At 31.3% G+C, this 144,179-nt stretch overlaps 10 protein-coding genes across 10 annotated transcripts; 5 read left to right on the forward strand and 5 right to left on the reverse strand.

Annotated features, from left to right (window-relative positions):
* Positions 1–3,071: 3,071 nt before the first annotated feature.
* LOC134827705 (kinesin-like protein costa) lies at positions 3,072–7,191 on the reverse strand. Its single transcript, XM_063840470.1, has 2 exons — positions 5,376–7,191; positions 3,072–5,128 (listed from the first exon to the last, which is right to left on the reverse strand). Exons 1-2 carry the CDS (start codon positions 6,867–6,869, stop codon positions 3,431–3,433), a joined length of 3,192 nt encoding a protein of 1,063 aa, XP_063696540.1. The 5' UTR covers positions 6,870–7,191; the 3' UTR covers positions 3,072–3,430.
* A 216-nt stretch (positions 7,192–7,407) lies between these two features.
* Positions 7,408–59,799, forward strand: LOC134827704 (cell adhesion molecule Dscam1). Its single transcript, XM_063840469.1, has 25 exons — positions 7,408–7,542; positions 7,808–8,344; positions 11,359–11,694; positions 13,001–13,162; positions 19,416–19,565; positions 30,907–31,030; positions 32,466–33,159; positions 35,098–35,410; positions 42,453–42,737; positions 49,355–49,474; positions 49,537–50,775; positions 51,303–51,458; positions 51,520–52,486; positions 52,949–53,115; positions 54,812–54,979; positions 55,032–55,232; positions 55,335–55,508; positions 55,769–55,903; positions 56,699–56,886; positions 56,964–57,074; positions 57,231–57,399; positions 57,455–57,610; positions 58,422–58,491; positions 58,987–59,074; positions 59,788–59,799. Exons 2-24 carry the CDS (start codon positions 8,272–8,274, stop codon positions 59,069–59,071), a joined length of 6,243 nt encoding a protein of 2,080 aa, XP_063696539.1. The 5' UTR covers positions 7,408–7,542; positions 7,808–8,271; the 3' UTR covers positions 59,072–59,074; positions 59,788–59,799.
* Positions 59,800–66,009: 6,210 nt separating this feature from the next.
* On the reverse strand, positions 66,010–68,325 carry LOC134827876 (uncharacterized). The gene is made up of 3 exons (XM_063840739.1): positions 68,137–68,325; positions 67,045–68,073; positions 66,010–66,991 (listed from the first exon to the last, which is right to left on the reverse strand). Exons 1-3 carry the CDS (start codon positions 68,224–68,226, stop codon positions 66,185–66,187), a joined length of 1,926 nt encoding a protein of 641 aa, XP_063696809.1. The 5' UTR covers positions 68,227–68,325; the 3' UTR covers positions 66,010–66,184.
* Positions 68,326–69,087: 762 nt separating this feature from the next.
* Positions 69,088–72,445, reverse strand: LOC134837331 (protein Son). Its single transcript, XM_063852702.1, has 6 exons — positions 71,254–72,445; positions 70,584–71,188; positions 70,416–70,526; positions 70,237–70,353; positions 69,470–69,637; positions 69,088–69,408 (listed from the first exon to the last, which is right to left on the reverse strand). The coding sequence occupies exons 1-6, from the start codon at positions 72,443–72,445 to the stop codon at positions 69,127–69,129; spliced, it is 2,475 nt and encodes an 824-aa protein (XP_063708772.1). The 3' UTR covers positions 69,088–69,126.
* Positions 72,446–72,721: 276 nt separating this feature from the next.
* Positions 72,722–78,545, forward strand: LOC134827877 (probable histone-lysine N-methyltransferase CG1716). The gene is given in 6 exon segments (XM_063840740.1): positions 72,722–72,934; positions 72,995–73,403; positions 73,464–74,298; positions 74,301–77,010; positions 77,072–77,276; positions 77,331–78,545. Coding segments are annotated over 6 exon segments (5,283 nt in total). The 5' UTR covers positions 72,722–72,838; the 3' UTR covers positions 78,359–78,545.
* Positions 78,546–82,744: 4,199 nt separating this feature from the next.
* Positions 82,745–88,928, forward strand: LOC134837332 (chitin synthase chs-2-like). Its single transcript, XM_063852703.1, has 10 exons — positions 82,745–82,880; positions 82,939–83,183; positions 83,319–83,612; positions 83,672–84,931; positions 84,993–85,439; positions 85,501–85,575; positions 85,629–86,721; positions 86,776–87,025; positions 87,094–87,107; positions 88,129–88,928. The coding sequence occupies exons 1-10, from the start codon at positions 82,774–82,776 to the stop codon at positions 88,838–88,840; spliced, it is 4,497 nt and encodes a 1,498-aa protein (XP_063708773.1). The 5' UTR covers positions 82,745–82,773; the 3' UTR covers positions 88,841–88,928.
* A 3,282-nt stretch (positions 88,929–92,210) lies between these two features.
* LOC134831734 (polyribonucleotide nucleotidyltransferase 1, mitochondrial) lies at positions 92,211–94,947 on the reverse strand. Its single transcript, XM_063845544.1, has 5 exons — positions 94,797–94,947; positions 93,415–94,735; positions 93,228–93,353; positions 92,622–93,167; positions 92,211–92,539 (listed from the first exon to the last, which is right to left on the reverse strand). The coding sequence occupies exons 1-5, from the start codon at positions 94,928–94,930 to the stop codon at positions 92,357–92,359; spliced, it is 2,310 nt and encodes a 769-aa protein (XP_063701614.1). The 5' UTR covers positions 94,931–94,947; the 3' UTR covers positions 92,211–92,356.
* Positions 94,948–94,993: 46 nt separating this feature from the next.
* On the forward strand, positions 94,994–96,163 carry LOC134832731 (proteasome subunit alpha type-4). Its single transcript, XM_063846898.1, has 2 exons — positions 94,994–95,133; positions 95,294–96,163. Exons 1-2 carry the CDS (start codon positions 95,131–95,133, stop codon positions 96,071–96,073), a joined length of 783 nt encoding a protein of 260 aa, XP_063702968.1. The 5' UTR covers positions 94,994–95,130; the 3' UTR covers positions 96,074–96,163.
* A 153-nt stretch (positions 96,164–96,316) lies between these two features.
* Positions 96,317–97,605, forward strand: LOC134837032 (O-glucosyltransferase rumi homolog). Its single transcript, XM_063852344.1, is given in 3 exon segments — positions 96,317–96,461; positions 96,517–97,013; positions 97,016–97,605. Coding segments are annotated over 3 exon segments (1,191 nt in total). The 5' UTR covers positions 96,317–96,334; the 3' UTR covers positions 97,583–97,605.
* A 58-nt stretch (positions 97,606–97,663) lies between these two features.
* LOC134837333 (cytoplasmic dynein 2 heavy chain 1) lies at positions 97,664–141,209 on the reverse strand. Its single transcript, XM_063852704.1, is given in 40 exon segments — positions 97,664–97,927; positions 97,990–99,708; positions 103,787–103,894; positions 104,008–104,148; positions 105,520–105,741; positions 105,849–107,546; positions 108,145–108,944; positions 109,009–109,336; positions 112,390–112,522; positions 112,891–113,033; positions 114,418–114,555; positions 115,205–115,310; positions 115,676–115,953; positions 116,865–117,054; positions 118,290–118,421; positions 118,686–118,811; positions 119,066–119,147; positions 119,379–119,965; positions 121,286–121,509; positions 121,573–121,755; positions 121,869–121,988; positions 124,574–124,885; positions 125,540–125,632; positions 126,671–126,784; positions 126,978–127,066; positions 127,615–128,000; positions 130,463–130,602; positions 131,176–131,776; positions 133,315–133,397; positions 133,878–134,129; positions 134,186–134,432; positions 135,063–135,649; positions 135,809–136,229; positions 136,820–137,345; positions 138,541–138,667; positions 138,850–139,082; positions 139,148–139,278; positions 139,380–139,591; positions 140,785–141,110; positions 141,170–141,209. Coding segments are annotated over 40 exon segments (12,642 nt in total).
* Between the last annotated feature and the right edge of the window lie 2,970 nt (positions 141,210–144,179).

Consider the following 144,179-nt stretch of genomic DNA (forward strand, 5'->3'; position numbering starts at 1 on the left):
TTAATATTTTTTTTAAAGAAATATTGGTAATAATATTTATCTCAATATAAATAATTTAAAAATAAATTAAATTAATTTAAAAGAAATAAATTTAAAAAAAATCTTAAAATATTTCAGGCTTATTGGCAAAATGTCGAATTTTTAGGATTTACAATTAATTAATTAATTAAACAAACCATTAATTAATTTTTTAATTTTATTATTTAATTAATTGCTATTAATGTTTATTTATTTTTTTTATTTATTTAATTAATAATTAATTAATTATTAATTAATTATTAAATTTATTTGTTTTTAATTATTTAATTAGAAAAACTAAGAAATATGATGTTTTGTATTTTTGTAAATTTTTCGTAATAAATTGCACAATTTGCTGTTTGAATTGATAAACTTTCTGATTTTTCTAAATAATTATAAAAGAGAATGTCCCAAATATTACTGACATTTGTAAATATTATTCTGAAATCAATTGTTGTTGAATTTTCATAATTTAAATTCATTGATTTGTTGATCAAAATACTTTTTTTCTTACCTTTTTGTAATCTATCGCTCAAACTGATTTTATTTTATTTTTTATTTTGTTAAAAATAATTTTAAATTATTTAATTTTATTTTAAATAATGATAGTGAAAACGAGAAAAAAAATATAAAATTAAAAAAAAAACAATTAATATTTAAATAAAAATGATAAAAAATATTTCTTTCTTATAAAAATTAAATTAAATAAAATTATTATAACTAAATAATTAAATATAAATTATAAAAATATTAAATTTAAAAATAAAGTTAAGTTTATGATCACTTTTAGAATATCTGACCGATTTCACTTGATGGTAAAATGTATTTTTCTAAAAAAATTAAAATTATCTCATATCGAATATGTTATGGAAAGGTTTGAAAAATAAATAAAATGTTTTTTTTTTATTTTTTAGGAAAATTACAAAAATAGAGATTGACTAATCAAATATTTAGGTAATAAGTGTATTTAACATTAAAAAATCTCAAAATACTTTGTCAAAAGAAATTTAAATCTGAATAAAAATTTTATGAAAAAAAAAACTTCAAAGAAGTGCGTTGAATAATTCAAAGCGAAGCTGCATATTTAACTTGCAAATATAATGAAAATTCCACGAAAAACTTTGCATGTTACATGAAACACTTTATTTTTAATGTGATATCATTCAAGCAGCCCATAAATAACTCAAAAGTTGACTTTAATTTAATAAGAGAACGACGGAGGATTTCTTCCAAAGTGTTACAACCCCCTTAGCAGTAATGTCGTACACCTTGTAATTTTATCGTTTACCCACCTATTAGCGCATTATACGACATTAAAAATTATTATATGCACATTTTATTCAATATATTAAAATTATATTAATAATAAATAAAATCGAATGTGCGACGCATGTATTTTCCTTTCCGTTCGTCCGTTTGGCGTACTCTTTGGAATGATCAAACGAAATAACAACTTGCAAATTACACCCGCAATAAATAACGAAAAACGGTGCATAATTACAGCTTTAATGTTACACAGATAAAAACATGTGTTGTTGTTACTCTTTTGCCATGCCATGCCAGACAACTAGACGTGATACATTCCTTATGCGCGGTCGTTTTGCTCATTTTCGTGCCTGCAAAAAAAAAACTTCTTGTGAGAGCTCATGTAAAACACTGAATAATTTTCAATTAATAGTGTCAGATATAACACTATCGCTGCATTTCTGTAATATTATATGGGATATAAAAAATTTATAAAACCAATAAATCATTCAATTATCGTCTTACTTTTTCATCGTTTTGTTCTTCGTCGTCGTCTTCTCTTTGCACATTCGCCTCCATCGCATCGTGGATTTTTTGCTTTTTCGTATAAAATGAAGGAAAAACCTCACGCATTATTTTCATATTCATATATTTGAAATTTGTGTTGATTTATTGCGAGGCATAATTGATTGTTATCGCAGAAAATTACACCTTTTAACCATTATAAATCTAAATTTTATGGATATTGAATTGCATAAACTAATTATGTGTTATATTTCATTTGTGGCGTTCCTTTTTTCACGTCTTTTGTGAAATCGTTTCTTCATGGTGAGAATCTTACCTTTTTTTCATTGATACAAAAATTAATATGAGGCCAATACAAATTTATTTTGAACTTTTTATCCTTCTTCTTATTTGAGAAAAAATTAAAGAAATGCAAAAAAAGTTAAAATTTTTTGAAAAATTGCTTTTTAAAATTTTTTAAGAATATTTTGAAAAATTTTAAATTTCAAAATTTTTTAAATTTCTTAAAATTTTTTTAAATTTCAAAATGACAACGTTTTAACAATTTTTAACCGTTTTTCAAAATTTTTTATTGTTTTTAAATTATCTATTTTGAGATTTGCGAAATAAAAAGGGGTTACAAAATTTAAAAAATTTTAAAAATTTTTAAACAAAAAATTTTAACAAAATTTTGAAAATGTTCACAAATTTTTAAAAATTTTTTAGAAAAAAATTCATAAAAAAATTTAAATACAAAAAACTTAAATTTGAAATAAAAATAAATATTTTAAAATTCCAATTTTTTTTAAAAAAATTTGGCAAAATTTAAAAAAAAAAGTTTTGAAAATTTTTTAATTCAAAAATTTTTTTTTTGAAATTTTTTTTTTTTTGACCTCATTGGAAACAAATTTTTAAAAATAGTTTCGTTTGGATAACTGTCAAAAAATTTTTAAAAATAATTTTTTTGAAAAAAATTTTAAAGATTAAAAGTTATGTTAAAACTCATGTTAAATTTTTTTAAAGAATTTTGGGAAATTTCTTGAAAAAATATGAAAAAGACCAAAATCGATCAATTTTGATGAAATTTTTAACTTTTTTTTTTATTTTGCCCCATTGGATTTTCGACTTTTAAAATGGGGCATAAACAAAAAAAAAAAAAAAATTTTAATTTAATTTAAAAAATAAAAAAAAAAAAATAAGTCTGAAATCAAATTTGACGAAAAAAAAATTTTTTGGGACAAGAACTTCAACATAAATTTGTAGCGGCCTAAAATAAAAAAATATTTTTTTTAATACACTCGACATTCATCAGAATTTTATTTGTTTTAAAAACAGTCAGTTAGAAAAATGATAAAAGGGCGTCTCTTACATAGTAAGTAAATCCTAATTCAGTTAACATTTAAAAAAATTCAATAAAATTAATTTAAAGGGACAGACAAAGAATTTGGCACTAAAATGTGATTTCAACATTGTTGGAAGCATTTGACACTAAAATTACACATAATTAAGTCTCTTTAAATTGCGAGTATTTTTGTTTGAGATATTTGCCCTCGCACTACTCACTACTTACTGCACGAAATCTATCTTCTACTAAATGTCTAAAATAACGTGTGATTGTTCATTTAAATTGCTGCTCGGTAAATAATACTTAAGATTCTAGTCATTAAGAGTTGTCTTGTTGCTGGATAATGAGTTTGTTCTTTTGTCGCGTTACTTTTGTGGAATTTGGCAATGTGTTGCATGTGTTGTTTAGCTGCTTGAGATTCTGCTGCGGTATGACGGAGGATATCATGCCTTGTTGCGATGCCAACTTTTTCTTTTCGCTGCTGCTTTGGTAACGCGTAAGAACTTGGAATTTGGCCAGAAATTTGTTCTTGCTTTCTCGTTCCTTTTCCTTCATCTTTTCCAGCGGCTTGTATTTGGAGGACGAGAAATGCGCAATTGCCTCGGGTTTGTGATGCTTGATGGCGGGATGTTTGAACATTTCCATGGAATCATCGACATATTGTCGACGCGGATCGTATAAATCGAGTTCACCGTGTTGCGGCATCGGGACGACGTCGTTGTTGATGGTGCTGTAACTGGAACTGGCACACGATTCGTTCGCGAAATGTTTCAGCATGAGATTTAACTTTGTTTCGTGCTGTCTTTGGAGTAAAATTATGTTCTTTTCGCCTTCGAAGCGTGCTTGACGGATTGTGTGTTTGAGTTGTTTCTCTTGCCAAATCCATTGTTCGCGTTGTCTTTCGAGCTCGATCAATTGTATTTCCAAATTTCGACTGGATTCCTTCAAATCGATCACTTTTTGGAAATATTTGTAGAGCAAAGTCCGCATTTCGTCGTTTGACAAGCGATTTAAACGTGAAATCAACAATTGTTCACCTTTTTCACGTTGAATGCTCTCGTCAATGTCGACACTTTTCCTGCCACAAATCGATTCATTTTTAAGTTCAATTGCTACATCGATGGCTTCAATTGCTTCACCGCATTCCAATCTCTTGCGTTCCTCATCATACGAAAGAGACTTTTGTCTTTTCAATTTTTCATCCAAAAGACATCTTTGCTTCATCAAATGCTCTTTTGTCTTTCGTAAATTTCCTATTTCATGACGTAATGAATCAGCTTGGTCCGAATCGACTTGTTTTAAGTTTTCGTTCTTTGCTTTTAGGATGAGATCCAAATTTTGTATGCGATCGTTGATGTTTCGGATTTTATTTTTGCCATCAGAAACTGTCATATATCCCGATTTTGTGTCTTTTCCATGTTTATTTTCTAATTCCTTCTCCAACGTGTCATGCATTTTCTTTTCAGCCTTCAAATTTTTCTGCAATCTTTCATAATCGACTTTTGATTCGTGCAACGATTGTTTTACTTTTTTGATTTTTTGAGTCGACTCGCTGGCAATCGATTGCATTGAAGTCATGTCACGCAGTTTAATCTCTAATTGGGTCGTTTCGAGTTTCAATCTGTCGATTTCCGATTTGTGCTTTGAACTTGTAACGGCACGAGCGAGTTGTTTCTTTGCTTTTTCGTATTCTGCCTCGAGTTTTGCTTTTTTCTTGTTGAAACGATTTTTGGCGGTTGTTCGGGTGTCTTTGTTCTTTGTAAGTTCAGAAATTAATTTTTCTTTGAGCTTGATTGTTTGTTCGACTTCGGATATTTGGTTTTTGAGCGCTTCAATGTTCGTTTGGCAATTTTTTAAATTGTTCTCGACAGAGGCATGCGATTTTGATTTGTGTTTGGGACGTTCGTCGCTGGAGGATTTAGTTAAGGAATTCAACATGGCAAGATGACTGTTGCTGATTTCAGATCCTGGTTGCAAACTGCGACGTCGTTGTCGACTGTAATTAGGCTCGACGATCTAAAAAAAAAGGAGAGACATTTTTAATTTAAATATTTAATAAAAAATAAATCAAAAAATTCAAAAAATCAAAAAAAAAATTTACTTTATTTTTTTTAGAAAATTTGGATTTTTTTTTAAAAATTATATTTTATGTTTTTTTAACTTAAATTTCTGCTAAAAAAATAATTTTTTATGTTTTCAAAAAAAAAATTAAACCTAATTTTTTGAGTTTCATTTAAAGCAATTTCACTTAAAAAATACTTACAATTTGTTTATCGGCTTTAAAACTATCACAACTATCCAACGTTGACTGCGGATGTGATTTTAAATAGTCACGATAGCCTTCTTCGACCAAATTATCTGTCTCACTTTGGAACTTGACAATCAATTTTTCAATCACATCGTCAATATCTCCCATTTTTTGACACACCTCACTATCGCTGTCGATTTCACTTGTATTTCCGCCGACATTTTCTTCCTCACATTCGTCAATTTCCTCAATGGGACCCAAACTTCGCGTTTCTTGCGGTACATCTTCCATTTCGTTCACATTAATGCACTCATCACATTCCGCTTTCAAATACAACCACTCTTCAATTTGCTGCATTTCTTCAGGTTTCAGGCCTTCAACGTTGCTCGTGTGAATAATTCGATTAAAAAGTCCCTCGGCATTTTGCAGCAACTTCATCCACTGATTCATGGCAAATTGTTGACTTTCGGTGACATTTTCATTGTTATTCCGGAAATCATTTTCACTCAAACTCGGCTGGTACAAATTATCAATTGGCACATTGTTGTCCGTATACGCGTTCATGTACACAAAATTCAGAACCATCTGGACTTTTGTCATAAATTCGAGATTGAACGTCGTTTCGACGATATCTTCTTCGGTGGGCGACACACAAAGGAGGAAAACGGTTTGAGCACGTCCTCCAAAGGAGTCTTTCAGCAATGCCGGCAACGCGGATTGATTGTAAATGTTATCCGTAACGAATGTGGGATCCGTTAACGATAAAATGAACTGTTCCAATGCTTGTAGACTAAAATTCCGAGGTACACTAATGTTTTGATTCAGCTCGTTTGGCACAAATCTCCGATCTGACGCAGATAAATCACAAAAACTCAAAGTTGATAATTTATGTTGGTTCACTCCGTCGGCTGTGATCCATTGTTGTTCCAGAATCAACGTAAAAATATTGTGATTGTCTCCGTTTCGCGTCGCCATCCCCAATTGGATCCAATCGAAGCATTCTTTAACGGATTTACATTGAACGAGACCCAAATTATTGAGCAAATCTATTACTTGTTCGTCTTCTTCCGTAATTTCGGTCCAACTGATACTAATTTGGTACGTCCTTTCGCTCCTTTTCATCAAATGATGAAATAATTCTCGGATAAATCGTTGACATAACCCATAATCGGCTTCGTTATACAAACAATCCAGCCCAGGACCGTAAATAGTATAAGATTTTCCGGTGTTTTTCTGTCCGTAACTCACAATCGAGACATCGAACCCTTCCAGAAAGGACGGCATGTAAGCAGCCAGCATCCGACAATAGACATCTTCCTGGTCAGACTCCTCGGGGAAGGCAAAACTGCAGGGAAAAGTCTTTCCCGCAACTTGCACACCGGCTAAAATCATGTTGTTTGTCTCGGCATAGTTATCAGTTGTGGGATATTGTACCGTATGCACAGCTGATACCTCGTTATTGTTGTCGTTTCTCTGTACGCGTACAGCTGCGACGACACTTGTTTCCATTTTCTCCTCTTTATTCGCGGTTTTCAGTCTTAAATTCCTTCATAAGTTGGTTAATTGTGTTCTTGAGTATTGTGGCGTGCGTTGCAAAATGTCTTTGCTCACAGTTTTCTTCGGTAAAATTGATTTTTATTGCGTTTGCGTCTCCATATTTGATTTTGTGCTACGTACAAATGTGGTGCGAATTTTTATTTTGCTCTCATGTCCCAACTAATGCATTCCCGTGACAAATTTCACTTTCCTCGCATGCATTAAATGTTCAATTTTATTTTTAACACATTTTTGAGCAATTTTTGTGCATTTTTCCCGGAGTAATTTGCAATTTTCTTCACTGTTTTTCTCAACTTGTTGAATTTCTGATAATTTTTTGTGAGGAGTAGGCAATTGTGAATCAGCTGATGTCTGAGACCCAATGTGAAACTCAAAAAACCTCGATTCCCAGAGCGTTTTGTCATTTTTCTGTCAAAAGTGGAAAATGAAAAAAGTTCACTTTTTAGATTTTCGCTCGTGTCAAAATTGTGAGTTGCAAATGGATTTGTTTTTAAATGCGATCCTGTTTATCGTCGGTCGTGCGTATTTTAATTAAATTCTGTGGAAATTCGGGCGATTTTTCCCTCAAATTCGGGTAAAACGTGTGTCTAACGGTCGTATGTGTCGTTTTCCGTGAGAATTTCACGTAAGTTGTGCCATTTTAGTCATAAAAATGCAAATATTTTGATGACTCAAGTTGGTCCCACATTAAAATCAATAAAATTTGTTTTCGGGAAATTCATAAAGAAAATGTGACAAAAATCCCCCAAAACAATTCCGAAAATACAAATAAACTCCTTTTACGTTCCGTAAAATACGAAAAACGGGACTCTTGGGGGTTTAAGTGCTGAAAAATGTTTTTTGAAAATTTTCCTTTGTACTTATCCTGTTTTATCCTTTTTCACTTGCAGTTTTCCACAGGATCCGATTTGCATCACAGAAAGCCCCCTTCGGAAAGGGCGGCCTCGCGTTCCCTCGTCACCGAATCTAGCAGAAAATCATCACTTCGTCGCATCCAGCTTGGATTTAATTCACCAAAATAATATCTCAACGAGTGCATAAGAGAGTATTAGAAGAAAAATAAATATTTTAATCAAAGCATACACACGGAGCAGCGACAAAAATCATAAAATTACGTGTGTTGGTGTAGTAAATAAATTTATTATATGTGTGTAAAGTGTTTGTAATCTCACATAGAATTTGAGAAATATCATATTCAAAGTGTTCGTGTATTAAAAAAAATTAAAATATTAAAATTAAGGCGACTAAGATCTTCAGTGATAACGAAAATCTAGATAAAAGATAAAAAGAAATTAAGAAGAAGAGAGAAAAAAAAATAAAAATTAAGAAAGCAGAGCAAAACAAAGTCGCCAAAATGAAGTGTTTTATAATATATTGGATGTGGACGGTAATTTTTATATTACCGGGCCTCATTGATAATTCAATTGGTAAGTGTCGTGTTATTTATTTTATTCCATCTCGACGACAACAACACAAGTGATTACTCTATTATTAGTATAATGGTCGTGTACGCTACTAGATTAGAATTTAAAATTATGTAAAATGTCAAGTGCGTTATGCATACTAACGACACAGGCCTCCCACCTATGGCTTGAATATAATCTGTAACAAGATACTGCTTCGAGCGAGACTTGAACAAAAAAAATTGTTGTGCAAAAGAAACAAAACAAATATGGTCCTATTAGACAAAGGAAATTCAAAAAGTGCAAAAAGGAAATGAAGAACTTGTTAAAGATTCATAAATTCACGTCTGCAGTTATGATGTACAAGGCAAGATTGCAGGTACCGAAAGTATTGTGGACAGAAGAAAAATACAATCCAGAAACAGCTGCACGGCAGCTGCATTTTGTACAATCAAATAAAGATCTTTTTTTTATGTATTAACTGGGCATTAACCGTGTGTGTCTATGGAGTCTAATACATGTACTTGCCATATGTTGAAAAGTTTTGGATGTACAGAGAGGTTTGGTTTAATGACACCTGTCCATGAAAATTTGAAGAAGGAGTTTTTGGCAATGTTTTTGGTGATTATGGTTAATTAGGACCTATTCAAAAGTGATTTATTACTTTTTTAAAGAGAGTTTTGAAGAGAATTTTTAGATTTTCGGAAATAAATTAATTTTTGAGTGAAAATTTATGTGTTTGAGAAGTTCTAAAAATTAAAATTTATCGAAAACATGATAAATTTATTTTTACTTTAAATTTTTTAAGAAATTTTCAGTAGATTTATCTAATATCGAGTACCTAAAATGTTCAAAACTTCAAATTTTAGTGCTTTTTGACCTAATTTTTTTCTGAAAAAATTCAAAATTTCTTTTAAAATCAGTTCAATGTACATACAATATTTTCATACATTTTACAAAATTTTAGCAAAAAATTATCGATTTCGTAAAGAAAAATATTTATCCGTTATAATTTATTTAATTGATGTGTAAAACTTTTAATAAAAATATTCAAAATCTTAAGAAATTTTATAGAAAATTTTACAAAATGATCAAAAGGTCTATAAAATCGAAAATATTTTTGATTTCTGTATCGACTTCATATAAAATAATTTAAAAAACTCTCAATTTTTTTTATTTTATCTCTAAGAATTCACAATAAAAAGTAAATTCTAAGACCATCTTAAGGCTTTTTCAATCATTTTTAGAGATGAATTTAACCTTTGATTCAAAAAAATCTTTTTTGAAAAATTTTCAAAAAGACAAAAATCCATTTTTTAAAAATAATTTTCACAAAAATTTAAAAAAAAATTTCAAATCACTCTAAAAATTTAATTTTTTCAATTTTTACGTTCATCATAAACTTAATAAATTATCTTTAAGCCTGTTCAAAATATTCGTATAATTTAAAATTTGATTTTCTAACTTTTTAGTATGAATAAACCAATTTAATTTAAAATCTTGAATTATATTTCAATTTAAAGCTTAAAAAGCATAAAAATTCAATTAAAAAAAAATAAAAATTCATGATCGAAAATATGTATCACTTTTCATTGAACTCACCTGTACTTACCACTTACCACAACTTTGTACATATGAATATAAATATTTTTGCGCCACACAGTTTACATTTTGCATTTCTACTTCAAAAAAAAAATTATATATATATTCATAATATACAGATCAAACTTGTTGATTGAACTACTTTACGAAAAAACGGAATCCAGACCGTAAACATCTTACTTCTGCTTCGTTCTTTTTTTTCATATTAATAATTTTTCGTAAGCACGTAAAATGCTAATAACTTGCATCTTCTATAAAAATGACATCATTTTCACGGAATATCTTCATAGTAAATTCATCACTTGACACACACCTCTCATAAATTTATTGCTATTCCACTGGAGATTCCTACCTAATATTTAATTTCGACGAATCCATCACTGCAAAAAAAAACATGACGTTTCGTAACTCACGCCATTCATTCATTCACGAAAAATAAAAATACGAACCGCGTATCGTTTCGTATCATAGTATTATCGAAATATTATACCCATTATTAATTAATTTGTTTCTCCACGCAAATTGTCGTGAACATGTGTGTGTGTGGGTCATTAATATGCAATAATAATCTCGCTTTATACGGGTTCAACACTTCCATTCGTATTTTTAATCAATTGCGTAGGCCACGTTTTTTTTTAGTGGAGAAGAAGATTTTCGATGATAAGAAGGAATGTTAATCGTGAGAATTTCGAGTTCAACAAATTTTAAGTGAATATTTGAAATAATTTTTCAAGTTCACATGGAAGCACATAATTACAATCATTGTCTAGGCTAGGAAGTAATTAATGTTTAAAATAGAAGCAGAGCATAAAAATAGAAATGTCTCGGTTTTTTTCGAAGTGAATGTGATAAGACAATTAGCGTTGTATATAATTACAATCACGCAAGAATGTTGTCGGATGTCTCTGAAAAAAACGCACTTTAGTTGAGTTCATGTGTGAAGTTGAATGAAATTTCGCTCTACGGACGAAAAACGGGTGAAATTGATACCATAAGGAGTCAAATTGAGCCCTTAAGTGAACTTTTTGATACCTTAATGGATTAATTTTACTCATAAAGGAATCAATTTGACCCCTTAAGAGGCTAATTTGACAGTTTAAGAGGTTAAATTGAGGTCTTAAGTCTACTAGTTAAGCTTTAATCGCTCAATTTAACCTCTTAATTGATCAAATTAGCCTCTAAAGGGGTCAGATTGATTCTTTAATGAGTTAAATTAATTCCTCAAAAGTTCATTATTCACTGTAAGGGTCAATTTTGACTCCAAAAGTGTCAATTTCACCCGTTTTTCATCCATAGGGCATTAAACGATAAGCGTTTCTTTTGATTAAAACCGATCTTCTCACGTTATGTGATTATGATTTTTATTTCGGAATGCGGAATAACCCTCTGTTATCGCTATAAACGTTATTAAAATATCATTTTCTTTTCCGTTTTAGGTGTAGTTGCCGTCAACAGCAACGAAGCTGACTTAAAAGGACCCGTTTTTACCAAAGAACCACTCAACCGTATTGACTTTTCGAACTCTACTGGCGCCGTCGTCGAATGTCGTGCAAGCGGAAATCCCCCGCCGGAGATCATTTGGATACGTTCGGATAGCGGCACCGCCGTCGGAGACGTACCCGGATTACGTCAAGTACTCTCCAATGGCAATTTGGTGTTCCCACCGTTCCGCGCCGAGGATTATCGTCAGGAAGTTCACGCTCAAGTTTACGCATGCATGGCAAAGAATAGCATTGGTTCCATCATTTCGCGCGACGTTCATGTCAGAGCTGGTAAGGCAAAGTGTTTCGAAAAAATTTTTTTGATACCCCCTTTTGAAGTGTAAAAAATAGACAATGTTCTCTTTGAATTTAATTAGGTCGACGACGATGAGTCATGCAAAAAGAATATTAAGCTGTTTCGAATTTATTTTTTAACTTTTTGTATATTGCCGGCTTGAAAATTTAAAAAAAAAATAAAAATTTCATGAAAAATTATCGTCTTTTTGAAATTTTTCTTAAAATTATTAAATAAATAATTGTATAAAATTAAAAATTAAATTTATTAAAATTAATTAGATTTTTTTGTACCAAAAAAAGTATTTTTCGACCATTGATGTTCTTCTCTAAAAAATATTTTTCTTAAAATTATTTTTCAAAATTTTTTAAAAACTATTTTCCATGAAATTTCTTTTTGAATATTTAAATTAAAAATTTCTAAAATTAATTTCGGAAATATTAATGAATTTCAAAAATATTAATACACAAAAAAATTTGTTTGCTTCCTCATTCAAAAAAGAAAAATAAATAATTAAAAATAAAATAAATAAAATAAAATAAATAAAATTGAAAAAAATTAAAAAAAGTTAAATAAAAAAGTTTAATAAAAGTTTAAAAATAAATTTGCAACAGCCTCATTCAAAAAACTGTAACACTTTCATCAGAATCGGGCCAACGTATGGCTGCACCTTGTTCAATATTATGAAAGAAAAGAAAATTTTTACGCATCTTTCTAAAAATATCGAACACAGCAAAACAATAGAACGCGATATTTGCCCTATTTGCCGCTAATTTTATGAATAGCGAGACCTATTATTACTGCCATTATACTAATCTCTTATGCATAATCGATTTCCTGGTATTCGAAATGAGATGTAGATCAATAACAATAATACTAATGAATGAAAAGAACCGTATGTCGAGTATTTATTGAAGAAATATTAAACGAGGGAATATTTAGGTCACATCTTTTCAACTAAAATTTGATAAAAAAAATCCATTTTCATATCAAACTGGATACAAATTTGACAGTTGAAGGACAACATACGCGATGTATTAAATGAATCTTTTATAAAATCGCGAAATTACGTAATGTGAACAATTTTTTGTTTGTTTCATAAAATGACTGCAAGTGTGACAAACAATAATTTATTCATCATAAAAAGTAGTTTTTTGTTCTATAGATTGTTCACGATTGCGTTTTTTTACGTTGTAACGTAATAAATTCTACTCGCGCCCTTCTATAAAAACACAAATCGGACTCGGCTTACCCTACATTTGTCTATTTTTTACATTTAATAATATTCAATTTACTTTACAGCGATCATTCAGTACTACGATACCGATGTAATTAAAGAGTTTGCCATTCGTGGCAATTCGGTTGTCATGAAGTGTCAGATCCCCTCGTTCGTTCAAGATTTTGTCACTGTTGTCTCGTGGCACACCGACCAGAATGAAACTTTCTATCCTGGCCGTGAAATTGGTGTGAACTTGGTTTCTTGTCTTTCTCTTTAACTTTCCCTCTTCCTCACATTGAACTTCCTCCATCGTCTCCTCGTCGCGTTTCAATGACTCACAAAAAAAAAAAAGTTCGTGTACCCCTTCTTAATATCTCCGTTATTTAACCGAGTGCTACTGTGTACTACGAAAATTTCATTGTCACACATTTCATGCATGGGAAGAAAAATAAACACATTAGTAGTACGGTTCATTCTGAAAAATTTTTCACGATGCACAGTGGCAGTAGTAGTACTACGATCCTCAATGAAAACTCCCTCGTAATACACGACATATGCCATATTTTGTTCCATTTTTCCCTCCGATTCACGTTGTTTCAATGTGCGAGACAAGAGATAACGGTCAGTTTTGTGCGCCGACTCACATCCATTTCACTTTCATTCGTCTTCTTGAAACGTAAACCTCCACTCGATTTCACCCCACCCGCTAAATATACACAAATGCTCTTTGCGAACCGGCAAAAATAACAAAACAAAACAATTTTTTTTATTTCTGCAACAGTTGTAACGCAATACTACGAAGCAGACGTAAACAAAGAGCACGTTATTCGCGGCAATTCGGCGATACTAAAATGTCTAATTCCGTCTTTCGTTGCCGACTTTGTCGAAGTTGTCTCTTGGCATACCGATCAAGATGAGACATTTACTCCCAAAACGAACTATGGTTTGTCCCTTATGCAAAAATTATTAATTTTAATTCCTTTTTTTCCTTTCTCGTCCCTTTTTCGACTTGTTACGGTCATAAATAGCGGTTGTTCAGTACTACGACATTGATATCCCCAAAGAATTTGCCATTCGAGGCAATGCTGCGATCATGAAATGTCAAATTCCCTCCTTTGTTGCGGATTTCGTGAATGTTATCTCGTGGCATACAGACCAAGATGAGACTTTTACGCCGGGAACGAACACTGGTTTGTCGTTAAAACAATTTACTTGTTGCAAAATCGCTCCCTTTCCATCCCGTTCAATCACATAAAACCCTAATCCTCTTGTAAACACGACGTGCTTTATCTGAGATTTGACTTTTGATCGATGTTTTTGTAGTTGTCTCGCAGCATTATGACACGGATGGTAGTAAGGAATACGTAATTAGGGGAAATTCGGCCATTATTAAATGCCAAATTCCGTCATTTGTGGCGGATTTTGTGTCAGTTGTGTCGTGGCATACGGACCAGGATGAAACGTTTTATGCCGATAATAAATATGGTTTGTTCCGTTTGTCTCGCTGAAAGTCATAAAAAATCCTCAATTCCCATCAAAAATTCCTTTATTCGATGAAAAATTATGAATTTCCTGTTTATTTTCGTTTAGCCGTTGCTCAACATTATGACACAGATGTTCACAAAGTTTATGTGATTCGTGGAAATTCTGCCATTTTAAAGTGCGAAGTTCCGTCGTACATTGCGGATTTTGTGTCGGTTATTTCGTGGCATACTGATCAAGATGAGACTTTTTATCCAGATGACAAATATGGTTCGTCGAATGTGTGAAAAATAGTTCCTTTTCCTTATATCATATCCAATTTCCTGATCCAAATCGAATCCAAATTGAGTTTTATCGAAAATGGCAAGTCCATGAAATAGTAAATTTTTGATAAAAAATTAATTTTGAATTATTTTAATGGATTTTTTGAATTATTTTAATGGATTTTTTGATCACTTTTTATAAAAAAATTTAATTCCTCATAAAAAATCATAATTTTAGATTTTCCTCATAAAAAAATAATAATTTTTGATTTAATAAATTTTTTAAAATTTTTTTAATTTTTAAAAATTTTAAATTTTTCAAAAATAACGTACAGAGGTTTTTAAAAGATTTTTTAAATGAAAAAATAGAAATTTTTTTTTTTAAAAAAATAAAACTTTTTTTTAAAAAAAAATAATTTTTTTAAAAAAAAAATTATTAAATAATTTTTGTATCAATTTCAACACAAAATATTAAAAATTTTTTTTTTTTTCAAAAATTTCGTATTTTAGTATTAAAAAAAATTAATATTTAAAAATTTTTTAAAAATTAAAAATTTTTTAAAAAAAAGTTAAAAAATTTTTATATAATTTAATTTTTTATAATAATTTATTTTTTTTAATAATTTAAAATTTTTAATTAGGTAAATATTTTAGTTAAAATTCATAAAAAAAAATCCTTAAAAATGTTTAAAATTTGAATTTTTATCAAAATTTTTCAATGGACTTACCCGATCCACTTGATTGATAGATCGCCCATTACTCATAAAAATCACGTCCCTCGAGTTCCATATAATAACTTCCGAAAAAGGCATCACGATTCTTGGCTGAACAAGACCATTGTTTCATTTCTTTCCATCGTTCCATGCGATATTTATAAAGTTATCAAATACAATCAGACACAGAACCGCGCAACGTGAAAGAATATATTTTATTATTATTAATTTGATTATCATTGTTTGCATTTGGCTACGATGTGTTCCGACTACGACGACAAAAACACGTCAGACACTCTTTCATTTTATTTATTGTGATATTTTATTCTCTGTCTGTCTCTCTGTGTTCTCGTTCCGTAGTCGTGCAGCAAAATTATGATTCCGAGGTGAACAACGTCTATGTCATTCGCAAAAATTCTGCGATACTCAAGTGCTCGATTCCGTCATTTGTTGCGGATTTTGTAACGGTCGTGTCATGGCATGACGATGAAGGTGGCAATTATTACATGGATGCCGCAAAAGGTTTTAAAAATAATTTAGAACATAAAAAAACCACCAAACTTCCTATCAATCGATCTCCTGACCTTTGACACGATGATTTCATTTGCTTTTTTTTTGCTCGTCACAGTCGTTACGCAGTTCTACGAAGCCGAAGTTTTGTCTGAATACGTGATTCGAGGTAATGCGGCAGTGCTAAAGTGTAACATTCCCAGTTTTGTGGCGGATTTTGTGCGCGTTGAGGCTTGGTTAGGCGATGACGGATCAGTTTATAATGTGACGCGAAATAATTTTGGTATTTACTACAAGAAATTTTAAAAAAATCTTCCTCGCATCCAACAAATTTTTAATTTTCACCAAAATTCCTTTTTAATTTACGAAAAAAACTTTTGTTTTTACAGTCGTTAGTCAGTATTATCTGAGCGAAGCAGAGAACGAATACGTAATTCGTGGCAATTCTGTCATTTTGAAATGCAAAATCCCGTCTTTTGTTGCGGATTTTGTCACGGTCGAAGCTTGGCTCGATGAAGACGGAAATGAATTTAATAATTCCATCAACGGCGATATCAGTTAGAACAAATTTTTAATATTTTTTGTTAGTTTAAGACATCCTCTTCCCTCCAATTTCTCCCATTTGATGATTTTTTTCGTTCAGTTGTCATTCAGGTCTATGAGGCAGAAGCTGATAACGAGTACGTCATTCGAGGCAATTCAGCGATCATGAAATGCGAAATTCCCTCGTTCGTTGCCGACTTTGTCTTTGTCGATTCTTGGGAAGATTCCGAAGGGAAAACATACCTTTACAATAATATGAGCTACGCAGGTAGTCGTCCTCATCGGAATTTAATTTTGATGTCTATTAACGTAATTCCGACTACTCCCCCTCACTTGAACGTGCGATTTTGTTAAATCAATTCATGTCAACATACTTTTATTTTATTTATTTACCTACAAAAAAAAAACTTTATGTTAAGTTATTTTCACACCATGTACAATAATTTTTCATTTTTTTTCTATTATTAATTGAACTTTCAAGTTGTCCATCAATTTTACGAAGTTCGCGTGATCGATGAATTCGTATTGCGTGGTAACTCAGTCATTCTAAAGTGTTTATTACCGTCATTCGTTACCGAGTTTGTTGAGGTAGAGGCATGGATTACCAGCGAAGACGAAGAATTTAAAGCGAACGATAATAATTTGGGTACTTTTTATGCAAAAATAACAAAATTTCACAAAATTCCTTACATCAACATCCTTTTTCCATTAATTTCGATCGATTTTTACCGTTAAATTCACTTTTTTTCTAGTTGTCAATCAGTACTTTGAGGCTCAAGTTTACGATGTTTTCGTGATTCGCGGTAATTCGGCAATTTTCAAGTGTCAAATACCTTCCTTCGTTACGGATCACGTTGAAATTGTCTCCTGGCAAGATACGGAAGGCGGACTTTATAATGCGACGTCAAGCGGAGAGTTGAATAGCGGTACCCATTTTCATCAAATAAGGCTTTTTCCAAGAGATTTCCTTAAAAATCCTTCAAAAATCCCGTTTCTCATGCCTTTTGTGTTTTTTTTTTCAGTTGTCGCCCAAACGTATTCCGTTAGTATAATGGACGAGCATGTTTTGCGCGGAAATACTGCAATTCTCAAATGTCACATTCCCAGTTTCGTGTCTGATTTTGTGGCGGTCGATGCGTGGATAGATGATGAAGGAGCCGAATATTATCCAAATATGCAATTCGGTACGGTTTTTGTTAAGTTTCCTTTTCCGATCCGTTCCTAAAAAAAAAAAAAAAAAGTTAGGAGGTGTCTTGAAAATTTAAATTCGTGTTAGGGCCCATTCCCGTTTCGAGTTTTTATTCATAAATCAAAATTTCTTGAGTTTTGTTCAGTTCTGTTCAATTAAAGTTCAGTTTAGTTCGTGGTCCAATCCTAAAAAATCCTTAAATTTCCTTAAACCAAAAAATCCATGGGCAGCTCCTTGCCTACCTTTTCCCTAAAAATCCTCCTTCACCTAGAATTAAGGTAAAAATATTTATTAGCTGCTCTTTTTAATTAAAAAAAAATATTAAAAATTATTTGCAGATGTTTTTTTTAACTTAAAGATCAAAATTTGTACTTGAATAATTTATTTTTATAGTGAAAGAGCAGGTTTTAAATATAAAATATTTGGTTCTGTTTACAAGATGAAATTTTTCAGATAAATTTGTATCGTCTGACACACATCCGAGTAAGAAATCTGTGTGTGTGATCCGAAAAGTATTTTTAATAACTATCATAAAACTGTTAAATTCATGAACATATGAAAGTTTTATCTTGTAAACAAAACATTTACTGTAGTTTTATTTTTTAATGTACTTTTGAAGTGATGAATTTGATAATTTTTTATAATAAAAAAATATTAAAAAGAATCATTTTCAGTAAATCAATAAAATACTGAGCTTAAACTTGTTAAAAATCAATAAAAACTGAAAATTTGTTAAATGTCAATTTAAAAAATGACAATTATAAAATTTGAAAATCGCTTTTCGGCTAATTCAATCATTTTTTATTGCTTTATTTCAATTTTATTTATTAAAATAATTAATTTACATATATTAAGAAATTTAAATTAAATGTCGTAAATTTCTTCAAAAGTACATTTTCACACAAAAGTTGACGAGTCAAATATTAAACATTTAAAAAATTTTTCTCAACATTTTTTTCAAAAACGAATATTGAACTTTAACTCCCCAATATTTGACTTGTCATCTCCATTTTTTTAATAAAACATTTTAGAATGCTTGTAAGAAAACAAAGAAAACATTCATTTATCATCATTTTCGGAACTAATTTGTACTGTTGACAGTTTTTGTTTAACTTCTTGTTTTCTTACAAACTTTCTAAGAGCAAAACTTGTTGAAATATTGAAATATGTGATACTGACTCCTCCGAGAAAAATATTCAAAAATAGTTCATTCATAAATTTTTGTACTACGCGATTTGACGATAGACGAAAAAGAAAAAAAAATGAATAAAATCAATCATCGACACCAGCATACGAAATATATTCAATGTAGATGAATTTTTACAGAGAAGACGAATGATTTGTTATTACAATAAATCGTTCTTTTTGTTCAACCGACGCACTCGTCATCTATTATTGCTGCGATCAAGTGAATAATTAAGCTTCTGTTTGTCTAATAAACCGAAAAAAAATAAAAATACACAGAGATAAATATAAAACATTGAAGAAGTTCTTATTACCGATCTCGACGTAGGCATTGCGTATATGAAGTTATTTATGAGTCAAAAAAATTGACCTTTTCATTTTGTTTTAACAGCAGCGGTTAACCAGTAATGTTTTCGTGGTTCGATTAAAATCTTTTTATTTTTTTCATTAATTTTTAGAGCAGTCGTATCACATTTCATATTACAACAGTTTTTAGTTTTAATTAAAATGCATGAGTTAATTATAGTTTTTTTTTCATTAAGTGCACCTATTAATACTGTTTTTCTCTTTTTTCCCACTCTTTTTAATCAAAATGATTAAAAAAACACATTAGACGGTAAATACTTGGTTTTGCCATCTGGTGAGTTGCACATCAAGGAAGTTGGCCCGGAAGACGGTTACAAGAGCTACCAATGTCGTACCAAGCATCGTTTGACTGGCGAAACTCGTTTAAGCGCCACCAAAGGTCGTCTCGTCATCACAGGTAAGTCATTTCTGTGGAGATTTATTTATTTAACTTTGAAAATTTTTCAATGCAGCAAATTGTTAGCAGATGTCTTAACATTGATTCTTGTTAATATTTTTTTAAGAAAAACGAAAAAATATTGAAACAATAAACAGAAGTAGCGCTGCTATCAATTTGCTCGTAACTTTTGTGAAAAAATCTTGTATTTTAATTGCGAATTCCGTCTCGGAAATGTTTATATAATAAAATTGTAGTAAAACCGGCAAATGTTGTCGGCAATAAATTTTACGTCATCATGTGATTCCCGAGTAAAAACATGATTCACACGCAATTTATACAAGATTTTTTTTTCAAAAGATGAAGACTGATGTGCAAATCCGTCGTCTTTTAATTTTTCTTAACATTTAAAAAATTAACGTTAATTTAAAAATGACGAAAGATTTGCACAACAAGTGAAATAAATCTGAAATAATCATGTCGTTAAGTAAAACGTCGAAGATAACTGTCACATAATTTTAATCTTTAAAAAAAATATTTTCCCTCTGAAATTTAAAGTCCGGTGCATTCGTTAAGCAACAATATCAAGAATTCAAGAAATGTCGTTTATTTTTGTTCTAATTTTATTGTTATGTTGATGATTATTATTATGATAATTGTAATGAAAAAAATTCGTGCGTCAAAAATTTCGAAGAAAAAATATTAATCTTACATTATTTTGGCACTCCTACCTTTTGTTATTACATATTAAGATATACTGTCATTAGGTAGGACCATAAAAGACGCGCCTAATTGTTAAATATCTCTTAAAAATAATTCCCGTCTAACAAATTCTTAACCCCCAGAATGGGAAGTGACATGGATATAATAAGAAAATGATGATTAAACAAAAAACAAATTGTGAAATATTACGAGAGACGTGAGACTTGATGCCAGAACAATAATTTGTATCAATAAAACACCACACTTTGTTACCATTGTTACGGTTACGTCTCATCATCATACAAAAAATATATCTTTTTAAAAAAAAAATATATATGAACAGGCATGCGACAAAAAAATAACAATAAAAAGTTTCTATCTTGATATATGTTTAAAGCGGTTATTGTGATAAATAAGACAGTTTACGTGATTATTTCAAATTTATTTCAGACAATCCGCTTCTGATGCCAATGATAATAATAAATGCATTAATAAAGTAATAAATTTTACATTGCACTAAATAAATATGTTAAACGTAAAAATAAACAAATTCTAATTCATTCGCGTCACTAAAGAGAATAATCAGGAATTTGAATAAGAATTTGTAGGAAAAAAAGTTTGTTTCTAAGAAAAAAATTCTTATGACGAAATGACATGTGAATCAGCGAATTAATTAGGCAACAAAAAGATCGTTAACGGTCATGAACGTTTCTCAAACACTTTAAAATACACAACATAGTACGATTTTTATTGCATGTTGATTCGTTTGGTACTACAATTCCATATGTTTAAACTTCGTTTTTTGTAAGTTAAAGGCTGTTTCAAATTTATTTTAAATTTTTTGTCTCAAAAATATTTTTCGGAATGAAAGAGGACAAAATAATAAAAGTTTTTATACCTATTATCATTTTTCATAAATAAAAAAATAAATTAAATTAAAAAAAATTAATTATAAATATTTTATTTTAATTTTATTAAATAATAATTAATTAATTTATTTATTATTTATTAAAATAAATTTATTAATTTAATTTAAATAATATTTTTATTTTAAAAATTAATTAAATTTTAATTTTAAAAAACAAATTAATTGAAGGATTTAAATAAAATATAAATTAAATTAAATGATAAAAATAAATATTATAAAAAAATAAATACCTAAATATAAAACAAAAAATTATATAAAATGAATATAAAAAAAATTGTCGATAATTTTTTTTATATTTTTTCTTTTTCTACTTTAAAAATATGCTTGAAAAAAAATATTCATGTAAAAAATTATTCATCTTATTCTAAAAATTCAACAAACTCATAATAAATTCACGATTTAAAAATTTTTATAAATAAAATTAAAAAAAACAGTGAGAAAAAAAATTAAAATTAAATAATATTTTAATATTTTTTAATAATAAAATTAATATTTTTTAATTAAAAATTAAAATTATGAGAAAATCTTAATAAATTATATATATTTTTTAAATATATTAATTTTTTGAAATTTCGGCTTTTAATTTTGCAGACAAAAAATTGAAAATAAATTTTTAACAGCCTTAGAAGTATTTTAATTCATGCCAAATGTGAATCAAATTATGCTCGTTGTGTATTCTAATTTGATATTTATGTTGAGTACATGAGCAGCGTACAAAATAAAAAGACGTTAGAAACAAGTCGAGACAAGCTTTTTTTTCTTCACATTTTTTTATTGTGGCAAATTCCTTACTTTTTAATATTTACCATAACAAAAAACACGAGAAATTAATGCATTATTATCAGCGGCAGTAGAAACATATGTGGGCAAAACTAGATTTACATTTAAATTAAAATATACATCTTTTTCACACCACCGCAGCGACGTTTTTTTCTCATATTTTTTTCAAGAGTCGGCGGTTTCGCTTCTTCTTCGTCGGAAACACTTGTCACATTTCTTGCATTTTTAAATATTTGTATTGTATTGTACCGTAAAAAGAAATGCATGTCGCGGTTTTGCTCACATTTGTAACGAAGCGCATTGTTTAAACATAAATTACCTTACATGTTCAGAATATTTTTGACAAAAAATTTTTAGACGCCATGGTTTAAAAAAATTTAAATTTGATTTTTTTTGTCAAAAATGGTCTGAATAAATTATTTTTTGGTTGTTCAAGTATTTTTTTAAAATTTTTTGATGAATTTTTAAAGAATATTTGAACAATCTATTTGAAATTTTATAACCTGAATGTTGGGATAGGGTACCCTGTGTTACACGATTAATAAAAAAATTCGGTCTACAGCAAAATTCAATTTTAATGCCGGTATCTGAGTCGACAATCTCATACGGAGGAGCACTTATTATGATAATTGTGATTAATTTAAGTAAAACATTCGTGTTAACTAAGTCGTCATCGTCGTCACTTAACGCGCGCGTAACAAATTTCTTTCGTAAAATACATAGAAAGACAAACAAGGAACGGCCAATGACCGTATTATGTTCTTTTACAAAGTTTTTTTTCTCACACTATAAATTTGCTACTTAACCATTGTGCGCCCGTCCATTAATCGTTGACGTTAAAAAAGTTCTGGAAGTGTTTTGTTGAAGTGAACAGATTTTTTTCTGGATTTAAATAAAAAAAAATCGACAGGGACCCTATTTTCCTATCAATTTTTTTCTCTTTTTTTATATAAAAATATTTTTTTTTATAAAAAAAAAAATTAATTGACTGTCGAAAGACGCAATGCAACGAAAAACAGCAATAAATTTATCAGAAAATTGTCAAACGACCAAAATAAATATTTAACTATACGAAACAAATAGGTTGATAGTAAAACTTTTAATACATTATGGTAGATGGTTGTAATAATAAATGCAGCGTGTGGGAGGACAAATCTGTTACACTACAATATTAAGTTGCTACTTTAACATCGCACACTAAACATAACTCACGCACCTTCTACTTCACTAAAAAAAATAAATTAATTCAAAAATTTAAAGGTTTTCTATTGAATTTTCGATAAAATATTTCTTGATGGGTGATAACAACCGTCTGTCATTAATTACTTTCCAAATTTGTACGATTTTTAGTCCCCGTTGGACGAGTTTCTCCCAAATTTTCGACGACATCCAAAACAAGCAGTTTCGAAATTATGTCCAAAAATACGGCAACCTTGCAATGTCTTGCCCAAGCATATCCAGCAGGTGTTTATAGGTATGCAACAATTTTTTTTGCAGAGGCGAAAACTGACTTGAAACGGTTCCTATCTCAACATTTTCGGGTGTTTTTGTTATTTGATGGATTTTTATCGAAATTTCTTTGAATTTAGAGCCCATTGCGAGTACAAAACCGAAAATTGATGATCTTTATCGGTTCAGTGTCCAAAATGAAGAGTCAGGAAAAGCTTTTAAATTGATTTGCCCGGCACAGGCTTATCCAACTCCGATTTTTAAGTAAGTTTAAGAACTTATGCTTTGAAGTTTCACAGGTTGCCCTCTCCCAATTGTGTTTTTAGTTCATATTTCTTGAGAAATTCGTCATTTTCTTTAAAATTTATTCGTCTTTAGAACCAATTGCGAGCACAAAACCCAAAATAGACGACATGTTTTTATTCAATGTCCAAAAAGAGAAGGGAGGACAAGCTCTGAGGATGATTTGTCCCGCTCAGGCTTACCCTCAACCGGTTTTCAAGTAAGTTTCGGCGACACAGGGGACCTTTTTCCATTATTCTGGGTCAATTCTGGTCAAATGTTTACCTTACTGAGATATTTTTTGTTCGTCATGTAGAACCAATCGCAAGTACAAAGCCAAAAATTGACGAGTCTGATAAATTTAACCACCAAACGTCGCATTCCGGTACAAGTATACGATTAAATTGTTTAGGTCAAGCATATCCAAGACCAATTTATAAGTGAGTTTTTATGAAATTTAATATTTTGCTTTGAGAAATTTGAGATTTTTGATGTAAACAAGTGCTTGGGTGTCCCTATCTCAACAAAAATTCATGCAAAGAGATTATTTATGCTAAAATTTTTGTTTATTAGAACCCATTTCACCGGTTAGTCCAAAGGTGAATAAGGGAGATGATCTGAATAACGTTAAAGGGGAGTCAAATGAAGTGATTTGTTTACTTTGTCCCGCCATGAGTTGGCCTACTCCGGTTTATAAGTGAGTATTTGGTATGAAATTAAGCCCTATCGTGACATTCCGGTTCTAAAATACAAGAAAATTTTTTAAAAATCGTAAAAAATTAAAATTAAATATTTTTTTTAATAAATAAAGAACCAATCTCACCTGTGAGTCCAAAAATAAATAAAGGAGACGACTATAACATAATAAAAGTCAAACAAAATGACTTAATAACGCTTCTTTGTCAGGCAATGAGCTGGCCAACTCCCGTTTTTAAGTGAGTTTCGTTCAATTTTCATGACTTTTCGTACTCTATCCTTCATCATTCAGGGGTTAAAAGTAATTTTTCGGTTTAAAATTAATTTTTTTCCTCGTTCTCCTTTGTCAAATAATAGAACCAATTTCTCCTGTAAGTCCAAAACTGAATAAAGGAGATCATTTTAGTGATTTGCGCGGATATTTGAATGACACGATAAACGTTTTGTGTCCCGCAATGGGTTGGCCAACGCCGATCTTTAAGTAAGTTTGAGATTTTTTCTCGTGTGATGACAGGGTATCGTATTTTCCTTCATTCAGGGCCTTGTTTTGAAGTTCATTTTATGAATTTCGTGCAATTTTCTCAATTTTTAGAACCAATTGCAAGCACAAAACCAAAAGTTGATCAAATAAATAAATTAACTGAGGAAGTCGCGACTCGTGGACAAACTTTTCGGTTAAATTGTCTTGGTCAAGCGTATCCTACGCCCGTTTACAAGTAAGAAAATATTCATTAAAAGAACATTTTTAGAGCATTTTACCACCAAAAATGCTAAAAAAATTATTTTTTGCTGTTTTTTCTATTAAAATATTTTCTTTTTAAAGAAAACAAATTAAATTGTTAAATTTTTGATTGTAACATTGGTACAATATTCCATCATTCAGAAATTTTTTCTCTTAAATTCCTAAAAACTCATAAAAACTTCGACTTTTAGAGCCAATTGCCAGTACAAAGCCCAAAGTCGATCAAAACAACAAATTTAATGGAGAAGTAGCAAATGTTGGTGAACCTTTTCGACTGAATTGCATCGGTCAAGCTTATCCAAAGCCCATTTATAAGTGAGTTCATCTACTTTTAAGTGATCTAAACACACAGGAACCCTTATCTCAGTCGTTCAAGTCATAATTTCGGTTCAAATTTTTACAAAAAATCTTATTTTTAGAACCAATTGCGAGCACAAAACCCAAAGTTGATGAAATAAATCGACTAAACATTCAAACGGTCTCCTCGGGAGAAACTTTTCGCTTGAATTGTCTCGGACAAGCGTATCCTAAACCAGTTTATAAGTAAGTCTCTGTTCAAAATTTGTTCAAAAAATCACACAGGAGACCTTATCTCAACTATTTTCATTGAAAAATTGGGTTTCTGACGGTATTTTATTATTTTTTTTAAGAACCCATTTTTAAAGTCGCTCCAAAACTGAATGAGGGTGACGACTCGAAAAATATCAAAGTTCATCTCGGTAAAAGTGTTCGAATTCTTTGTCCAACACAGGCTTGGGAAGTTCCCGTTTATAAGTGAGTTCAAAAAAATTACTTTATCCCAACAATCGGAAATCTGAAAAAGAGAAAAAAAATATTAATTATTTAAAAATTTTACGTTTAAAGAGCCTGTTACGAGTGTCAGTCCAAAATTGACCTCCGCCGAGGCAATTACGTTTCTCAAAGTTGAGCTTAACTCCACAATTGCCATTGTTGCTCCCGTCAGTGGGTTTCCTGTCCCTGTCTATAAGTGAGTTTTCCTTAATTTTCATTATCAAAACGGGTTTTCGTCCTATCCCAACATTAAAATTTTCGATTTTCCTTGAATTTCTATAAGAAAATTTAAAAAATAATTTCAAAATAGAACCAATTGGATCTGTCGCGCCTCGTTTCACGAGTGGTCAAACCATTCAAGTGTTCGAAATCAAAGGAGGAGCCACTTTTAGTCTCACTTGCGGCGCTCAATCCTTTCCCGTACCTGTTTACAAGTGAGTTCAAATTACCAAATTGCCTAAAAATACGGGTGACCCAAATAAATTCGTAACATTCAGGTTCATTTTTCATCAAATTCGGTCTCTAACACACAAAAAATGTTCATTACAGAGCCGGTTCAATTCAAAGCACCCACATTTACCTCCGATTCTTCGATTTACTCGTTTCGCAAACACATGAACTCGAGTTTTGCGTTATTGTGCCAAGCTCAAGCATGGCCCGTGGGGGTGTTTAAGTGAGTATTTGGTCAAAATTAATGGCGTTGCGTGCACTATCCCAAACATTCAGTTAATTAAAGTCGAATGAGAGACAATTTTTGATGGAAAATTTTAATTTTTTTAGAACCCGTTCAATTTAAAGCACCAACTTTCTCGTCTGACTCGTCAAGTTATACTTTTAAAAAGCATCAAAATTCGAGTTTTGCTTTGCTGTGTCAGGCTCAGGCTTGGCCAGTTGGAGTTTTTAAGTAAGTTTTTGCGGAAAATTTATCGTGTAATGAATCAAGGGTGCCTCAGGTTATAAAATTTTTGTCAGAGCTGCAAAAATTTTTAAGACAAAAATAATTGATTAAGCTTAAGACAAGTTTAAATGAAAATTTTTAAGTGATAATAAAGTCGAAATAAATTATTTAAATTAAAAATATTTTTTTTCTAGAATTTGGTCGAAAATAATTTATTATCAAACTTAAGCTTAAATAGATTATATTTAAGTCAAAATAATATCAAAATAAAAAATTTAATAAATTTATAAAATAAATATTTTTTAAAAATTTCAAAATTGAAAAAAAAAAAAATTAATAAAATTTTTTTTTTAAAAATAAAAAAAAATTTTTTTCAAAATGTGATCGAAAAAACAAAAAATAATTTAATTTTGACTTTTTCTTGAACTGAAGCTTGAGTCAAAATAATTAAATTTAATTCCATTTAATTTAATTTATTTTTGATTTTTTTACTCAAGTAAAATTTTTGCAGTTCTGATTTAAATTTTAAATAAAAAATTGCATTTTTTGATAAATTTTTAAAATTTTAAGAACCAATTGGATCTGTGGCCCCTCGATTCAGTAACGGCAAGACCGTTGAATATTTCGACGTCAAACCTGGCGCTACCCTAAGTATTACTTGTGGCGCCCAAGCGTTTCCTGTGCCGGTCTATAAGTGAGTTGATGTCCCTTTTTCGATGTTAAGTGACAAAATCGCGTCAAAAAATCAACAAAATCTGATATAAAAAATGATCGATAATAATTTCTGTTTATTATCTGTTCTTTTAGCACTTGTTCCTTCCGCCATGGACTGGTAAAAATGTAAGAAGCAAACATTGATGTCCATGAAGCAAAAAATAAATGGAAGGTAAATGAGTTGAAATCAGCTTCTTTTAACGTCATCCTTGTGTTCTGTTTGACTCATTTCTCAAATATTTCATCACGTGCTTTATTTATATCTAAATTCGATCCATAAAGTGGATTAACAAGTCAATTGGTGCTGTTTTATTATAAAATATTCATTTGACATGCATCATCATTCAATTATAAAATGTTTTGCTTCAATTTTATATGTGTATGCACAGCTTATTTTTCCATTACTTCTCTCTATTTTAATAAAGTTGTTATTAAAAATATAGATGTCACACAGTTATGCTTGAGTTCAGTAAAATAAAGAAACCAAATTGAAGTCAATTTAATTTTAAAATTGGATCTGACACAATTAATCGATCATTTTTCTATCAGTTTTTGTTAAATATTTTTTTTACACAACACAAAGCTTTGTAGAAATAAATTCCGTGTTCAGGTTATAAGATTTTTCAAACAATAAAAAATTATTTATGAAAAAATTAAAAAAAAAAATCAATTTTAGAGCCCATAAATACCGTTGCTCCACGAATTATCTCGGGAAATGACATAAAAGTTGTTAGTTGCAAGTCAAACACGACTTTTACTTTGATGTGCAATGCCCAAAGTTTTCCCGTAGCAGTTTTTAAGTGAGTTAAAGCCCAATATTTCAACATTCAGGTCATAAAATTAGGCAAATTCGGTCAAAAAATTTCATAAAAACGTAAATTTTCAGAACCTATTGGCTCTCGTCCTCCCACATTTTCATCTGATTCGAAAAGTATCACGTTTCAAAGATCCACAAATAGTAGCTTTGCGTTATTGTGTCAAGCTCAAGCTTGGCCTGTGGGTGTTTTCAAGTAAGTTAACGAATAAATCAACGTTCAGGTTATAAAATTTCGGAAAAATTTTATGGAAATCAAAATAAAATCCGAAATTTATTAATTTTTAGAGCCCATTGGTTCACGTCCCCCAACATTTTCGCACGATAACAAGTACATCGGTATCGAACGAAGTACCGACAGTAGTTTTGCGTTGCTTTGTCAAGCGCAGTCTTGGCCTGTAGGAGTTTTTAAGTAAGTTTTTTGTGTAATTTCGGGTCGAATTTCCCAATGTTCAGGTTAAAATTTTTAATTGAAACGTCATTAAAACGATTTTTTTGTAAAATTTTAGAACCAGTTGGTTCTCGACCTCCAACATTTTCCACTGATTCGGATTATATCGGCATCCGAAGGTCGACTAACAGTAGTTTTGCGTTACTTTGCCAAGCTCAGGCATGGCCAGTGGGAGTTTTTAAGTAAGTGAACGCGTTATCTCTCATTCAGGTTATAAAAATTTCAGAATTTTTCATAAAAAAAAAATTTTGACGTAAAATTATAATTTTTTTAGAACCAATTGGTTCAAGACCCCCAACATTTTCGATCGAAGCCAAAAGTAGCACTTTTCAAAAAGCAACAAACACAAGTTTTGCTCTGCTGTGTCAAGCTCAAGCTTGGCCTGTGGGAGTTTTTAAGTAAGTTTTCTTAAGAAAAATTCCCTTTTAAACATTCAGGTTATAAAAATAAAATTTTTGTTAATCGAAAATTGAGAAATTTTGACAATTTCTCAAAAGAATTTTCTCTAAAGACAAAGAAATTTCTTTAAAATTTTGCAAAAAATGAAATTTTCAGAACCCATTGGCTCTCGTCCTCCCACTTTTTCAACCGATTCCAAGACAAGTTCATTTTTCAAAGAAGAACATGCAAGTTTTTCACTTTTATGTCAGGCTCAAGCATGGCCTGTCGGGGTATTTAAGTGAGTATCAGTCCCAAAAAGACATTCAGGTTAAAAAATTTCCAAAATAAAAGATCGAGAGATAAAAATCTCTAAAATCACAAAACATTTTCAGAACCTGTTGGTTTTCGCGCCCCTGCTTTTTCGAGTCATTCTAAAAGTAGCACGTTTGATGAACTCGAAGGCACGACATTTTCGTTACTTTGTCAAGCACAGGCTTGGCCCGTGGGGGTTTTTAAGTAAGTAAAAGCTGAAAATTCAACATTCAGGTTATAAAATGTTCATTAAAAAGATTTTTCAATCTAAATCGAGTTCAAATAATTTTTAGAACCGATCGGCTCCCGACCTCCAACATTCTCTAGCGAATCAAAAAGTAGCACTTTTATAAAAGAAATTCATTCAAGCTTTGCTTTATTGTGTCAAGCTCAAGCTTGGCCCGTAGGAGTGTTTAAGTGAGTAAAAAATTTTTCATTTATCCCAAAAATTCCAACATTCAGGTCATAAAATACAAGAAAACTTGAGTAAATAAAGTTCATTAAAATTAAAAATTTTTAGAACCAATTGGCTCGAGACCTCCAACATTTTCAAGCGAGTCAAAAATTAGTCTTTTTATCAAGCAAGAACATTCGAGTTTTGCTTTGCTCTGTCAAGCGCAGGCATGGCCTGTTGGAGTTTTTAAGTGAGTAATTTTTTAAAAATGTCTCTCGGATCTCAACATTCAGGTTATATCGTCGAAAATTCGTCAAAATTTTATTTAAAAAATATCAACCAAAACACTTTCAGAACCTATTGGCTTTCGGGCTCCCGCATTTTCGTCTCATTCCAAAAGTATCACTTTCGAAGAGTCCGCGGGAACAACTTTTTCGTTACTGTGTCAAGCTCAAGCTTGGCCAGTGGGTGTCTTTAAGTAAGTGAAAAGCTCATCCAACATTCAGGTTATCGTTCAAGAAAAAATTTGAAATTTGTGAATTAACGAAAATTGTTAATTTTCATCTAGAACCCATCGGTTTTCGAGCACCTGCTTTTTCCACACATTTAAAAAGTACAGCTTTCGAAGCTTATGCCACTTCGTCAATTTCGCTTTTGTGTCAGGCTCAGGCTTGGCCCGTAGGGGTTTTTAAGTGAGTTTTGTTAAATTCGACATTCAGGTTATAAAATTTTAAAATTTTCCTCTAAGAAAAAAATTTATTGAAATTTTAAAAAAATAATTTTTAGAGCCTATCGGTTCTCGTCCTCCAACATTTTCAACGCAATCGATCAGTACGACTTTTAAACAAGCAACCAATACTAGCTTTGCACTTCTTTGTCAAGCTCAAGCTTGGCCTGTAGGGGTCTTTAAGTAAGTAATTCGCGAAATTTTGAAAAAAATTTCGTGTCACAGAAAAATTCCAACATTCAGGTTATTCAAAAAATTATGAAAATTCGACTAAATAAAAGCTTTTAATGAAATTTTCAGAACCAATCGGTTCAAGACCTCCCACGTTTTCAACCGACTCAAAGGGTAGCATTTTTGTGCGTGCCACAAACTCAAGTTTTGCTCTCTTGTGTCAAGCTCAGGCTTGGCCTGTAGGAGTTTTTAAGTAAGTAACTCGCGAAAAATCGATAAAAGAACATTCAGGTTATAAAAATTCAAGCTTAAAATAAAATTTTAAAAGAAATTCGTCTCAAAAATAAATATTTTGAAAATTTTTAGAACCAATTGGCTCACGACCTCCAACTTTTTCGACTGAATCCAAAGGTAGCATCTTCGTCAAAGCTACTAATTCAAGTTTTGCATTGCTGTGCCAAGCTCAAGCATGGCCAGTTGGTGTCTTTAAGTGAGTAAAATTGAGAAAAATATCCCAACATTCAGGTTTTTAAAATTCAATTGTGAAAATTTTATGATTTCCTTGTAACAAAAATGAAAAATCGTAAATTTTCAGAACCGATTCAATTTAAAGCTCCCGCTTTTATGACCGATTTAACAAGTTACGCCTTTAAAAAACCTTCGAACAGTAGTTTTGCATTGTTATGTCAGGCTCAGATGTGGCCTCTGGGTATCTTTAGGTAATGTTTCGTGTAATTTTCCGTTCTCAACATTCAGGTTATGTCACTAAAATAAAGAAAATTTAATTAATTAAAACGAAAATTAAAATTTTAGAGCCAATCCAATTCAAGCCACCCGTTTTTTCGTCCGAATTAAAGAGCGGCACGTTCCAAAAGTATTCAAATACAAGTTTTGCGTTACTGTGCCAAGCTCAAATGTGGCCTCTTGGAGTTTTTAAGTAAGTTTCCAGTTCAAATCCTATCGAAAAATGACATTCAGGTTATAAAAATCCTCTAAAATTGCAATAAAACTTACAAAAATGAACGTTTTTTTAGAACCAATTGGCTTTGTGAAGCCCCGTTTGTCAGTCGGAGACAAAATACGATTCTTAGAAACTGCTTTGAATTCAACATTTACACTTCTTTGTCCCATGCAAAGTTATCCTACAGCACTTTATAGGTAATAAAAAGTTCGTCGTCTTCGAAAAAAAGTCTTTTGTTGAAATAAAAAGGACTTGCGCGAAAAAAAAAACAAAACCTGTCTCAACATTCAGGTCAAAAAAATCCGTTTTGAAATTTTTCTTAAAAAAAAAACGTTTTGCGATAAAAATGTTTCAGAGCCCATTGGAAGCGTTGCTCCAAAAGTTGACGATCGAGATAAATTTATACATCACACGGCGAAATCGAGCACGTCAACCGCGTTGTTTTGTCTTGGACAATCTTATCCAACTCCGGTGTTCAAGTCAGTTTTTCATCGCTTTTCAGTTCAAACATCGCGATTCTTCAGAAAAGCTTCGCTTTTTTTATTTTTTTTAAATGTATGCGTTACGATCCAACTTAAAATTATTTTCAATGATAAAATTTTTTTAAAGATTTTTGATAAATTTACAAATTTTTTTATGCGAAAAAGTTCATTGAAAATAATTTTCCGGATAAAACGCATACAGATTTGACATAAAAAATTAATCTCGATTTTTTTTTCCTCCCCAGATGGTACAAATACATCGAAGGTACTACCCGCAAATCCGCCGTTGTCTTGGATGATCGCGTCAAACAAGTGTCTGGAACACTTATTATCAAAGATGCCGTTGTCGAGGATTCCGGAAAATATTTGTGCGTCGTAAATAACTCCGTTGGCGGTGAAAGTGTCGAAACCGTATTGACTGTAACTGCCCCGCTCTCCGCAAAGGTCGATCCCCAAACGCAGGTCGTTGATTTTGGGCGTCCCGCAGTTTTCACGTGTCACTTTTCCGGAAATCCCATCAAGACTGTTAGCTGGACCAAGGATGGCAAGTCGATTAAACACTCAGATCCGGTTTTGAGAATCGAATCTGTCAAGAAGGAGAACAAGGGAATGTACCAATGCTTTGTCCGCAACGATCAAGAAAGTGCTCAAGCTAGTGCTGAATTGAAATTGGGAGGTCGTTTTGATCCGCCAGTCATTCAGGAAGCGTTTAATGAGGAAACTCTCCATCCTGGACCATCTGTTTTCTTGCGGTGTATCGCTCACGGAAATCCCACACCTGAAATTTCATGGGAACTTGATGGCAAGAAAATCGCAAATAATGAACGGTATCAAGTAGGACAATATGTGACGGTAAATGGAGCAGTTGTGTCATATTTGAATATTACATCGGTGCATACTAATGACGGAGGATTGTATAAATGTACAGCTTCAAGCAAGGTAAGGACATTTTTTTTACTGAAATCGCTTCAAATTCAAATTAATTTTTTGTAAAAATAAGTAAATTTGCGCAAATTATTTTTACTTTTTTGAAATATAATTTTTTTTAATTTTTTAAATATTAAGTTCGATACAAAAATGAATATTTTAGAAAAATCAAAGTAGAAACATTAAAAAAAATTTTGAAAATTTTTGAGAGATTTATCAAAAGTGTAAAATTAATTTCACAACTTTTTAATAAAAAAAAATTAAAGTAAATTTGCGCAAATTATTTTTACCTTTTTGAAATATAATTTTTTTTTTAATTTTTTAAATATTAAGTTCGGTAGAAAAATGAATATTTTAGAAAAATCAAAATAGAAACATTAAAAAAAAAATTCTTGAAAAACTATGAAAAAGACCAATTTTTACCGCATTTCGAAGAAAAAATGCGGTATTAAACTCGACTTGACAAAAGTCATTTTTGACAAATCTTGCTCCAAATGGATAAAAATTTGTCAGAGGTCTCTAATTTATCATTTTTAATCATTTTATAACTCAAAACTGTGTCAAAAAATGAAACTGCAAAAAAAAAATTTTTTCTTTGACATAGTTTTGTTTTGAAAACTAAATCAAGAGCAAAACCAAATCAAAAACTGTGTCAAAAACTGTGTCAAAGCCATTTTTGACAAATCTTGCTCCAAATGTATAAAAATTTGTCAGAGGGCTCTAATTTATCATTTTTAATCATTTTATAACTCAAAACTGCAAAAAATTGAAACTGAAAAAATTTTTTTTCTTTGACATAGTTTTGTTTTGAAAACTAAATCAAGAGCAAAACCAAATCATAAATCAAAAACTGTGTCAAAGCCATTTTTGACAAATCTTGCTCCAAATGGATAAAAATTTGTCAGAGGGCTCTAATTTATCATTTTTAATCATTTTATAACTCAAAACTGCCAAAAAATTGAAACTGAAAAAATTTTTTTTTCTTTGACATAGTTTTGTTTTGAAAACTAAATCAAGAGCAAAACCAAATCAAAAACTGTGTCAAAGCCATTTTTGACAAATCTTGCTCCAAATGGATAAAAATTTGTCAGAGGGCTCTAATTTATCATTTTTAATCATTTTATAACTCAAAACTGCAAAAAAATTGAAACTGAAAAAAAATTTTTTCTTTGACATAGTTTTGTTTTGAAAACTAAATCAAGAGCAAAACCAAATCAAAAACTGTGTCAAAGCCATTTTTGACAAATCTTGCTCCAAATGGATAAAAATTTGTCAGAGGGCTCTAATTTATCATTTTTAATCATTTTATAACTCAAAACTGCCAAAAAATTGAAACTGAAAAAAATTTTTTTTCTTTGACATAGTTTTGTTTTAAAAACTAAATCAAGAGCAAAAAAACTGTGTCAAAAACTGTGTCAAAGCCATTTTTGACAAATCTTGCTCCAAATGGATAAAAATTTGTCAGAGGGCTCTAATTTATCATTTTTAATCATTTTATAACTCAAAACTGGCAAAAAATTGAAACTGAAAAAAATTTTTTTTCTTTGACATAGTTTTGTTTTGAAAACTAAATCAAGAGCAAAACCAAATCAAAAACTGTGTCAAAGCCATTTTTGACAAATCTTGCTCCAAATGGATAAAAATTTATCAGAGGGCTCTAATTTATCATTTTTAATCATTTTACAACTCAAAACTGTTTTGAAAGTGTATGAAATTGCGAAAGGGTCATAAGGAGTACGAAAATGTGAATTGAGGAAAACAAAATTGTAAAATGAATAGTACAAAAAAACATAGATATATAACATCGAAATGCGGTATAGTATGTCGTTTTTTAGACGACTACTTTCTCTATTTTTTAACTTATTCAATGGAACAAGGAGCGATTTTTTTTTAAATTTTAACGACGTAATATTTCGAATATTTTTCTAAAAAAGAAATCAAATCTTACAGGTCGGCACAGTTTCCCACGAAGCAAAATTAAACATCTACGGCTTACCATTCATCCGTTCAATGGAAAAGAAACCAATCGTCGCTGGAGAAACTTTAGTCGTTACCTGTCCCGTTGCTGGTTACCCCATCGACTCGATCGTCTGGGAACGTGATAATCGTCCATTGCCCATCAACAGAAAGCAAAAAGTCTTCCCCAACGGAACATTGATCATCGAAAACGTCGAACGTAACTCCGATCAAGCAACATATACTTGCGTGGCGAAAAATAGCGAAGGTTACAGCGCACGCGGAACACTCGAAATCCAAGTCATGGGTAAGTTAGAGGTTTAAATTAATTAAAAAAATAACTTTTTGAGAAGAAGCATCATGAAAAAAAATTAATGCGAACATTTTTAATATAAAAAAGATAAAAATTGATGCTTCTCTCAAAAAGACAAACCCATATTGATCTCTTTTAAAATAAAACGACGCGTAATAAACATGTCGACAACGTTATCTCGCAATAAACATAAATCTTAAGTGGTAAGTAATTCGAACACGATAAGGTCAGAATTGTCAAAGTACCATCGTCTAATCATGTAAACGTCCTACGCTAATGCGCAACAAAACAACACGCATAAAAAAATCGATTAATCTGACCATAAAAAGCGACGTTTTTGGAGTTATACTGGTACTTATCACTTCTATCATATTCAGTTAAGCCACACATTGTTGACTTCTCATTTGGCGCGGATGAAGTAAATATTTATGATATGGTTTCTGCCATGTGTACCGTTAACAAGGGAGACCTTCCACTCGATATTTACTGGATAAAGACCGAATTTGATCACAAACACGGATATAAGTTGCAAACAAACGATGGAATTGTGATCAGTAGAAATAGTCCACGAATCAGTATGCTCAGTATTGAGTCTGTGAGAGACAGACATCGTGGAAATTACACATGTGTCGCAGAAAACAGTGCTGGAGTAACAAAATTTTCAACAGAATTGAGAGTCAATGGTTAGAAGCGTCAACAATTCGTCGTTTATTTTAGTTTTTTTTTCAGTTGCAAAAAAGTACTTCGATCGCTTTGTTACGATGATTTTTCTCTATATCTTTCTTTTTTTTTATCTCTTCTCCTAAAAAAAAATTAAGTTCCTCCGCATATACAAGAATTCTCGTTCGGTGAAGAAATTCTCAATGAAATGGACTCGACAGCCATTAATTGTATCGCGAAAGGGGATCTTCCTCTGACTATCGAATGGCTTCACAATGGCAACTTAATTCCCAAACATTCGAGCACGAGTGGCATTAATATTTTGAACATGTCAGCGAGATTAAGTACGCTCAATTTTGATTTTGTCCGAGGGGAGCACAGGGGAAATTATACTTGTCGCGTCAGTAATCTCGCTGGAGAAGCAGAAAGTTCCGCAGAATTAAAAATTAATGGTTAATTCCAAATTTTTAGCGTTCAAGACCAATTTTTATTAAATTTTAATTTTTTCCCGTGAAAAATTTCGCTGCTCGTTTAAAAAAAATAAATTTTCTTCTAGTATTGCCTCAAATTATGCATTTTGAGTTTGAAAATCCCGTCGATGCAAATAATATCGCCATGGTTAATTGCGCTATCATGAAAGGCGATCCCCCATTCGAAATTTCATGGAAAAAAGACGGAAGAAAAATTGATTCAAATGACGGAATTATCATACTACGTAGCGGACAAAGATTAAGCATTCTTAATATTGAGTCGGCTCAAGCGCGTCATGCAGGAAATTACACTTGTTCCGTCAAATCTCAAGCTGGAATTATTGAATATAGCGCTGAATTACATGTTTCGGGTACTTTAAAAGTCATTAAATGTTGTTAATTCGTAGTTTTTTCTTATTATTTTTAATTTAAAGCCCCAAAAAATCAAAAGCTGCCCGTTTAAAATTTATTTTCGGTAATTTTTTGCGTGTTTTGATTTTTAGTTTTACCTCAAATATTGCATTTCGAGTTCGAAAACCCTGTAGACGCGAACGATATTGCACAAGTTAATTGCGCAATCACAAAAGGTGATCCTCCTTTCGAAATTATTTGGAAAAAAGATGGTAGAAAACTAGATTCTAATGATGGAATTATCATTTTACGAAGTGGACAAAGGCTGAGTATTTTAAATATTGAATCAGCTCAAGCGAGACATGCAGGAAATTATACATGCTCGGTGAAATCTCAAGCTGGAATTATCGAGTACAGTGCTGAACTGCATGTTTCTGGTACAAATTTTGATCTCAAAAGATTTTTTTAGCAGTTTTTATTATTTAAATTATTTTTTATTTGTTGAAAAACTTCGCTGCCCGTTAAAAAAAATATTTTTTCTTCAGTTTTACCTCAAATAACTCACTTTGAGTTCGATAATCCGGTTGATATGAATGACATGGCAATGATTAGTTGTGCCATTTCTCGCGGAGATCCCCCTTTTGAAATAATTTGGAAGAAAGATGATCGCAGATTAGACTCCAACGACGGGATTTTAATTACCAGAAGTGGTCAAAGGTTGAGTATTCTCAATATTGAGTCGGTTAAAGCGAGACATGCGGGAAATTATACTTGTCAAGTCAAGTCACAAGCTGGCATCATTGAGTATAGTGCTGAATTACATGTGACTGGTTAGAAATTTCTTCGAAAAAAATATTTTTTTATCATTTATTTTTTTGAAAAACCTTTTTTCGCTGCACATTTTTGATTTTTAATTGCAACGATTTCAGTACTTCCCCAACTCTCCAAGTTTGAATTTGAAAATCCAGTTGATAAAAATGGGATTGCGACAGTTAGTTGCGCTATTACTCAAGGCGATCCGCCTTTTGAGATGTTTTGGAAGAAAGATGGGCGCCGAATTGACTCTAATGATGGAGTTTTAATACTCAGAAGTGGACAAAGATTGAGTATTTTGAACATTGAGTCAGTTCAATCGCGTCACGCAGGAAATTATACTTGCGTTGTGAAATCACAAGCTGGATTGATTGAACATTCAGCTGAACTTTTTGTTAATGGTACTTTTAATTTTACGTTAAAAGTTCAAAAAAGTAATTTTTTATGATTTTTTGATCCCCTGTACGAGAAAACGCTGCACCGAAATATTTTTTTTTCCCTTTAAAATCTTAAAAATTTTATATTGTCAGTCATGCCAACAATATCTCTCACTGAGTTCGATGATCCAATTGACGCTGGCGGCTCTGCCAGTTCGATGTGTAATGTCAAAGGAGATCCCCCCTTCGAAATTTATTGGAAAAAAGACGGCTTGAAAATAGATTCCTTCAATAACGGGATTTTAATTACCAGAAGTGGGCAACGTTTGAGTTTATTGAACATTGAATCCTCTCAACCTCGTCATGCTGGAAATTATACATGCGTTGTCAAATCTCAAGCTGGCATGATCGAAGAAACAACTCAATTGAGAGTTAATGGTACCTAAAAAAAATATTCATCAAATAATTTTAATTTTTGTTGTAAATTTATTTTTTTACCCAAAAAAAAAGTCGCTGCACCAAATTTTTAAAAAATATTTTCATTTTAAGTTCCCGCGACAATAACTCCATTCGATTTTGGTGATCCAGTCGATGCAACTGGATCTGCGACGATAATTTGTAGTGTTGCTAAAGGTGATGGGCCATTCGATATTCATTTTACCCAAAATGGACGAAAACTTGACTCGAACGATGGCATTCTCATAACAAGAAGTGGCTCAAAAATGGCAATGCTTTATATTGAGTCCGTTCAACCGCGACATGCTGGCGAATATGAATGCATCGTCAAGTCACAAGCTGGAATTATTAAACATGCATCTACGTTGCGCGTTAATGGTAGCGCCATTTTTGCTAAAAATATTAAAAAATAATTTTAAATTGATTCGTATTTCATATGATTTCTTTAAAAATTTTATTTTTTTTTTACCAAAGTCCTTCCCCATATCGTTCCCTTCTCCTTTGGCGATGAAATTCTGAATGAGGGAGATACCGCCGTTGTTACTTGTGTAGCGGCAAAAGGTGATACCCCAATAGGGCTTATGTTTTATCACAATGGAAACTTGATAAATGATGATGAAAACGTATTTGTCACGAAAGGAGCAAAAGTTGCTACTCTAAATATTGAGTACTTACGTGCTGAACATCAAGGAAATTATACTTGTCGAGCCTCAAACCGCGCTGGTCAAGTAGAATACACGGCTGAATTGAATATCAACGGTTAATAATATTCGAAATAATTGCATGCAAAAATTATTTTTAAGGTTTTAACCCTTTTCCTCATCCTTTGAACCCTAAAAAGCTTTTGCTGAACCGTTTTTTTGACATTTTTCTCAGTTCTTCCACAAATTATCCCATTTGAGTTTGAAAATCCAATCGATGCGAATGACATTGCGATGGTTAATTGCGCCATATTACGAGGCGATCCCCCATTTGAGATTTCTTGGAAGAAAGATGGTCGAAAGTTAGACTCAAATGATGGAGTTTTAATAACAAGAAGTGGTCAAAGACTCAGCATTTTAAATATTGAATCAGTTCAAGCGCGTCATGCAGGAAACTACACTTGCTCCGTAAAATCTCAAGCAGGAATTATCGAAAGAACTGCTGAATTGCATGTTACTGGTACCTGAAATTCAGAAAAAAATAATTTTTAGTAGATTTTTATTATTATTATTTCAATTGAATCCCAAAAATTACCTTTTTTCGCTGAAAACCTTTTAAAAAAATCATAATTTTCAAGTCCCCGCAACAATTGCTCCGTTTGATTTCGGTGATCCCGTTGATGCCACTGGATCTGCGAGTATTATGTGTAATGTAGCAAAAGGTGACGGTCCATTTGACATTCATTTCACGTTAAATGGACACAAAGTCGACTCCAACGATGGTATTTTGGTAACAAGAAGTGGTTCAAAAATGGCAATGCTTTATATTGAGTCCGTTCAACCGCGACATGCTGGCGAATATGAATGCATTGTCAAATCGCAAGCGGGAATTATTAAACATTCTTCAATGTTGCGCGTTAATGGTACTTCAAAAACTGAAATTTAACAAATTTTAGCATGTTTTCTTTAATTTTATTGAAAAATTGATTTTTACCTTGATTTATTTTTTTACCAAAATAGTCCTTCCACACATTCTTCCTTTCACTTTCGGTGATGAGATTCCAAATCAAGGTGATACCGTTTCCGTATCTTGCATCGCCTCCAAGGGTGATGTTCCAATCGGTCTTACTTTTTACCATAATGGAGTCCCAGTTATCGACGATAATGGAATTACAATAACAAAAAGTGCTAAAATTGCCGTTTTAAGTATTGAATCGTTACGTGCCGAACATCGTGGAAATTATACTTGCAAAGCATCGAATCGTGCTGGTCAAGTTCAGTTCTCGACTGAATTGAATATTAATGGTCATTGAATTTTCTACAAAATATTTATAGAAAATTTTATTATTTTTATTTTAATTTTTTCCCGAAAATCACGTTGCACCGTTAATTTTTACAAAATTTCTCGTTAGTTCTTCCAAACATCCTTCCATTCACCTTTGGCGATGAAATTCCGAATGAAGGTGATACGGCATTTGTGTCTTGTGTGGCTTCCAAGGGCGATACTCCCATCGGATTAACGTTTTATCACAATGACAGACCAATAATTGACGATTATGGAATGAGCGTGTCAAAAAGCGCGAAAATTGCAACTCTCACAATCGAGTCTTTGCGTGCCGAACATCAAGGAAATTACACTTGTCGTGCGTCAAATCGTGCTGGACAAGTTGAATATTCTGCGGAATTGAATATTAATGGTTATTTTTCACATTTTTAAAAAAATCTTCGTATTTTAATTATTTTTTCCTTCAAAAAAAATCTACGCTGCACCGTACTTCAACGATTTTCCTTAAACTCTGTCCTTATTTTTGTCTATATTATTTTGCTTTAACATCTTTCCTTCTTATTTAACTTCAAATTTAAATTTTACATCAAAAGTGGCTCCAACAATCATGCCTTTCACATTTGGCGAGGACTCATTTAGTCCCGGCGATAGTACCGGCGTTCAGTGTATCGTGACTAAAGGAGATAGCCCCGTGACAATTGGGTGGCTTTTTAACAATGAAACACTCAAAAATGGCCAAAACGGCGTCAATATCATAAATATTTCCGCAAAAACGAGTCTACTAAATATCGCATCGATAAATGACATGAACAGAGGCGTGTATGTTTGTCAGGCAAAGAATCTCGCTGGAATTGCAGAAAATGGATCAGAACTCAAAGTTAATGGTACACAAAAAACAACATTTACAGAACAACATCTAATTATTTTTAATTTTTATTCCAAAAAAAAATTTTTATTAATTTTTATTTATTATTTTTTCTCCCAAAAAAAAATATTAAAACCTCACTGCACCCAAAAATCACAACAATTTTATATATTTAAATGTTTGCACCAAAAAAAAAATTTCTCACAACAACAAAAATTTCATGTTTTTCACACAAACACACACAGTGCTGCCATCGGTGATCCCATTTTCGTATAACGAAGAAATAAATTTGGGTGATTCCATTGAGCTTATTTGTCAAGTGAAGGGTGACTTGCAAGGCTTACAGATTTCATGGAGCTTCCATGGCTTGAATGACAAAAACAAACTTTTAGGACAAATTAAAACTAGCAAAATTTCGGCAAAATCTAGTCTTTTGCTAATACCGCAAGCAACCATCCATCATAGTGGCGTTTACACATGCAATGCTAAAAATTGGGCAGGCAAAACGCACTATTCGACCAATATAACTGTGAACGGTAAAAATGATGCTTGATTAACTAAAAAATTAGGCAGAATGAGCAAATGTTGATGCATGATGGTCCGTTGATTGAAAAAAAAAACTTGACTAACCCGCTTTGTATCTTGCACTGACATCCGACCAAGTGGTTTTGGTTCGCTTTTAGTTATAGATTTCTCTTTTTTCCTTTAAGCCCCTCCAAAAATTCTCAATTTTGAATTTGGCGAAGAGCCATCGAATTTCCAAGATTCCGCTTCGGTTCAATGTACCGTTATTTCTGGCGATAATCCTGTTTATTTGCGATTTTTGTTGAACGGCGAGGTAATTCAAGATGATGGGAGTAAAAAATTTAGCGGGATTTATACGACAAATGTTGGTAAACGGACAATGGTGTTGACAATTGACTCAGTATCAGACAACCATCGGGGAAATTACACGTGCGAAGCGTCAAATGCTGCTGGTGTCGCTCGGCATTCAGCAATTTTGAATGTTAATGGTACCTAAAAATTAGGAAAATTACTAGATTTTTAATGTTTTAGATTTTTTTTTGGTTTAAAAATTATTTTAATTTTGAATCCTGTATCCTTTTGTATGAAAACAGTCCTTCCACATATTCTTCCGCTCACGTTTGGAGACGAAATTTTGAATGAAGGTGACACAGCGTCAGTATCTTGTCTCGCTGCAAAGGGCGATATGCCCATCGGTTTGACATTTTATCACAACGGAGAACCTGTAATCGACGAAAATGGCATAACCGTGTTAAAAAGTCCAAAAATGATCGCTTTAACGATCGAAAATCTTCGTGCCGAACATCAAGGAAATTATACTTGCAGAGCTTCGAATCGAGCGGGACAAGTTGAATACTCAGCTGAACTAAACATTAATGGTTAATTTTATTTAAAATCACGAAAAACGTTTTTAAGTAGATTTTTCAACCCCTTAAATTCCTTTTTCCTTTCCTAAAAAAAAATCAAAGCACCGTTAAAATAAATTTTTTCGTCAGTTCTTCCACATATCTTACCCTTTTCCTTCGGAGATGAAATTTTAAATGAAGGTGATACCGCGCTCGTCTCTTGTGTGGCTGCAAAAGGTGATGTCCCAATCGGACTAACATTTTATCACAACGGAAAACCAGTAATTGACGATAATGGGATGACAGTAATAAAAAGTGCTAAAACCGCCACGTTGAGTATTGAGTCGTTACGGGCTCATCATCAAGGAAATTATACGTGTCAAGCCTCAAATCGGGCTGGACAAGCTGAGTTTTCGACGCAATTGAATATTAATGGTTAATTTTTACTTCGAAATTGAACTTTTAGCAATTTTTCGAATTTTTTTAACAAATTTATATTTAATTTCCATCCTGTTCGCTGTACCAACTAAAATATTTTAATTTTTGACACATTTAGTCCTTCCACACATCCTTCCATTCTCGTTTGGCGAAGAAACTTTGAATGAAGGTGATACAGCGTCAGTTTCATGCGTTGCTACAAAAGGCGATATGCCCATTGGCTTGACTTTTTATCATAATAACGTACCAGTAATTGACGAAAATGGAGTTTCTATCATAAAAGCTGCGAAAATGATCGCTTTAACGATTGAAAATGTTCGCGCAGAACATCAGGGCAATTATACGTGCCGAGCGTCGAATCGTGCTGGACAAGCTGAATATACTGCTGAATTAAATATTAATGGTCATTTTTTGAAAATTTTAATTTTTTGTAGTTTTTAAGATTTTTACCTATAATTTTATCCTCAAAACCCTTTCGTTGCATTTCTTGATAACGCCTTTTCTTGGTTAGTTCTTCCACATATTTTGCCATTTTCATTCGGTGACGAGATTCCCAATGAAGGCGATGCTGCGGCAATTCAATGTTTAGCGTCGAAAGGTGATACTCCAATTGGACTCGTTTTTTACCATAACGGAATTCCGGTAAGCGAAGAAAATGGAGTTTCAGTGTCAAAAAGTGCAAAAATGGCAACATTGTCAATCGAATATTTGCGAGCTGAACATCAAGGAAATTACACTTGTCGAGCCTCAAATAGAGCGGGACAAGTCGAATATTCTGCAGTTTTGAATATTAATGGTTAATCCTTAAAAATTTTTCATTAATTGCCAATTAAGTGTTTTTGTAGAATTTTTATTTTAATTTTTTTACCTTAATTTTTGACCTCCTCTCTCAACTTTTGTATCAAACAGTCCTTCCGCACATTCTTCCGTTTGATTTTGGCGATGAAATTCCAAACGAAGGTGATACCGCTCTCGTTTCGTGTGTGGCTTCCAAAGGTGATGCTCCCATTGGACTCACTTTTTATCACAACGGCATTCCAGTTATTGACGAAAATGGAATGATTGTCACAAAAACTTCAAAAACAATTTCTTTAGCGATCGAAGCATTGCGTGCCGATCATCAGGGCAACTATACTTGTCGTGCTTCGAATCGTGCTGGACAAGTTGAATACTCGGCTGAACTGAATATCAATGGTTAATGCTTAAAAAATCGTTTTTTCAGACCTATTTAATTTAAAATTTTAGTTTTATCCTTAAATATCCTTAAAAAATCAAAAGAGCTGCTGCCGTTTAGAAAACGAACCTTTTTTGAACCAAAATTTCTTCTTATAGTACTTCCGCATATCCTTCCATTCTCCTTCGGTGATGAGATTTTGAATGAAGGAGATGGTGCCGCCATTCAATGTTATGCCTCAAAGGGTGACGGTCCCATTGGACTGAATTTTTATCACAATAACCAACTAATTATTGACGAAAATGACGTTTCCATAACAAAAAGTGCCAAATCCATATCACTCGCAATCGACTATTTACGTGCCGAACATCAAGGCAATTACACTTGCAGAGCCTCAAATAGAGCTGGACAGACTGAATATACAGCAGAACTGAATATTAACGGTTAATAAAATTCGTTTCGGGTTTTTTCTTGTACTTGGTTTTGAGGTTTTCAGAAACTTTCCTTAAAATATTTCAACCTAACTTTCCTTTTCCTTGGTATCCTAACAAAAAAATATCGCTGCACCCATTTTTCAAAAATAAAATTTAAAAAAAAATCGAATTTTCTCACCAGTTTTACCTCACATCCTGCCATTTTCCTTCGGCGAGGAGATTCTTAACGAAGGCGACGCCGCAATGATTCAATGTTTCGCCTCAAAGGGAGATACTCCGATCGGACTTACTTTTTACCATAACGGAAGTCCCGTAATTGACGAAAATGACATTACTGTAACGAAAAATGCAAAATCCATATCATTAACTATCGATTACTTGCGAGCCGAACATCAGGGAAATTATACTTGCAGAGCTTCGAATCGAGCGGGACAAGTTGAATATTCAGCTGAATTGAATATTAATGGTTAATGACTCAAAAAAATTTTTTTTTGCGTGTTTTTTGTAATTTTTTTTTAATTCCCTTCCTTCATCCCAAAGCTGCAAAATTTTTATCGTTCTTAATTTTCTTCAGTTTTACCTCACATCCTTCCATTCTCCTTCGGCGACGAGATTTTAAATGAAGGTGATACGGCAGCTGTTCAATGTTTAGCTGCCAAAGGTGATACTCCCATGGGTCTTACGTTTTATCATAATGGCAGGCCAGTTAATGATGAAAATGACGTTTCTGTGATCAAAAGTGCAAAAACAATTTCTTTGACTATTGAGTCATTACGTGCGGAGCATCAAGGAAATTACACGTGTCAAGCATCAAATAGAGCAGGCCAAGTCGAATACACAGCTGAATTGCTTATTAATGGTCATTATATAGAAAAATCATGAATTAACTGCATGAAATTTGTTAGTTTTACCATTTCATCGATTCCAACACCCACGAAAAAAGCTGCACTGTGATGATTTTTTCAAAGCACCTCGCTTATTTCACATTTTTTTCGTTTTTAGTTCTTCCACATATTCTTCCGTTTACTTTTGGGGACGAAACTTTAAATGAAGGAGACACAGTTTCCGTTCAATGCATCGCCGCAAAAGGCGATACCCCCATCGGACTCACTTTTTACCACAATAACAAGCCCGTAATCGACGAAAATGGCATGACCGTGTCAAAAAGTTCAAAAATAGCAACTCTGACAATTGAATATTTACGCGCCGAACATCAAGGAAATTATTCTTGTCGAGCTTCGAACCGGGCTGGACAGGCAGAGTTCTCTACGTTGCTCAATATTAATGGTTATTTCTTTAAATATTTGTCGTTATTTAAATTTTTTGTTTAATTTTTCCCTCAAATTAATTTTTTGAACCCAATTTTTTAAAGTTCCTCCAAAAATCCTTGGTTTCGACTTTGGCGAAGATCCCTCAAATTTCGCTGATTCTGTGGGAATTCAATGCACCGCTACCGGTGATACGCCCATCTACCTTCGTTACTTGCTAAATGGAGAAGTAATTCACGACGACGACACTTTTTCCGGCATTTCGATCGTTAAACTCGGAAAACGTAGTTTAGCACTGAATATTGACTCAATTTCCGACAATCATCGTGGAAATTATACTTGCGAAGCATCAAACGCTGCTGGTGTCGCTCGTTATTCGGCAGTTTTGAATGTTAATGGTACAAATTTGAGTCGTCAGGATTTTTTTTCGTTAATTTTATCTTAAGTTTTAGTCCAATTTTGATTTTAAATTTTAATCCCGTTGACATTTTTCCCAGTACCTGTAACGCTGGCAGCCTTTAACACTGCCACGGAACCCCTCAAAACCGACGATTACTTCCAACTTTCGTGCACCGTCATTTCCGGCGACTATCCTTACACGTTCAAGTGGTTTTTTCGTGGGCGTCCCATTTATTACAATAAACATGCAAAAGTGACGCAAATTAATCGTCGCAGTAGCAATTTAGTGATTGAAGCTGTGAGCGACAAAGATGCCGGAGAGTACGAATGCCGTGTTAGCAATCGAGGAGGCATTTCCCGTGTCAAGACCGAATTGATTGTCAAGGGTACTTTTGCTCTTCTGAAAATTTTTCCTAATCCGAAAATTAATCAAGCTTTAGAAACCACAAAATGGAAATGGGCTTACAAGACAGTCTAGAAAAATTAAAACTAATTTTAAATTTTTTTTTGCTAAACACAAGCTACTAACATCCGTGGTTTCGGTTTAGTAATAGATTTTTTTTAAATTCTTTCTTGCACGAATCCGATGATGATGATAGTTCCGCTAAGATTGGCACCTTTTAACTTTGACGGACAACCGATTTATCTGGGGGAATATTTTCAACTAGTTTGCACGATTATTGCTGGCGACTTGGAAAATGTGGCGTTAACGTGGATGTTTCAGAACGAAACGTTGACGGAAAATAACGATCGCAATATTTTAATTGAGAAAAATCGCAGAAGTAGCACTTTGAGTATTGATGCTGTGCAGGGAAGAGATGCAGGGGAATATACTTGTGTGGGTCGCAATAAGGCGGGGGTTGTGACGTCTACGACGAATTTGATAATTAAGGGTAATTTTTTTGAGAGTGATCTTCCAAGTTTGACTTTTCCCCCGGAGAAATTTCGCTGCGATCGTTTTTTTCGTGATTTTTTATGAAAAAAAAAAGTTTTTTTAATTGGAATTAATTTTTTCGGATTTCAGTTCCTCCTAAATTATCGCCTCTTCCCGACTTGAGTGAACCATTGTTCATGGATGAGTTTTTCCAAATTTACTGTTCCGTGTTGCATGGCGATTTTCCCATTTCTTTCACGTGGCTCCATAACAACGAAACGATTTTCGGTTCTGAAAATGTAAAAATTGAATTTACGAAACGTAGCAGTATTTTGAGCATTGAGTCAGTAAATGGTGAAGATGCTGGAATTTATACTTGCGTTGCCTCCAATCGTGCCGGAGCTACTAATTTATCGTCGACTCTCATTGTTAAAGGTTCATTAAAGGAAAAATTTGACGTTTTTGATTCTTTTAATTTTTCATAAATGTTAATTTTAATAAAAAAATTCCTTACCCTTCCTTAATTTTTTTTCGAATAGTTGCACCAAAAGTCTCCCTCGTGGCATCAGCTGCCAATCCTTTCTACGTGGATGACTTTGTTCAGTTCATTTGTTCCGCGAACGGCGACATGCCAATCAGATTTGAGTGGGGTTTCAATAATGAGTCGATTAGTGTGTTGGACAATATCAAAATCGATGGAACGCGTCGTTCGAGCACGTTGACTATCGATGCCGTTGAGGCAGATAACGTTGGAACGTATCATTGCACAGCCACAAATAAAGGCGGAAAAGAGACTTCTAGCTCAGAATTGATTGTGAAGGGTGTGTTTGATCCCAATCTTTCATTTTTTGTTAATTTCTTTTTATTTTCATTTAATTTTTTCCGATTAAAATCTAAAAAAGGTGTCTTCGCAGCATTTCTCTCAAAAAAAAAAAAATCTGGTATCACCGAACGACTTTTTTCAAAAATTTCAAAAGTTCCAAGAAAAAAAATCAAACGGTGCAGCGAAATTTCCCAATCCTCAAAATCCCGTATTTTTCTTTTATTTGTTTTTCGTAGATCTATCATTTGTTGGTTTATTTTCAAGTAGATTTTTAGAATTGATACAGATATTAAAAAGGTATTTGCTATAAATTTTGAAAAAACGACGACTAAAGAAAGTGACGATTTTTAATAATTTTTTGCACAAATAATATTTATTAAATAACGATTTGCACAAATTTTAATGCTGTCTTTAATTAAACAAAAAAAAAACACTGCACTGTACCATATTATAGCAAGTACTGAATGTATATAAAAATATGTGTATTAACAATTGAATTAATAAAATTGATAGTAAAATGTTCTTTTTTGCATGTTTAACGTTTTACTAACAATTTTTAACTCAAGAGGTTATTTTTTAGTTGTTTATTTATTAATTTGTCACCTCCCTTACTAACATCCTTTTATTTATGGTTTTGGATTAGAATTTTTTGGTTTTTTATGATTTGAATAATTTTAAGGCTGAAAGGATAAACGGAAGTGATTTGAAATATAATTGCCTCCGTTTGATTCTTGAACCGTTTTTTAAAGGATTTGCTCATTTGATTGCTTTTTGTGTGACTTTAACACGCCTGTTTTATGCGAAAATATTAATTTTAGTCAAATGAGCAAGTTTTTTAGTGATAAAAATGCATAAATTATAAAATTTGTTAAGAATTTTTGAAAAATTTCATTAAAATTAAAAATTTTCAAGCTAAAAATTAAAATTATTTAATTGAATTTATGCATTTTTGGACAGAAAATGAGAAATTTTGGTAACAAAATGAGATTTTTTTGATAAAAATTTTAAAATTAAATAAAATTATTCATTTTGTTACTTTTGAAGCTGCATGATTCTTTGAAAAAAACTTTAATGGAACATATTTTTATACAATGTTCTGTCTCCATTTAAGTTTTTATATCCAAAAATTCTCATTTTTTGCTAATTCAAGACGGTTACAGCCACAAAAAAAATTAAAAGACCCTTGAATCGTATTCTAACGTGATTTTTTCTCTTTTCTTCAACTTTTGTTGAACTACAGTACCCCCAAGATGGATTCTTGAACCCACTGACAAAGCCTTTGCTCAAGGTTCAAACTCCAAAGTTGAATGCAAAGCCGATGGATTCCCCAAACCACAAATTACATGGAAGAAAGCTGTTGGTAAGTACCATTTTTCTTGATTTTTATGAAAAAAAAATCTTAAACAATTCAATTTTTCAAAGGCGACACACCTGGGGAATACAAGGATTTGCGTCAAAATGAAACGACAATTCGCGTTGATGATGGAGGCGCCTTGTTAATCGAAAACATTCAAAAAACCAATGAAGGATACTATTTGTGCGAAGCCATTAACGGTATCGGATCTGGATTGAGTGCCGTTATCTTGATTAGTGTTCAAGCTCCGCCAGAATTTTCGGAGAAATTACGCAACCAAACTGCCCGACGTGGTGAACCTGCGGTCTTACAATGCGAAGCAAAGGGCGAAAAGCCAATCGGCATCTTGTGGAACATGAATAACATTCGTTTGGACCCCAAATCGGACAATCGTTACACAATTCGTGAAGAAATCTTGCAAGATGGCGTCATGTCGAGCTTATCCATCAAACGTACGGAACGTGCTGACTCTGCGTTGTTTACTTGCATGGCTACGAACGCTTTTGGCAGCGATGACACAAGTATCAACATGATAATTCAAGAAGTTCCCGAAATGCCGTATGCCTTGAAGGTCTTGGACAAATCTGGCAGAACTATCTCACTCAGTTGGGCGAAACCCTATGACGGAAATTCACCAATTAAGCGTTATTTGATTGAATTTAAGCGCATGAGAGGCAGCTGGGACACCGATATTGATCGCGTTATCGTACCAGGTCACACAAACGAAGCACAAGTACAGAAATTGAGCCCCGCAACGACTTACAACATCCGCATCGTCGCTGAAAACGAAATTGGCGTCTCAGATTCGTCTGAAGTTGTTACAATTATCACGGCGGAAGAAGCTCCCTCTGGCAAACCACAAAATATCAAGATTGAACCGATGAATCAGACAGCGTTGCTCGTTACATGGAAGCCTCCATTGAAAAATGACTGGAATGGCGAACTCCAAGGATACTATGTCGGACACAAACTCAGCTCAAGTAACTCTTCGTTCATTTACGAGACTGTCAGTTTCCAACAAGATGGCGAAAATAAGGAACACAGCTTGGAAATCACGAATCTCAAGACTTACACGCAATATTCGGTTGTTATTCAGGCATACAATAAGATTGGCGCAGGACCTGTCAGTGATGAAGAACGACAATATACAGCGGAAGGCACGCCAGATCAACCTCCAAGTGACACAAGTTGCACAACATTGACTTCGCAAACGATTCGTGTCTCATGGGTCAGTCCTCCATTGGAATCAGCAAATGGCGTTATCAAGGGATACAAAGTTGTTTATGCTCCAAGCGAATTATGGCATGGTAAGTTCCTCTAAAATGACAAAAATTGTAAAAATTTATAAATTATTGAATTTTTTGGTGAAATTCAATTCAAAATTTTAAATTTTCTTGATTTTTGGTAAATTAATTGTGGTAAATTATTAAATTTTTGACTGATTTTTTCAGGGGGAAAAATAAAAAAAAAAAAAATATTTGAAATATTTTTTGAAATTAATTTCAAAACGTTTAATATTTTTTGAAATGGATTTTTTTAAATTTTTTCATTTTAGGAAAACTTTTAAGTTCAAATTTTAAATTTTTTCTAAAATTAAATAAATTTTGAAATTTTTGTTAAACAAAAAATATTTAGATTTTTTTATTTATTTTAAAAAATTGTATTGTTTTGATTTTATTGTTTTCCATATTTAGTATTTTAAAAAAATCAAGTGAAAATAATTTTAAAAAAAAATTTTACAATGCTCGATATCTTTTAGAAGTCTATGAAATTAAAAACTTTTTAATTTAAAAAGGTAAATTGATAAAATATTAATTTTAAAATTATTTCACAGACGATAAGAACAAGGATTACAAGAAAACCGCTTCAAGTGACACAGTTTTGCATGGTTTGAAGAAATACACAAACTACACAATGCAAGTTCTCGCACAAACTTCGGGAGGCGATGGTGTTCGATCTGCTCCTATTCACTGTCAAACCGAACAAGATGGTAATTTTTCTACAAATCTTATGAAAAAACTTTTTAAAACCAATTTTTCTTCTTTCAACAGTTCCTGAAGCCCCAACTGCCGTAAAAGCCCTTGCAATGTCCGGCGGAGCGATTCTCGTGTCATGGCGTCAACCTGCCAACCCGAACGGTATCATCCTCCAATACACGGTCTACGTCAAGAGTACCAAAGATGGCGAAACCAAGAGTCACAAAGTTCCTGCCTACCAAATGAGTTACGAAGCCGCTGCCCTCGACAAAGATCAACCCTACGAATTCTGGGTAACTGCCAGCACAATAATTGGCGAAGGACAATCATCGAAGAGCATTGTTGCGATGCCCAGCGAAAAAGTACCTGCCAAAATTGCATCGTTCGACGAAACCATAACTGCCACGTTTAAGGAAGATGTCAAGCTCGAGTGTCAAGCTGTTGGTGTCCCAACGCCCGATATCACGTGGAAGATTCGCGGATCAGAATTTGTGCCATCAGATCGAATTCGTCAGTTGCCCGAAGGGTCGTTGTACATCAAGAATGTCATTCGACAGGATAGCGGAGAATATACTTGCACTGCCGAAAATTCCATTGCCAAGGATTCAATAACGCACAAATTGATTGTTTTGGCGCCGCCACAATCGCCCATCTTGACATTGACTTCGACCACGACGGATGCGTTAACGTTGAAATTGAAACCGCATGATGGAGATATGGCTCCGTTACATGGATACACGTTGCATTACAAGCCTGAATTTGGAGAATGGGAAACGATTGATGTTGCGTTAGATGCCCCCAAATATACTGTCGATAATTTGTATTGCGGATCACGGTATCAAGTGTACTCGACTGCTTATAATTCCATTGGCGCCGGCGAGCCTTCGGACATTTTGAATACACGCACAAAGGGATCCAAACCAATTTTGCCAGACAAAACGCGATTCATTGAGGTTTCATCGAATTCTATTACTCTTCATTTGCCCTCATGGAAAGATGGAGGTTGTCGTATGTCACATTTCGTCGTTGAACACAAACGAAAGTAAGATTTTTTTTTTTTTTTTTTTGTCATTACCTAAAATAATTCAAAAATTAATTTAAGAAAAAAATAATTTTAACAAATAAATAATTTTAAAAAATTAATTTAAATATTTAATTTAAAAAATTTAATTTTAAAAAATAATTTAATTTAATTTCATTTTAATTTAATAAATAATTTAATAAATTTTTGATTTAATTTATTATTTTAATTAAAAAATTAATTAAAATATTTAAACAAAAAATTAAAAAAAATAAATAAATATAAAATAAATTAAAAAAAATTAATTATTTATTTTAAAAAATAATTTAATTTAATTGATTTTAATTAAAATTTTAATATATAATTTAATATAATATAATATAATTTATTATATAATATAATTTTATTAAAACGAAAAAAATTTATTTATTTCAAATTATAAATTAATTTTCAATTCAATAATTTAAATTAATTTAATTTCAGGGAACAAACCGAATGGAACCAAATCTCCAACAACGTCAAGCCAGGCGGCAATTTCGTCGTACTTGATCTCGAACCCGCAACATGGTACAATCTACGTGTCACTGCTCACAACAGTGCAGGTTTCACAGTAGCTGAATACGAATTTGCTACATTAACTGCAACCGGTGGTAAGTACTTTTTTGCATGTTGTTAAAAAGTTTGAAAAAATGAACAAATTTTTGAACATTGAACACACGCACACAATTTTTCTTTTGTTTGCTTTTGATTCACACTCAATACACACAAAAAAAGAAATGTTCAATGAAAAAATTTGACTGCCTTTGCTGATTTCATTACCATGAAACGCACAATCACACATGTACAATACGACGACACAAGTTTTTTTTTTCTTTTTTATTATGAAATTTTGGTTGATTTTGAGTTTTTTCTTTAGAATAGACAGTTTTTTGATAGAACTAGAATGTTTTCTTGGTGTTATTTACATAGAAATAGATACTGATAGTTGATAGAAGTTTTCTCGTGTGCCATATTTTTCATTAAATGTATTAAAATTTTCAGTTCCATACTTGAAAAAATATTTAAAAAATTAAAAATGAAAAATTTAATACATTTTGTCAGCACCTTTAATGTTTTCTCCCCAAAATTCTCACTCAAAGTCACCTTTTGTCACACTTTTCATACAAAACACATTTTTTTATCCTTTCAATCACTGAAGATTTTTCATCTTTTTTTGATGAGAAACCTTCCCTTATAAAATTTTTTCTCTATCTTTCTTTGTTTTTCCTAAAAATTTTTTTTTCTTTTAAACCAAAAAAAAAGTGTGTTAGGTTTTTGTGGTTTGTTTGATTTTTTCTCCTATTATTTTGCTTCACTTTTTGTTTTAATTTGCTTTATCATACATTTTTTGTACATTCGGAAGTTAACATTTTTTATTAAAAAAAAATAAATAAAAAATGTCAACTTCCTCCTCATACTTTTTACAAATTAAAATTAAACAGTACACAAAATGATGTCAAAGAGTGAAAAAAAATCCTTAATTGTCTTCCGAAATCTGTATACTTCCGTTGTTAGAATGTCTCTGAAACAACCTATTATTTTTTGTTTGTGTAAAAAAAAATATATAAAATTCGAGAAAATTTTTAAAAATATATGTTTAGAAAATTAATTAATTTATTTTAAAGAAAAGTATAAATTTCTATGTTAAAACACCTGAAGGAAATTTATTGGGCCTTAAATTAATTAAATTATATTTGAGTTTTATCTGTTCAATTTTTCTTAATTTTTCCATCATCTATCATCATCATATACTTCACACATACTTCAATACGATGCGAAAAAAATTTGAAAACATTTTTCGTGCGACGCTGCCTAATTTTGACTCACCTGGCTGAATGTTCGCGATATTTTTTTTTATAACCACCGATGAATGTTGAATTAGTTAAATTTGATTAAATTTGATGAAAATTTTTGATTTTATTTTAATTCGTTTATCATTATATTGCTACATCACCTATAAATACAAAATATAACTGTTAGTTGTTGCTAATATGAATGATAAAACTTAAATTTAAATATTTCTTGTTTCTTTAAAAAAAAATTTAAATAAATATATTTTTAATGTAAAACCAAACTAAATACTCACAATCATATTTATGAAGTTTTTATGTTTCAACTAGTTCCCTTTTTTGTTTGGCATCCCATTCAATTTTTTTCAACCATTAATTAATTTTTTTCTATTAATTTTCAAACTGATTAATTAAAGTAAAAGTTAAAATATTGTGAATAATTTAATAAAAAAATATGAAAAGGGACCTGTAAATAGTTAGTGCAAACAAACATTTTTTTCTCGATTGGTTGTTTCAGGGACCATTGCACCCTCACTTAGTATTCCCGATTTAACCGCTGAGGACACTATTCGTTTGATTCTGTCTAACTTGAATCTGTTGGTACCCACCGTAGTAGCTGTCCTTGTAATTATAATCTTCATTATTGTCATCTGTGTACTGCGTAGCAAAGGCAACAATATGAAAGGTATATATGACAAATGTTAACCAAATTCCATCCTCTTCGCCACTTTGACTAGGTACAATTGCGCCAGCGATTGAAATTCATCAGCCGGGCATGCGTGGCTACATGCCCTGGATACCCGAATGGCTCGATCTCAACGTGATGGTGCCGCTAATTGCGACAATTATTGTCGTGACGGTCGGCATTCTCGTCATTTGCGTGGCATTTACACGAAGACGCGGCGACGACATGCGAAACGGACCCAAAGATGTCTACTGTAGGTTACACTGGCGCTACTAATCCATTTCGAAATTTCTCTTTCAGAAGTCTCATCTTCTTTTAAACCTTTAAAACTAACTTTTAATGATTTTTTTCGTAGACGACGTCGTTTATAATCAATCAATGGGAGGCCCAGGCGCGACAACTATCGACAAACGTCGTCCCGATTTACGCGATGAACTTGGATATATTGCACCACCAAATCGCAAACTTCCTCCCGTACCTGGCTCGAACTACAACACGTGTGATCGCATCAAACGAGGAACTGTCATAAGTAAGTGTCGCTCTGAAAAAAAATTAACTGCGATTAATTGCAATTAAACGTCACAAAAACCGCTACTAAGGTTAAGGTTTCAATTCCTAATAGAATTAGATGCATGCTTCAATTCTCTATTTATTAATGCAAGCAATTAGTATTTTTTTTTCGTAAAATTATTTTGATTTATTTTAAAAATTTTATTCTATGTACCTACCTACCCTACACAAAATTATAATTTTTTATGTGAAAAAAAAATTAAATATGTGTAAAAAAAGGTCGCAGTATGAGATCTGCGAACTCGACATGGGACCCAAGAAAACCAATTTATGAAGAATTACGCGATGCCCCGCCAGTTCCAAAGCGTTTCAAGGATTACGGAGCCAAAGAATGTTTCCATCCTCATCAGCCAGGTATTTTTTGTCGTTTTTTTTTTGGTAGATTTTTAGTTGCATGGATTTTCGTTTTGATTATTTTTTTGTAGAATTTTTAAATTTTTACTAAGAAATTGCGGGAAATTTAATAAAATTAGAGAAAAGTAATTTTAAAATTTATTTAATTATTTTTTTTAGTCAAAAATATATTTAAAAAATTAATTTAAAAAAGAAATTATTTATTTTAAAAATTTATCAACTCTTAAAATATCTGAAGGATTTTTTTTAATTATTAAAATTATTTTTAATTTTTATTTAATTAAAAATACAATTTAATAAAATTTAAATAAAATTTAATAAAAAAATTATAAATTATTGTTTTATTAAAAAAAATAATAATTTTAATATAAAATTAAAAAAAAAATTAAAATTACTTTTATTTTATATTTTAAATTTCCCTTAATTTTCATTAGATTTGTTTTTTTTGATTTTTTAAATAATTTTTAGTTTTTAATTATATTGCATGGTATTTTTATATAAAATTAATATTAAAACTAACAAATAACTCGTAAAATAAGGATATTAAAGTGTGGCAATAACACCTCTAGTTAAAAAATTGAAGGTTAGTGATCAACGTAGCAAGTAATTAATAAAAACTTTTATGTAAAATCACTTTCCTGTTGCTTTTGTAATGTTCAAACATAATAAAATGACGTTTGATGCACCAAACTAACACGTAACTAATAAAAATTTTGACTAACAGCAAGTTTCTTCATACGTTGATTGAATAAATTCTTTAAAAAATTATTTTTTTCTTACTTTTTTTTCACTCAGGCATGGAAGATGAAATCTGTCCTTATGCCACTTTCCATTTGCTCGGCTTCCGCGAAGAAATGGATCCCACAAAAGCCATGAACTTCCAAACGTTCCCCCATCAAAACGGTAACATGGGCACAATGGGCCCCAACGGAAGCATGCCAATGCCGGGACACGTTCATTCTCGCTCCGGCTCTCAATCAATGGTAAGTATCCTTTGTGCACAAAAGTGCACAGCGCCCCCCATAAAAAAAAGAAATCTATAATTCAGTTAATCGAGCAGCCCCGCGGAAACCGATATGCACGCAAGAATAGCCAAGGAGGACAAAGCTCTATCTACCAACCGGCACCGGAATACGATGATCCAGCAAACTGCGCTGAAGAGGATCAATATGTAACTTCTTTTATTATTTTATTTTTAATTTTTAAATAAGATTTTTTTTTGGAACGTAAAAAAGTGTTCGAAAAGTTTTTTTTTATCGAACTCTTTTAATACAATTTCCTTAATTTTTTAACAAAATTTCTAAAAAAAATTATTTTTTATCATTAGCGTCGCTACACTCGCGTTAATGGAGGAGGCTCAATGTACGGCGGACCCGAATATGACGATCCAGCCAACTGCGCTGAGGAAGATCAATACCAATCGCAATATGGAGGATCTTATGGACGACCATACGATCACTATGGCTCACGAGGCTCTATTGGTAATCTTAACCAAGGTAAGATTTTTTGAATTTTTCAATAAATTTCCATTTTAATCGTGATTTTTTTTAGGATCTGCTCGTAATTTGCAAAATGGTTCTCCTGAACCTCCCCCACCCCCGCCAAGAAACCACGACGCTAGTTCATCATTCAATGATTCCAAAGAAAGCAACGAAATTTCCGAAGCCGAATGTGATAGAGATAATGGACCTCGAGGAAATTATGGCGGTAAGTGAATTTTCTCGTCTTTCATGCTTCTTATTGTACTTCAAAATTACCGAGCTACAAGAATCATGTTCCAAATTGACTAAAATCCGTCTTCTCCCTTACTTTTCTTGTCTTTACCTCGTTATAGACGATACTGAGGGTGAGTTGAGATCATCAAAACTGCCTTGATCCGTATTAGAGAACGTCTCATCCGAAACATTTTTCCAATGAAATATTATTTCTCGCAACAGTTTTTATGATTGTTTCACAATTTTTACCCATTTTACGTCTCTCATCACTCAACTCATTAGTTTTCCTCACGTGATTCTTAATTTTTGTCAAGTCGTTCGTTATGAACCGTTTATTTTCTCATGAAATTGATTCATCCTCATCCAACGTCAACCGAAAATGCTCACCATAATCATCATTTTTTATATATTTTGCATGTTTATGTGTGTTTTTTTTTATAAAATTTTATGTTTTAACAATTAATAACAAAACATTCAATATTTTTTAGATTTTTTTTTCTGTGTCATTAGCAATAAAACTTCATTGCATGTCATTCGCGACCAAAAAATTTTCAAAATTCATTTAAAAAAAAATATTTTATTGATTTATCGAAATCGCTTTTTAAAGTTCATTCATCTGCTTCCATTTAAAAAAAAATATAAAAAATCGAAAAAAAAATAATGTTAGTAACAAAATAATCTTGGATCATCGTGTAACACATGCACGATCAAATATCATTCAAATCATCTCCCGAAATAGTTTAATTATTTATTTTCATCCAAGTTATTGATTGCATTCCGTTAAATTAATTTATTTTTCACAGCTGTACGATCGCCACGTACAAATCAAAATGACAAAGTTCATACTGAAGAAGTCAGAAAATTGTTAGAAAGGTAATGAAATTTAGAAGTGTGATTAACAAAATGTCACTTTTGTGCCAATAGATGCAAAATTTTCACTAATTAATAACATTTTTTGTAAATATTTCACATTTTTATGGGAATTTGGTTGTGGGTTTTACTAAAAAAAATTAATAATTTAAATTTTTTGACAATTTTTTAACAAAATAATATTTACTAAAATTAAAATTATAAATTCTGCTTATTTTTTAACACAAAAAATCACTTTAAAAATCGACTCGAGCAGAGAGAAGTAAGTTATTCCGCCGAAATAATTATTTTTTATTGTTAGAATTGGCGCGATAATGAATTTTAAAACGATACAAAAAATTACTAACAAAAATTTTAATTAAATTGTAACTAACTGCATGATAAATGCTGAAAAAATGTGCATGTAAATTTTTATTTTAATTTTTTTGATTTATTTTTTATAAAAATATTTATTTTTTCATAACACAAAATTTTTTTCACAATAAAAATTTCATATAGAAACGAAGTCGGCCCCAAGTACGCCCAACAACAAACCGGCGCCCCCACCACAGGACTCACAGCCTACGATACTATGGCAGTGTAATTTGTAAGTAGCACAACCAACAACCGAATCTCTGAATAATTGTGCAGCAAAAAATCGCATTTAACATGGAATGTTAAGCAAAAAATCACATAAAATTGAATTAAGTTTTATCTTAAGACAAACTAACTAAAATATATTCAAAAAAATAAATAAATTTTTGCCATCTTACTCTACTAATAAAAAAAAACTACAACATAATATACACAATTTAAAATATATGCATATTCTACCAAAACAACTTAAACAAAAAAAAAAAAATACACGAAGCTAATAATTTTTATTATAAAAAAATATTTAATGGTATATTTAGTGCCAATATACAGGAATTTCGTAGGCGATTTTCAAAAAAAAATTAAATAAATATTATTATAAAAATATGCAATATGAATAATTACTCAAAAAAATATATTCATTATCGAACATACATAACTAATAATAGCAAAGAAAGAAAAATGATAATTTTTAAATAAAACGGTGATGTAAAAGAAAATGCAAGTAAGACACGAAGTCATACTAAAAAATTTCTAAAAAGACCTAAACCACTAAAAAAAGTGGCATCATCATCTCTAATAAAAAAAAAACAATAACGTTGCTACACAACTTTTTTGAGTAAAATAGCTCTAAATAAATTTTTTATAGGAAAATAAGTTTTTTATTATCAACATATATATTTAGATGAAAAAAAAAGTCGTAAGGAAAAGACGTAAAAAATTTAGATAAACTAAACGAACATGTGTGTGTATGATTATTAAAATTACATTTGCAAACATTTCTTACCACCATAAATGCAAAAAAAAATGTTCTGTATAAATTTTTTTATAAAATATGTAAGAAATTAGTTTTAGTGGTAAACAAATTTTGTCTTTTTCATAAAAAAAATTACAAAACAAAATATTTGATACCACAACTTATTACATATATAATATTAATATTTCCATTTATGATCCAATTGTTCTCTAGCGAAAAGCCCCAACCACTCACAATGCGCAAAAAATCGCCATAAAAATGTGAATTCGTAAACTCCAAGTCCCTGGAGGACTTAAAAACATAAAAAAAAATCAAAAAGGCCAGTGATCGAATTGTTACACATTTTGAACCAACGCGATGAATCACAATCAAATGCTTTTAAAATTATCACGCAAACATCACAAGCTTTTATTCCGAATAAAAAAAAATAATAATAAATAGACAACCGGTATAGGAGAAAAGAAAACAACACCAAAACAAATATAATTCTAATAAAAACAAGACTTACACGAAAAATTTTTGGAAGAAAAAAAAAATCAAAATTGTTTTTTATGGAACACAAAATATATAGAGAACTTCCCTTTTTTTAATGAAAAAAAAAAGAAAATAATTAAAAAAAATCGACGATGTTTTACACTTATAACTTAAAAAAGGTTGTGCATGTAGTGGGCGCCATATATTTACTCTTTTTCGATTTAGGGTGCTTTTTTATTTTTTTTTTCGAAAAAAATAGTTCCCTTTGAATTGTTTAAAAAAAATAATAAAGAGATAAATTGGTGTGAATATCAGTGTGCTTCTTATTCGTTATATTTATGTAGACATCAAATAGATAAAAAAATAAATGTAATAAATAAAATAATCTCCTAAAACTTAAACTAGTCAAAAAATTTCACAGAAAAATTACCAGTGATGAATTAATTAATTTTTTTTTAATTAAAAAAATATACGGAAGGAACAATTGGATCTAAACGATAAATTAAATAATTTGCAACACACTAACAAGAGAGTGATAGAACGCACAAATGTTATCAATTGTGTCAGAAAAAGGTATAAATTGTTGTGCTTTTAGTTTTTAAGGTTGTTTGAATTTAATTTTAATTCTTAAAAAAAAAATTAGGAATCTTCAAGAACCTCATTTTGGTTTAAATATCATTTTATCATTTATTGCTGTGATTTTAAAAAGAAAAAAAAAATAATTAAAAAAAGGGTAAAAAATTTGCTGACTGAAACAGAAATATTTACCAAGGGTTTTAACTATTTACAATTATAAATTATATTTTTAAGATTTATTTTAATTTTTTTTTGCACTTTTTTAATCAAACAATGTAACTTTTAGTTGTGATTTAATTCGTAATTGCAGTAGCAACTTTCATATCATTTTTTTTAAATTAAAAAATTAATTTTATGCATTTTACAACAAATATTTAACATAAATAAATAAAAATTATGCAATGTTAAAGATATACCTTTTTAAAAGTTGAAAAAAAATATTTTCGAAATTTAAAATATTTAAAAATTCAAACATTGATGATATTGATGTTCACTGTAAACGAATGTAATTTTCAAAATTATATCCAATAATAATAATCTAGAAATAAGATGAAACAAAAAAAAAATAATAAAATATAGCCAAGAGAAAATCAAATTTATTCTTTAGATATGCGAGCATTAATTATAAAAAATAATAATAAATACTAGAAAAATATATTAAAAAAAAAAAAAATGAAAAGCAGTGGATAATTGGATAGTGTTTGGAAGACTTTTTGTAAAGACCTCTTTTCTACATCGTTAGATATATTTTGTGTTTGATTGAGTTCCGTTAGCATACTGTTAGGATATGAAAGGAAAAAAATAAATAAATTAAAGAAAAAAATTATGGAAAATACACTAAAGTTACTCAAAACAAAACAATATAAAATAAATTGATGTAGTGGTTGAAAAAGAAATATTATAAGCAAACTATAGAAAGCAAAAAATAATTTGAGTCCTAGCTTTGTTGCTTTATTGAAAGATTAAAATTTATTATAGTGTTAAAAAAATGAAAAAAAGTAGATCATTAAAATATAATTTTTCGTAAAAAAAAAATACAAAACGATGAAAAAATATTATTTGCTATTTATATTAGATTGAATTAGCTTCCAGTAGTACAGAGAGAGAATAATTGTGGGTTTCACACAACATACATGTCTTTTTTGTATAAAAACTCAAAAGTTTCTTATGATCCCAAATAATTTCTTCCGAAGTCATTGACCAAATTCAATTCTGAATTTTTCGATGGTTGAATAACTAGCAAAAAATTCAGTAACATTGCTCAACAATAGAAATTGTAGCACTTAAAAAAGAGCAAAAACGAGCTCTCTCAACATAAAAATATTTTTTGATACAAAACAAAAGGACAAACACGAAACATCATGAAAAAAAAACATTCAAAAGCCAAAGATATGTTATTAGACTGAAAAATACTGACAATGCTCCTTGATGAAAAAAAGCACATTTTTCTAAAAGCTTCCCATTCTGTATCTCTGTTAATTTATTTTTTTCGTAGATTAGATTCTTTCTCTAATTTCGTCTAAAATTTGTGTAACGCAGCCATACACAAATACTATCCAAATGCTAAAAAATAATTAATATTATAAAACATACGAATTAAACTTAACAAAAAAAAACTTATACCATTAAATTTTCAACCAAATATTTTCACCTTTCATCATCATCTTCTCACATCACAATTTTAATAAAAAAAATGTATCCCACACAATTTTTGTCATCACAAAATAAAGAACTTTTCATGTCAAATAGTTAAAAAAAATATTTATGATAATCACAAAACACTGGAAAACGCAAAAATAAATAAAATAGCTTAATACTCAAACATGAATATGATAAAAAAAATTACTCCAATATTTTATTTTTTAATTTCCGTCTTCTTGTTACCTTTTAAGATCAAAATAATTGTAATTTATTATCTCATAAGTAATAAATATGTATAATTGAGCTGTATAACATTTTTGATACAATTAATTTTTATTATTACATTTTTGTGTAACTCGCGTAATAATTAATTATCACTGTCATCACTTGCATTTTCTTAATTATTATTAATAAAATATAAAATTATGCTTTAGCTGTCTAACTTATAAATTACATTATAAAATATTTTTAAGGATTAAGGTTTTTTTAATTATTAATTATTCATTTAAATACCGAATTTGTAAATTTTTAATTAATTATATATTATAAAGTCATATAAAAAAATACCAGAAACAACGTTGTGATTATAATTTTCAGTAATTGCTTCCATCTTTATGCTTTTAACGCATTGAATAAATTTTAAGTTCTTCCTTTTTTGTAAAAATTTAATTTTTTTCTATCATCATTTAAAATCTATTGCCGTCTATTAATAATTAAAAATAAAAAGTAATAATTATTATGAAATAGTATACAAAAAAATATATATATTTTAATCAAGTGGAATGAAAATCATGATAATATGCGATGTGTCACTATAAGACTATTAGAATCAAAATTAATGAAATAGATAAAAAAAAAATAACCCAACAATAATCTCTCAATCATTCTAACTAACCAAAAGTAAAATGTTATTCAAAAAAATAAATAATAATTACAATAAAAATGTTTGAAAAAAATATTCACGTCATAAAAAATAAATAACTAAAAAATATGTAATGATGAAAAAAAATAGTTAAAACGTATTTGTAGATGTATTTGCTCGCTTTATAATATAAAATTATTATACCTATAAACAGTAAATATTATTATGATTATATATCATTAAATACACCACATAAATATAAAATTACTACTAAAAAAATGTCATGAATGGAATAATAAAGTTGCATTTGTGAAATAAAAATCCCAAAAAAAAAACAAAATTATATTGTTTTTACTTCCTGGAATGGAAATTAAAAGAAAAAATTAAAAAAGGTAAGTTTTGTAAATTTGTTGTTTTTTAAATTATTTTTTTTTTCAAAATGGCTTTGACACAGTTTTTGATTTAGTTTTGCTCTTGAAATTTTTTTTTCAGTTTCAATTTTTTGGCAGTTTTGAGTTTTAAAATGATTAAAAATGATAAATTAGAGCCCTCAGACAAATTTTTATACATTTGGAAAATTCAAAATTTTTTTTTGGAAAAAAATTTGGTTTTGCTCTTGATTTAGTTTTGTTTCAATTTTTTAGCAGTTTTGAGTTATAAAATGATTAAAAATGATAAATTAGAGCCCTCAGACAAATTTTTATACATTTGGAACAAGATTTGACAAAAATAGCTTTGACACAGTTTTTGACACAGTTTTTGATTTAGTTTTGCTCTTGATTTGGTTTTCAAAACAAAACTGTGTCAAAGAAAAAAAATTTTTTCAGTTTCAATTTTTTGCAGTTTTGAGTTATAAAATGATTAAAAATGATAAATTAGAGCCCTCTGACAAATTTTTATCCATTTTGAGCAAGATTTGACAAAAATGTCTTTGACACAGTTTTTGATTTAGTTTTGCTCTTGATTTAGTTTTCAAAACAAAACTATGTCAAAGAATTTTTTTTTCAGTTTCAATTTTTTAGCAGTTTTGAGTTGTAAAATGATTAAAAATGATAAATTAGAGCCCTCTGACAAATTTTTATCCATTTGGAGCAAGATTTGACAAAAATGGCTTTGACACAGTTTTTGACACAGTTTTTGATTTAGTTTTGCTCTTGATTTGGTTTTCAAAACAAAACTATGTCAAAGAAAAAAATTTTTTTCAGTTTCAATTTTTTGCCAGTTTTGAGTTATAAAATGATTAAAAATGATAAATTAGAGCCCTTTGACAAATTTTTATCCATTTGGAGCAAGATTTGACAAAAATGGCTTTGACACAGTTTTTGACACAGTTTTTGATTTGGTTTTGCTCTTGATTTGGTTTTCAAAACAAAACTATGTCAAAGAAAAAATTTTTTTTCAGTTTCAATTTTTTGGCAGTTTTGAGTTATAAAATGATAAATTAAAGCCCTCTGACAAATTTTTATCCATTTGGAGCAAGATTTGTCAAAAATGACTTTGACACAGTTTTTGATTTAGTTTTCAAAACAAAACTATGTCAAAGGAAAAATTTTTTTTCAGTTTCAATTTTTTGCCAGTTTTGAGTTATAAAATTTGATAAATTTGAGCAAGATTTGTCAAAAATTGCTTTGACACAGTTTTTGACACAGTTTTTGATTTAGTTTTGCTCTTGATTTGGTTTTTAAAACAAAACTATGTCAAAGAAAAAAATTTTTTACAGTTTCAATTTTTTGCCAGTTTTGAGTTATAAAATGATTAAAAATGATAAATTAGAGCCCTCTGACAAATTTTTATCCATTTTGAGCAAGATTTGTCAAAAATTGCTTTGACACAGTTTTTGATTTAGTTTTACTCTTGATTTGGTTTTCAAAACAAAACTATGTCAAAGAAAAATTTTTTTTTCAGTTTCTATTTTTTGCCAGTTTTGAGTTATAAAAATTTGATAAATTAGAAAATTGACAAATTTTTATTGCTTTGACACAGTTTTTGACATAGTTTTTTGATTTAGTTTTGCTCTTGATTTAGTTTTCAAAACAAAACTATGTCGAAGAAAAAAATTTTTTTCAGTTTCAATTTTTGGTAGTTTTGAGTTATAAAATGATTAAAAATGATAAATTAGAGCCCTTTGACAAATTTTTATCCATTTGGAGCAAGATTTGACAAAAATGGCTTTGACACAGTTTTTGACACAGTTTTTGATTTGGTTTTGCTCTTGATTTGGTTTTCAAAACAAAACTATGTCAAAGAAATTTTTTTTTTCAGTTTCAATTTTTTGCCAGTTTTGAGTTATAAAATGATTAAAAATGATAAATTAGAGCCCTCTGATAAATTTTTATCCATTTGGAGCAAGATTTGACAAAAATGGCTTTGACACAGTTTTTGATCGTTATTTTTTGTAAAAAAATAATTCTTGATTTCTTAATCGAAATAACCTCTTAATAACCTCGTAAATAGTGCAAAATGTCAAGCTTGTTGAAAAACAGCTTAAATATCGCTAAAAAGCTAGAAAATCTTGATTTCTTAAGTCATTTAGTATGCAAAAGTATTTCAAAATCTATATAAAATTTCTATATCCCCATGGTGATTTTTGATAAAAATGATTTTTTTTTAATATAATTTTATTTTATTTATTTTTAAATTTTATTTAAATATATTTTATTTTCGTAAAGTTTAGCAATATAATGTTTGATTAAATCAATTAATACAATTTTGTTTGCAATTTTTGGCACAAAATGCTTAATTAAGTTTAAGGAAAGTATCTTTGAATCATAAATTCAAGTAAATAATATAATTAATTAATAATAATCTCAAATTTAAGTTTGAGTAACTGCGTATGCAATACGACATAAATCAACGTTGTCCATTTGGAGAAATTTAACTCCGACTATAAATAATTTTCGTACGTTATCGAGATGTTCCAGATTTTCAATTCGATGGTTAAGTTGTTCGGCGTATTCATCTAGCATATTCATAACGTCGTTAAATGGTATTATGTTACTCATCACATATTCAATGGTATCAAATATATCTTTATATTTGTGCAAATTAATCTTTAAATATTCTTTGAGGTTGAATAAGTCCTCGCGCGTGAAAACTCGGATTGTATCGGGGAAATCTTCGTAAGCGATGACACTTTTTATGGTTTTCAGTGACGGAATTGCGTTGAAAAGTAAAATTTCTTGACCCATTAACAGTCCTTTTGAGTCATTAACTGACAAAAATTCTAATTGTTTGCAGTGTTTAGCGATATTTGATAATAATAAACCATTTTTTTCAAAGTCTTCTGAGTATTCGTCACCTTCGCCCGGTAAAATTAACGAAATTAAAGGACAAGTGTTGATCAAAGGCACAAAACAGGAGTTGAGACAAGCACCGCCTTCCGTATTGATCTTCAAATGGTTAATTTTTGGCGAATTTCGTGCCATTGATTCGTACAATTCCTCATTAAATTGCTGGAAACACCATCCAGAAAGGCTTAGAGTATGCAAATTTGGTAATTCAGGCCAACGTAGCTCTTCAACAGCATTCACCAATTCACAAGTTTCGATTATTACTTTTTCCAAATGTTTCAAGTCTTTGAGTGATGCGTCATTTTGCGATACTAAAGCATTCACTGATATCTAAAACGAGAAAAAAATTAAAATATTTCAAAATCTTGAAAAAAAAATCTTACTAAATTCATCGAACTGCCATTCAACAAAATCAAATTCTTCAATTTTGGCATATTTTTGCAAATTAAAGCGAAATGCGAACTTTGCAACTTGAATCCGTCGATCGTTAGTGTCTCGCAATCAGGAAAAGAGAAAAATATTTTCTCAAATTGATCAACTGGAGGCGCATTGATGGCATATAGATCCAGATTTTTGATTCCGCAAAACTGGCCATTCGCGATCAAGGGCATCGGATTCGACGATTCGTGTATGCAAATGTGCAAAGTTTCTAATTTTGTGAAGCGCATGAAATCAGAAGCACATAAAAATCGAGCGCCACTCTCGAATCTGAAGCAAGTAACGTCGTTAAAGGATATTTTCTCTTCGCCGCAGTAGTTGAAATTGCTCTCAACGATGACGGAAGTTGTTTTTGTGAAGATCTCGTTTAGCGCCTCTTTCATATCGGGATCCATAAAGTGATCCATGGAGTTGTACGAGTTCTTGAACAGCTTAATTGACTTTGATTTCAGCGTGGAAATGTTCAGTGCTCGAATTTTGTAAATAAGTTTGACGTCGTAAATCAAATTTTGGATGTCGATGCGTTCCAAGGAGTCGGGAAACGATAAATTTCCCAGCAAATTCGGGTCAGAAACTTCCAGCTCTGCGAGATTTTCCATTTTCAAGTAGAATAATTCGTTGTAAAAGTTACTCGGCGTCACAATATCCAGCAGCGGCATATGGATGATCTTCAGACTTTGGATTTCCGTGGCTACCAGATCGATAAAGCGTGTCATCTTGACAAAATCACTGAATTTCGAGGGGAATGACTTGATCACGAGGTACGGAAAGGTGCGATGAACGTTTTCAAAGTTTTCACGTCTTTGGAACGTCGAATATAGCTCGCCATCTTGAGAATAATCCAATTTTTTCGTAAGAATCAAACAATTATCTCGCGAAAAATGTTCATTCACGATGGCCATATAGTACTGTCGAACACACATCAGGTTCCTTCTTTCTGTGGATGACAATTTCTCAAAGATGAGCATCAAAATCTATGTAAAAAACAATTTCCGGGGTAAAAAAAAATTTCGGGGAACAACAAAAATGATGCTAACCTCAACCGGCAAGTCGTCAATCGTTTTGTTGTGCATGAATTTGACTCGTTTTGACGAATCTTCATGAATTTCGGAATATCCACGCTTCATTTTCGTCGATTTTGTGAAAAGATGGTAAAAATACACAAAAATTAAATGGAAAAACGACGATTAAAATTGCTCCTGACGAGAGTCGGTCACAGAAATTAGGAAAAATGAAGTGCAGTTGAATATCCGGAGCCTAAAAATTTAATTTTAAAAAAAGGCCGATACAAAAATCAAATTTTTTTTTCGGTTTATCGACTTATCTTTTAAAAATTTTTAATTCTTAAATTGAAATACTGTTTCATATAAAATGACAAAATTTTAACAGTTTTTTGTGATAAATCAATATTTTAGTTAAATTAGATCTAATTTTTGATTTTAAAATTTGTCTTATAGTATTTCAAGTTCAAAATTTAAACAAAAAAATTTCGTAAAAAAAACTGTCAAAAATTTTTGAAAAATAATTTTTTTGCAAAAAATTTTAACGAAGAAAATTTATGTTAAAATACGATTTTCAATACAAAAATTCTTAAAAATTTAAAATATTTTAAAAAATTTTGTAAAATTCCTTGAAAAAATATGAAAAAAGACCAAAAAACGGTCAATTTTGATGAAATTTTTAACTTTTTTTTTTATTTTGCCCCATTGGATTTTCGACTTTTAAAATGGGGCATGGGACAAAAAGTTCAAAAATATTTGGAGCGGCCTAATTTTCAATAAAAATTTGAAAATGTATAAAAAAAAAAAATTTTTGAACTGATTTTAACGAAATTTAGATCTTTTTTTTAATATTTTAGTCAAAATTATATCAAAATTTGATCTCTTCTGAAAATTTCTTAAAAAATTTGAAAATATTTTGAAAATTCAAATTGGAAATTCTTATAAGAAATTTAAATTTTTTTTTTTAAATTGAATTTTATTCCATAATTTAATCAAAGAAACTTCTAAAAAATTAACAAAAAATTTCTAAGTCGGTAAAATTCCCATTTGTTGAAGGCAAAACTTTGCTGCCACAGCTTTTGCTTCTTTCTTCGTATTGCTCGCAATGGCTGGCTGATATTCCATTCCGTTTACTCTGACTTTGTACACGAATAATTTCGCATGTCCCGGTCCTTGTTCTGTCGCCACATCAAATTGGGGGACTCCCCATTTCCGTTTTGCCGCAATTTCACCAAGAACTGACACGGGATGCTTTCCTTCGAGATTCATGCGAAGAGGACGTTTGACTGCTTTCTTCATTCGTGAGTTCTGAAAAAAAGTTAAAAATTAATAAAATTTATTTTCAGTGAATTTTTTGAGAAAATTTTACCTCATTTCCTGCTACAAGACCACGACGATCATTTTTGACTTCAAGTAACAAAGGCTGAAGAGATCCAGATTTGTCTTTGCCTAAGCCTTCGCCGGGACGCCATCCCATTTTCTGTAACAAATGCATGCCCATTCCACTTTCAACTGGCTTAGTTGAAGTCAGAGTGTCCTAAAGAGCGATTAATTATAAGAAAAAAAGTTGAATTAGTAAATTTTCGTGCAAAAAAGCTTTTTTCCACATAAAAGAATTGGGCTTTGTCATCAAAGGATCGTCTAAATATTTTAATTTAACAGATTCTGAAGACAAAACAAAGACAGGATCTAGAAAAAGTTGTTCTAGTTGTCATTTGTTTTGTTTCAGAATCAAGAATTCGTTCGTTTTATTTGAGATTTGAGCCTAAAACTGCACCTCAAGCCAAAAACTCGTAACGGATGCAGGTTTAGGCTCAATTTTTTTACCATTTTAAGTTAAGTGTTCGAAGAAGACCTGCAAAATTTCAGTGTAATCTTTTGAGTGACGCAGTCAACAGCAACAAAAGAACTTCCTGTAAAATAAAATTTTTGTTGTAAGAAAATTTGTGAGATAAAATTCCAGTAAAAATGGAGAAATTTATTTCACAATTTTCGAAAATTGTTCATTTTGGTGCTATTGCCGGTCAAAAATGACATGAAAAGATCACTTGACCCATGCAGAAAAGTGATCTCCTCATTCATTAACTCATTTTTTTGGATGAATTTCATTGAGAATTTGAGAGATTTTGGTCACACCTTCTTTGCATACGCTTTATTGCCCCATCCAGCAAGCTCCTTGGCAGATAACAAATTGGCACCTGTACTTCCGAGGAATTGTCCTGGCGTGTATTTAGATGAAGCCCATGCTGACATCTAAAAAAATTAAAAAATTACGAAATTTGTCTCATAAAATTAGGTTTTCAGGTAAAACTTACGTTATTTTGGGTATCTTCAAGTACTCTTTGTGCCCCGATATCACTTGGGTTGTCCTGTAATCGTCTCATGGCATCTAATCTCATCGTTATTATTTGTGAAACATCCAAATCCTTCAAAAAAATTAAATTTTAAATTTTTTTCAGGGAAAATAATTCAATAAAACTCACTTGTGCTGGTTGATTAAACACCGCTGGACCCGAATTCGTCGCATTTGACGAACCAGCAAGTCCAAAATCGCTACTTTTCCACGAATTGGCAATTTCTAAATCCACTTGGGGATTTCTGCTTGGCAACGAGGGCGGCAATGGGGGTGGTTCTAACGGCGCAATGCCCGGAACATCAGTTGTCGGGACGACAGCAGGAACAGGAAGCGGTTCAACGACTTTTGGAGGTGCTTGAGGTTGAGGATTTAGTAAAGGAACAATTGGAGCAGCAACTGGAGCTGGCATTATTGCTGCTAACGGAGCTTTTGGTTCGATCGCAGCAGGCGGAGGAGTAACAGGAACCCATTCGAGCTCGGTTTTGCGATGTTCTTGCCCCGACGAGACAGGGAAAAGCTTTAAAAGTTCCTTTTTCTCACTTGCTGACTTCGGTTGAATCGGTACGGAGTTGCGAATGTTCATAATTATCGGTTCACGATAATCTTTCAGCTCGAAGGGATGATGGAAAGCCCGTTCTTCGACATCGCTATCCACGTCGGAGATATCCGAGTCGCCAATTTCGCCGTTTGACAGCTTTTTGCAATAGTCTGTTAGTTCAGCTACGGATTTTCCTGTGAAAAATAAGCGATTTTGTCAAATTTTGACCGAAAAAAGGTAAATTTGAGTAAGAACTCACCTCCGTATTTAACTTTAACCATTAATTTATCCTTAGTTTCTTGCGCTAAGCTTTGAACGCCGGGCAATGTTCCATTTTTGAGCATCTGAATGGCATTTTTTCGCGCTATTTCCAACAATTGCTTCTTATCGATGTCCAATCTGTGTCCCGAACGACTTCGTGATCGACGACGACGTCTATCGTAACTGCGAGATCTGCTTCGGCGGCGTCCATGGCGATAACTTTCGTAATAGCCATCGTAAAATCTGTTGGAACGCGATGACGTTTCCGACTTGATGGGGTTCGAAAAGGGGTTTCGATAACGTTTTGATGTGCGACTGTCTTCCTCGTCGGATAAACTGATGTCTGATTCGCTCTTTTTGCGTTTCCGCTCGTCTCGGCGATCATCGCGTTCATGCTTGCGATGCCGATCATCAGCTGCTTTTATGGCATCTTTAAGAATTGTGCTGTTGACGAGACTTTTTATTTGGATTTTGGGCTTTTCTTTGACTTCTTTGCGGATTGAGTCGTGTTCCCGACTGCGATCTCGACTACTGTGCTTCCGACTTTTGAGTAAATCTCGTAAATCTTCTTTGTTGTCTTTGTCGCTTTTGGATTTTTTCTTCTCCTTCTCCTCAGACTTTTCTTTTTTGACTCGAATTTCGCCTTCTTCGGCGTCGCTCGTCTTTTCCTTCTTGACTTTGTGCTTTTTGTGTTTCTTGTGCTTCTTTTTCTTCTCGCCCTTTGAGTCTACGGAGCCTTCGCGGGATTTTTTCTTGCTCTTCTTCTTTTTCTTGACCTTTTTGGTCTTTGATCCATCAGCTGCTACGTCAAAATCGTCACTCGATTCACTCTCGCTTGTGCCTTCATCGCCAGATTTCGGTTCTTCTTTGATCTTTTTGTGTTTCTTTTCTTTTTTGCTTTTCTTGCTGTGCTTGCCATCGCCTCCAACTAAAATTTCGGGCACTTCTGCATTGAAGACGCCAAATAACTCTGCTAAAATTTCATCACTCGACTTTAGCGGGGGCGGATCCAAGGACAACGAGCTTTTGCTGTCCTCCTGATTCGACGCAAATATTCCGTTTGAATGCTCACCATTAGCAGGCTCGTCCGTGACTGAAGGTCGTTTCGGACTCGGTTTCTCCTGCTTAATCGTGATATTCAAAGGGAAATTTGGGAATTGTTGTGGCTCGTCTTTTGATTCGTCTGCCATCGTTCGACGAACACGAAATTTGGCATGAAATCTTGATTTTTTGTGATTCTTACGTTGATTTTCTTAATTTTTGTTGACTTTTGAACGTTTTTCAATTATTTTAATGACTGTAAAATGAGTTTTTCGACTTTAAAATTGAAATTTTGTTAATCATTTGATCTTTGTTTACTATTTATTTTTTAGTTCCATTTTTTTTTTGCCGCCAGAGGTCTTGACTGAATCAGCAAAGAACGAATTCTTATCATAAACGTAAACAAAAAGAGCAGAAATCGGAAAATTAATCAATTTTTCCAATTAATTGTAGTTTTTAATCACTTAAAATATGAAAAATTAATAGATTAGGCACCGATCTAAGTCATTTAACAAAAATCCATTGGAAATCTACCAAAAATCATGGTAGGAACACGAAGAAACAAACCAACCGGGAGCGGTGATCCAGATTCGAAGCCGAAAAAATTGACAAAAGCTCAATTGAAGCAACTTGAAGAAGTAAAATTTAACTTTTTTATTAAAATTATTTCAAATTTACCAATTTTCAATGATTTCTAGGCTCCTGCAGCTGAATCCACGGACCCATTGGATGCCGATCCAGATTTAGAGGCCGCCACGCGGTCTGATTCAGCTCTCGGAAAGAAAATTTCAAAAGATTCAGAAGTTACAACGGGAAATACTTCACCCGTAAATGTCCCAAAACGCGGAAGACCACGAAAAAGTGCGACAGTTGAACCACAAACAAGTAAAAATGTTTCAAATGAACCAGAAACGTCAGAAGAAGCACCGAAAGAAACAAAAAAACGAGGAAGACCAAGAAAATCGGACTTGCAAACACCTCCAGTAGCACATGCAGTTGAAAAAATCAAATCCGATGAGACGGATGTTGGATCAATGAGCTCCGGATCGAACAGTAACTCACCAGCAAATCGCCGAATCTCGAATCGATTGAAGAAAAAGAATTCTGGTAAGATTTTTCTTTAAAAAAAAATATGAGTTTTGTACTAAATTTAACTTTTTTTCACAGACTTAGAATTGTCAATGGAAGCTCAGGGCGACGAAAATGCCAACGCCGAAGAAGCTTTAGGCGAAGAATTCATCGAAATCGTTGTTGAAGAACACACAAGTTCAAGTACTGCCTCAAATTTCGACGAAACCCAAGAAAAACGTTCATCTCCGATAACAGCTACTTCAGCAAATCCCGATGAATACGACATCAGTGAAGGAAATTCCCCCGAAATCCGTGTAGAAATTGTCGAGGACTCGAATTCGATGCAACTTGATGACCCTTCGAGCATTCCAACGGAAGAAACTTCACAAAACGCGCCCGAAGAAAAAACTGAACAAGAACCAATCGAAGAAGAGGAAGTCAGTATCGTGTATTTGGATGAAAATGACACAGTATTAAGCGACGACAAGAACGAAGTAGCAGAAATCGTCTCGGATTCCGATGCCACAATGGATAGCGTGGACTTGCAAACGCACATTAACTTTGGAAAAGGAAAAAGAACCGCGAAGAAACAAGCGTTGCAGGAAAGAGCCTTTGAACGTCTCAAAAATGAAGATTCTGTGTCACCAACGAAAATGGAAGAAATTCAGGAAGAGTCGATTGTTGAAGAAAAATGCGAAATTGTCGAAAAATTGGAAGAAAAAGTGCAAAAAATCGCAATTGAAGAAGAAACTCCTGTTGAATCGCCAAAACTGGAACAAATGGAAGTCGAAGAAGAGTCAGTTCAAGTAAAAGAAGACACTGAAGAGACTCCAAAAACTGAAAATCCTTCAAAATCTGAAGAAATTTCCGCTATTGAAGAACTTCCTGCACCAAAAGAACCTTCTACACCGAAAATTCTCCCAAACCAGAAACCGTAAGTTCAAAAGTTGACCAAAAAGAAGAGGAACAACCTTCAGAAGAACCAGTTGACACAAAAACTGATCCCGAACCTACCACTGAGCCAACAAACGATGACGAAAACTCCACTTCAATCCGCCGTTCGCGTCGCATCAAAACCATCAGCACGCAAAATCGTCGCTCTGTTGGTCACGGACTCGTCAAAGATCGTGAAAAATTCAAAAAATCCTCCGAAGAAACTTCCATCCCCACTCAATGCACAGATGCGCTCAAAGTAAAATCCCGTTGGCGCCGTTTAAGCGAAATCGAGATGGGCGTTCGTACCGAAGAGCAATCTGTAGATGCGGCGGATTCGGGCAAAACGAAGGAAGAAATTGACGAAGAGCTGCGCCAAGAGAAAATTTGCGAAGAAAGATTGAAGCATTTTGTCACAATTAAAGACAACGAGTACAAATGCGACCGAAATATCAGCAAAGAAGCGAAAAAGATGCTCTGCGATTGTTTCCTGACGCAAGAAGAGTACGACCAAGGCGAACTGGGATGCGGCGAAGACTGTTTAAATCGCATGTTGATGATCGAATGTGGTCCAAAATGCAACATTGGCGATCGTTGCACGAATAAACGCTTCCAAAATGCCGAATATGCGAAATGTAAAGTGTTCCGTACGGAGAAAAAGGGCTTCGGTATCATGGCGGCACGCGCAATTCAACCCAACGAATTTATCATGGAGTATGTGGGCGAAGTTCTCGATAGCGATCAATTCGAGAAACGAGCAAACGACTATTCGAACGACAAAAATAAGCATTATTACTTCATGGCGTTGCGAAGTGATGCTGTTATCGATGCCACAACCCGTGGAAATATTTCTCGTTTCATAAATCACTCGTGCGATCCGAATGCAGAGACGCAAAAATGGACAGTTAACGGCGAACTTCGAATTGGATTTTTTTCGACGCGATTCATTCCAGCTGGCGAAGAAATCACTTTTGACTACCAATTTCAGCGGTACGGAAAAGAGGCGCAAAAATGTTATTGCGAAGCAGCAAATTGTCGCGGATGGATCGGACAAGCGCCGGGCGATGACGAGAGTGAAGCGGAAGAAAGTGAGGTTTCTGAAGAATCTGAAGCCTCTGACAATGAGAAACCCGAAATTTCGACGGAGGAAAAAGAGAGAATTGAACAAAAGAAAGCCGTGGAAAAAGAAAAGAAGGAAAAAGCGAAAGTTCAACGCAAAAAACGAGCTTACCGTCGTAAAAAGCGTCAAGAAATATTGGATGACCTGGATCTCGATGACGAAATTGACATGTTGTGCAGCACAGGCTTGAAAAATCAACAACACACCTTGAAGCTCAGTCGACTGATGGTTCGTGCAAAATTACTTGAAGCTCGTAGCAAACTCTTAAGTTTGCTGAAAAATGGTGAACTTGCATGTCGTCGTCTATTTCTCGATTACCATGGGTTACGATTACTTCATGGCTGGATGGAAGACTCGCAAGATAATGATCAAGAACGATTATTAAAATTCCGTATTTTGCTGCTGGAAGTCTTGAATGTGCTGCCAATCACGAATAAAACGATCCTGAAAGACAGCAAAGTTTTGTCAACGGTCCAGAAATGGGCTTCGGAACATGATACGTCGCCAAATTCGAGTTCGCCGAATGATGAATCGAGCGAAAGTGGCTCAGCTACACCCATGGAGACAAATGACGCGAATAAACCGACGACTTTTAATGCGGATATGTTCAAACACATTCCGGATTTGATCAAACAAAGCGAACAATTGATCAAAACGATTGGCGTGGATGAGTTGAAGCACATTATTGACACGTGTGGCGAGATTCGAGAACATGTTCAGAAAGAAAAAGAAGAAAAAAGTAAAATGAAGCAGGATGGAGGGTCGAAAGATGTATCTATGGCACTTGATGAGACTTCGAATCAAGAAAAAACAATGGAAAAATCGGAAGAAATTGAAAAAATGGCATCTGATACGGAAAAACAAGAAGTAAAATCAGAAATTTTTGAGGAAATGGAGACATCCCAAGAAGTTTCAAAAGAAGTTGTTGAAGAAAAACCTTCCGAAAGTGAAGAATTGTCAACTAAAGTCGAAGAACCTACCACAAAAGATGAAATTTCTGAACCCAAAGACGATAAAAAAGAAGAATCTAAAGAAATTTCCGAAGAAACTGTCAAAATTGAATCTCAACCTGCTGAAACAGCTCCCGAAATGCCCGGAATTCAATTCAAAGATCTGAAAAACGAGCTCTGCCAATTAGCGAAAAAACTTCTAAACGCCTGGAAAGACCTCAAAGAGAGTTTCCGCATCCCCAAAAAGGAACGAATCGAGCAAATGAAGGAACACGAACGCGAAGCCGACTTAAATCAAACTCCCGAACCCGCCAACAAAGATCGTTACGTTTCCCGTTACCGCGACAAAGAACGCGAACGCCCGCATGAAACGCGCGAAACAACATTCCCCAAGCCGCCGAAGGAAAAAACGTCACTTTTGTCCAAAGAGCAACGCCGACACTTGTTCGAGATGAAAGTAGCGCAACAGGAGCACGAACGTCGCCAACAAGAAATTTGGTATTGTCACGAACAAAATTGCTTGAAATTTGGCATTAATCCGAGACATGTGGCGCCCCAAGATGTTCCCGCGATGATGAATCCAATTACGGGGCAGTATTATACGGCGGATCGGAGACCTTTGCCAACGCCGCCGAGTCATGTAAGAGCGTGAATTTGGATTTTTTTGAGATTTTTTGATTAATTTTTTGATTTTTTTGCAGCAATACATGAAATTTGTGCCGCCTCCGTTGCCAACAAATCCAAGCGAATACGATTTACCTCCCATGGATCTGCCGCCGATGTGGAAATTCGCCATTGATGATCGAGGTCGCATTTATTATTACCACATTAAGATCAGAATTCCTCAATGGAAGCCTCCAATTAAGATTCAGCCCTTGAGTGAACCGAATGACGATGATGAGGATGGTAAGCATAAATTTTTTCACATGAAAAATTGATTTTTAAAATATTTTTTTGTAGATTTTCATTTATCTGACGACGGATCTGAGTCAAGTACAACCGACACTTGCGATTCTGAGGAAGAAGAGCTCAAGGAAAAGCTGAATATCCTCCAAGAATGCAAGGAAAAGAGTAAAACTCAGTTTAATTTGGACGATCTGCTCGCGAAACCGAGTGACATGAACGAAGATGACGACGAAAAGCATCTTGGAACGATACCAAGTATCGAAGAGACCAATAATTTAATTGGGGCACAAGTTAAAGCTGATATTCTCAACAGTGCGAGCAACTTTACACGATCTCTTGATGCAATTTTACCGAATATCAAACGAATTCAACGAAAACGTTCGGGATTGGTGCAAGAACGCAGCATTAGTCCACGTACCGAGGAGGACAAACGTCGTGGGCAGCTCGAAATGCGTCGCTACAAAGAGACAAAAGAAAAATTGCGTCGTCGCAAGGAAGAAGCTAAACGTCGCCAGATCCAAGGAGGCCCATCAACTGCAGTTCCTGACCCCCAAACACCCGTTGATCCAAACAGCAGACCCAAAATCGTCGACGAACTCGATATTCTTCACTCCTCGGAGGTAAAACGTCCCTCCGCCTACGAAGCATGGAAGGTACAAGAGCAAAAAATCCGTGCCGAGAAGAAACGACAACAGCAGAAAACCGACGACGATCGCAGTGCAAAACGAAAAAAGGCAGCTGAGGCATCGACACTCGTTGATCTTCACAGCGAGGAAGCACGTCGCATCAAAGACAAGTTTAGAACTGATATCGCGGGCGTCATTGTGCATCATTTGAAGCCTTACATGACGGAGGACTGCAAAGTTGGTCGTATCACGAATTCCGAAGACTTTAAGCATCTCGCGCGAAAACTCACGCATTTCGTTATGCTGAAGGAATTGAAGCACTGCGACAACACGATCGTTCATTTGGGCGTCACGGAGTCCGTGAAGGTGAAAGCACGGGAATTTATCAAGAAATACATGTCGAAGTTTGATCCGGTTTACATTAAGCCGGAGAACGAGCAGGAATTCCGTGAATAACATCAACTTGTCCCTGCCAAAGGGACCGAAATTGTGATTAATGAAGAGAAAGTAGAAGAAAATGTCGTTGATGAAAACGACAAAAAATTGACAGAAGAAAATAAAGATTAAATTAATGAAAAATTGTTAGATAGAACTAGCATGTAAATATTATAATAATAAAGATAGAAATACATTTGAAACGTTTGAAAATTTAAATTTTGCGTATTTCATTGAAATTAATAGATTTTTGCTCTCCATAATTCTAAAAAATTTTAAATTACTGAAAAATTTCAAAAGAGGTAGGTACTTAAGATTTTTAAATTTTAAGAATTTTTAATTCTGTTTTTAAAATATCGAACTAATGTTCTATTTCAAAAAAGAAAATTAACTTTTTTCCAAGAATTTTGTTTTTCAGAATTTTTCTCATCCATATTTTACCTTTTTTTATTTATTTTTTTAAGAAATATTACCATATTTCCCAATTTTCAATTTTTTTTTCAAAAAAAACGCAATCTTTGAAAAAATCTAAAAAAATAGAGAAAGTAGTCGTCTAAAGAACGACATACTATACCGCATTTCGATGTTATATATCTACGCTTTTTTGTACTCCTCATTTCATAATTTCGTACTCCTAAAGTCACATTTTTGTACTCCTCATGACCCTTTCGCAATTTTATACTCTTTCAAAACAAAACCATGTCAAAGAAAAAAAATTTTTCAGTTTCAATTTTTTGCCAGTTTTGAGTTATAAAATGATTAAAAATGATAAATTAGAGCCCTCTGACAAATTTTTATCCATTTTGAGCAAGATTTGTCAAAAATTGCTTTGACACAGTTTTTGACACAGTTTTTGATTTAGTTTTGCTCTTGATTTGGTTTTCAAAACAAAACTATGTCAAAGAAAAAAATTTTTTTCAGTTTCAATTTTTTGCCAGTTTTGAGTTATAAAATGATTAAAAATGATAAATTAGAGCCCTCTGACAAATTTTTATCCATTTGGAGCAAGATTTGTCAAAAATGGCTTTGACACAGTTTTTGACACAGTTTTTGATTTAGTTTTGCTCTTGATTTGGTTTTCAAAACAAAACTATGTCAAAGAAAAAAATTTTTTTTCAGTTTCAATTTTTTGCCAGTTTTGAGTTATAAAATGATTAAAAATGATAAATTAGAGCCCTCTGACAAATTTTTATCCATTTGGAGCAAGATTTGTCAAAAATTGCTTTGACACAGTTTTTGACACAGTTTTTGATTTAGTTTTGCTCTTGATTTGGTTTTCAAAACAAAACTATGTCAAAGAAAAAAATTTTTTTCAGTTTCAATTTTTTGCCAGTTTTGAGTTATAAAATGATTAAAAATGATAAATTAGAGCCCTCTGACAAATTTTTATCCATTTGGAGCAAGATTTGTCAAAAATTGCTTTGACACAGTTTTTGACACAGTTTTTGATTTAGTTTTGCTCTTGATTTGGTTTTCAAAACAAAACTATGTCAAAGAAAAAAATTTTTTTCAGTTTCAATTTTTTGCCAGTTTTGAGTTATAAAATGATTAAAAATGATAAATTAGAGCCCTCTGACAAATTTTTATCCATTTTGAGCAAGATTTGTCAAAAATTTTGCTTTGACACAGTTTTTGACACAGTTTTTGATTTAGTTTTGCTCTTGATTTGGTTTTCAAAACAAAACTATGTCAAAGAAAAAAATTTTTTTCAGTTTCAATTTTTTGCCAGTTTTGAGTTATAAAATGATTAAAAATGATAAATTAGAGCCCTCTGACAAATTTTTATCCATTTTGAGCAAGATTTGTCAAAAATTGCTTTGACACAGTTTTTGACACAGTCAAAAATGGCTTTGACACAGTTTTTGACACAGTTTTTTTGCTCTTGATTTGGTTTTCAAAACAAAACTATGTCAAAGAAAAAAATTTTTTTCAGTTTCAATTTTTTGCCAGTTTTGAGTTATAAAATGATTAAAAATGATAAATTAGAGCCCTCTGACAAATTTTTATCCATTTGGAGCAAGATTTGTCAAAAATGGCTTTGACACAGTTTTTGACACAGTTTTTGATTTAGTTTTGCTCTTGATTTGGTTTTCAAAACAAAACTATGTCAAAGAAAAAAATTTTTTTCAGTTTCAATTTTTTGCCAGTTTTGAGTTATAAAATGATTAAAAATGATAAATTAGAGCCCTCTGACAAATTTTTATCCATTTGGAGCAAGATTTGTCAAAAATTGCTTTGACACAGTTTTTGACACAGTTTTTGATTTAGTTTTGCTCTTGATTTGGTTTTCAAAACAAAACTATGTCAAAGAAAAAAATTTTTTTCAGTTTCAATTTTTTGCCAGTTTTGAGTTATAAAATGATTAAAAATGATAAATTAGAGCCCTCTGACAAATTTTTATCCATTTGGAGCAAGATTTGTCAAAAATTGCTTTGACACAGTTTTTGACACAGTTTTTGATTTAGTTTTGCTCTTGATTTGGTTTTCAAAACAAAACTATGTCAAAGAAAAAATTTTTTTTCAGTTTCAATTTTTTGCCAGTTTTGAGTTATAAAATAATTAAAAATGATAAATTAGAGCCCTCTGACAAATTTTTATCCATTTGAGCAAGATTTGTCAAAAATTGCTTTGACACAGTTTTTGACACAGTTTTTGATTTAGTTTTGCTCTTGATTTGGTTTTCAAAACAAAACTATGTCAAAGAAAAAAATTTTTTTCAGTTTCAATTTTTTGCCAGTTTTGAGTTATAAAATGATTAAAAATGATAAATTAGAGCCCTCTGACAAATTTTTATCCATTTGGAGCAAGATTTGTCAAAAATGGCTTTGACACAGTTTTTGATTTAGTTTTGCTCTTGATTTGGTTTTCAAAACAAAACTATGTCAAAGAAAAAAATTTTTTTCAGTTTCAATTTTTTGCCAGTTTTGAGTTAAAAAATGATTAAAAATGATAAATTAGAGCCCTCTGACAAATTTTTATCCATTTGGAGCAAGATTTGTCAAAAATTGCTTTGACACAGTTTTTGATTTAGTTTTGCTCTTGATTTGGTTTTCAAAACAAAACTATGTCAAAGAAAAAAATTTTTTTCAGTTTCAATTTTTTGCCAGTTTTGAGTTATAAAATGATTAAAAATGATAAATTAGAGCCCTCTGACAAATTTTTATCCATTTGGAGCAAGATTTGTCAAAAATGGCTTTGACACAGTTTTTGATTTAGTTTTGCTCTTGATTTGGTTTTCAAAACAAAACTATGTCAAAGAAAAAATTTTTTTTTTCAGTTTCAATTTTTTGCCAGTTTTGAGTTATAAAATGATTAAAAATGATAAATTAGAGCCCTCTGACAAATTTTTATCCATTTGGAACACGATTTGTCAAAAATTGCTTTGACACAGTTTTTGATTTAGTTTTGCTCTTGATTTGGTTTTCAAAACAAAACTATGTCAAAGAAAAAAATTTTTTTCAGTTTCAATTTTTTGCCAGTTTTGAGTTATAAAATGATTAAAAATGATAAATTAGAGCCCTCTGACAAATTTTTATCCATTTGGAGCAAGATTTGTCAAAAATGGCTTTGACACAGTTTTTGATTTAGTTTTGCTCTTGATTTGGTTTTCAAAACAAAACTATGTCAAAGAAAAAAAATTTTTTCAGTTTCAATTTTTTGCCAGTTTTGAGTTATAAAATGATTAAAAATGATAAATTAGAGCCCTCTGACAAATTTTTATCCATTTGGAGCAAGATTTGTCAAAAATGGCTTTGACACAGTTTTTGACACAGTTTTTGATTTAGTTTTGCTCTTGATTTGGTTTTCAAAACAAAACTATGTCAAAGAAAAAAAATTTTTCAGTTTCAATTTTTTGCCAGTTTTGAGTTATAAAATGATTAAAAATGATAAATTAGAGCCCTCTGACAAATTTTTATCCATTTGGAGCAAGATTTGTCAAAAATGGCTTTGACACAGTTTTTGATTTAGTTTTGCTCTTGATTTGGTTTTCAAAACAAAACTATGTCAAAGAAAAAAATTTTTTTCAGTTTCAATTTTTTGCCAGTTTTGAGTTATAAAATGATTAAAAATGATAAATTAGAGCCCTCTGACAAATTTTTATCCATTTGGAGCAAGATTTGTCAAAAATTGCTTTGACACAGTCTTCCTAATGTTTTTAAAATAAAATTTCAAAATTTTAAATAAATAAATTTAATGAAAATGAAAATATATCCAACAGCGAATCTTCAACCGTTAAAAATTTCAATTTTTATCTCGAAATCAAATCTCTTAAAAAGAAACATAAATTTTTCTGTTAACCTATCTAATCTTATCATTTTACTGTTTCCTTATCAAAAATTTAAAAACATATTCTTTTATTTGAGTGATTCACCTCAGTCATAATTTAATTGTCCAATCGATCAGTTGCAATGAAAAAATTACGAAAAAACTAAATAATGGAAACTGCTTTTGAAAACGATCTTCATAGAAGATTTTCTTACAATTATCCGCATCACGATGCTCAAGACGATGACGACTCCCTAGAAGATTTCGAAGCGAAACGGTAAAAAAATCAAATTTTACTTTTTTCGAAAATTGATTAAAAATTTTAACTCCCAAAGCGACACAATTCTCGTCGAAGACAAACGACTTTGGGACTCATTTCAAGACCATCCGCCCGAAGAAACTTACGGATCTTCCGTAAATTTAAAATGGTTAAACACTTCAGTTAAACTTTTGAAGATTTTCGTGTATGGCCTGGTTTTCGTCATCATGTTAGTTTGTTCGGTTGCCTCAAAGTCTACAATGCTCTTTATGACGTCGCATGTTCAGCGAGACCTACAAGTCAAATATTGCTACTACAGACGTAAGTATTGAACAGAAAAATCACACAAAGATAAGAATTCGAAGAAATTCGATAACATTCTTCGAAATAACTTTGATAACGTTTTTTTTTTATCAAAATTTTGATAAACTTTCCTATCTTTTTGTTATTTTTTAGAACCGCAGAAAGAATATGTCGCGAATATTCCCGAACCGCAACGTGTTGCATGGATTTGGTGTCTAATTTTCGCCTTTGGAGTCCCGGAATTGGGAACTTTTGTGCGCGCCTTACGCATTTGTTGGTTCAAAAATAACCGAAAACCAACTTACGGTGAAATTGCCATAGTAGCTGCTTGTGAAATTTTATCAGTAACTGGCTTGGCGATGTTTGTCTTCCTAATTTTACCGGAATTGGATGTTATTAAGGGTGTCATGTTGATGAATTGTGTCTGTTTTCTGCCATCAGTCTTCAGTAAGATCTTTTCTAAAAGAAATTTCATAAAAAAAATGTTAAAAAATATTTTTTTAAAGGCATAATTTCACGTCCCTTCAAAAATTGGACCTTCCCGTTCATCATAGCCATGGATTTATTGGCACTTTTGGGACAACTTACCGGATTAATAGCTTGGCCCGCTCAAAATAGTCGAAATCTCGTGCTTTGGTTCACGCCTCTGGCATTAATCCTTATTTCGCTTGGTTGGTGGGAGAATTATTTGTCGGAAAAGTCGCCGTTACTCAAGTACCTCGATCGAGACAACGATAAAAATCACACAAATCCAACCGGAAAGCAATACGAGTTCTCTCGTGCCTTTGCAACGTTCAAACAAAACATTTATCAGTCACGATACCGGATCTACTTACTAATAGCTCCTCTCAAAATGACACTTTTTGGCATTTTTGGAGCACTTTTCACGGGCGTCACGTTTCACGACTTCTTCAATAGCTTCGAAGTTGGTTGGGGCAACCATACAATCAACGTGACGGAAGTTGTTCCCATCTACAATGATCATGCCACAAGCGCCAAGCTGGATGTCACCGATATCACGAGCATTTTAGACAATGAACTCATTTATTCGACCCCGAATGCAGTTCTCGTGATATTTTTAGTGCACATTGCTTCGTCGTACTTGTGTTATATTTGCGGAAAATGGGCTTGCAAAATTCAAATTCAACTTTTCTCGTTCGCGCTTCCCATTAATTTGGCAGTTCCGGTCACAATTACGTTTCTTTTCGTCATAATTGGCATTCGGGAGTTCAATACGTGCGTTTTTCATGGATTTTTACCGGATTACTTGTTCTTCAGTATGCCCGATGAGCGATATGACTTCTTAAGTTATCTCAAAAATGAGTTTAGCTGGGTCTGGTTGTTGTGGCTTTTCTCCCAGACATGGATTACGAGGCATATTTGGTCGCCAAAGAGCGAGAAAAATGCCGCGACAGAGAAACTTTTTGTGTCTCCCATGTACAACAGTTTGCTAATTGATCAGGATTTGGCCTTGAATCGCAGATGGGATGACGAAGACGAAATTGTTAAGCGCGCGGATATAATTAAGCAGAAAGAGGAGTGCTATGACAGTTATGTGGATGAAATGGGCGACGATATTAAGCCTTCAGACCGAATTCCACAAATTTATATCTGCGCAACCATGTGGCACGAGGAGAAAAATGAAATGTTGGAATTTTTGAAATCCATTCTGCGACTTGATGAGGATCAGTGTGCGAGACGGCTGAACTTGAAGTACATTCAGGACAACAAATCCGACATCGATAGTGATTATTACGACCTAGAAAGTAAATTTTTTTAAAATTTTTCTTTAAAAAAATAATTTTAAATTAATTTTTAAATTTTTAGCTCACATTTTTTTCGACGACGCCTTTCTCTTAAGTCGAAAAAATGTCGAATTTCCCGAAGATTACGCCATGAACTCGTACGTTCACTTGTTAATTGAAAGTATAGAGGAAGCTGCGTACAAGATTTACAAGAAACACATCAAAATTCAAGCGCCAACGAAAATTGAGACCCCGTACGGTGGCAGATTAATTTGGATTTTGCCCGGAAGAACGCGGATGATCGCACATCTGAAGAACAAAAATAAAATTCGTCATAAAAAACGATGGTCACAGTGCATGTACATGTATTACTTACTCGGATATCGCATAATGCAGATGGAATGTTCGCCGGAACGGAAGGAAGTCATCGCGCAAAATACATATTTGCTCGCTTTGGATGGCGACATCGATTTTCAGCCAAAAGCTGTTCATCTTGTGGTGAATCGGATGAAAGTTGATCCACATTTAGGTGAAAAAATTTATTTTTTTTCTATAAAAAATTGATTTTTAATGTTTTTACCATGAAATAGGAGCTGCTTGTGGTCGCATTCATCCAACAGGCTCAGGACCGATGGTTTGGTATCAAACTTTCGAATACGCGATTGGTAAGAAATTTTATAAAAAATTAATGAAAATTATTAAAACTCAATTTTTCAAGGTCATTGGTTGCAAAAAGCCACGGAACACGTGATCGGTTGTGTTCTTTGTTCTCCGGGATGCTTTTCACTTTTTCGAGGACGTGCATTGATGGAGGATTGTGTGATGAAAAAATATACCACGAAATCCACGGAGGCAAGACACATGGTGCAATACGATCAAGGAGAAGATCGTTGGTTATGTACTTTGTTGTTGAAGCAAAAATATCGCGTTGAATATTGTGCCGCCTCTGACTCGTACACGCATGCGCCCGAAGGATTTTTTGAATTTTTCAACCAACGTCGACGATGGATCCCCTCAACAATGGCAAATATCATGGATTTATTGGGCGACGCGAAATCTGTGGTAAAAACGAACAATAGTATTTCGATGCCGTTCATCGTGTATCAAGCAGTTTTGATGATTGGAACAGTTTTGGGTCCGGGAACAATTTTTTTAATGATGGTCGGTTCAATTTCAGCTGTTATGGGATTAAGTCTCTTCGATGCGCTGTACTTTAACATGATACCACTCTTAATTTTCATCGGTTTATGTTATTTTGCGCCCCAAAAATGGCAATTGACAGCAGCTTTCGTCATTTCTGTGCTTTATGGACTAATTATGATCGCTGTAGTGGTCGGCATTGTCATACAATTGAAGGAAGACGGCTTATTTGCACCAGCTTCGTTATTTTTTGCCTTCATGATTGCCCAAATTATCGTCACTGCCTTCTTACATCCACAGGAAATTGGAGCGTTGCCATCGTTTGGCGTTTATTACATCACAATTCCATCGATGTACATGTTGCTGATCATCTATTCGCTATTTAACTTGAACGATGTGTCATGGGGAACGCGAGAAGCACCCAAAGAAGACGAACCCACGGTTGTAGAACAAAAACCAGCTGAATTACCACAAGGCCCGATCGATAAAGTATTGGGATTTTTACGAGATACGAGTAATGTCAAAGAAAATGGAAGCATGGAGGTGTCATGTGCAGGTCTTTTCCGTTGTATGTTGTGTACGCATCCCCAAAATGATGAAAGTACGAAGCAACTAACGGTCATTGCGGCTTCATTGGAAACTCTCAATAAGAAAATGCAGGATTTGGAGAGGTAATTCTAAAATAAAATAAAGAAAAATATTAAATTTTAATTTTTTTTTTGTAGAAAAATATCAAAAGATGAAGCACCTGAGTTCGATGATGAGCCTGCTGAAATCAGAATCACCACTGAGGAAAAGGAAATAATTAATAAACAACTGGAAAAACCAGCTCCTATTAAATATTTGCCGGATTGGCAAGTAGATCCTGCTTTGAAAGACAGTCAAAGTGACACACTTCCCATCGACGAGGCAGAATTTTTCAGAGATCTCATCGATACGTACTTGAAGCCGTATGATGTGTCTCCGCAACAAAAGGTAAAATTTAATTTTTTTTGCGTTTAACATTTATTAAAATTTTAAATATTTTTTCGTTTTTTAAAAAGAAAACCCGTCTTGAGTCAAACTCTGAAGTTTTAACAAGTCACTTTTTGAGTTTTAAGCCTAAAATTGAATAAATATTCATTCTAAACATTTCTGTTAATATTGGGTCGATATTTGCCGTAACAAAAAAATCAGAGTTTGGAGGTTCTGATAAAACGCTGATAAATTTAACAAGTCATTTTTTGACCAGTTTTAAGCCTAAAATTGAATAAATATTCATTCTAAAGATGATTTCTGATCATATTGGGTCGATATTTGACGAAACAAAAAAATCAGAGTTTGGAGGTTCAAACTCTGATTTTTTTTTGCAAGTCATTTTTTGACCAGTTTTAAGCCTAAAATTGAATAAATATTCATTCTAAAGAGGATTTCTGATCATATTGGGTCGATATTTGACCTAACATAAAAATCAGAGTTTGGAGGTTCAAACTCTGATTTTTTTTGCAAGTCATTTTTTGACCAGTTTTAAGCCTAAAATTGAATAAATATTCATTCTAAAGAGGATTTCTGATCATATTGGGTCGATATTTGACGTAACAAAAAAATCAGAGTTTGGAGGTTCAAACTCTGATTTTTTTTGCAAGTCATTTTTTGACCAGTTTTAAGCCTAAAATTGAATAAATATTCATTCTAAAGAGGATTTCTGATCATATTGGGTCGATATTTGGCGAAACAAAAAAATCAGAGTTTGGAGGTTCAAACTCTGATTTTTTTTGCAAGTCATTTTTTGACCAGTTTTAAGCCTAAAATTGAATAAATATTCATTCTAAAGAGGATTTCTGATCATATTGGGTCGATATTTGACGAAACAAAAAAATCAGAGTTTGGAGGTTCAAACTCTGATTTTTTTTGCAAGTCATTTTTTGACCAGTTTTAAGCCTAAAATTGAATAAATATTCATTCTAAAGAGGATTTCTGATCATATTGGGTCGATGAAACAAAAAAATCAGAGTTTGGAGGTTCAAACTCTGATTTTTTTTGCAAGTCATTTTTTGACCAGTTTTAAGCCTAAAATTGAATAAATATTCATTCTAAAGTGTGTTCCTGCTGCAACTAAAGAAGGAAGAACTCCATTACGAATGGCCTTTCAACGCCGACAACACAATCATCTTCCACGAGGACATTTTCGAAATTACCATCAAACGAAAGTACCTCCAACTTGAACCGATTGGCTTTATGTTTGTCATATTTTTCGGTGTCGTTCTCGCCATTCAGTTTGTGGCAATGCTAATACATCGCTTCAAAACCATTTCGCAAATTCTCGCTTCCACGGAGATCAATTGGTACTTTAACAAGCAAGCAGAAGACAAAACTGCCGTCGCTGAGCTCAAAGAAACGGGAGTTTTACTTGCAAAAATTCTCCAGAGACCCGAACCGCCGCAAGCAGATGAACAAACGGACAATTCGAAGAAAAATGTTCGTCGAAACACGATTCATCGGAATATTCAGCAGCAACAGAGCTATCACGTGGACGAAAGTGATTTGGAGAAAAACTTTTTGCGAAAATGGAATTCGAGTAAAGAGCTGAATTTGGGTTCGTCGCTTAGTGGCAAAGGGAAACACCTGATCGAGGAAAGAAGATCGATAGCAAGAGCCTCGAGAAATCAGACGAGATTGTCAAATAGCGCAGCGGCGGAGAGTAAGAAGGAAGATGTTTATCAAAATCAAAGACTTCGACCGTTGCCAGATATTCCAGATAACGAAGTTCCGTTTTTCGATGTTGATATGATGGAACATAGTTACAGTTAAAATTTTTGGAACTAATATTTATATTTTTTACCAAATATTTTTAAAAAAGTATTATTTTCATATTTAGGCCGCTCCAAATGAAACAATAATTTTGTCCAAAATTCAAAAGTATTATTTTCATATTTAGGCCGCTCCAAATGAAACAATAATTTTGTCCAAAATTTTTTAAAATAAAAAATAAGTACCTTGAATTAGCAAAGCAAATTCGAATTGTAGTATATGTTTGTTACATTACCCGTTTGTGTACCGAGTCATTGTTTAGTTTAAGAGAAATTATTGCCAATTCTTCATATGCTGGACAAACATATAAACACAATGTACTAAAAATTACAAAAAAGACTTTTTCTAAATTTTGCGTTTCCGATGTACAGGCCTAAAATTGAATAAATATTCATTTAAAAAGATTGTTAGCGAAAAAAATTGATTAGGTGCAAAAAAATTTAAGTCAAAATCCTCTTATTATGAGGGCTCACATACCGATTTTTCAAAATTAAGCTAGATCACGGTTCTCCGTCTCAAAATGAGGGTTTTGATGTTAGAAACAACTTTTGTTTTGGACTTTTTCTAAATTTTGCGTTTTCGATGTACAGGAGCCATTTAAAGATGTTAGCGAAAAAAATTGATTAAAAAAAATTTAAGTCAAAATCCTTTTATTATGAGGGCTCACATACCGATTTTTCAAAATTAAGTTGCGTTTTCGATCATTTAAAGATGTTCTGAAAAAATTGAAACAAAAAAATTTTGGTCAAAATCTGATTTGTTAGAGTCAATTTTTGTTTAAGAAAATTTTGCTAAATTTCGTTTTCGATAAAAATCAACTTTTACAAAACTGACTTTTTCTAAATTTTGCGTTTAAGCCTAAAATGAGCCATTTAAAGATGTTAGCGAAAAAAATTGATTAAAAAAAATTTAAGTCAAAATCCTTTTATTATGAGGGCTCACATACCGATTTTTCAAAATTAAGCTAGATCACGGTTCTCCGTCTCAAAATGAAGGTTTTGATGTTAGAAACAACTTTTGTTTTGGACTTTTTCTAAATTTTGCGTTTTCGATGTACAGGAGCCATTTAAAGATGTTAGCGAAAAAAATTGATTAAAAAAAATTTAAGTCAAAATCCTCTTATTATGAGGGCTCACATACCGATTTTTCAAAATTAAGCTAGATCACGGTTCTCCGTCTCAAAATGAAGGTTTTGATGTTAGAAACAACTTTTGTTTTGGACTTTTTCTAAATTTTGCGTTTTCGATGTACAGGAGCCATTTAAAGATGTTAGCGAAAAAAATTGATTAAAAAAAATTTAAGTCAAAATCCTCTTATTATGAGGGCTCACATACCGATTTTTCAAAATTAAGCTAGATCACGGTTCTCCGTCTCAAAATGAAGGTTTTATTGTTAGAAACAACTTTTGTTTTGGACTTTTTCTAAATTTTGCGTTTTCGATGTACAGGAGCCATTTAAAGATGTTAGCGAAAAAAATTGATTAAAAAAATTTAAGTCAAAATCCTTTTTTTTCTAACATACCAGTTTTTTGATCGTTCTTTTCGATGTTACGATGGAGCCATTTAAAGATGTTAGCGAAAAAAATTGATTAAAAAAAATTTAAGTCAAAATCCTCTTATTATGAGGGCTCACATACCGATTTTTCAAAATTAAGCTAGATCACGGTTCTCCGTCTCAAAATGAAGGTTTTGATGTTAGAAACAACTTTTGTTTTGGACTTTTTCTAAAATTTGCGTTTTCGATGTACAGGAGCCATTTAAAGATGTTAGCGAAAAAAATTGATTAAAAAAAATTTAAGTCAAAATCCTCTTATTATGAGGGCTCACATACCGATTTTTCAAAATTAAGCTAGATCACGGTTCTCCGTCTCAAATTGAAGGTTTTGATGTTAGAAACAACTTTTGTTTTGGACTTTTTCTAAATTTTGCGTTTTCGATGTACAGGAGCCATTTAAAGATGTTAGCGAAAAAAATTGATTAAAAAAAATTTAAGTCAAAATCCTCTTATTATGAGGGCTCACATACCGATTTTTCAAAATTAAGCTAGATCACGGTTCTCCGTCTCAAAATAAAGGTTTTGATGTTAGAAACAACTTTTGTTTTGGACTTTTTCTAAATTTTGCGTTTTCGATGTACAGGAGCCATTTAAAGATGTTAGCGAAAAAAATTGATGAAAAAAAAATTTAATCAAAATTCTTATTATGAGGGCTCACATACCGATTTTTCAAAAATTAAGCTTGGAATTTCAAATCTCAAATAAGGTTTTGATTAGAAACAAATTTTGTTTTGGACGATTTTTCTATTTGACGTAACAATTTTTTGTTCATTGAAGCCATTTAAAAATTTCTGTTCATATTGAGGCGAAAAAAATGTTTTTGTCGTTTAAACGAGGGCTACCGCGGTTCTCCGGCTCAAAATGAAGGTTTTGACGTTAGAAACAAGTTTTCTAAATTTTGCGTTTCCAATGTACAGGCGAAAAAAAAATTTTTGAAAAAAAAAATTTTTGAAAAAAAAAAATTTGAAAAAAAAAATTTTTTTCAAAAAATTTCTCGGCTATAAAAATAAGGATACTTTTTTGCTCAAAAAAAGCCATGTTTTTGTCATTTTCCACAACTTTGAGGCCTGGGCCCCAGATTTTTTTGTTCAAGTCGGGAAATTCTTTGCCTCAATTCGAATTCTTTGGAATGTTTACTGTCGTTTAGCACCTTACCGCCTTTGATTCTGACAATTTTTCGATGTTTTTAGGCCGGCGTTTCACAAAATGGGCCCTTTTTGTGCGGTAAAAACAAAGTAGTATATGGAACATATACTACAAAAATAAAAAAAATTTGAAATACTTTTTTTCATACAAAATGCCAATTTTTTTATTGATTTTTTATTTTTAATCAATATTATTGTTGTTATGAGTTTTTTACATTTATATTTGTGTATTCAAAATTGATTTAAAAAATTTTTAATTAAAATTGAAAAAAACGAATATCATTGTCAATCTGTCAAATTTTTTTTTGAAAAAAAAAAATTCAAAAATTTTCACGACAATTTTTTTAAAGAAAATTTTATGTCAAAAAACGATTTTTCATACAAAAATTACTAAAAATTGAAAAATTTTCTTGAAAGTTTTATGAAAAATTATGGAAATACACCAAAAATCGGTAATTTTTGATGAAATTTTTAACTTTTTTTTTTATTTTGCCCCATTGGATTTTCGAATTTAAAATGGGGCATCGGACAAAACTATTGAGTTTCATTTGGAGCGTTCTTAATCTTATTTCTCTTAAATATAAATTTTTCTAAAGGATTCGAAGGAAATTTTTCTTCTTTTTGATTGAGTTGAAAGTTTGAATTTTTCTCCAATATTTGAAAAAGTTCAACCTCTGAGTTATTTTTCTTCATTAATCCTCAGCATATCGATTGTAATGAACTTTTAGAAGTCTTTTCTTTCATTTTGAGGCTTATGAGGATACAAAACACAAAATAACAGAATTTGTCTAGTTTTTTTTTTTTATTTTCACTAAAGTCAATTGCTATTAACTCCTTCATCTTGAGGTTTCTTTTTGTCTAAACTACGAATGGTTTGGGTTGCTGGTCCTTGTAGCACCTTCCGTGACAGTCTCATGTGGCCTGAGACAGGATCACGTCCAAAGAATTTTACTTGAATTTCTTGTCCTACTTCTAATCCTATTGCTGACGGATGAGCAATCTAAAAAAAAAAATATTGAATCAGCATTTTTTTTAAAAAAAAAAAAAAAAAAAAAAAAAAAAAAAAAATTTTTTTTACAAACCTTTCTTTGATCTAATTGCGAATTATGCAACAAGGCTGGCGGCATATTCGGATAAAGGGTCACCAGAACACCCGTATCTCGTAATTCAACAATTTTGGCAGTGTAAATGGCTCCAAATTCGAGATTTGGTATCCGATCTTCTTGCATCCACTCCTCGATGAGTTGTTTCGCTTCATCCATGGCGTCTTGTGACGGCGCAAAAAGCAAATATTCCGTGTCATTTTGCTGCGTCAGTTGCACGCCGATGTCTAAATAGAGTTTTTTGATATTAACGCCGCCCGGTCCAATTAGTTTCGCACGTTGATGCGGCTCAACTTTGAATGTTTCCGTTACAGGCTTGTTTTCCTTGTTGGCAGTACGAGGAGTGGCGATGCAGGCATCCATGAGGTCAATTACTTTGTGTCTCGCATCTGTGGCCTTCATTAATGCCTCCATGACGATTTTTAAGGGCACTCCGGGAATTTTTATGTCAGCTTGGAGAGCAGTGATGCCTTTTCGTGTGCCCGCAATTTTCATATCCATGTCGCCGAGGTAGTCTTCGATGCCCTAAAAATTAATTTTTACAAAATTTCATCATTAAAAAAAAATTTATTGAGTATTTTTTACCAAAATATCCGTTAATATCCGATAATCTTGGATGTGTTTCGTGTCATCATTCTCATATTTTGTCACAAGACCGATTGCCACACCAGCTGCCGGCGCAGAAATGGGCACTCCTGCATCCATTAAAGCCTTTAAATAACAAAAATTTATTAAAAAATTATTTTTTCTTGAAAAATTTATTTTTTTTTACCATTGAACCCGCACAAACTGACGCCATACTACTCGAACCATTGGATTCCAGCACTTCCGACGTCAATCGTATCGTGAAAGGGTAATCATTAGGAATTATCGGGACCAATCCTCGTTCAGCAAGCGATCCATGACCCATTTCTCGTCTTCCGACGGGCCCAATTCGACCAATTTCGCCCGTTGCGTAAGGCGGGAACTCGTAATGCAGGAAAAAGTTTTTCTTTTTGAGGCCTGTATCCAATGCCGTTAAACTGTCCAACTTTAGAGCACTTTCCAGCGAATCTAGAGCAACTGTACAAAATACCTGAGTTTGTCCCCGTTGGAAAAGTGCCGAGCCGTGAAGGGGTTTATGAAGATCTACTTGACATTCAATTTTTCGTAAGTCATCTAGGCCTCGCCCGTCACATCTTTGATCGTTTTCGAAGATGAGATTACGAAAAACTTCCTTGCAGTGCTTGTTGAAGTAGTCTTGAATGAGTTGTCGTTCCTCTTGAGGGTAATTACTCCATACACGATCGATCACATCACTGCGAATTTCGTTAACAGCGTGATCTCGACTCATTTTGTCGTGTTGCTCGTTCGTAAAAACCTCTTTTAAGCGCATGTCACACATTGTCTTGATCGCATTTTGAATTTCTGGGTCTAATTCCGGCGCTGGTTCAAGTGTTCTTTTTGGTTTTCCATGCGATTTTTGGAGATTTTCGATCATTCTGACGATATGTTGTGCTTGTTGTGTCCCAACTTTTATCGCGCGTTGCAATTTTGCCAAATCCACGACATTTCCCTTGCCTTCGAGCATGACGACGAGATTTTGCTTCGTTGCGGTCACCACTAAATCCAATTCAGAAGTCTGTAATTCGCGTCGCGTTGGATTAACAATGTAATCGTTGCCCAGCAAACCAACTCGAACAGCCCCAACAGGTCCATTCCACGGAATATCTGAGATCGCAAGAGCTGCTGATGCTCCATTAATCGCTTGAATATCTGGCGCATTCACAGAATCCAATGCCAACATGTTACAAACAACTTGCGTCTCACATCGGAAGTCGGCAGGAAAAAGTGGGCGAATTGAGCGATCCACAAGTCGTCCCGAGAGAATTTCCCTTTCCGACGGTCCCAATTCACGACGCAGGAAATTTGTGGGAATACGACCTGCAGCGGCGGATTTTTGACGATAATCCACAGACAAGGGAGTGAAAGATTGCGTGCCTGCTTTTTGACTCGAGACAGCAGTTACCATCACAGAGGTGTCGCCGGAACGAACAATCGCCGAGCCATTCGCAAATCTCGCGAATTTTCCCGTTGAAATGTAAATTGACCGGCTAAAATTTTTATAAAAAAATTATTTTTTGGAAATGAAGGCGAAAAAAAATCAAAATTTACCCAGAATCTAAGGTAATTTCCGTTTCTACTTCATTAAATCCACTACTAACTGCCCTCGTTTGAACATTTTTTAAGGATTTCAGCGAGTGTCGAACACATTTTAGCGATAAATTTGAGGATTTTCGTAAATACATCTTCTGCTCGGCATGTGTTGTTGTTATTTTGCGATTTTACGTGATTGGCTGACGTTTTTAGCCAATCAGAGGAAGACGTCAAAGAACTGTCAAACTCGGTGATTTGGTAAATATTCAAGTCGTCGCATAAATTTATCGAATTTTTGCAGTTTTTAAGTGATTTTTCTTCAAATTAACCAATTTACGTTTGAGAATCCACAATGGTGAGTGTCAAATATACGAAAATATTGGAAAATTACCACAACTTGACTTAAAATTTGCAATAAAACAATTTTTGGACCGGTGTTGGGTTATGCGTACATTTCCTACAGAAGCAATTTGCTGAATCACGATTTAATATTTTTCCATTATTTTTAATTTTAGGCTCGTCGATATGATTCCCGCACCACAATCTTCTCGCCCGAAGGTCGTTTGTACCAAGTTGAGTACGCCATGGAAGCTATTTCACATGCAGGTACTTGTTTGGGCATTTTAGCGAAAGACGGGATTCTCCTGGCTGCCGAGAAGCGCGACACAAACAAATTGCTCGACAACGTCGTCTTTTCCGAGAAAATTTACAAGTTAAATGAGGATATGGTGTGTTCCGTTGCCGGCATCACGTCAGATGCGAATGTTCTCACGAACGAACTGCGTCTCATTGCACAACGCTACCAACTGAACTACGGCGAGCCCATGCCCTGCGAGCAACTCGTCTCGTATTTGTGTGATATCAAGCAAGCGTACACGCAATACGGCGGCAAACGACCCTTCGGCGTCTCAATTCTCTACATGGGATGGGACAAGCACTACGGATACCAGTTGTACCAATCGGATCCGAGCGGAAATTATGGCGGATGGAAGGCAACGTGCATCGGACACAATGCTCCCGCTGCCGTATCAGCCCTGAAACAGGAACTCAACGAAAATGAGTTGAAGACGTTGTCACAAGCGGAAGATTTGGCCGTGAAAATTTTGAGTAAAACGCTCGATATGACAAAACTTACGGCGGAAAAGGTCGAGATGGCAACGTTGACGCGCGAAAACGACAAAACCGTCATCAAGATTTTGTCCAACGACGAAGTGGAGAAGTTGATTAAGAAATACGAGAAAATCGAAGCTGAATTGGAGGCTGCAAAGAAGGAAAAATTAGGCTTGAAGTCATAAGTTGTTACGAGTTTGCATTCATTTTTCGATATTTTTAATAATGTACTTTTAATTTTCTTCGGGAAAATAAAGATTCTTTCCACAAATCTCGATTTTTTGATAAAATTTTAATTAAAAAACTCAATTTTAATATTTTTTAGGTGAAAATTTAACAAAAATCACGAAATTTAATAAAATTCGAATCATTGGCGACAGAATTTTTAGTTATAAGCGACACTCACGATAAAAAATAAACAAAAATTATTGCTGTTGGCTGCTGAAATGGTCTCGAAATTATTTTTCCTTATAATTTTCGTCACTTGTTACATTTCTGTGAGTCCTGAATGTGACTCTGAGCAATGTCAAGTACAAGAAGATGAAGAAGAAGTTCAAAATTTGTACAGCAAAGGTCAGTTATGATTAATTTTTTTGTAAAAACTTGCTAAAAATTCTTAATTCAACAGGTGATAACGTCATTTTCCAACAAATAAATGAAGCCTTTGAAGCTTATACGCCATGTCAGAACGGAAATAACTGTTCTTGCTACTTACCCGTCATAAATGCCGACTTAAAACCCTTTTCCAAGGGAATTCAGAAGGAAATGTTGATGGCAATTCGTGATCGCGGCACGAAATATCAAATTTTCAATCACAAATTGTATCGCGAGAAGGATTGTTTGTTCCCTGCGAGATGTTCCGGAGTGGAATACTTCATAAAACCGCTGCTCGAGAAGCTGCCCGACATGGATCTCATCATAAATTGCCGGGATTGGCCTCAAATCAACAAAAATTGGGGAATGCCACTTGCTCCGATTTTTTCTTTTAGCAAAACTCCCGATTATCTCGACATAATGTATCCCGCATGGTCATTTTGGGAAGGCGGACCTGCAATTTCTTTGTATCCAACGGGACTTGGCAAGTGGGATGAACATCGAAAGCGTTTAACAAAAGCTGCAGATCTCATCCATGGGATAAAAAACTGAAAAAAGGATTTTTCCGTGGATCTCGAACGTCATCGGAGCGCGACAACCTCATTTTACTGTCGCGCGACGACATGAGTCTCGTTGACGCGCAATACACGAAAAATCAGGCGTGGAAAAGTATCGCCGATACACTCGGACAAGAACCAGCATCGGAAGTCAGCTTGGAAGAACATTGCAAATACAAATATTTGTTCAATTACAGAGGAGTAGCTGCCAGTTTTCGCTTCAAACATTTATTTTTATGCAAATCTTTGGTATTTCACGTCGGCGATGAATGGAAAGAATTTTTTTACGACTCGCTGAAGCCTTGGGTGCATTACGTTCCCGTCAAATCCGATGCCAGCAAGCAAGAAATTCGCGAATTACTTGAATTTTTCCAACGAAATGACGATTTAGCACAGAAAATTGCTGAAGCCGGTCATGAACAGATCTGGTCCAACTTGAGAATAAAAGATGTTAAATGTTATTGGAGGAAATTACTGTTGAAATACGCAAAATTACTTAAATACAAAGTTGAAAAGGACAAAGATCTCATTCCAATTTACTAAAATAAATATTTTTTTTAAGTGCACTAATTTTTTTTTTATTATTTTTGACTAGAAACTCACGTGAAATAAAACTTTAAAGGCTTATTCGGGAACGATAAAAGCAGCTCCCGAGTAAATGACGTCAGATGGAGATGGAACAACCTCCACTTGAATCATGCAAATCAGATCTTCTCTCAAAATGTTGTTATAAAGAGGGATTTCCATGGTATTCGTTGCTAATGGAGACCCTAAATTGCCATTTACCTTTGAAACGTAAAATATTTCGAACTTGTCTGTCTTTGAAACGGATGAATTTTTGTCTGTTGTGAGAATTAGGCGATTATTTTTGAATGAAGCTCCATCAATCTACAAAAAAATCATTTTTTTATGAAATTCTATAAAAATTTTAATGAAAAAAAAACTCATACCTTGATGGGCGATATCAAAACCGATCCATTATGTTGTTTGTTCAAGTCAAAATTGGTCCTCAACGACAAATTACTCGTTGAAACTTTCATTTCTCGCGATTTTATGAGCTTGAAAGTCGCTAAAAACGTTCTTACGTTGTAAATTTCTCCAAAATTAATTTCTCCTTCGAGGCGATCCTTGCCACGGAATCGTTTTTCCGCTTCAACTCCTTTCGTGACGACACTTTTGATGAAATCCGTTGCAAGTTTCGGGCCATTCCATAATTTTTTCCACTCCAACGGGACTTGGTTCTCACAAAGGCACTTCATTAACACGATTTCTGGTTTGGACATCGCATTCGGGTCTTTCATCACGGCATGTAATCGAGTTAATGTCTTATGGATCAAATTAAACAACTTTCCGCCCAAAATCAACTCTGATTGCTTAAAAATGATCCAAGGATCGTCTGTGGGCACATCGGTTTTGAGCATTTCGCACGTTTTCATGACAGTTGTTACAGAAACCAATTTTTTCCACAAATTCAAGATCGGTTTAATGCGTTTGTCGTAATTTTGTCCTTCTTCGACGTTAAAATATTTGCTTCGAAGATCCTTTAAAAGATTTCGGCAGAAAATTAAATCTTTGGAAATGTTTGTTGAAGGTGACAAACCAATAATTTCGGGATTTTCGCCATCGGGGAGCTCGTCAATGACATTTAAGTACTCTTGAACGTCGCCGGAGTTCAATAAAATTATCGGCAATTTCAAGGGGGACCATCGATTGTTCATGATGCTTGAATCAAAGAACTCTTGAAGCAATTCCTCGAGTTTGTCAAAGTCTTGTAAGTAATCTACTCTTCCTCCGTAGGCGATTTTCTTGCATAATCCTTGCAATAAAGGCCAATCAATTGCTGTTGAGTTCGCTTTTAAGATCATCGCAAGCAAATCCATGGCAGCTTTGAGATCCGCTTCGCCAAATTCGTACCATTTGCACCATCCTTGCGGCACATAAGAACGTCTCTCTTGAATAATTGCATGTAAAATGAACAAAGCGACGTGCGGTTTGATATAACTGAAATTCCGCTTGACACTCATCACATTTGAGAATTGCTCGAACAAATATTTAATTTTGCTCTTGATGCCAACTGGGGGTTCAAAGACAATTTTCGTGCAACTATTGACGAAAGTCTCGGAAAATCCTTTGTCCGAGTCGCAAACCATCCACATGCGGAACGAAGGATTCAACTCAGCGATACGGAACTCTTCGTTCAGCGAAATCAACCATTTTGGCGCCAAATGAACGTTTTTGATGCAAATCCAATTGCCGTTTTCCGCTGCACTTTTTATTTGGGACAACGTATGTTTCTCCTGACCTTTGCCGATGGACACCTCAACGAGCTCTTTTCGGTTGTTCTTTGCACATTCCTTGATGTCAGCTGCTGGATCGGCTCCGGATGAGGCGACAATGAGAATAGGTTGATCAGCACTACTTTCCTCGGACAAATGTTTGATCGAAAGTTGCATGCCAGACAAGTTTTTGATGCCTAAAATTTTTGAAACGGAGGCGGTGATGGTTGCAACTAACAAATCGGGACGAAAAACTTGTGCAATGAGTATTTTTTGGAAATCTGTGACGTTAACGGGAATTTCGGGGGTACCGCCACGTGATGTGTCGACATATTTGCGCCAAATGTTTTCGTCTTGCAGTTGAAGTGCGGTGTAAAAGTTGGGTGTTTGACTCTGAAAAAGAAGAGAAAAATTAGTTTTTTTTTAAATATTTTTAAAAATTTACAAATTAAAATATTTTTTTTTTTCATTTTGTAAAAAAATAAGGTCTTAAATTTTTAGTTGAATATTTTTTTCTCAAATTTTGATTTAAGTCAAAATTTTTATAATCTAAATTTTTTATGAAAAATTTTTGCTTTAATTCGAAAACTATTTTTTTTTGTCGAAATCGGAAAAAAATGACCAGACATGAAATATTTAATTTTTTAAATAATTAAATTATTTGATACCTAATTAATTAAATATTTTTTTTCAAATTTTGATAATTAATTAATTAAGTCAAAATTTTTAAATTTAAATTTTTTATGGAAAAATTGATTATTAAAAAAAAAGTTTTAAATTCAATTTTGTACTTTCATTTGATCAATTTTTTGCATTTTTTTAATAAAAATGTTTTAAATTAAAAATTGACGAAAAAATATTTTTTGTTGATTTTTTTGTCGAAATCGGAAATAAAATGACCACACATGAGATTCTTAATTTTTTAAATAATTTAATTATATAAAAAATTAAATAATTAATTTTATAAAATTAGGACATAAAAATGGATATATTAATTACTTGCCTAATAAATAATAATTAATTAATTAATTAATTAAATAATTAATTTAATTAAATTTCTTTAAGAACTTCGAAATATTTACTGGTAAAAAAATTATTCAATTTTTGGTAAAAATTGCACAAAAATAACTGTAAAAGTACAAGTAATTGCCAAAATTTCCTTCAAAAGCTTCGCATTTAGTTCAAAAAGTGATCCAGCACAATGTCGTATCTGTTGATGCTCAAACTGGAGAACAAAACCATAAACAATATTCCTCATATCTCGTCCCACTAAACCGATTCTATGAAGCTCATATGGCAACATCGCAACATTATTCAACGAATTTTGACAAATCACCGTGATAAAAATTAAAATAATAAAAGCACTACAAGGACACAACATTGTTTCGATTGGATGGATCGTTCCTAAGATCGCTGCATGGCAAATCCAGAAGATACAAGCCGCTAACGTGATAAAAATCGATAAAAAATTAAAAGTGTGAGAAAAAGTGAAGAGTTTGTTCACATGTCGACTCATCAAAGCGAGATCCTGATAAATTTCCTTCAAAATTAACATTTTTTCTGAAAGCTCTTTATCTTTTAAGAGTGATTTTTTCCTTTTTGACAACGTTCCAACATGATGAACTTCCGCAAGAAGCGCTTTTACAAAAGTATCAATGAAAGTCACGAACATTCCGTTAAAAAGCAAACCCATCCGACCCATGAAAAACGGAGTAAGCTTAAAAATCCACTGTAACATCCATCCAAATGAAGCATGACCGACAGAAATGCCATAAATAATCGTCAATTCTGTTGCCAAGCTGAGTCCTTGCACGATAACCATTTGTAACAAAAATTTCCAGAGCGCATGTTGAAGCTTAATTTCGATATCGACACCAAGTTTAACGAAATTTGAAGTAATTTTCCGTGGAAATTGCCAAATTTGCTGTTGTAACTTGAATTTTAGAAGATTTTCGATTAAAATTGCATGATGAGTGATGCTGGGAATAACAAATTGAAAAACATCCGTAAGATTGGCGATGGATGAGGTATAATCGAAAACAATGTCCTTGAGATAAATGATAGCTGCGAATAAGGAAAATGCGAAAATTATGTGACAACAAGTCCAAAAAAGCAGCCAATATTGATCCGAGCTATTAAACGGGTTGAAGGTGCTGATTCCACAAAACTTGAAAATATTCAACAGAATTCGAATTATTTTCATGTTGTTGTCGTCTGAGAATTCAATTTCACACTGAACGTATAAAAAATAATTTTTTGGGTAAGAATCGTTGAAGATAAAAATCATTAATTGATTTCGAAAAAAAAAATTAATTTACCTGTCATGATGATTAATTTTATTTTTTTTTACAGGAACTGCACAAAAATGATCACAAAAGTAAAAACCAACGAAAAAATTTCCTTCAGTAACACTGGATCCACGTTAAAGAACAAATCTGCTCCATGTCTGATTCGTTGATGTTCAAAATTTAATCTCATCGTGAAAATCATGCTTCGCAAATGTTTTTGATCATCTTCAACTTCAATTTTATTCAGGACATGTGTCAACTTTTTACATTCAACCAACGATTTGTGACATAAAATCACCAGATAAAACAAAGAAATCATCCAACCAACAGGAGTCAAGGCAATTTCCATCAAGTTTTCGGATCCCAAACGCAGCGCAACAAAAAGTTGATAAAAACTGTTCGTCAAAATCATAAAAATGCTGAAAATTGTGACCGAGTGTGAGAATAAGAACATTTCATTGACAAATTTATTCATTTTAATCAAATTTTCGTAAATCCTTTGAATTGTGAGTAATTTAGAAATCAATAATTTTTCATCTGTGACATAATTCAATCTCTTAGAAAGCGTTCCCACGTGATAAATTTCCGAAATAACGGCTTTCATGAAGGTTTCAATGAGAGTCACATAAAATCCGTGATGCAATAAACTCATTCGAGTCATCCAGAGTGGTAATGTTTTCCATAACCAGTGATAATAATCAGTATTTTCTTGTTTTAGGTTCGATACGGAATAAATTATGATGAAATCTAAACACAAACAAACTCCTTGAATGACGATGACATGTATCAGAAATTGCCAGAAAATATTTTGAAGAATTACTAAAATATCAGTTTTAAGATATTTTAAAGTTCCTGTTATTTTTTCGATGAAAATCCAGATTTTTTGTTGCGTTTTGTAGTGATGAATGCTTTCGATGATGATTGTTAAGTGACATAAAAATGGTAGTAATGATAGAAATCCTTTTAACAAACAATTTAAATGCGTTTTTTGATTGTAAGTTTCGTAACTGATGAAAATGCTTTTGAGCAAGAACAAAACTGCAATCGAGATATAAATTAATTTCCATAGAAAAAGCTTCAGTTTTTGGCTTTTAGAAGTATTTTGATACACGAAAGAATATTTGTGGTCAATGCAGAGACCAAAAATTTTAAAAATCCACAAAATTATTGTTTTAATTTCCATTTTTTTTGTGTTTGGTCTAGAATGATATTTTTTAGACTGAAAATTTTACTAACAAGGAATTGTTAGAAAAGCTTAGATTTCAAACAGGATCAAGATAAGGTGATAATTAATGAAGATGGAGAAAGATAACAATAAAGAATAATTAGTAATGCTTTAGAAAATAATTTCTTGACACCGAAAATTGCTAAAAATATGAAATTTGTGTCTTTTAAATATTTTTGATGATTTTTTTTAAATTTAATTTTTAATTCAGCTCAAAAATTTTTCTTTCAAAAAGTTTAAAAAAATTATTTTTAACAATTTTTTTAATAAGACAATCATTTTTGCAGATTTATTTTAAAAATTATATAAAAATTAAACTTAAAATAATTTTTTAAGTAGTTAAATGTTTTTTAAATAAAAAATAAATTTAATTTATTTAATAAAGGATCAAAAATTGTTTAAATTCATAATTTAAATGAAAACGTATTTTATTTAGGTAAATTTCCCATTCTATTTTTTTTTTTGGGATAAAAAGTTTGAAATTTGGAGCGATTTTAAAATTAAAAAAACTTTATAGTAATTTTGTTTAAATTAGGTAAATTTAAAAAAAAATCACGTTGGATCAAGAAAAATAACGAAATTCAATATTTTTGGAAAAATTTTTTTTTTAAATTTTATTTTAAATTGAATAATAATCACGTTCAAAATACGCTCAAAACATCCAAACCCAATTCCGATGCAAACTTTCACACACTTTTTGGACTGTTGAGTTATTTCAAGCTCCAATTATGTCTCATGTAGATTACTATAAACACCTTTGATAATTTCCCATTTACAAGACTATCGCAACGAATAAGTATTCCTAACAACATGATCTAGATAAGATGATTAATTATCATTTATGTGTACTTTAACAGGTGTTGAAATGATAATATTCCGTTTAATGTAATGCTTTCAACAAAACGTTTTTCGGACTTGCATTCGTGCATTACAACGATAATTGTCGCACTTAACTAACCTTAATACTTTGCAGCTTCGGTGTAAGCTCAGTTGGGATCCACGTTGGTAATTGGTCATCTGTAGCATTTTCGGACATCATGAAATTAAACACGAACAACTCCCATTCCTGTTAATTATAAAGAAAAAATAAAAATTGGGTCAAACATCAAATTTAAAGAATGCGGCAGATTTCCTTATTAAAGAAAATTTTTAAAAAAAGAGAAAAAAAATTAAACTCACTTTTTCCGGTACCACATCTGGATATGCATGCTTACAAATGTTCAGGCCTAGAGCAATTTGATCCTTTCGTGCGACGGACCTACTTAGGATAATGTACGTTTGCCGAACTAATTTTTTGTATATGACTTCCGTTTCAGATGTCTGCTTAGATTGCGTAGGTGAAACACGAGGGAGGATGAAAAAAAAGAAAAGAAGAAAAAAAAAGTCATATGAATCAAGCGTAAATTACAAAATATGTGTACAGATGTAGTACTAAAAATTTTAAGCAGCAGCCTTTTTTTTCTCTACCTCCAAACTACTCGTCTAGAGAAGATAATTATCCTGACACAGAGACACACACAAACGAAATTAATCTCATAATCTCTTTGCATATATAATTGTATCCTCTTGTGTGTGTCGTTCCATGCTGTTTTCTATCTTATTTTAGAATGTTGCAAAAAATATATCTACAACATTTTTTTTTTGAGTACACAAGCCAAATATGGTGAAAATGATATCATTTTGTTATGTAAATTGTTCTGTGTCAGACTTTTTGTTTTAGTATTTTTTTGAGAAAGGCTGCTCAAACTCAAAAAATATGTCCCAAAATTTTAAATTTAATTTTTTTTATTTATATTTTATTTATTTTTTTTTATATTTTTGAATTTTAGAAAAACAAAATTAGAGAGACAAAATAAAAAATTTTTAAGTAAGAATTTTAGTAAAAAATTTTAATTTTTTAAATTTTTTTTTTTGAAAACTGTTTTTCAAAACTGTTTTTCAAAACTGTTTTTCTGACAAAGTTAAGTCACTAAATTTAAATGCAATTAAATTTTAAGTTAAAAAATCAGATTATTTTTTTTTAAATTTTTAAATAAAAAAATTGAAATGAATTAAAATAAATAAATAAAATAAAAAAATTAATTAAAAAATATTAAAATAAAATTCTTAAATGATCCGTTAAAATTTTTTAATTTGTTTTTTTTTTGCAATTTCATATGACAAAAATCATATTTTTATTTTTAATTTTATTATTTTTTACCAAAATTTATATTTTTAAATTTATTATTATTTAATTTTAAAACTTGTAAATATTTCTATATTTTTTATAATTTTTCTAAATTTTATAAATCTATCTTAAAATAATTAAAAATAAAATTTAAATTTAAATAAAAAAAAAAAAAAATTAAAAAATATTTTTTTTTTTAACATTGAAATTTATGCATCAAATTAATTTTTTTGAACAAATAATAAATTTTTAATCTGATTTTTTTATTAAATAATTTTTTATCTTCAACATTGAAATTTATAAATAAAATAATTTTTCAAAGAAATATTTTTTAAAAAATCCTAATTTTTGTTACTTTTTACTAAAACTCGTACTTAATTTTTTTTAACTCCCCCTATTAATTTATAAAAAAAATGTAAAAAAAAAATAATTTGAAGTGGCCTAAAAATGTAACAATTATCACAAATGTTGCATTTAAAGTGATTCGCTTTGGAAAAATTTATCTATAACTGTAGAATACTCACATTGTCTGTGTCGGCTGCCTTTAAAAATAATTGTACGAAATTCATTGTTGTAAAATTATAAATTTTGCTAATCCCAACATAAAACCTTGCTGAACTACTACAAATAGGTTTAAATTCATTATAGTCTTCCATTAATTTACTCCGTACTTCGTACGACTCTTTTAGGGATTCCTCAATGGAAATTGTGCTCTCTTTGATATTATTAAGCGTATTAAAAAGTTGCTGTAATATGGTTGTAAAATATATTTAATTTACGAAACAATTTTCATTACCTCGTTCGTATCGCTGTGATGACACGAAACACGATATTAAATAAAATGAAATCTTACCTCATTTTTCAAAATGTCACCTTGTGCATTCGACAACTCTTCCAGCAACGTATCTTGCAACTTTGTTTTCTTTTGCAACAATTCTCCCTCGTTTCGCAGCAATTCCACACGTTTTTGCTCCAATTCCGGCTTCTTCAAGACGATCCATTTGAGCATCAGTTGGTCCGTAAATCCGAGACTCGTGATCGTAAAGTGAATTGGGGTCAAAAAAGCACTCAAATCTCCATTTAACTTCACAGATTTCGAGCTCGTGTGTAAGACTAGTCTAAAATTCTCGTGCAAATCCACGAGTTTGTTGCCAATTTGGACCATTTTCTTGTTAAATCTGTTGTAGGTCTTCATCGTGATGAGCGACAACAACGGCGGACTCAGATTCTGTCCTTCGTGAACAATTACAACTTTGCCAAAACGCACTGCCAGTTCCAAATTATACGTGAAACGGTCGGCGCTTTGATAGGTTTCCTCAAAAGAAGTTTCTTTCAAGGCCAAATAACCTTTGAGCCATTTCAAACATTGCCCGGTTGGGTCTAGTAAGAGTGGTAAAGGCGCCGAACCGAAGGGTAATGTCAACATTTGTGTTAAAATCGCAGCATTTTCCATCGATTGTTGATCGGGAGTCAATCCAATCGACTCGTAAATGACTTTATCCTGACTTTTTAGTATCATGTCTTCGATGGAAAAATTTTTGATGTTCAAAATTTTCGATAATTTTTCGAGAATCACGAGACGTTCGTCGATTAGCATGTCACTGAGTTGCGTGATGCATAAACTGACGACAAAAGCGATCAACGAGAGTTGTTGGATCTCATTCGTGATGACTTCCAGCTCCTTACTCCAATTCGTGTATTCGGAGGAAAGTTTTTCAATTAAAACCGTTGCTGACGATAACGTCGATTGGGCATCTTTGAGTTTAATTTCAAGCACTGCTGCCTCTTGCGTGTACATATTAAGCTGATCCGATAATTTTTTCACTTTTGCATTGACATCATCGAGTCCCGACGATAAACTAGACATTTCAGCTTCAGCTCTCCTTAAATTCGCCTGCAGCTCGTTTTGTTCCCTCTCAAGTGGTTTAATGCTCTGAATAACTTTCGAATATTGCACGTTCGCTTTAACCCAAGCTGCGAGTGGAGCAGCAGCTGCTGATGCTCTTTTTGCATTTCTCTCGTCGAACGAGTCTGACTTGGCTTTTAACAACTTTTCAACTGAAGCGCAATTTTCGGGACTAATTCTCGCCGGATCCAGTGAACGAATGTCTTCTTTGACGCCACGTTTCGCTAAAAATGTCTTCATGCTGTTCCAGGAGGTGTCGCGGATACCCATTAATCGCAAGACGCCTTCGAGAATGTCACGAACTGTGTCGGGGGGAGCTCGTAACGAACGAATTTCTGACAAAGCTTCACTTTTTATTTGACCAACAGCAGCACTAGCTTCTTTTAAAATGGGTTCAACGAGACTTAGTTCTTCTTCTATCGCTTTTTGACGTATCATGAGTTTCTTGCTGCTCTCTTCTGTTTGTTTTTTCAGCTCAAGCATGTCGGTTTTTTGGTTATTTGCACTCCGCATCGTCATTGAAATCATTTCCAGCGCTTGATTAGCGAGTTTGCGTTTTTCAGCGACGGCTGTTTGTTGTTCGGTGGCTTCGGTTTTCAAGCGATCGACTACGGAATGGGCTTCGGAGAGCTTATCAACGCCTTTCTACAAGAAAAAAAAATTTTTTTTCAATAAGGCCGCTCCAAATTTTTTTCTATGTTTTTATCCCCTGCCCTATTTCAAATGCCGAAAATCCAATGGGACAAATTTGGGGAAAATTTCATGAAAATTGACCGTTTTTGGCCTTTTTAAATAATTTTTCAAGAAATTTTCAAAAATATTTTAAAATAATTTCGATTTTCAAGAATTTTTGTACTGAAAAACGTAATTTGACATAAAAAAATTCAAAAAATTCACTTTTTCGTATAAAAAATTCATTCACAAAAATAATTTCAAAAAAAAAAAAAAAAAAAAAAAATTTCAAAATTTTTGACAATCTTTTTTTGATTAAGTTTTTAACTTGAATTACTGTAAGATCAATTTTAAATTACCAAATATCAATGTGAATACCATAAAAACAATTAAAATATTCATAAAGGACCAAAAATTGTTTAAATTTTGTCATTTTGTATGAAAAAGTATTTCAAAACTTTTTTTTTTATTTGCCCCCCCCCCCATTTTGAAAAAAAAATTTTGGGACAAAAACATCGGAAAAAATTTGGATCGGCCTAAATTTTAAATGTTTTCGTAAAAATTAACAAACCTTAAGTTTATTGAAGTAATTTTCCTTCTGTCCTTTCATTTGTTTGTAAATATGGAAATAAGTTTTGATCAATTGACTGAATCTTTTAGGCGATTTCGACCATTTTAGTTCAAAATTCTTGAGATAATTGAAATATTGCGGTACAGCAAGTGGTTCATTCTTCGACGGAGGCTCCAAAATCTCCAAATTAAGTTTTGGAAGGAGTTCAAGTGTCTCAGCGCTCATTTCTTTGATCCAAATTATTTCTGTGCTTCGATAAATTGCGGGATATTCCTCGAATAATTCTTGTAAAGTACTTGACGTTGTCTCCAAAGTCAAAATTAAATGTAAATTTCGTTGCACACGTCTTTGGAAATACATCACGAGCGATTCTTGATACCCTTCCATCTGCGCCGCATTCTTCAAGGGTCCCGCAATCGTCTCCAAATCATCCCCAAAAAGATCCGGAATCTCACTGCCTTCCAAAACCGCTTCAATTGGCTTCATCAAATCCTTCGAGTAGGACAACCACGTTTGATCTATGACAAAAACGACAACTTCATTCTCCAACGCAGCCACTTGCATCGCAATTTTCAGATCGTTATAAAAGTCATTCAACCCGTACGAGTTGACGGGCGTCGGTCCAAACGTCTTGATATGCAAAAAGGTCGTTGCCAGTGCAATCGCTTCGTTTCTGCCGCTACCCGTCATGCCGCACACCGTCAAATTCGTTCTCGGTCGAGACAGCACACGACAAATGTTTGCCGTTAAATCGAGCAATTCCGACGTGATTGGCGTATCGATAAATAGATTTTCCGTGTCTGTGTGCGGGAAAATGACAAAATTTTCAAATTTATATTAATTAAGTTGAAGGACTCTACTTACTCGCAATCGAAAGCGTTCGTAATAAGATTTCTTGCCATTGTTCCGTTGAATTGTACTGTAATTGAGTTGATTTTGCACTCGATGGAATGAAGAAGGCATCGGTTCTTGTGAAGGGTGTTCCTTTGAAGGATTTTTGCACAAATTTCGCGTATTCCTCGTGATGCGTTGCATTTATTAAGCGATCTCCGAAAATTCTGTCACATTCGTAAATTATGGCCTCTCGTATCTTGTCACTGGGATAATGCTGGATGCCTTTAATCCAATTTTCCAACATTTTTGGCGAGAATCGGTAATGAACACTTTGATTCGCATTGAAACGATTTGTGATCTGTGGAAAAAAATTGAAACGAAAAACTTTTATTTGTATTTAAATTTTATCTTTCGTTCAAATCCTTCATTTAATTAATTGAATATAAAATCAAATTTCCTTTATTAAAGTTTTTTTCGTTTATAAATTTCATTTTGTTGCCCAAAAATATGCAGAAGAACATAAGTTTTGTCAGAGATATAAAAGACAATGAAAAACTTTGGTGGAAATAGTTCATATTACTGAAAATTTTTCAGCTAAAAAGTGATTTTTCACCATATCTCGAGTCTTTCGGAGATAAAAATCCAAACAGATGCCTTTCTAGCTGAAATACAAAAGACGAGTCCTGGGCAGAAGACAAAGTTGCAATGATGATGTCCAATATAAATATACCTCCTACATATTTGTATATCAAATTTTAGAGATAAGCTTTGTGGATGGTTTCTATTTCAGTCGTACTATGAACGGCACACACAAAGTATTATAAAGAATTTAATTTGATTAGCTTTTATTCATAGTTTTCTCCTCTTTTTTTTTTCTAGTCATCTGTATTTTTCTTCGTTTGACGACTTTACTTTCTTGCTTGATATTATTTTCTGTGTGTTTTTATTTTCTGCATTTTACTTGAAGATGGATAAGACTACTTTATTTGCGCATTTACCTCATACAACTGTAACTAATTTTTTAAAAGGAAAATTAAATTTGACTTCTCTTTATTTCGTTCTCGGTTTCACGTCACTTTCTGTCCAAAAGAAAAATTTTCTTGACAAAGCAGATCCAAAAGGGGAAAATGTTTCAACTTATTTAAATTTTTTAAGAATATAAAGATTGTATTTTATTTTTTTAGAAAAAACATTTAAATTTGATGAAAAATTTGTTAATAAAAATTTTAAACGTCAATTCAAAAAATGACCGTTAAAAATTTGAAAATTGCTCTTTTGCTAATTCATTTTTTATAATAAATATATTGAATTTTTTTAATATTTTTTTTTCTCAAAAATTAAAAAAAAAATAAAATTTGGAATAAAAGATTGCTCTTCAAATTTCCATAAAAATTTTTTAGAATTAATTTTTCTAATTTTAAATTCTAATAATAATTTTCTCTAAGTTCTAAATAAGAAATTTTTATAAGAATTTTAATTTTTTTTTAAATTTAAATTTCTCAAAAAATTAAAAATTTTTTGGGCTCAAATATGCACTAAACTGAATGATATAAAAAAAATTGAATTAGCAAAAAAGCGATTTTCAAATTTTTAACGGTCATTTTTTGAATTGACATTTAAAACTTTTATTAACAAATTTAGACCTTTTTCATCAAATTTAAATGTTTTTTCTTGAAAAATAAAATATTATCTTAAAATTATTCAAAAATTTAGATAAATTTTACAAAATTTATATTTTATTTTAGACTTTCATTGGAAACATGAAACATTTTTCTCAATTACCTCACTTTTAATATAAAAATGTACCTTTTCTAAGATAGATTTGTGGTGACTAGTGAGATTTTGAACTGCACACAAAAGATTTCTAACATGTGATTTTTTTCTCGTGAGTCATTCAAACCGAAGAGGATTATGCAAAACTGCAGTTTCATAACGTCGGATGATGCATCAATCTGAAATGTCATGTCTTTTCTTTTCTTCTTCGTTGTCCTCGTAACCAAATAAGAAATGTAAAAAAATTATTTCAAAAGACACACACAGCGACTTAAAAAATCTTCCATCAACCTCACACAATTTCAATCAAATATAAGTTTTTTTTCTGTTTTGTCTTCACTGCAAACTGCTACAATAAATTATCCATCTTAAGTAGGTGCAGACGTGACTGATGTTTTAAGGAATTCGTTGTCTCCGTACATTGCCGCAAAATTGAAGTGCCGTAGCTACTTGAAGCTAAGTAGGGAAGAAAACCAGATACTAGTAAACAAATAAATGGTGATGCACTCCACTAAATTCATAAGTAGGCATCTTAAAGTAAACACCACCAAGAACGTTTTTCTCTTGTTTTTTCTTCTTAAATTGAATAAAATGTGAAATTATTTTCTTATTTTTCTTCCCTTCACAATTTTTTTTATGCGCATTGCATTTATGCATTGCTCATTTTATGCACAAATAATATAATATTTCATTCGAATGGAAATTGAAAACAAAAAAATAGAAATATAAGACAATAATAACCAGACACTCCTTTCCTGTTTGTGTGTGAGCTGCCGTTGCCGCTGCTGCTGCTTCCACTACTTTATAGCAAAATAAAATGGATCATTTTATGTGCATCGTTTTTTTCTCTTCTTTCGTTGTGTATTTATTTATTTTTATTCTTTACAAAACAATTTCAATTTATGTTTTCTTTTAAATTGTTAATGCAGCTTTTAGCAAACTTTGACTTTTTCATCATATTATGCAGATCGCGTATTGTTCTCTATTTGTGCGAGCGCAAGAAGAGAAAATTTCCTTCCGTTCATTGTTGCATTGTAAGTTTTCCGAATGAAAACTATGTCAAAATGCGGTTTATCAACATTAATTACTTCATTAGCATTTTTTTTAGTCAATTTTCAGTGGAGACGCCTTGTTAAAAAAATTTTATAAAATAATTTTAAAAATGAATCAAAAGCTCATTCAATTCTCAAAAATCACGTAAACTAATAAAATTTCGATTCGATTTTCCCTTCATGGTCCTTTCCGCACTCATCGAGCAGTGTAGATGGATGAAGAAAACTAAAATATAAAGCGAACGAAAAAAAAACTTCCTGTCTAAAAATATTTACTCGTGAAATTTGCTTAACGTTTTCAGCATGAATCAGTGCCAGAAAATTGCGTTCGTATGCTAAGGCAGCGAGACAATAACCAAACGTGCTATAAAGTTATAAAAGATGAATAAAATATAAACGACCCAAGAATATTAAAAAAAGGAATCCTAAAAAGATTTAAAGTTTCATGTAGTTTTTTTTTCACTGTCTCTCGTGCATACTAGCAATTACTTTTCACACAATGTAACTTTTTTCATGATTCATGATATTTAGACGAAAAAAAAATTGTATGATAAAAAAAACGTAAGCAGTAAAAATGTCAACTCACCTCACTATACACATTTATCATGGACTCTGCCAGTTGATTCATGTTCTCATTTCCATTCATATTGTCAAATTTATTGAGTACAGGTGAGAGCATGCATTGTACAATTTTTTGCATGTCCATTGCAGACGGATATCTATGGCGAAAAAAAAAGAATATGTGTAGAATGAAATGTTTAGAGTGTGTTTATTGTTGTACTTTTGGTTTTTTTCATGCAAAAATTGAGTTATAACTCAGTTGTTTATGTGTCAAGTGAAAAAAAAAATCGAAAAAAACCCTCAAAACCTTCATCTGAATCGCTTCTGTCCCAATTGCACAAAAAAAAAATAAATACTTTTCAAAATAATATTTTAGTGATTGGGGATTAAGAAGCCATTTTCTGTGTGTACATTGGAGAATAAAAACTCTAATCTATGATGTTACTTTTCTTTTTGCAAATTTCATAAAATATTGCAACATCAACTAACAACAACCGAACAGATGCCATATAAAAAGGATACATACCCCATTATCAGATATTTTGCCTTTGCTAAAAACCGACTGGAGAGATTTTGTTTCGTAATGCTATTCATCGAGCCACATATTTGTAGGCCAGATATGCTGATCCATTCAAGTGTTTCCGAATAAAATCCATTTCGATTGATAAGCTGCACAAATGTCGGTTACATATAAAAGATATAGAAAAATGTATATTTTTTTGCATTTTTTTGCAAGAGGTTTACCTAGATATTTTTTATGCATATATGTGAAAAAAAATAACGAAAAGTTTAGACAAAAAAATAAATGTGAAAATCTGCATTCATAAAAGCTCAATGAAAATTAGGGAATTATTTTGGGATCGGAAATTTAAAAAAAAATGAGATACGTGAGCGCTTTTTGAAAAATTTTATGAGATTTTTAGCAAAAAAAAAAAAAATATATAAGAAGCCCGTTTATTTTTTTTTTTACAACAATTTTAGTAAAACTGTTCATTAATTATGAATTTTCTCGAAAAATTGATATTTTCATGAACTTGGAAATGCCCAATTTGAGAATAAAAATTTTCTAATTCGTACATTTATTTGAATTTTGGGTGCTTATTACGGGGTACTTTTGTTTTCTAAGCGAAGAAATAAAAGAGTTATTTTTTTAAAAAAAAATTTAGGTAATTAATTTTTTTTATAAAAATTAATATAATTACATATTAATTAAATAATAATTTTTTGAACTTTTTGTCTCATGCTTCATTTCAAAAGTCGGAAATCCAATGGGGCAAAATAAAAAAAAAATTGAAAATTTCATCAAAATTGACCGTTTTTTGGTCTTTTTCAATATTTTTTCAAGGAATTTTTCAAAATATTTTTAATTTTCTAGATTTTTTGTATTGAAATTCGAGATTCAACATGAATTTACTGTTATAAAAAAAATATTTTTCAATTTTTTTTTGACATTTATTTTTATGAAATTTTATTGTTTGAATTTTTAACTTGAAATTTACTCAAATCTTTTTTTTTAATTTTTAAATTGCTTAAAATTTTTTAATTCCTTAAAAACAACAAGAAAATTGATTAATGGCAAAAAATTGTTTAAATTTTATCATTTTGTATAAAAAAGTATTTCAAATATTTTTTTGCCCCTCCCCTCTTTTTGAAAAAAAAAAAATTGATTTGGGCATTGTAATGATCGTACAGCTCTAGATTTCTATTCAATTAATTAAAAGAAAGTAAACTACGTCTTCCCTGTTTCAAGTGTCTCTTAATTGACGACATCAGTAAAAGCCTCATATTTAAATACACGGAAGGACACAATTAATCCGAATATTTTTCATTGAGCTTCATCGTGCTAAAATATGAAATAACAGATCAAATGAATGTGGTTTTCGCAGTAAAGTAATTATTATTTTTTTTCGACATAAAAACGTATGTAGGTAAAAAAAAAAAATAACAGTAAAAACCAATGCAACAAAGGTTTACTGATTTTTATGAAAAAGCGTTATTTTGTAAAAAAAATTCAAAAGATTCAAAAGAGAAATGAAAAAAATATTTTAAATACCTGAAGTAGCAATTCGATAACTTCACTCGATCCATAGCTATCAATCGGACACAGTTCAATGTTTTTCAGATACAAGATTAAACGAACGAATTTCGGTTTGTACTCTTTGCCACGAACGCCAGATACACTGATGCAATTCTGTGTTGTAGTAAACGATAAAAAAAAGGATTAAAAATTTTTGCAATAACAAAAAAAAAAAAGAAATAACGCAGAAGAGAAAGGATAAAAACTTTAGGCATTTTATGTAAAAGAGATAACCATGCAGAAAACGAGATTTCCAATTAGTTTACATGCGAAATGGTTTTTAATTGAGGTGGCAATGTTATGGATACCATTACGTTGATTACATCTTCTTCGCATAGGGAAATTTTTTAAATAACTTTCTTTCGTAATATCGAAATCAATCGGAAAAATTGCTTTTTTTTCTCTCTCTCTCTTTTGTATTTAAATAATCTTCCACGAGATTAGACAACGAAATATTTTCAAACAACATGATTGCAAAAAATAAACTGAGGAGGCAAGAAGTTCGAAATATTTCGTTATCTATTTCCTTGCAGTTGATTTACTTTTCGCAATTGTGATTTGATTGCAAATTTTCATGTATTGGATTTTTTTTGTTGTAAGTGCAGTCGATAACTAATGGTGTTTGCACAATTTTTCACCCCACTAAAGACCATTTCTTCAAAAAAAAAAAAAAAATCTCGACAATTTTTAAAAACTATTAAATGTGCCAATATCAAACACGACACATTCACAAATAAATGCAAATCCCTTATCAACACCGTACCTGCTTCAGAATGTACGTAATGTAGTTGGCAGTTATTTGGGCGCTGCAATGTATTGTGACAAGTTGATAACCGGAGAATTCGGCTGTTACATTCTGCAATAATAGGCTGAAAAAAAATCAAGTTTTTTTTAAAGTCGAAAATCCAATGGGGCAAAATAAAAAAAAAGTTTAAAATTTCATCAAAATTTGCCGTTTTTTTTTTTTTGAAAAAAAAATTTAAAGTTCAAATCTCAATGTTGATACCATAAAACAATGAAAATATTATTGAAAAATTTTGTCATTTTTTGAAAAAGTAGTTTTTTTTTAATAGAACGGGTTTTAAGGCAAATACGAAAGCGTTCTAAGGCAAAAAAAAAGAAAGAAAGATTGAAAATATTTAATTAACAATTCAGTAATAAATCGAAAGGACGAGAAAAAAAGTTATAAAAATTTGTGATGACGTTAACGATAAAAAAAATGTAGATACTTCACCTTTTGCCACTGCCACTCAAGCCAACCAATAAAAATAACGGCTTCTCGTCGCTCCGTAAAAATGCCCTTAATGTCTCACTATTAACTTTAACAATTGCCGTTTTTATCAGGACGTTATGCGTGACGCCAATGCTGTTGTCGCTGCCTCCACTTCCATTGTATGCAGTTGTCGATAATTCATCAGTGTCATAAACTTCAACTGCACTACGAAAATTATTGTAAAAACAATATTCTGCAACACCGGGATTGTGCACGTAGATATCAGCCCATTGAAAAACCTATTGAAATTATAAAATTTGTTGAATAAAAAAAAAAAAAAATTGTGTGACACAAAAATGACGATGATAAGCATGTGTGTGTGACATGCATGAACAATGTGTCGTTGTAAACAGTGGTAATAATTTTTATTAGGGACTTTAGATAAGAGACACCAACCTAAAGCTGTAAAATAAATTATGTGATAGTTATGGACCAAAATTATCTTTTTTTTTTCTGTAAAATTTTATAAAAAGTAGGGAATTAAAATTTATTTTATTTTTTTGGGATGAAATTTGGGTCAGGAAGGAATAAAAAAAATTATTTTAAAAAATGTCATCCTATTAACTAACAATAAATTTTCATTATCTCGTGTTAATATAATTGCCCCATTATCATTTAAAATTTAATTTAAAAATAAAACATTTTTCATTGTCAATTTAAATCAATACCGCGCCAAACAAATTGAAAATCAGTATCGCAATTCCCTCCGCTATCATTTTACATAATTCCTGAACATGATTTCCATTAACTTCAATTATATTTTCGTAATCATTAGATATCATTACACATTTTGTTCATTTATCTAGAAATTAAAATCTTTTTTACAACACACACACACCAAACAAACAAAATTTAATTGAATCATCAAACTCCCATTATGAAATTTTCGTTTTGAGACTTGAACGTTGTGCTGCCGTTGTTTAAATTGTGTGTTAATTATTTAAATGATGTGTCAACATGGGGAACGAGAGAGATTGGTCTTAGTTCTTCTTCAAATGGAAAACTTGTCGCACACCTACTGCGAAACATATTGTGCCAACACGAGGAAAAAAACCGCATTAGACAGTGAAAGTAATTTAAAATGTGTGTGTGTGTGCGATGTGTGAAGAAGATAAGTTTTCCGCTAGTAGAGAACACAATGCGAATTAACAGCTGTGCTACAATCTCCTAATATTTGCATACCACCGACCTTATTAGCAAACTCATTGCGAGTGTCTATATCCATGGCGCTGGTAAAACCTCTCAGCATGTTTATACAAAATTCATCTTTATTATGTACGGTTGCTGGAACTGTTTGTAAACCGCACTTTATAAATCCTATCTGGGTTGTAAAATCGGGCCTGTGTTTGAATATATGAGAAATTTTTAATATTTTTTCGTCGTTTTTATTTATTTTTGTGTAAAATCTGAGGTCTGTCTGTTTTCGTCAAATTAAAAAAAAAAATTTAAAAATTTTCTTGGCTTGTCTTATTTGAAAAATTTTATAAATATTTTAATAAACATTTTTTTCAGAACTTTTATTTTTTTTAAATTGTATTTCAATTAATTTTTTTTTTATTTTTTAACATTTAATTATTTTTATTCTATTTTTTTTATCGCAAAAAATTATTTACAATTTATTTAACTTTTATTGAAATTTTCGTTTTTCTTTAATTAATTTTTTAAATTACAAACCTCAATAAAATAAAAAATTATAAAAAATCAAAACTGGTCAAAAATTTTCATTTCATGTAATTTTCAAGCCATTTTTTAAAAAATAAATGTATTTTTTAAAGAAAAATAAAATAAAAAAATTTTTACTCTAATTTTTGCTTTCCTTCTCAATAGAAGATTTGGAACTCAATAAAAATAAAATAAATAAACAATTGATAATTGCTCTAAAATTGCTTAATGATAGTCATTTTATATAAAAAAATATTTTAAAGGAACAAAAAAAAATATTTACTTAAAAATTCAGTTTAATTGAATTAAAAAAATAAATGTTTAATTTAATTAAAAATTACGTTTAATTTGATTAAAAATAAAATTAAAATTAATTAAAAATTATTAAAAAATTTATTTAATTTATTTTTAAATTTATTTAGGTATTTATTTTTTTATTTATTTAATTAAATTGTTTAATTAAAAATTAAATTAAATTTAATTAAAATTATTTTTTTTGGCAAAAATTTTGAAATAAATTTAAAGTTTTAAAATTTAATCAAATTTGAAGAAAAAAAAATGCACTTTTGTCAATTTTATTTTAAAAACAAAAGTCTTTACAACTGAATAATTTTGTAAGTGTGTAATTAAAAAATAGAATGTTCATTACAAATTAAATACAAATTTAAATTTACAAAATTTTTAACACAATTAACGGATGCAAAGCGGTTTTCATTCATCCACACATGCATTTCCCGAAAATTTTTTAAATTTTCACAAAAATAACAAAGTGACTGACATTTCGAGTAAACAATAAACAGCCAGCAAAAAAATCGTCCTTTAAAATATTTACAATTGCGGTCGCTAAAAAAAACATCGTCCGTCGTCTGCGTCGTCATCCGAGAGTTTACACAAAAAATTTAAATCTATTTACCAATTTTTTGTATCCTCGATCCAACTCAGCGCTTTATAAAAGTAATTTTCTATAAAGTACTTTAAATCATCTGAGTTTGTTTGTTTTGATAGCCATGATTCAATTATAAGGGTGTGATTTAAATCCTCCGAGCTGTGAATGTACGAGAAAAAATGCTACGCTTATAAAATGAACATAAAATGATTCAATGTGAAATAAAAATAAATTTTTATCGTCACTGGCAGATCAGCGAGCGAACGTTGGAAGCGAAATATAAAAAAAAAATGGAAAAATATTTATTTGGTTTAACAAACAAAACCACCAACATGTGATAATTTAATGCGAAAATAATTTCGCAGGTACGAAAAAAAAAAATAAAAAAATTATGTATCGCGACATCTATTTCCAGCTACATACCTTAAATTGATTATTCCCATACGAGAAATTGTCGCTGGTGATGCATTCGACAAATCGTGCGTTTCGAAAATGAAATTAACGTTATTGCCAAATTGTATTCGCCATCCAGATGGTAATGTAAGTAGACTGCGGGTATGTTTTGATTTCAATTAGTGTATGGCAGCGCGAGTAGTAATGTGGCAGCGGTTCCGATTTAAATATAATGTGAGATGAAAATGACGACAAAATAATTCGGTTGAGCGTTGGAATGTTTTCAATATTTTTTTTTCGGCATGTTTGTTTAAATATCGCAACGAAATTCGTTTAAACGCGACACATAACGCAAACATTCCGAATTAAAACCACTTTAATGAAATGGAAATGCGATAAAAATCAATTACCGATTATCATCTAGCACAGAATTGAGTGCTTCGAGCCATTCGGGGTCGCAGTCTCCGTCGCAAATGGTCCATGACGTAACATCTTTTTGTGTGTGCGGGAGTGCATATAAAAATTAAAAAGTGGAAAATGTTAAATATCTGTTAAATTAATTATGTATGACGAAAGCCGCATACACTGTTGCATCAATTTGCTTAAAAGTGAAAAGTACAAGGCGTTTCCACGAGGAAACAATAAATTTCTATGGATATTTTTTCATTTCCGTGAAAAGTTTCCCCGTACAGAAGTAATAACATAGCATGCACCACTACTTACTCAATGGCTCAGAATTTGCTGCAATCGCTACTGTTGTTAGCACACCATCATGCCACTGACGCGTATCGGGATCCAATTTCCCGAGCAATTGGTCACGTGTCATAGATTTCGGCGAAATTGTGTACGTACGAATCGTTTGTTGCATCAGCGCCAGTGCCTCCTTCAGTAATGAAATTATTGATGTTTTGCCGGAATTTGGCGGTCCAATTATCACGACCCCCATCCGTTTTTGCAGTTGTTCGTACAGTTCGAGGCACTTTTCGATTTGTCGCTCATTAGCAATTAGGCCGGTAGCGCTAAATGCCTGTCGGATGCATGTACGAAGGGTGTCGTGTAATGTCACCGTGAGACTCGTGTTGGGAAAGACATCGGCAATTAACATGTCGAAACGTTTGCCGTCAGATACGGTGAGTTTTGACATGGTGTTGGAACGGAGTGCTTGTACGGCAATTTCCATTTCTTTTTCTTCGGATGTTGTGACGGTATTGGATGTTTTTATTTCTTTTAAGATGCGACCACAGCCGAGAAGAACTGTTTTTAGCTCACGTAGTCCCCAGTTGTAGTGACGTTGAGATGATAACATTTTTCTATAAATTAAAGAAAAAATTAAAAGTTTAAAAAAATATCACTTTGAACATTATTTTAAACTTTTTGTCTTCCACTTCAAAATAAACTTTAATAAAAAAAAACAAATACCTAAATAAATAAAAAAAAAATAGGAATGAAATTTTGTAAAAGGTACAAACATTAAACTTCAAAACTCAACAAAATTTTAGTAAAAAAATCAAAAATTTGTTGTATAAAAAAAAATAGAAACGGTCATGAAATTTTTCAAGTTTAAGTAAACTTTTGATGGATTTCAAAGCTAAAATTGAATAAATATTCATTCTAAAGATGAATTCCATCAAAATCTCCTTGATTTTTGATTCTAAAATGATTTCCATCAAAATCTTGATTTTTGAAGAAATAAAAAAAAAATTTTCTTGATTTTTGATTTCAAGAAATAAAAATTTTTTTTTAAATAAATTTCATTCTAAAGATGATTTCCATGATCGGTCATGAAATTTTTCAAGTCAAGATCTAACAAACTTTTGATGGATTTCAAAGCTAAAATTAAATAAATATTCATTCTAAAGATGATTTCCATAAAAATCTCCTTGATTTTTGAAGAAATAAAAAAAAAAACGGTCATGAAATTTTTCAAGTCAAGATCTAACAAACTTTTGATGGATTTCAAAGCTAAAATTAAATAAATATTCATTCTAAAGATGATTTCCATCAAAATCTCCTTGATTTTTGAAGAAATAAAAAAAAAATTTTCGGTCATGAAATTTTTCAAGTCAAGATCTAACAAACTTTTGATGGATTTCAAAGCTAAAATTAAATAAATATTCATTCTAAAGATGATTTCCATAAAAATCTCCTTGATTTTTGAATAAATAAATTTTTTTTTTCATTGACCGTTTTTCAAAAAAAAAAAAATTAAAACGGTCATGAAATTTTTAAAAACTTTTGATGGATTTTAAAGATGATTTCCATCAAAATCTCCTCGATTTTTGAAGAAATAAAAAAAAAATTTTCGGTCATGAAATGATTTCAATGCTAAAATTAAATAAATATTCATTCTAAAGATGATTTCCATGAGATTTTTTTTTTCCTTGACCGTTTTTTAAAAAAAAAATTTTTGAAGTCAAGATCTAACAAACTTTTGATGGATTTCTAACAAACTTTTGATGGATTTCAAAGCTAAAATTAAATAAATATTCATTCTAAAGATGATTTCCATCAAAATCTCCTTGATTTTTGAAGAAATACAATAAAAAAAAATTTTTTTTCATGACCGTTTTTTCGAAAAAGAAGAAAAAACCTCGAAATAAATTAGAAAAACAACAAAAAGCAATACTTACTGCGCTAAATCAAACAACTCCACAATACGAAATCCAATCCGATCAGCAAATTGAAATCCTTCCACAAACAACATGACTCTCGCAATCTCCTTCGGTTCCGGTTGTTGCATCACAATCGGTCTAAACAACGCTTGCAAATTCGCCGGCAACTGTTGCCTGCCCCCATACTCCGCTCCCGCCGGATTCAGTGTCACAAAAATGCAGCAATGTGGGTTCAATGGGATCTAAATATAATTATTTATTAATTTCCAGTGCAAAATAAGGGAAAAAGAGGGAAAAAAACTCACATTCTCCTCCATTAAGCAAACTTCTCGTTTTTGCTCCTTTAAAGCCGTTTGCAGCGGTTGAATCAACATGGAAATTGCCGAGAGTGTACTATCTTGTAAACGGTTAAATTCATCAAAACAACCCCAAGCGCCGCAACGTGCCAAGCCAGAAAGTATTAAAGCCATCGCTGTAGTATCGATATTCTGTTTTTTTTTGTTCGCATGAAGCAGCAAAAAAACGAAAAAAAAAAGTTTCATGCCAAGTTTAAAACAAATTATTTACCTTTCATGCATAATTTATGTTTATGTTTATTTACCTCGTCACAGTTAAAGACAAAAACTAATCTGCCCAGCATCGCACCGAGTGCCTTAACGCATTCCGTTTTGCCTGTGCCAGCGGGTCCGAAAGGATTTCCACCGCATCCCAGATGCATTGCCTTTGTAAAAATGAAATTTTAGCAAAAAAAAAAAAAAAAAAAGAGAGAATGAAAAAGTTCGAGACAAACTTTTACATTTTCTCTTTCACCAAGCTTTTCATATATTTAATGTTATTCACATTTTGCAACACACACCAAAACTGGTTTGGTCTTCGGTATGTTGAAACATTTTTATAACAATTCACCGATGTGTTACATTTTTATATTATTAAACGAAACTTTTCTTCCAGACATGGCACGAACGATAAAAAGTAGGTTAAAGTGCACGACGATCATGGATTGAAAGGACGACGTTCTTAAAACTTTTTTTTCTTCTTTTTTTTTTCAAAGAAACCAAAGTATGAAGAGTTGCTTGAGTGACTTTGTCATAAAAACTGATTCCACCTTTGAAAGTTTCTTTTAGTCTTGAAACAAGAAAAAAAAAACACGGAAGTGGTCAAAAGTTTTACAGTAATTTAATATTCTTGCGTGGTTTCGTGTCACATTTGTGAATCCCGACCCATCTGCAAACACTTTTTACATGTAAATAATTAAATTTAATTTCAATCACATGGAATCCCAATTCAAAAGAGATTTTATGAATCCCAAAATTTACCCTATTTACTCGTTTGCGTTGAAACACAAAAATTATTTCTCCTAAATTCTTGTTTCTGAAAACTACCGAAGTACTCCTTTAGTTATTATTGTGGGTAAAATTTGCACACAAACCAGACCAAAATATTTTCCTCGGTACAAACATTTGCATTGCATGTAAAAAAACACGCCTTCATACACCCGTCCGTATGCCTTTTGTCTAATGCATAAAATGAACATCAATTTCAAAAAGATGTTTTACTTGCGTTTTGTGGTATCTTTCGAGTATATTGGGGATGAGAGAGAAAAGATAAACAAACAGGCCAACCGCCTTACACGAGATATAACATCAAATTAAACCCGAGACGCAGAGAGAAAATGGAAATATTTATGCAACATCCTTTTTTATTGTGGAAATGAAATGAATATGAGACCGCATAATGCTCCGAGTGGTACGAGGACAACAAGGATATAAAGATTGTAAAGATATAAGAAAAGATAATTGGTTCGAAATTAGACTATTTACAAGATCGTTAGGAGGCATGACATACAAATATGGAGTCACCAAGTAGCTTTTTGTCGAGAGAGACTATCTTTGCTTAAATAATCATTTGTATGATAAAAACATGACTTGGACAAGACATGGAAGATGTTAACACAATTGATACAAATTGGAAATACAAATCTTTTGACCTTTCGTTTGCATGGGGGATGAGACTTCTTGATGTAGATAAACAAAATTCGACAAAATATCAAGTTTGTTATTAGATATTATTTTGGGAGAAACAATCAAAAATAATCTTCTTTAGTTTGTGTTTCGACTAAAAAGCTTTTAATTTGAGTTTATTGTTATCTTAATTGAATTAAAAGAGGCAAACGGTAGCTCTCAAAGAGGTGTTCTTTCAAAGAAAATTTATTTATAGGAGGATAAATTGTTATCAAAATTTTGTTAGGAGATGGGAAAAGTAATTTTTTTACGGGATCCCAAAAATTATTTTTACGAGATTTTTTTTAATGACATCATGACATTCAAAAAATTAAAAATTAAATTTTTTGACTAAATTTAATTTTTTTTTTAAAATGAATTTCAAAAGTTTTAAAGCATAGTGCTAAAGATATTTTTTCAATTTTTTTTAATTAAAAAATTAATGAATAAAATTTAAGAAAATTTTTCTATTTTTTATCTTATACAAGATCTAACATTTTTTTTAAATTTTATAGGCCTTAAAATATTAAGAAAGTCATCAAATTTCTTTCGATCAGTATAAAAAATTAACATTTTTATGCAACACAGAATTTTTTTTAAATTTTATCATACTTAAAAAAAAATTATTTAACAATATTGAACATCTTTTTTAAATAATAAATTTAATTAAATAAAATTTAATTTTAATAATTTTTTGAATAATAATTTTACTATTAAATTTTCAAGATATTGATAGGTATCGAAATTTTTTTTCAATTTCCGATATAACATAAATTAAAGTTTAGGGAGTTTTATTAATTATTCTCGTTCAGAGAGTGTCAAGGACATATCTAAACGCAGAAACAAATATTTAAAAAAATAAAAATTTGTTCAATTTTTGCCTTAATTTTTAACAAGAAAATTATAAAAATTCGAAACCTAGATAAATTATTAAAAATTATTTTTTTTTTCTTAAAAATTGTTGAACACTGAAAATTTCCCGAAAAAAAAGTACGAAGGAAAAAATTTGAAACATTAAAAAATTTGAAAAATTGGTATAAAAATATTAAAAAAACCTCAAAAATTTAAGACAAATGTGTTTTCTTAAGTTTTTTCTTATTTTTAATTTTTTTAACATTTTTCCGTTTTATTTTAATTTTAGCGGTTTTTTCTCTTAGCATTATCTACATTACGGTATTTTCTTTAATTTTTGAAAATTTACCGGGAGCTTAAGTTCACCGAAAATCATTCAGAAAATACTTCATAAATAAACTCTCAAACAAGAAATTTTCATATAAAATCAATTTTCAAAGGAAAATTCACTCACCTGCGTCAGAGTCAAGTAACAATTATGTGCCAAAGATGTGTACACGAGTTTACTATAGTTCCCCAGAAACTCATAGGAGTATTCAAATTCGGCATAAACCATACGGATTCGCACAATTTGGTCTCTCTCATTGAGATAGAATTTCAATTGTTGCAGCCAGTGCCAGTCTTGCAAATTTGTTACATTATGTTTTAATAAATATTCTATTGTTGTGGTCTGCCATACCAAGTCAAATAATAACGCTCTAATTTTAATCTGAATCAAATTTTGATGCACTTTTTGTTCCTCGGGTGCCTTTTGGTGGCTGTTGTCCTGTTGTTGTTGCTGTTGCTGCAATATGCCGGAGTACTGGCTGATTGAATTCTGCGATGGCCATGACGATGATGATGATGACGGCACCAACGACAAACGATGATAAGAACAACATGTTTGGCAATAATAACAATAATAACGATGAACATGCCAAAATATGCGTCAAGGCGAGCGAATTTTTCGTTGTTGTTGTTGTTATTTTATAAAAAAAAAATTATACATAATAAAAACATTTTAATTAATTTTCTGTTTACATTCATTTATCTCGACAACGACCTACATACTACAAAAGGCGAAATGCATGACTAGCTAGTAAATGCATTCGATCGTTGTTAAAAAAAATAACAACAACCGACAAAAAGGGCACGATTTTTTTTTTAGTGCATGAAAAAATTAAATTAATTGTCCTTCATGTCGAGGTCTAAATTTGTACACGAAAAATATTTTTTAATAAATTTAGTGAAAATTTGGTTAAAATGCAATTCTTAAATCAAGAACTGAGACCAAAAATTTATTACATTGGAAAATTTGTAAAATTAATTACACATATTTGCTGTAATTGAGATTTATTGAAAATAATTTATGGATTCAAGTTCATTAGAAAGTGTTCAAATTGATGGTTTTATCGAGATTTATTTAAATAAAATTCCTTACCTTTATGAATTTCAGGTGATTTTGTAAAGTCATCGAGCCAATGGCCTTTTCTGTTTGCTTTGTAAACGAAATTTGATTTGCCAGACAGATTACCTGGTTCGCCGAAAGAAGGATTGAGAAAAGTTTACAAAATTAATAGACAATTGAATGAGTTCATCTTCACATTATAAAGTGTAAAATACCGATTAATTACGAGATTTTGTTAAAGAAAATGTTCAAAGTGTCGAGTAAACAAAATTAAATTCTAATTGCTTTTTAAGAGTTTTCTCGTAATATCAGTTTTTTTTGTTGAATTCTTTTTCGAAAATAACAGGATAATCAGTAAAAGCACTCATTCATGATAACTGCAAAATACTTTAATTGTAAGACTCAATTATTTCACTCTCGTACGGGAAACTTTTCAAATGTAATGATGAAACGTAATAGGATAACAAGTTATGAGCAAGTCATGTTTTAAGACTTTTTAATCTTAAAATGCGCGCATTATCGAATTATTGGTTTTTGAGTGTCTTGACTTTAATAATTTATTTTTTAAAAATAATTTTATTAATTTTTATTTAATATTTATTTTAATAAATTAAATTTTTATATTATTTAAAAATTCAATAACATTTAAATCAATTAAAAAAATAAATAAAGTTTAATTAAATAAAAATTAATTTTTAAAAAATTAAATTTAATTTATTCATTTTTATTATTAAAGAAAACAAAAAAAAAAAAAATTTTTTTTATTATTTTAAAAATGTAAAAAACGAAAAATTTTTAAAAACATTAAAATTTTTAACCACCGAATTAAGTGAAAAAAATATTTTTTTTCATAGATTTAAAAAAGTAACGATATTTAAAAAAAATTAGTCAAATATTTATATAATTAATTCATTATTTAAAAATTGAAAAATATTTTAATTTAAATTAATTTTTTTAAATTTCTCAAAAAATAATAGAAAGTCGATTTTTTAAAATTTATTTTTAGCCTTAATTTGGTTAAATAAATATTTTTTTAATTTTTAAATTTTTTTTCACTCAAAATTGTTCAATTTAAAAAATAAAAAAAAAATAAAATAACGGACAGACATTTGAAAATTTTTTTTTGCTCAAAGAACGCCTCTCAAAGTAATAGCCATATATTACCTGCATGGGATATTTTTTAATTTGATCCAACGTAATCTGCTCGTGTTTACAACATTTTACAATTAAATCCTTCATCGTACTCTTAATTTCACTGACAAACTGATTGAGCCATTCCTGCAATTTTTTTCCCCCGACGTTGTTTTGAAGTACATGAAAAGAAAATTTGTTCGTGTGTAAGTTAATGTGAAAATAGTTTCCCACTCCCGCATCTAACTGTGAGTTGGTAGATACTACATGTACACCAACATCACAGTTAGTTTTGAGAACGAGAGGTAGCAACAATAAAAAGATTAATCGTTCTTTTAACCTCAACTGAACTCTTCATGCACACATCATTTTTCAATTTAATTTCATCACCTTCAGCACTATAAATCGTCGTGATAAAGGAAGTATTATCTGCAAAAAAAAAAATAGTAATGTATTTGTGTAAGTAAGAGATTTTAAGGCAAACGAAAGATAGAAAAGGATTTTTATTATTAGATTCTTGCTTTTGTATCCATTCAACGAGGGCAAGTCATGTGCTTTGTGTGATCTAAAGCTTTTATAATGCGAAAGTAAACGATGCGTTTTTTTTTACTTTTTTTTTTTTTGAACATTTGTTGCTTTATTTAAGGCAAAATTTTACTTTTAAAAATAGAAATCAAAGCTTTAGGGAGAAAAAATGCTTTTTGACGTTAAATTAATGTCGAGATTAATCCTCAGGCACTTGCCAATATTTGTTTGACTCCGAAAATCCAAAATCAAAGAGCATATGTGATTAAAATGCAGACAAACGCGTACAATTTCAAACCACTTTAATCCGCAAAGGAGATAAATCTTTAAGTGCAGTGCGTGACACCGCAGTCATTAGAGATTGAATATTTTCAATTTGTGTTATTAGTGGCAGCATCGCACTATTATTATGCAAAATCATAGAGAAACTTTGCTCCAAATTCGCACACGACAGACAAAAATCAATCACTTACCTCGCACTACGATGCCGACTTTAAATACACCTGGGAATAATTTCTTAATGTGTTTCTGTATAATTATCTCTTTGGTTGACTGTCCCAGTATCTCGAGCAGATCGTCGTCACCCAAGAAATAAAAGCGAGCAAATGCATTTCGTTTCGCCGTGATATATGACGTTAATGTGTTCTGGCATCGTGTCAATTGATTGATGAGTGCATTTATTATCGACATGATATTGTGTATTTTCAAGAGTGACAATATCTTTGTATCTTGCTCAATTTCTCGCATGATATAACGAAAATCCTTATCAATGCGGAGAAATATATTTTCCTCATTTTTCAAAGTGCCAACGCTGAAGATCGGCTCTAAATAGATCCATCTGCAATGAAAAATGGCGAAATAAATTATTATTAATAAAAAAAGTGCTAAACTAAAAATAATACGAGAAAAATAGTTGGAAAACATCATTACAAAAGAATGTCACTTATTATTATAATGAGCTCCTATTTTTTCGAGCATTAATAATTTTTTTGCGAGTATGTTTGGTAAACAACAAATTACTATGTGCAGCGAAGTACATGCATTTCCGCATTAATGCAAGAGTGAAAATTTGAGTGAAACTCATTTTTGACGAAATGGGCCCATTTGTGAGTGTGGGTTAATATGATATTTTTTTTTTAATTATAATATTTATTTTTCCTTTTAAAATTTGTCATTCAAAATGTTTTTTTCGTATGTGTATTTTTTATTTTAATTTTATTTTTAATTCAAGAATAAAGTTCAAAAAAATGAAAAAATTATTATTAATTAATTAATTATTAATTTAAATTTGTATTAATTAATTTAATTATTAATAATTGATTAATTTAATTTAAATTAATTAATTAATAATTAAATTAATTAATAATTAAATTATTAATAATTAAATTAATTAATAATAATTAAATTAATTATTTTTGTAGGAAATTATCAAAATAATAATTAATATTTATTTATATTTTATAATTTTTTTATAAAATAGTATAAAATAATTATTTTTATTTTCTTTATACATTTTATTGGCAGAGTAACAAAATTTAATTAAACAAATTATTTTTTTAAAAATAATAAAAAATAACAAATTTAATCGAAGTCTAATAATTTTTTTAATTTTATATTAACTTTAATTCTAAAAATTTAGTAAAATTTTCTAAAAATGTCGTAAAATTCAATAATTTTTTTTCACAATTTTTGTAATTTTTTTTTTGTCATACCTACTAGTTTTTAATATTTAAAAAAACATCTCAAATCAAATTCATTAAAATTTCATTTGAAATCACCAAAATATTAAAAAAAAATTAAGTGAAAAATATTTTATTCAAAAAAATAATAATACTTAATTGAAACTCAGCTAAAAATAACAAAATTTCCACTTTTTTTCTATTAAATTTTCATCATTTTCAATAAAAATCAACAATAATCAATTCAAACGCATAAGTAAACGAAAAAAAGAAAGAATCCGAAGAAAAATCATAAATTTTATTTCTTGTGTGAATTTTCAATGGGAAAGTTATGGCAAGCAATGAATTGAGAGAGAAACGTTAACTTTTTTTTTCCTTTTTTTCAAAAATAAAATATATGACACCAAAGAAAGATCACGAAATGCTTGCCATATATTATCATTTTCAAAGCAATAACAATAATGATGTCTTTTTTTCGCATAGCTTCTCACACGCAATCTATGCCAACCGTAAAAAAAGTAAAACCATCATGCACACTTAAATCAAATTCAGGAGCATTTCTGCTACTTTTTATTTTTTTCTACCTATTTTCCATGATTCAAGAAAAAGTTGAGCGAAAACATATCATGTCGTGTATAAAAAATAATATATCTTTTTTAAAGAGGAAATAAAAGTTAAGAAAAAAAAATAAAGTTCTTTGCAAAGAAAAATTTTTCGAAAAAAATAAAATGTTTTACAATAACTTTCAGCTTTGGTTATTATTTTATTAAAGTTGTTGTTGAATACTTGGAATGTCATTTCAGTAAATAAATTCAAATTTAAAATTTTTCAAGTGTAATTTTTTTTTTAAAGAAATATTTAAGATTTGTGTTCCACATGCTTTGTAACATGGATCAAAAATAAAAGTAATGGCCTCTGACTTTTATATCCCACGTCCTAGTCCTATTTTATTTTCTTGTCATATTCCATTTTTTTCTTTTTTTTTCTCCTCATTTTATTATTATTTCCATCTACTTAACGTTGAGGTAACGTCGTCGTTTGATCTCGCATCGCACAAAGCTCGTTTCTTTGTGACTTTGACTGAGCATTATTATTATCGAGCAAGGACGCGCACATACACACACGTACAGTTTGCATATGTAAAATAAACTATAATTTATGTTGGTGCACTAAAGTGACGTAAAAGTGTTTCTTCATGAGTTAACATTAGAACTGCCAGGACATTTTTTTCCTCTCCAAAATAGGGAGCGAAGAAAAAAAAATGTAAAGAGGCAGAAAAACGAGAAATTACCTTTTTTTATGCAAAACCATATAAAATGATCACATATTTATTATATTTTGAAAGGTTCCATGCTCTCACTCTCTTTTTCGTGCTCATATAATATTTTATTATGACTTAAATTAGACATAAATTTACCATTATGTAGATCTTACTTTTTATTGTTCGGAAATTTTGTCTTCGAACACGCAAAAAGAAAGAACGAGAGTCAAAGATTATGCAAATTTCAATTTTATAGGAGGATTTTTGCCGTTTTTTATTAAATATTATTTGATTTTTATTGCTGTCATATGGACAAAAATAATTCCCTTTTTGGCTTTTGGTGAATTTAAAACTACTTACTTTCTTTGTATTTGATTGATGTTCGTTAAAATGTAATCCAAATTCGTGAGTTTTGTCTCCCAGATCTCAGCTTGGTCCGAAAATGAATCGAAAGCTACAGAATTTTTCGCTGATTGCAAGAGGCATTGGTTGTCGCCAATCTTAAAAAAAATATTAAATTAAAGGTTTAAAAATTTAAGAAAAAAAAAATTTAAAACTTTTAAAAATTTTAATTCAAATTTTTTAAAATAAAAATCAAAACTAAAGTCGAAAATAAAATGGGTTTTAAAAGTTTTGAAATAATATTTTTATACAAACTGACAATTTTTTTACAACTTTTGACAAATGATTATTTTTTCTTGTTTTTTTCAATTATATTATTTGAGAAAAAAATAGAAAATGAAATATGAAATTGACTTTTAATCGTTTCAAGTTAAAACTTAAAAATTTTATAAAAAAAAAATGTCAAAAAAAATTTTAATAATTTTATGAAAATTATTTTTAGAGAAGAATTTTTTTAAAACAATATTTAGTAAAAATAAAATTATTATTTAAATTTTTTTTTTTAAATAAATATCTTCAAAAATTATAAAAACGGACCAAAAAATTATAATTTTTGATAAAATTTTTAACTTTTTTTATATTTTGCCCCATTTTTTGATTTTTAAAATGGGGTATCGGACTTTACTTTTGAGTTTCATGAGCGGCCTAAAATAAAAATTTATAAAAATTACTTTATTAAGGACATCCTGAAACTCCTTCACGAGTGTCAGCGGTGTTCCCTTGCTGTCTGTGTGAATTGTCGTTTTGAGTGTTGCCGTTACCCCCCACTGTTCCAACTCCGTGATCGCTTGTCGAACAATTTGCTCGGATGTCGCCTGCCGCACAATATTCTGTATTTCCGTGGTATTTTGCTCCAAGCCATCAATAACAGTCAGCAACTCCTTCAGCTTGACATCGTGATACGATTTCGATGTCATGCCCAGTATTTGGATGATTTTTGCCCAGTGCCGGTCTACCAAGGCGTCAGATTGCAGCAACGTGATGTTCGGCAAATTCCCGCGAATGCGACTAATTAAATTCTGAATCCGCACACTGGAAATCGTCACGGCAGTCGCAGCTAATTTCGATTCCCACTTTGACAGGAAGTCCGTTAGAAGGTACGGACGACGCCGATAGACAGCCCATTCTTCGGTGCCAACTTCATCATATTCCGCCATAAAGTTCTCATAAACTTCCCACTGTTCACTCTGTTTCTTAAATTCATTTTCAACTTTTGCAAATATTTCATTCACTTTATCCGGAAACTGTACATTAAATTTCGTGCAGTCAGTTCTGAAACGAGAAGAAGAAAAAAAACGAAGAAATTGTGTAAGAAATGTGTATTTTTTGCTGTTGGTACATCTGTAATGCAAAACTAAGGGAAAGAACGTTGTGTGTTTGCGCGACAAAACTCGTCGTGGCAGCACTCAGAATCCGTCAGAGCGTAATATTTCTCTGAGTTATGTCGCGGCGGAGACAACGGTCACTGTATTCACGACAAAAATGTCTTTGGAAGTTGTAGAAAAACTGAAATGGCATGGAAATGCGGCAACAGAAGCAACTTTGTAGTGTTGTTGTTCCACGGAGTTTGTAATGTTGTAGCATTAAAATATGTAAAATAAAAAATAATAAGAAAAAGTCTACGTCGACGACGACGACGCAGCAACAAGACGAACAAGAAAAATATCTATGGAAAGTATATTTTTATGATGATAATTTATTTTTATAGTTGGGCCGAAAAGCATCGCAGAGTGAAGAAGAGAAAAAAAAGTAAAATTGAACAACTAAAGTCAAAAACATTACCAGAAATGGACGAAAGTGCTTTTATGGAAATTTATCGAGGAAGTTGCCATAAAATGGAACAGCCCATAGTTTTACTTTCCGTATTTTTTTCTTTCGCGATGCGCTAAAAAATAGATAAATGCAAATGTACAACTTGCCAACGATGATGCTTTATTATTTCGATTCTTCTTCCATTCATTCATTCATAAGACAGTATGAGATTATTTGCATAATACTTTATGAAGGCCGTTATATTTCGTGTGTCTCGTATAAAATGACGTTCCGAATGAGACTAAATAGTTTTTTCTTCATTTAAAAATTAAAAAAAAAATTAAAAAAACAATATGGTTCAAAAAATGTCACATAAAAATATTCACTTAAAAAAAAAATAATTTAAAAAAAATATTTTTTAAAATTTTTTATTAATTTTTTATTTATTTTTTTTTAAATTAAATATTTAATATAATGAATATTTTTTAATTAATATTTTAAGATTAATTTTTTTTTTATTATTTTTTATCTTTTTTTTTGAAAAAATTTTCAAATTTTAATTAAAAAAAAATAAATTCAAAGAAATTCTCTTGACAATTTTAAATGAAAAATTATTTCAAAATTTTATTAAAACTCATTAAAATTTATTTAAAAATTATTTAAACGAAAATCTATTTTTTAAATTTTTTTTTTTAAATGAACGAAGAAAAATATATTTTTTGGGAAAAAATAAAAAAAAAATTTTTGTCACTTTTTAGTAAAATTACTCTTTAAATTTTTTTTTTATTTTTTATTCTCTATATTTTTTTAAATTTAGTAAAAAACTATTGAATTTCATTTGAAACGGCTTAACTTAAAAAAAAAGTTTCCTTAACTCGTTAACTTTTAAAATTTTTGCCCTAAATCATGAGATAACTCGCGTGTGTTAATTAAAAAGTCCGTACAATTTTCGTCGTAAATTACAAAAATAAATCTGCGTCGTCACAAAGGCAGAAAAAAAAACTTGCAACCACAAAAAAGAAAAATTCTCATTTAAAAATTTAAATTCAAAAACTTACAAAAGATGATCCTTTTTATCTTGTATCATTTTCCACTGATTTTGACGTTCCCTGAATAGCGTAATGTCGGCTTCGTCGCTCGCCTGCGTCGTTGACAATCATAATTATGGAACGTCGTCGTCGTCGTCGTTGTCGAGATTTAGTTGGACGGTTAGTTTGATAATCGTAATCATAAAATTGAAAAAGTAGAAAAAGGGAAAAGAAATTATCATTTTATTTAACGCACATTCGTTCACGGAGTCCGCGGTACAAAAGGAAAGTTTTTTCCATTTCGGTAAACGAGAAAAAGAGAGAGAGACGACGACGAAGAAGAAGAAGAAGCACGACGAACGAATGAATGAGAAACCAAAGTAAAGAATTTAATTAAAAGATGAACATTTTCATTATTATTATAAAAGTAGTTTTTGTTCTGGTTTCTTCAAAATGATAATTGTAAAATTATGAATTTTTAAGTAGATGAATTACATTATCTTTCCTTTTGCATTTCTCGTGACTGACTTTTGGTGCGGCGCGCGTGAAAAATAATTGTGCAAGTTTTATAAAAAAAAAAATAATTAAATCACCTCCAAGTCTTTGAGAGTTGCTTCCCAACGAAGTGCGAATTTGCTTGCTTCTTCAGCCATTTTGTCGACTTGCACTTCGATATTTTGCTTGATGACGTCAAGTTGTCCTTGCAACAGTGTTTGATGGTTGTCGATCAAGGGTTGAAGTTGATCCCATTGCATAATGAGAGTCGAAAGGGCACTTACACGTTCCTTGCACCAACCAGCGAGACAAGTGTCTTTGTTTTGAACTGATTGGATTGTACTCGACATCTACGAAAAATCATGAAAAAATTAAATTTTTAAAAGAAAATTTTGGAAAAACAAACCTTTGGATAGTCAGCTACAATTTTTTCGTATTTAGCACTTGTGTCAATAATTCCTTTTTCGTCGAGCGGAATGTGTTGAAGTACTTGAAGAGCATTTGTGAGATATTCCTGCAAGATTGAAATGTCTTCGAGAATTGACGAGCGAAGACTATAAACCAAGGCTTCCCAATAACGTCTGCTGATGAATTCGATATCCGATCTCAAAGGGGATAAATTGATGACGAAACAATCGAGACGTTCTTCAGTTCTAAAAAATTATTAAAAAAATTAATTAAATTTATTTAGGTTACTTTTAAATTTATTTTGAATTTTTTGCCCCTTGTCTAATTTAAAAAATTGAAAATTGAATTAAAATAAAAAAAATTAGAAATTTCTTCAAAAAAAAAAAAAAAATAAACTAAAAAAAATGAAATAATAATAAAAATAAAAAAAATAAAATAAAAGAACAATAAAAAGATAAAATAAAAGAATAATTATTAAAAAAAAAATTAAATCATCGTGAAATAAATCAAAATAAAATATTTAAATTAAATAAATAAATAGAGAATCGTGGAGAATAAAATAAAAAATTCAGAAAATTTTCTAAATTTTTTTTGCCTGCAAATTAACAAAAAAAATTTTTTTTCAATTTTTTGCTTGAAATTAAATTTAAATAATTTAAATGAAATTAAATTTAAATTTAGGTATAATTTAATAATTTAAATAATTAAATTTAATCTAAAAAATTATAAAAAATATTACGGTCAAAAATGAAACTGAGTCAATTTTTATGAAAAACTTTTAATTTTTTTAAATTTTACTCTAACAAACTTTTGATTTTTTGGAAAGGGATAAAAAATTTCAAAATAAATTTGGAATTCATAAAAAATCATTTTACTTTTGAATTTTCGCAATTTGTTGACTAAAATGTTTGCAAGTCTTGAAATTCATGTCCCACTGTTCCCACGTCTTGAGATGCTTATTGCACAATTCCTCGATATCGACACAGCCCAATGCCACCCATGGCAACCACGTTTCCTTCACCGTTTCCAATTTCTTCAGGATATTGTCGCCAGCTTGATACAACGTCGTAAATCTCTCTCGATTGCGTTCTACCATCGTGCGAAACAACTTGCCACCCTGGTCGGAAACTCCCCGGAAACTCATCGGTTTCTCGAGAAATTTTCGCAGCTGCGAGAAATACTTTGATCGAATTTCCTCGATTGTGGGGCGAAATTGCAATTGTTGCTGCCGGAACACAATGTCAATGCTGATTTCGGGCAACTTGTGATTGATGTCAATTAGTCCGGTGATATATTGATACTCCAGCACCTTGTACAACTGATGGTCGAGATGCAACTTGAATGCATTCAAATTCGAGTATCCCTGTCGCTCGAGAGTGCTAATAATGTCACGTAGACTCTTCATTTCGTCTTTCCAGCTGCCACTTTGTCTGATCAAATCGGTTGTCATTAATTTGCCAATCTATGCGGCGAGGCGGGTGTTTGCACGAGAAAATGGGAAAAAGTACATTGTAATCAATTGTTCATGTGCGACACGTGATGTCACGTCAAAATTCAAATGTAATAAATAAATACACAATAAAATGTTTAGTGAGACCCGAGGAATGTGTGGCATACTTACAATTTTGATTGCGTTCATGTGATATCCCGTGAGTAAATTATTATCGTGCGATAACTTATTTACGGCAGCTTGCAGCATCGCGATGTACCGTGTGACAGATGCCTCGTCGTTCCACGATACACTTTCACTTTTTACGAGGCGTGACAATTCCACGGCGTTCTTTAGCATAATTGGACGTTGGCACGGCACCATTCTGTCGCCAACTGTGTTGTGAAATGAGGCAATTTGCTGGAGATGACGTGCATGCGAGATGAATTTGGACGCGTGACGGGCACATGTGTGCAATTCTGTGGGGACCCGATAGCCCAAAGCCTCGAATTCGCGTACGTCGTTACAGAAATTGATGAACATGGGATTGAAGGTGACAAACATCAGGCCTTCACCTTCGTCAAATTTCACCACGGGAGCGTTGTCGTGCAAGCTGAAACGAATTTTTGATTGTGCTAATGTCACTTGTGTGTTTTTCGATTTAAATATTAGGCGAATAAAATTTAATTTTTCATTTTTTGTCAGATTTCTTCTTTTTTTTAAATTTCATCGAAAAAATCAGTGGAAAAAAGTAAATAATAATTAATTAATTTTTATTTAATAAATTTAATTTTTTTGAATGAAATTTCATGAAAAATTTCAGTTAAAATAAAAATTATTTTTTTTTTTTGAAAAATATTTGAAATTTTAAATAATTTTCATGTTTAACAAATTTTTTCATATTTTTTTTATATTTTTATAAAATTTAATCAAATTTTTATTTAAGAATTAAAAATAAAAAATTAAATAATTTTTATTTTAATTCAAAAATAAAATTTGTTCTTTGTAAAATGTCATTAAAAAATTTAAAAATTGACCAAAAATAAATAATTAATTTAATATAAAATTATTGTTGAACGTTAAAAAAAATAAAAACAAAAAATCCGACAAAAAGTGAGACAATAAATTTTAATCGCCTAAAATATTTATTTTGTTTTCTCAGAAGTAAAAATAAATAAATTACTTTGCTACGGGCAAACTTACACTAAATCTCCGGAACGTACGGCATCAAGACTCCGTTCGCACCACGTTTGAAAATTTACTTTCAACAATGCCTGCGTCTCCTCGATGAATTCCTTCAGCTGGGCAAACACAATGTCGAAGCCCTTTAAATCATTCAGTACCGTATCACAAATCTTCTGGATTTCAATTAGTTGATGCTCGACAATTTTCAGCCACTTGGACTCCGTTACAATCTGCGAACGATCGCCGACATCCAGTTGACTCTGCATCAGCGTATCTCGCAAATCCAGAAACAACTTTGGCAAAGTGGACAATAAATTTTCCCGTTCGGCAACCAATGCCTTTCGCACCGTATCTCGAGACAATACATTTTGGTATTTATTGAAAATGTGCACTACTTGCCGGGTATTATTCAAATGGTTATGTATCAATCCTTTTAGTAAAATTGCAATTTTATCATCAATTTGTGTCAATGTATATTCAAATTCTTTTTTGGCTTTGTACCATCTTTTCTGCCCTAACGGTCCAATATCGTAGATATTTATCTCTGCACGAAAAAAATATTTTTGTCGATGTCAAGTGACGTTGTTGTTGTTGTTGTTGTTGTGGGTGTGCACAAGATTCATAGAACGAAAGATAGATTGCTCGATACAATAATAATAATAAAAAATATGCAAAATAAATAAAGACATATTTTCAGGGCAAATGTGGTGATGGGATTGTTTCGAAACAAAAAAAAAAGACAAATAAACATTTTCATTACAACAGAAAATAACAATAAATTGTGCAGACCCTTTTTATGCGATTTGAGAGAATATTCAAGTAGACATCACTCGTGTCGTACGTGAACGATAAAAATGTATCAAGTGAGTGTTACATGATTATTTTCGATGATTTTTTTGATAGAAAATAACTTGAACACTCCTCTTGAATCGAAAAAAAAAACATTTTATTAAAAGGTCTCAAGTTATGGGAAATTTTTGTTTTTTTTATCGCATTTCAGAATTTTTTTTGAAAAAATCGAATTTTTGTCCATTGTGTTGTCTGTCCGGAACGTCGTGCAAATTTGCCATTGCTAATTCAAGATTTAACAGGAAATTTATTTTCTCGTAGGAAATTAAAATTCGTGAAAAATTTTGGAAAATTTATGAAAAATCGAAAAAAAATTATCCAAAATTAAAAAAAAATCAAAAAGTTTTTTAAAAATTTTTTGGAAATTCAAAAAATTCTTCGTGATTTTGATGTTTTTAAAAAATTTAAAGTTTTGTTATTTTAAAAAATTTATACAACATGAAAATGTAAAATTGTTGCAAAAAAAAAAACGAAAAAACTCAGAAAATTCATAAAAAATAGGAAAGTATTGAAAAATTTCAAATTCCTAAAATTTTTTGGGGATCTTTTGTATAACATAAAAATTGAAATTTTAGAAAAAACATTGAAAAAACCCACAAATTCGATAATTTTGAACAATTTTCCGCTAAAAAATGTCCAAATTCAAAAAGCGGTTAAGTTATTCGTTTTCGACAAATGCTTTTCGATCCCGATTTTACTGTATGAAAATCTGTGGTGCGAAAAAATAAAAGTTTTCACAAGAGAAGTTGATTGCAGTGTGACTCATAATCCACTTATGCGACTCACATGTAAAAAAAAAAGAATTTCCACTGAACGACACAACACGAAAAACCGCTATAAAACCATTTTATGACATTTTTCGGTGCAGAAAAAAAAACAAATAAACTTACCTCTAAAAGGTGCAAATAAATATTCCGCTTTTAACAATATTTGGTCCTGGTGTTGTTGTTGATGTTGTTGTTGCTCGTGAATAAATAGCGTGGATATTTGTTTGTGGATGTTTTTCATTTGTAGAATCTAGATTTTATTTGTCGTCCAAACAAAGTACAGAAAATATATTTTAGAGACGACGCAAAACAAAAAAAAACTAGCTAGTCAGAGAAAAGTGCATGCAAAATCATTTATTTTGTTGTTTATCTTTGTACTTTTTAGTATTTTATGACAAACAGACAGTTTTTTCGTTCGTTCGTGTCACATACCTCTTCTATGCGTTCCTTGAAATGGACCGCCAACATCGGGACATAGGCATCACCGATCCACGTGTGCTGACTGTAATTTGTCCAAAACAACCGTGTCAAAGTGTCACACTGTTGTATCCATGAATTGGCAATTTCTTTTGCCTGAGTCATTGTACCGTAAATGTAAATAGGATTAGCATTCCATATATCCTCTTTTGAAGTGATGTCAATGCAACCGGTGATAATAATAGAGGCTGCGAAATGTTTCGGGTGTGTTATTAAAAAAGGACATGCCAAAGTTCTAAAACGCGGCACTTACACAGGAGATCCAGTACGTTTTTCATGCGATTCTGGGGATATTGATACGGCAGTCGCCATATTTCGTCCAGCGCATTGTTCGAAAAGTCCAAAAATTCCTCGATGCTCGACAGGGAATCTAATTCCTCTTTTCTATTAATATAAAATAAATGTTTGTGTCGAGAGGCGTGACACGGCAGAAAATGGAAAATATAGCACAGAACAAAAGTAAAAATAAGAAGTAAGAACATTACGTTAATCTTTCATTGATTTTTTCCAGAGAGTAGGAGAAATTTTTCGCTGCCTCCTTGTCTGCCTTCGTGGATGCATGTGATAATTTATTTCGCCAAAAATTAATTTCATTTTGTATTGAATGGATGCCAGTATCTGATAATCCAAGTGTATTACTCAAATTTGTTTGTAATGTTTCAATGATATTAATTAATTCCGGTGAATATTCCGAGCGCTGTAAAATACAAACAGACAATTATTTGTTGCGTAGACTAGATGGAAGGATTAAAATATATACAGAGCAAAAAAAAAGTGGCAAAAAATTTTAAATAAATAGGCTTTAGTTTGTTATAAATTTTATTCCGTTTCAACTATTTTAGCTATTCGAATAAATTATTGCGTAGTTTTTGTAATTAGTTATCTATTTTAGTTTAAATTGATGACGAATGATGAAATTAATTCGATTTTCGATGTTTTTATTGAATTAATGATGGGTTTTGTTCTTTGTTTTGTTTTGTTAAATTTTAATGACTTTTGATATTTTAAAGAAGTTACCCTCAAACTTCGTTTCACCCGTCGAACTTTTGTTTATTCTTAAAACTAAAAATTAACCCAAAACTGTTTTATAAATGTAATTTTCAAATTTTGCAAGCCTTTTTTGGGAAATTTCTTTAATTTTTCCCACAAATTGTTCTGATTTTTATTTATCTAAACCTTCTCTTAGCTATTTTTGACATGCTACAAAAATTTTCGAAGAGATTCTTGAAGCAGAATTTGAGTTATTGCGTTACAAAATTGAAACTCAAAATTTATTAAATTTTTGTAACGCAATAACTCTAATCCTGCTTCAAGAATCTATTCAAAAATTTTTGTAGCATGTCAGAAATAGTTAAGAGAAGGTTTAGAAATACAAAAATCAGAAAAATTTGTGGGAAAAATTAATGAAATTTCCCAAATAAGGCATGTAAGATTTGAAAATAAAATTGATAGGATAGTTTTGGGTTGATGTCTACTTTTAAGAATTAACAAAAGTTCGACAGGTGAAACGAAATTTGAGGGTAACTTTTTTTTGCTTAATAAAATAATTATTTAAACAGAAAGATTTGCAATTTTAAATTTTTTTCTTTTAAAACTTCCTCTAAAAAATTGTCTCTTATAAATCAGACAAAGAGCTTTCTGTCATTTTCTGCCTAGAAATTAAGTGATTAGTTAAATTCACTAATTCTCTTTAATTCTCTTCAGTTAAAAAAAAAAACACACAACGCCACTCTAATTTAAAACTTTAGAGAAATTAATGAGATATTGTTATTTTCCCACAAATAATCCCCTGTATTCAGTGAATGTGTTTTTTTTTCTTGCATTAACCACACTCATCATCATCATCATTCCCGCAAAAAAAAGAACAAATAAACAAACAAAGCTAATTACTTTAGATGATTTTGCAGAAAAGACTCGTGTAACGGAATTATAGATAGATTTCACCATGCCTCCCTCCAATGTCAATAATCCGATTTGCTGTTGTTGTTCTTGATGATGATTTTCATTATTGGCGGCTCCCTGATGCACTTGATAATTTGATTTTGGAATTTTGTAGAAAATAAGGGAGAATTCCGCTTCTTGCGGTATCTCATGCAAAAAGATGACGTGATTATTGGTGCGCGTAGCTGTTAGCACCGTCAAGTCATCATTTTCGAAAAATTCTCTAATTGCCACTTCATCGTCATCGAATGCGGGTGCAACGTTGAAGTAATCGGCTGCAAAATATCAAGTTTTCAAATGTTTTTTTCATTAGTTATGCAGCAAAATCCGTTACCTGACGTATTGATGATGAACTTTATTCTATCAGCCGACATATTCTTAGCTCGATATTTTAATTAGCGAGAACTTATTAATAATGAATTTTATGTTCGCGAAAGTATTTCACGTTTATTAACATCTACTTTGTAAGATAATGCAAAATTTCATTAAATTTCGTATTAATTTCTGAAGAACACTTTACTTCCTCCATATTTCCGTCTAGCGATGGAAAATTTTCTGCCATGCAAATAAAGTGCTTGGCAATATTTTAAACTTTATGAAAAATATAAGAAAAAATCTTTTACAAACTCTTTCGGAAAATTTATACTTTATAATATTTTAATGCTGAAAAAGAAAAAAATAGAAATAATTTGTGTTGTTGTTGCTAAGACCATCGGTTGTCATGGAAACTCGCGAGCCGGTGAACTAGTTCCTATGGTTGTTTATTCGAATGTTTGTTTACTAAATGAATGGAACAAAACAAAAAACACCTGATTCTAATTATATTTATGCTTAACGTCCTTGACGAACGTTTAAAGGGGGTGATTTGTGAACGCATGAATAACTCAAACTCGTTCAAGCGGTAAAACTAGTTATAACAGAAAAAGGGTAAATGTGTAGTTTTGTACTAATAACTAAATTTATTTTTTATTAATTTGTAAAAATTGTAAAATTAAAAAATATATTATTAAATATTTTACAATTTTTATACAGTATATTACCTAATTTATTTTTATTTTTATAAAAGTTTTATGTAAAAAATTTAATATTTTTTTATAAGCTAATTTATTTTTTTTTTTTGTAAAAGTTTTATGTAAAAAATTTAATAAAAATTAAATTAAAATCATAATATATTTTAAAGTTATTTTTTGTTAATAAAAAATTATTTAATTTTTATATGCTACTTTTTTGACGTTTTTGAACGTTTAACATTGATTTTTCATATTAATTAATTTTTGTTTTCATTATTTCAAAATTTTAACTCAAAATTGATATAAAATTTCACAAAATAAAAATTGAAGAAAAAAAAATTAATTTTGGTCACGTGAGTAAAAAATTTTTTCATCTAAATTTCGATAAAAAATGTGTTATTTAAACAAAATAAGTTCAATTTTAATATATTTTTAATGTAAATGTTTTTTAATCGAAAAGTACAAAAAAATGTCAAATTTTTTTCCTTTTTTAATTTTGAAAAAATTGATCATTAAAAGGATTTTCTAAATTTTTTTTCGACAAAATCGGAGGGGGGGTTGACATAAAGTGAAAAAATTAAATTTAATGACCTAAGTCATGATTAATTGTATTAAAATTCACATAATATTTCCTTTGTTTGCAAATTTAAAAAAAAAAGTATATATATTTATTAGTGTTTGGTTTGTACCTTAATTGAAGAAAGTTAAAAACAAATAAAAAAAATTCAAAATAAAAATTTTCGAAAAATGATTGTTTTCACGTGATTTATTTTTTTCATCAAAATATTTTTTATTAAAAAAAATTAATTAAATTATTTTTTTAGTTTTTCAATCAAAAAGTAGCAAAAAACTATTTATTATATTTTTCTTATTTAATTATTAAGAATATTTTCTAAAATAATAAGTCACTTGAAAATTAAAAATTTTTCAATTGAATTTAAAAAAAATCTTTTGTATTTTTTAAAACTAATAAAAAAAGTTTCAGTTTTATTTTAAAAATAAATAAATTATTCTGTTAATTAACAAGCAAATTTAATTAATTTTTGAAAAAATATTATCATGTCACTTGATGCAAAAATTAAAATTGTATGTCAACAATCATCATTCATGCGTTTGTGTGTGAGTGCATCTGACTCAAATTGATCGAACATGCGTCTTGAATACACATTGAGCCACTCAAACTAACAACTCCATTATATGAATATACAATTAAATTAAAATCGATATCCAATTTGTTTAATTGCTATTGTTACATAGAATTTTAATTGTGCAAAATAGAATTTTCCAATGTAATTTTTTATTCAAATAAGAGCGGAATTCACCCGCGTTCCTCCACATTCTTTCCTATACGTGTATAGGTACCTCCCTATAACGAACAGAGCAAATGGAAAATCGAAGTACCGAACTATCATCATCATAAAATGATAAAATCCGGTTGGATGTATTTATTACTGCAATTGGATGTTAGAGCACCGACCATTCGTTTTTTCGTGCAAATGAATTTTATATGAAGTGCAACTGCATCTAACGAGTGTTCATCTACGTGAAAAAATATATTTTACATTTTCAATTTCACTAAGCAAATATACAAAACATCATCCTTGAAAATACAAAAAAAAAATAGTCGGTTGGATTGTATCTGCATACCTGTTGTTGAGAGCGTGTTGCAGTCGAAACGGACAAATGAACTGATTTGCCTTTGTTTATTTAAAAAATTGTTTTAAAATTGAAAATGTTGTCAAGAGGATAAAAATCGAGAGCACAAGAGTTGTTGATATAATCCATTAACAATTTTTTTTGTAGTTTAGTCTATCTGCCTCTGTTTTTGTCCAGCACTTTGTTGTTTAATTGATTTCTTGAGTTTATCTGTTAACAAATTTCTTTTCATTTATTTTCAAGTGGTTCTTGTAAAAAAGGAGTTTGTTGGTACTTGAATAGTTTGAGGATCTGGCGACAAGTATTGAAAGGAAAAACTCCAACAAAGTAAGTGTTCTTCAGTAAAACACACCCTACGGAGGAAAAACGGGTGAAATTGAGCTATTAAGGCATCAAATTGACACCTTAGGCGGAGTTGGTCATTCGGTTATATTGACCCCTTAGGAGTCATATTGACACCTTAGGTGAATTTTAAGAGAATAAGTTTACTCCTTAAGGAATAAACTTAATCCTCTTTGGAGTTGGTCATCCGCAGATTATTATTTGTTTATTTATTTATTTCATCAAATTAAGATTACAGCATTGTAGGTATTTGGAGGAAAAAGCATTAAGCTTAAAGAACCTCATCTTTTCTTTCATATTTTAATTTTGTTGGTAGTGCGCCATTTAATCCGTTGC

The sequence above is a fragment of the Culicoides brevitarsis genome, chromosome 1 (genome assembly GCF_036172545.1).
Source record: "Culicoides brevitarsis isolate CSIRO-B50_1 chromosome 1, AGI_CSIRO_Cbre_v1, whole genome shotgun sequence".
Taxonomy (NCBI): Eukaryota; Metazoa; Arthropoda; class Insecta; order Diptera; family Ceratopogonidae; genus Culicoides; species Culicoides brevitarsis.

Coding starts and splice junctions, on each gene's coding strand:
- LOC134837332 (XM_063852703.1), top strand. CDS start 82,774: ATGGAAACTGCTTTTGAAAACGATCTTCATAGAAGATTTTCTTACAAT. Junction 83,613..83,671: donor TTTTCTGCCATCAGTCTTCA/GTAAGATCTTTT, acceptor ATTTTTTTAAAG/GCATAATTTCACGTCCCTTC. Junction 85,576..85,628: donor AACTTTCGAATACGCGATTG/GTAAGAAATTTT, acceptor CAATTTTTCAAG/GTCATTGGTTGCAAAAAGCC.
- LOC134831734 (XM_063845544.1), bottom strand. CDS start 94,930: ATGTATTTACGAAAATCCTCAAATTTATCGCTAAAATGTGTTCGACAC. Junction 94,736..94,796: donor GAAATTACCTTAGATTCTGG/GTAAATTTTGAT, acceptor TAAAAATTTTAG/CCGGTCAATTTACATTTCAA. Junction 92,540..92,621: donor CGCAATTAGATCAAAGAAAG/GTTTGTAAAAAA, acceptor TTTTTTTTTTAG/ATTGCTCATCCGTCAGCAAT.
- LOC134827876 (XM_063840739.1), bottom strand. CDS start 68,226: ATGAAGCGTGGATATTCCGAAATTCATGAAGATTCGTCAAAACGAGTC. Junction 68,074..68,136: donor TTGACGACTTGCCGGTTGAG/GTTAGCATCATT, acceptor TTTTTTACATAG/ATTTTGATGCTCATCTTTGA. Junction 66,992..67,044: donor ATGGCAGTTCGATGAATTTA/GTAAGATTTTTT, acceptor TTCTCGTTTTAG/ATATCAGTGAATGCTTTAGT.
- LOC134827704 (XM_063840469.1), top strand. CDS start 8,272: ATGAAGTGTTTTATAATATATTGGATGTGGACGGTAATTTTTATATTA. Junction 50,776..51,302: donor TCCAAGCGAATTATGGCATG/GTAAGTTCCTCT, acceptor ATTATTTCACAG/ACGATAAGAACAAGGATTAC. Junction 54,980..55,031: donor CAAAGGCAACAATATGAAAG/GTATATATGACA, acceptor CACTTTGACTAG/GTACAATTGCGCCAGCGATT.
- LOC134827705 (XM_063840470.1), bottom strand. CDS start 6,869: ATGGAAACAAGTGTCGTCGCAGCTGTACGCGTACAGAGAAACGACAAC. Junction 5,129..5,375: donor TTAAAGCCGATAAACAAATT/GTAAGTATTTTT, acceptor CTTTTTTTTTAG/ATCGTCGAGCCTAATTACAG.
- LOC134837331 (XM_063852702.1), bottom strand. CDS start 72,445: ATGGCAGACGAATCAAAAGACGAGCCACAACAATTCCCAAATTTCCCT. Junction 70,527..70,583: donor TGTTTAATCAACCAGCACAA/GTGAGTTTTATT, acceptor ATTTTTTTGAAG/GATTTGGATGTTTCACAAAT. Junction 69,638..70,236: donor ATAAAGCGTATGCAAAGAAG/GTGTGACCAAAA, acceptor ATCGCTCTTTAG/GACACTCTGACTTCAACTAA.